We start from the raw sequence: 144,179 nt of genomic DNA on the forward strand, positions 1-144,179 counted from the left end.
GCAAAAGTTTGGTCTTATCTGGTAGTTATGATCTTACATTTCAAGTTGGAGGTTAACTAAACAGTGGAGCCTTTACAAGTAGGAATTTGACCTCCAGTCCTGTTTGAATAAAGTTCTACTGGCGAAGTGAGAGCCGTATTTTTTACAGAAGTCTTAACAAAACTAAAATGTGCAGTTTCAGAAAATTCAAAAATTAATGCCAGAAATATCAACTAGGTCTTTCAAACATACTATTTTGGCATCAGTTGTTAAAATAACGAAATACACAAACTCTTCCCATGCACTATGCTTAGTGGTTGCTAGGCAAAGAATGCAGGTTTGCAGATTTACACAGCTTCAGCAGACTAAGCAACCCACGCAGAGATAAACTTGCTGTGCAAAATACTATATGAGAATGATTCCCAGTTACCAGCAACCAATTTGGTCTGGTTCTTACCATGAATACAATTCTTGGAACTTAGCCCACCTTCAAACATTACTGGGTAAATTGCATACTGTAATGTAAGGGGGAATCTTATGCATGAACTGAAAATACAATGAATGTTATCACCCTATCCTAGACACTTTTGCCAAATGTGAGCTTATTTATATATCACAGAACCACAGAATGGTTTGGGACAGAAGGTCCCCAAGATCACCCAGTTCCAACCCCATGCTATAAGCAGGGACACCTCCCTCCAGACCAGGTTGCTCACATGCCCATCCAGCCTGGCTTTGAGTGCTTCCACGCCGGGAGCATTCACTGCCTTCCTGGGCAACCTGTTCCAGTGTCTCACCATCCTCAGAGTGAAGAATTTCTTCCAGTCGAAATCTCCCCTCTTCCAGTTTAAAGCTATCTCCTCCCCTCCTGTCACCAGCTGCCCTTATAAAAAGTCTGTCCCCAGCTTTCTTGTAGGCCCCTTCAGGCACTGTAAGGCCACTGTAAGATCTCCTCAAAGCCTTCTCTTCTCCAGGATGACGAGCTTCAGCTCTCTCAGCCAGTCCTCACAGGAGAGCTGCTGCAGCCCTCTGAGCCTCTCTGTGGCCCTCCTCTGGACCTGCTCCAGCAGCTCCATGTCCTTTTGTGTTGGGGGCTCCACAACTGGATGCAGTGCTCCAGGTGGGGTCTCACAAGAGCAGTTGAGGGGCTGAATCACCTCCCTGTCCCTGCTGGTCATGCTTCTCTTCATGCAACCCAGGATACAGCTGGCATATTTCGCATCCTATTTAACAGTTTCTATTCATACTTCCAAAGCATGCATGCAAGCAGACCACATAGAAATATGTTGCTTGATTTGCTATATAAACGTTGCTTTCTCAAATTCTTGCCTAAGGCTCAAAAGCGTTAGACAGAAATAAAGTCATAAAGTATATGATTAAAACACGGAGCTGCTATGAAGCATGGTATTACTGCAGTGCTCCAAGCATCACCGATGTAAAAGAAAAGACTGCAGTACTGCTATTTGCTATTGTTCTTTCTGCCTCTTTTCAGGTCCATATCCATGGCAAAAAATGCAAAAACCCACAAGGTCAGTGTCTAGAAACCTCATGCTTTCCTCAACTGCTCCTAAAGGATCTCTTTACTGCTTAACCTCAGCACATACCATCAAATACCTCAAGTGGAACAAATTCATTAACTTGTAAACACTACTTAACTAGCTGAACGCCAGTGACAGAAACCTAGCACACTGTTAGATCAATCCGAGCAGGCACCGCGTTTCATGTGTTAATACTGCCATCTGCTCAGTTGCATTTTTTACCACAAGGAAAAAAAAAGCGACTGCTGAGTAAAGACACTTCAAAAAAATAGAAACAGGGGTAACTTGGCCTCACTTAGCCATAAACTATGGGTTCATTTGTTATTCTTTTTAGACACACACATACACATTTTATTCAGAGCAGAAAAAATAATTAAAATAGTCTTTTAAGTTATTGATTTTTATATCTATGCTTGGAAATTTTAAAGATGAAGAAAAAAGAAAGTGCCTGTGCACGTTTGTTACTCCAGACAGGAAGAAATTAGCCTGGGGGAGAAACAGTTGTAAAAGAGCTGGGGTAAGGGAAATATGCTGGGAGATGAGTGCATAAGGAACCAATGTGCGTGTGCATTTGTGTTGGAGGCCTTGGAAGAAAATATTCATCACCACGGCTCCTAGAGGCTCCAGCACAGCAAAGCACCTTTCCTGCAACACAACCATTACACAGACAGAACTTCCTGCCAGCCACAAAAAATGGCCCAGTCAGACTGGGACGGCAGACAGAATATCTCCCCACCTTGTGAAATACTTAGTGAAGATTGGAAATCAACTATAAAGAAGTCCTAATTCATTATCGCCTCAAAAATGAAGGCAATCAACATCTTACCCTAAAAGTTAGGCCTATGACCTAGCGGATTCTAAGACATAATAGCAAGCATTGTTTCTATTTTGGCCAGAATGGTATTTCATCTGACATTCAGGGTAGTGAATGCAGTATTCCTAGCAATACTCCTGAAGAGCATCAGGCATTTCAGTTATATGAGGGGAAAGGAATTCTCTATGGCATGAGATCATCAAGGAATAAACATTTCTGAAGCTACATACCATGAGGTTCTGATTAGCTATTGCCAAGAAAAACAAAGCAAAACAAAAACACAGCAGATCTGCGTTTGTGCCTTTTAAAACTGTCATGTTTCAAATGGGTGCTTGTAAGGAAAATATCCAATGGGTACTCAGGTGCACGGCACCTGCCATTAGCATACTGCACTGAGGAGCAGCAGCAGGGCAGTGGTTATTGTTCTGAGCCGGATGAGCAAATTCCAAAGCAGGCTCCTCTGCAGAATCGACTGGGGAGAGAAGTACATGTGGTGATGGTTCTTGAAATGGAAACCTATTGATTGGAAAATGGACAAAACCTTTTCACAAATGTCACTGCACGGCAGCTGTGCATGAACACTGGCTTCTGTGTATACCCCCAGTTATAATGTTAAAGTCAGTGCGTGAAACTTGAACTCTTGACTTCTGGCTGAATACCCATGTCATCCATTTCCCAGTTCCAGTCCCCAGAACCATTTTACCCTCACAAAACCACAGTGCAGTAGGATTCTTCGGATGTCTCCTTACTTTGGGTGTACTCCTAACAATAACTACTGAGATTCGGTACTTGGAAAATTTTATTTGGTTGGTGGGCTCCTATTCCTGATGTCTGGAATTGATCAAGAACAATACAAAGAAAACAAAGAGAATTACAGTCATAACCAAAGTAAACAAATGTTGCCCATGATGCACATGACTAAAAAAAGGCACCAGCAGAATTTATTCGTGCCACTAATAAACACGTGGCATTCTTTACAGAGTAGATGTCCCTGACTGATCCCCAGATCCCTCACAGCTAAATCTCAAGCCTTTTTACTTCCATACCACAAAGGAGACCACGTCTTTCTTAAATTCACCCATGATTTCCAACACTTCAATCATTTTCACATTAACAAAACACGTATGTTTAAATATTACTGTCTTTAGTTCCTTACATACTGCCCTTTTCCTGAGAAAATTCATTTTTTAATTCATTTTGTGAGACACTTCATACTAACAGCAGTACTGCACAGGTTTTATTAGCATATTCCATAATTCTGAATGTTGAAACTGTTGATCTACTTAGGACAGTTTTCAGTCTAGAAAACAAAGATGCATATATCTCCTGTTAAAATATTCAAGCTCCTGTTTTCAAAAGTATATTCGACTGAGATCACCCCCTTCACAGCTACTCGTTTCAGAGCTACTTCAAGACCACATACACTAAATGTAAGGCTCAAAGGGAGAACAGCTTGCATTAGGACAGCTGTAGTGATTTTCAGCCTTCATTGACATCTTTCTTCCTTACCATACTTCCACACTGCAGCAGCAACTGCTAAACTGCCCTGACCACTGGCCCCACACGTGAAGGCAGATCTCCACCAGCACGATGGTACCTACATCTCCTTGTGCCCGCTGCTCACCTGGTGTTTACCCAACCAGTGCTTTGTGCCCAGAACTACCGTCAATCACGCGCTTTGAGATGGAGCACTGATCCCAGTAAAGCCGCACAGACCTTGCTATAAATTACCAATTTATTTTAGAGAAGAGTGCCTGTTTACAACAGAAAATCATTTACGATGCCTATTTTTTTGCTGTGTGCAGAATTAACAGTAGGAACAAAATAAAGACAAAATTTTCCTTTTGTCACACCGAGAGTGCGATTTCTAGAGCCATTTCTCTGAAGAGGCACCATTACAAAAGCACGCATTATTCGGCTACAGGAAGAAGTGGAGAAGCATACATACCATGCTGTGGAGATAATAAGCCACAGAAATACGGTACAAAAAAGTTCCCAACAAGCTCACCACAACTATGGCTGGCAAGAACATAATTTCTCAATGGAGTAAAACGCATCTGAGATATTTAACCCTAACATCATGCAGTCTGCTGCATCTCAGCTGGTGTTCAAACTGTAGCTGGTAGAGCTTAAACTGAGGAAAACAGTATTACCTCAGAAATGCAGGAAGGGGGAACACAGCCATTCCTTGTTTAGAAGAGAATGATTTCAAAATTTTGCAAAACAAACTTCATTTCTATTAACACAAGGATATAAATGGCACACTTGTAACAAAGTGGGATGTGTGAAAAATTCAAAGAAGTGACTCAGCTGTACTTCCACAACATGCTGCTCCAATGCCTGAGGACCGCAGCCATGTTTTAGCTTTCTGTATTTCATTGCTTTTGTTTCTTTAATCGATGGCAGCACAGCGCAGGTTTATGAACAGGAACCCTGAGACACCTAAATAATTGTTATTTTTCATGCATTGTTCTGTACCAATGAGTGCACACAGTCCCATTTAACAATGGACATAATGGCACAGAGCTGCATTTGGAAGACAGAAAGACATGACAGATTTTCTTTGTACTTGCAAGATATCCTGTATTGTCCCAAGACCACGGGCCAGAACAGAGCTGCAATGTGTAGCATGCAAATGCTTAAATCCATAGCAGTCACTGCATGCTGCATTCCTTACAGCAGCGGCCAAGAGAAATGTAAGAAAAAAGCAGGGTGGAGAGGCATTCACCACTTACTTCTCCAGCACCAGCTAATATCTTTTCTGTAACTAATCCACTTTAACACTGCACGTCTCTGCTTTGTAAAACACTCTGAAGCACTAACGTAGGTGGCCTTCTGAAAAATCAAGCTTTTCCTAACTGTTCTTTTCATTCACTTGATCTCTACTGAAATTCTGCAAGAGGAATTAGATGTTACTTGCAAAACATAACTGATTTTTTGCACTATGAAATACAATTTCGGAAGTACATACCAGCCCTCTGTTCTCTGTATGCTTCTCAGACTCAGTTTTGAATACTTGCCAAGATTATCAGCTAGTGATACTAGCTAGAAGGAGTACTTCTGGTTTTAAAAAAACGCCAGTTATCAAAAGATGTGTGAAAAAAGAGTGGAAGAGTTACTGACATTCAGTTTTGTTCCATTGGAAAAGATACTAGGTATTTTCTTTTCCCCAAAAATTAAACGTGCTATAGTTTTCTAAAATAGGTTTCCTGTACTTTCTGTAAGACTGCTGAAACCCATTCAGCCAGGGCACACGTAAAATCTTTGGACAAAAGATTTGGTACCACAGTTTCACTCACGCAGAGTTCAAGCTTTACGGGAGAAAGGCTTTTCTTCCATAGATCTGCAACCTTCACAGGAGAAAGTTATTTCCTCAGTTCTGCTCCCTCAGGAGGAGTTATATTCTTATAATCTGTCAGACCTACAGTCATATTTGTAATTTATATTTAGTAAAAGGTCATTTCTTTTCAGACCACCCCTGGCTATTCCTAACACAGAATGAATTTGCATTACTCACTTTTCACCCACAGTGTTGACACTTCTCCCATTGCTCCCCGGCGCTGGAAGTCTGTGTGAAACAACCTGAATACCCAAACACATTCAAAGATCTAAAAAACCCAATATTCTGCAGCATCTTGAAATATAATGGCAAAACAGCGAGAGTGGGATTTTTCTGGTACTTGAAATAGCACACATTTAATTAAAAGAGGAAAAAAAATTAACTGCTCAGAGAGTGCAGCTCTCAAGTACTTATACCAAGTCCGACCAAAAAGGCTACGGAAAGAAGCTGCACAAGTTGGATGCTGTCATTTCAGAACAAGATAAATTCACCTACAAAAATGGACAGCCCTGATTTTTAAATGGTAAAAAGTGCTTGAGGGGCAACTCTGCAACCGTGTCCTGCAAAACAGAGGAAAGAGGATAGACAGCTACAAAGACACAGAGCTGAGAGTACAGAAACTTCTGCAGTTGGCAGAGATCTTATTATGTTTCAGGCAACAGACAAACCTACATGAAAGCAGCTGCAGAAATTCTAACTCCACTTATGTCCTTAAATAATTCAGTCCTTCCTCCACACTTCTAGAAGTGAACAATTCCTTACCAACACAGAGCACTGCCATCAGAGGCAGAATTTACAGCGAGAGCCACAGTGTAAAATTTGTTAATAAGCAGCTGTGCTGCATCATTCATTCAAAGGTCCATGTAGCCAAACAATCCCACTGAAGTGATGACCAACTGAACGGTCTGACAAAGGAAAGGTTTGAAGAGTAATTGCACCAACTTATTTCCAAGAGACTGAAGAATTGGTATCTATCTATCTATATATATATAAATCTCAATTGTTGGACTACTATCTATGAATGCCTTATCACTTTGGGAATATAACACCCTGTGAATGTAAGTGCCTGGGCATGTTAATACATCTCATCAAGTAAGTACCTTCCTCTCTATTTTTTATATGGTGAGCTTGCTTGCTGGTAATTTCTTAAGAAGATTGTATTCTTGAAATACGTCAGGGAGTGAATAATCCTTCTCAATTCACCTGCTCCACATAGAGAATGACTTCACAAACCAAACCTTTACCTTTACCCTGTCTTGTTCTTCCTCAGGCTAAATCTCGTTTGTTCAGATTTCTGCAGGGGAACTTTTCTCATTTGTGCTCATCCTAGTTATCCCTCTCACAGCATTTTCCCACTGCACTACACTTCAGGGGGGAGAGCACAAGAGCAGTATGGTGTGAAGCTACACCATTCGCTGTCTATTTTTCTGTTTTGTTCACTAATACTATCATTCCAAGATGCCTGCAAGCACAAATATACAATCACACAGTATTTTGAAAATTCACTTAGTAAGGACAAAAATACGTATTAAAAAGATTATACTGTCTTCCAGCATTAATCAAGCCAGCATCTGAATTAATAGCCTGGCCTTCTCCACTTCTTTCCTGGTATCCCAGTTATACAACATTATTTGAATAGGCAGACAAACCTTGCAAAACTTTCAGCTTTGATGCATTTCCCTGACTGGGTATCTGAGGTGGGCTTGACATGTTTGGAAAGTTTTAGGAAGCAAAAATAAGAAAATTGAAAGAACGAAATTAAAGAACAGTATCTGCTGTTTAGCTCTTTTAAGAATCTCAAATGCCTGCGTAAGTTACAGCAGAAATTTTAAATCGGCACAAATTGCCGTGGTTTCAGAGACATCTTTTCCCACTGCTACGAAAATCTTACCAATTTTGACTAAGTTACACTCTTGAATGTGTATATATTAACCGAGGTTAAAGATTCACGGAGTTTGACAGCTGAATTACCCAAAGAACACATCAGTACGCCCCGTGTCCTTCCCATGGCTGTTAACCAGACTGCATATTCACGATGTTCATCACACAGCTAAGGTACGTCCTGGACCTGCAGAAAATGAACTAGCCTTCCGCAACTGAAATTAACAGAGGATGCACCAAACAAAAATTTGGATTGGTTCAGCTGTTCCTACAGCTGATAGCTGTGTATTGTTGCCTGCCCAGTGTTATGCATACCAGCGTAACGCTACAGCATTTCCGAAGGGGAAAAACAACACAACACACCCATAATGGCCACTGCTAAATTTCACTGAAACAATCTGCTTTTTAAAAATCCCCTTTACAAACACAAACCATGGGTAGTTCTTTTACATCACTTTCAATTAATAATCAGATCTTCTGTAAAGCCACATTACATCTAGAAAGGGAATTTACAGCTCTTCCTCATCTGCTGAAAGCAATTTTAAAAATACTCACGTTTTTAAAGATGGAATAGTTGCACACCAAAACAACTGGCAAATTGTATTAAAAAGGCACCTTGGCTCTTCTCCACTTCAGGCACTTCCTCTTCTAGGAAGGAAATGTGGTGTACAACTGTTCTAATGCCTGTGGAGCTGTGGAGAGAGGAAAAAACGCTTATGAAAATTAAAAGCACGTGTGCTGAGTTTTGACATTATCCTAAATAGGCACTAGAAGTCAGAGAAGGTTTACCAAGATTTCAGAATGCACTACTGCTAACGTAAGTAACAAGGGACACATATTCAGAGGTAGAGTACAGACATTTACAGCCATCAAAAGAACCACCTGTCATGATCTAAAGCTGAATTTTCTCCTTTTCTAAGGGTCCAGTTTTGTATGCTGAAGAGTGTCCATAGTGTCTAAAGGTCCAGTAACAGCTCAGCAGTGAGGTGGAAGGGCCCTCAGAAGCCACAGTTACGGCTGCTTCTGATGGGAGGGACCACAGTGGTAGGAGGGAAGTGACAGCAGTGAAAAAGGTGAAAGCAGATGGCTTAAGCTCCAAAAAGAACACACAACAACCGAGTTCAGTTTCAGTTGAAATTTGAGCCATAAAGGAAAGCCTGCTAGCGAAAAACAGAGCATTTGTTTGCAAAAATACAAAAGAATTTTGATACTCTCTACTAGCAGCTAAGTCGTTGGGACTTTCAGGGACTTTTTGTTTTTAATGTTTTTTTTGTTTGTTTGTTTGTTCTGAGACAGAGAGGCTGAACATTGCACATTCTAGGGGTAAGGTGAGGCTTAGCAGGTAAATTAGTTGCACAAATTGTATCAGTGGCAACTTCAAAACTAAAACCCAGCAGATTCTCATCCTTTTAACCTTTACACAGCAGTTTCTCCCTTTCCTACTCCTGAGAGTACAAATTAATTTCTCCTTTTAAAATCCCTATGGATGCTGGGTTTTAAATTCAAAGTTCTAATTAAAATATTATCTACTGCTTAAATTACCTATTTAATCTTGTGCTCTCAGATTATTGCCATTACAGATGATAATGCTTGGGAAAAAAAATGATTTCTAGTCAATCAACATATTAGCTTTGTCTGATGACACAAAAAGCCTCTCAACAAAATGCTGCTGCATCTTTCGAGGGTAACCTGTAGCCCAGCACAAAGACTTCTGCTTTCTTCATATTCCAAATTATGATGCCCCTATCACTGTATTAAGGGAATATGGTGAGGGGTCAGGAAGGGTGTTCTTCCCTTCTCTGTATTAGAAGGAGGGGAAAAAATGAATAAGGAGCTCTGTTGCTTACTATACTTTGGTGATAAGTAATTGCTTAGCTTTAATTTCCATTCCCTGTTCTGAGATCCAACATAAGTACACGTTGCAGTAGAGTTAAACTGTTAAGTGCTATTTCTTACACTGAGGTATTCACTTCTGAAAATTAGACAGGTTACAATTGACTCACTTTTGTTCCAAATTGCCTTACCTCTGTTTCCTGCCCTTCACTGTTCTCCCCATGCTGTACACCATAAAATATGAAGCATTTTAATAAATGCCAACTTTTCTTTGAAAGCAAAAATGCACTGCATTTAAAGAAAACTTCCTGAAAGCACTGTCCCTCCCACAGTTATAAACATCACCAGAGGATATTAACTCATAGAAGAGCTTAGGGCTTAAGAGATATCTGTCTGGAATTAATGCCACAAACACTCAGTTTCTCTCACTTCTTAGTCAGTTAAAATTACACAATTTTCCTCATCGGGTTTTAATTATGTTCTTCCTTGAGGCAAACTTGCCCTCAGTTGACACAAATGTTAACATACTACTTTAAAACAAACATAAAATCTAAGACAATATAGAGCTCTAAATTTGTCAGTGCTCCATATAAATACTTTGACAGTTAACCTATAAAGCACGCAGAAAGGAGGATGTAAACTTTACAATTAACAAACCTCTGATTAATCAATTTTGGCATAGAGGCACAGACACGGCTCATTTCCCTCACCTTGTCTTTAATGAGTGGAATGCTCTAATCCAGAATCTCTGATCTATCATCTTCTAACCTGCATTGAAAGAGAGAAGTATCTCGGATGAGGACGAATCTTGAAGATAAACTCTTCTTTTTTTTCTTTTCCACACGACTATTTCAAAGCACCTCTATCACTTTGTTCAAAAAGATATCACAGGGGCCCTTTTGCGACTGTGCTGTAAAGTAGAGTCTTGGGAAATTATTTAATTTCCAAGTAATCAATGAGACAACAAAATAACCAACAGCAGGTAACTTCCACATAAAAAATTGTAACCAGACCCTTCCCTCTCCTTCCCCAGATTTCCACACTCCTCCCAAGAGACCTTTCACCTTCTGTTGCAAAATACCATAGAGAAAAGGAGTATTGAATTTAAAATGAAAACTACCTCTCATCCTCCATGCTTTGATTGTAGTGGAGAACAGCTAATTCATACTTAGCGATCAATCAGTTTTTGGAAAGGATTTGACAGAGCCTATGGCAAATGATCCTAATTCAGGAACAGTGAGAAGGTCAGTCGTCAATGGACAAGAGGTAAAAGACCACTTACACCTAAATAACACAACTCAACCTGCAACCCACCAGCGCTAACAGCAAAACAAAGGAAGGCTGCCCTGGGTCACGTTTTGATTGCACCACCTCTAGCATCTGCCGGGGCTCAGGACAGCAGGACTTCTCTCACAAAACGCAGTAACCACATCAACTCACCTTTCTAGAAAGTGCCTTGATCCAAGAACAGTGATATTACCTTTTTGCTGCCTGACACAACCAAGCTTGCTTTTGATATCCATATGAGGAGGAAAAAAATGGATAGGACAAGAGCTGGGCAATACTTTATGAGTTCTGATAGGCATTAAGAAGTTCTAACGACGTTTACATGACTTTTTTCTTTCTTTGTCTCTCCTTTCTTCTTACAAAAACTTGTAGTTTCTAAAAGCTTAGGATGGACAATGCCACACTTATAAAATGACTCGTGGTAAGATTTCACGGCATTTTTATTACCAGTACCTGCAGATCACGTGTTTTAATAGAGCTATAAGCATTCTGTGATAGCAAATCAGACATTTCAAAGTAGTAATAGCTTTCTATTGTAAACAAACCAACAGTATTTCTGTCCTACTGGTCTCAGCACTACATACACCCAGCAGTGGCACAACTGCACACACACACACAATGCTATCTGTACAATATCTACTTCATTTCCAATAGAAAACGGGCACTGACAATTGGGTGGAATGCTTGAATGGAGTCACAGAGGAAAACAGCCTCTAACCCCAAACCTGTATCATACAGTAATGTGAAAAACAGATTGGTGACCTAAGGTGAAGTTCACACTCCAATGAACTACCTCAGATTAAAATTGGGGCCTTTACTTCCCAAAGGAAAGGAAGCAAGCCAACAACTCAAAAAGGATTAGGGAAAAGCCATTCTTACAGTTCAGTGCTCGGTAACTTCTGTAAACACAGCCGCGGTTTGGGACATGTCAGAAAAAGGAGATGCACAGATTCAGTACAAAAGCCATCAACACAACCAGGTCACAGAAGACATGGAACAAATCTAAACCGCCTTTCTTTCAGAGTAAAAGCAAACAACCAGCACAAGACAAAGGAGAGTAGATTTTTCAGCAAGCAGCCTGTGATGAAAGGAAATGACATGCAAATATGATTCAGTAAGAGTCATTCTGCAGCAGTTTGCAGAACCACAGCGACAGAGGAGTTCAACAGGAGTCGGTACATGACAAAGGGAAATGATCCTCTTGGTACAGCAGCCTCTGGTAAGGCAGGGAAAGCAGGAGTGGCCTGAAACCCCACTATAAATTAAGATCAGTTTCTCCCTGTGCAATTGTTTCACTTTATCTTACTGAAGACCTTGCTGAGTGCTCAGCACAAGCACCAGAGCAGAGCAGACCATGGGGAAAACAAACAAAAACATAAAAAACACCATCAACCAAATCCATTCCTCTTAGTAGTTTTTACTATGCCAATTTGAGGAGGGGGTGAGGAGCAAAGGTCTGACTGAACCTGTCTTCTAACAATTCAAGTCAGCAAGACAAAGCCCAAGGAGGCAGCAGCACAAAGAGGGCAGTTAGGAGACAGCACAGCCAGTGTGAGTGATGAATTAGGACACAAACCAGGAGCAGCCCGTTGCATGTAGGGCAGCGAGACCTGGTTGCTGCATACACTGCAGTTCAAGCTGCACTATTAAGCACACGTTCTTGATCTTTTGTATTTTTTTTTTTTTAATAGCTAGCTATTTTAAAGATACTGTGCAAATTCTAGTTGTGACTAGACAACCAAAGACCAGACTATTGCTATTCACAACAGTTGGAATCAATTCAAACACTGTGTTGTATTAATCAGATTCTGCTGTTGTATTAATCAGACTCCCAAATACTACTTGGTATGCTGCTGAAAGGAATCTGACATTGCGGATACTGGATAGAAAGGCAAAAAAATCAGCACACCTACGGCAGTACGTTGATGTTCCAGATAAGGCTAATGATCTGCATACTAGATAATTATTCTCAGCTTGCAGGTTGTGGCAAGATATTGTAATGGGCAAAGCAAAGAGTGCATTGAAACTAGGCTAATATTTTCTGTAAAGGCAATTGGCAACAGAAGTCATCTCACAGCAGGTAAAAAGCTCTCTGGGTCCCTGTGAACAAGCTAACCATCTTCCATACAGAGAGCCAACAATGCCTGATTGATTGAAAAAAAAACAACATAAAGGGACACATAAAGACTTCGCCTAGGCTACAAAACAGAAAAATTGAGTTAATGAACTTAACAGTAAATCAGACAGTATGTAATCAATAGCGAAGGACTGTGTGTTCAAACCACTGACTCTGAGCAGCTGACGTCATACCACCGTAGCAACCACTGTCTTGCAGGAATGAAGTTAAAAAATTTTGGACATGAAACTTGTCTCCTGTATTCTGTACTTCTCAGAGGCAGAACCGTGCCTGTTCTGTGAAGAGCAGACAAGGGCCAGACATGGCAGCAACCGACACCTGCGGAACTTCAACCAAAACAGCTCCTGGATAAAAAGACCCCGAGGAAACGTTTCACTTCTTGCTCTTTGAAATGAATTTGACGCTTCACGGCAATTAGCAATCACCGTAGTTGACAGTGACACATACTCGAAGGCAGAGAAGAAAGACACGGTAAGCAGTAACACAGGGAAATGCCAAAGTTGCATTCATTCTTTGATGCAAGCATCAAAGCCAAGCAACCTTCAGACAGAACCACTTTCCGCCAGGGTCAGCAAGCAGCAATGCGCTCCTCCTGCCCACGTGCTCTGCCGCGAGCAGGAAGGCACGGACAACGGACAAGGAAGCGGAGCGCCGCAAACATTACCCAGCACAGCAGACGCAATCCCACCATTAATGAGCGCTCCCCATCAGTTGTCCCACCTGCACCAGGCCCTCGGGCCCAAGGGCACTCAGCAGCTCGCACACGCAAACCCCGCCCTCGCGCCACGCCGGCCCGGGCCGCTCAGCAGCGCACGAGGGGCGGGGCGGAGCCAAAGGGGCCGGGACAAACGGAGGGGCGGGGCCTCGCGGCCGCGCACTCAGCAGCGCCGCCTGGTGGTCGCCGCGCCCCTCCGCAGCCCTGCCCGAGGCGGCCGCGCCGCCAAGATGGCCGCCCTGCGCCATCACAGCGCTCCGAAGGGCCCAACGGCTTTCTGTACCGCCGTGATCCGCCGGGGGGAGCGCAGAGAGCCCCGGGGGCATCAGGCCGCGAGAATGTGCCTGAGGCATCCCTAGCGGCGGGCGGTGCGCCTGGCCGTCCCGACGGGGCAGAAACTAGAACAAAAACAAATAACAGTTACTTTCAGAAGTCATTCTGATGTTACAGCTCACAATATTCACTCTTATGGCCAACCCTCCCCATCAGAAGATAAACATGAGATGTGCGCAGGGATGGCGCAACTGCAGCAGAGCTGAAGCGTGCTGAAGAGTTGGACGGCTGCCCCCCAAAGCGCCTTTCAACTCGATCAGTTCCATCCTTGTGTGACTGTGAAGTAATTCACGCTAGTGATGTGAGAGGACGTGGAGTCACCGCCCTCAGCACATACCAACACTTGGCCATCACACTCAGATTTCTCTACAAAAAGATCTTCCCCCAGCTGAAGGTTTCTCACTACCACCTGCTAACGCTGGTGCCCCAGGCAATGGGGTGCTGTAGGGATGCACGACTCCAGCGTGGATTTCTAGGTTACAGTGCATGGTGGTCACAGCTGTGAACACTGCCAGCACACTGAGGACAGCGATTCCAGAACCAGAAAGGACGAACTGTCATATCACAAAGAAAGGGAACAAAAGATCCTTCAGCACGTGGAAGAGGTTCTGCCTGTTTTCAGAAGGATGAACACATGCTCCTGTGTAAGACACAGCATGGCTGAGGACATAAACCTATTTGCTGGAATGCAGATATGAGCACTGTCTGTGTGCTGAGCAGCAGGAACGTGATCCAACATGGCCCAAAAGCTGTGCAACCATCTGGAGCAGCACTGAGCTAAGATTTGTGTGTCGGTATCAGAGGAATGGTGAGCAGCTGGAGGTTCTGCATCTGCTCAGTGGCCACACCTGACAGCCCACTGATGGTCCTTATGTCTAACTGAGCTCTGTGAGAAGTCTTCAGCAGCATGAGCCTTTACATTCACAGTGTAATTTCACTTAGACAAGACATAAAACATATCCACAAAGGGTTCCCAGCCCCTTCTGGGTGTGCACATCTAGACAGAAGAAACCTCAGGACACGTTACACTCCACAGGTTTATCAAAGAGATCCATGGGTGCTATAAATCAATGCATGGATTTCAGTAGTGCTAACACAAGTTTACATCCCCAAACAATCTGTTCCATGTCTGCCTCAGGTAAAGATTTCTCTGTGGAAAATCTGTTGTCCTTCTGCTACTCCTCTGCATGCTTAAATAAAGGACCAGAATTTCCACATGTACTTCCTCCTCAGAATGAAAGAGTGCTCCTTTATGCCACTGCACACAGGCTAGCTCTGGAAAGATCACTGCTAAGCAACAGAAAAATACATTCTTTTCATGTAAGAAAGATCCCAGTCACTTTATGTTGCTAAAAGCCACATTTAATTTGTGAAAGAAACATGGAAGCACTGAGCCTGATTTCTTGCAGTCTTCGTAAGGCAGAAAAACATAACTGCTAGCTTTTCTGCTAAATGTAATTTAGAGCAGTGCAACCTTAGTGGTAGTGCATACATCAGATAGGCTGCAGAACAATCCTATCAAACAGACGTTTCTTGGCAGGTCTGTGCACTGTCAGCTTCACAGGCCCAAAGCCACTGATCCAGCCACATGCTACTAGCAGAGTTGGCTTAAAGAGGCAGTTCAAAACTGATATAAAGCTTACAGCTTTGAAACGACTGTTTAACAGTAGCTATCACAAACTGCAGAACTGTAAAATGAAGATAGATTCCAATAATTTACTTGAGAATGCATGAAAGAAACATCCACAGAAAGAACTTGCATTAGCTGTACAGGTTACTGTCCTGTTCTCAGCAGAATGAATCAGAGAAGTATCTTGAGTTGAAAATGAAACTAACCATTACTTTCTTTGTCAAATCGCATTAGCTCAGATTAGTTGTTTCAGTCAGATCATTACATTGCCACGCTAGGACCAATGCTGACAAAGCCAACAAGTAGTGAGGGGAAAAGCAAAGCTGCTGGGCCTTTCCATAGCAGCTTATCCTAAAGCCTCAGCCAAAGGCTCAACAGCACCACTTCCAGAGGGCATTTCAGCGTTCCCCTTTATTCATTGTTGATTCCCCCACTTAAAACCATAACTTCTTTCTGTAATTAGGGGGAAAATTGAAGATAGCTTTATTTTATGTAGTATATACTGTAGCCGTAGTAAAATCCCTTTCTCACCACTTCCCTCAACACCTTTGTTCCTCAACTGCAAATTTCTCCTTCTATCTTCCAAGCCCTGGATAAGAGAAGCTTGTTTAACTCTTTAACACTACTTCCGTTTTGTCTCAACCTCATTACAACCCCTTGTGCAACCTTGGAACAATTTGTTTGCTTTGCCCCAGGACATACATATTTATTTCAAGATCGCTCCCTTGTACAAACATTTGGGTCTGGTGGTGTACACCATGCCCACAATAAACAGTGTTGTAACTTATTCATTACAGAAGGGGGGATGAGAAAGAAAATTCAGCATCAAATTTTCTCTACAAAGTTTTCCAAAAAGCGTTCCACTTCCACTCAGAACACTGAGCTGCTTTTGTTAGATCTCGAAGAGTTCTCCTACCATGTCATTAAGATGAAAAAGTAGGCATAGAAAACATTTAAAATATCCAAACCAGAGAACCACACTCCTCCTTATAACATTACAAACTCCATCAGGAAGGCACATTTCCGTATCGCTGGAAATTAACAGGCTCTTTGGTACAACGTCCTCTTATACCAGCTTCAGAATACTGAAGAAACCCTACAAGGAAAAAACAGTCAGTGGGTAAAGGGAAAGAAAAACAGTGTCAGATGTATTTCAAGAGTAAACAGTCTTCTGTGCCAATTCACAGGATAGATTCAAGGCAGGATAACACACCACAGTCCTGAAAACCTTCAAGTAGCAAAATCTTCTCCTAGTCTATGCAAATACTTTGTTTTTTATTCATTATTACTTAGTTTCATTTGCGACAACTGTTCAGCAAAATTTAACTAAAGTAGGAATTATATGCTAGAGACAAATGTTATTGCTAATTGCATGATAATAAAAGCAAAACTAAGGCAGTGCTCTCTGTGGAAAAGAGCTGAAAGTCCTCGCTGTGGTTTCAGCAACACTGTGCTACATCACAAAGCTGAGCTGGCAGTACAAGGCCCAAGGGAACATTCCACAAAATCTGTAATTAATTCTTGAGTAGGAAAAATCCCTCAATTATATCACTGCTTTGAACAAGCTACCAAGATATGCAGCAATCCAGAAAGTCTGGTATTAAAACAAGTGTATAATTTCAGCTGAAGATGAATAAAAGCAACACAATGACTTGCAAGTAGCAAAGAGTACAAGTTGTTCCTGTATTCCTTGTAAGAACCAACAGCCTTAACACATCAGTTACAAAAATACACAATCTGCCATGCAACACTACATGGGAAACCTGGTTTTGTTAACTGGAGCCTTCTTTGTTTCTTATTTAACATCACTTAGAGTGGCACTCTGCGATACCAGTAGAACCCAAACAGCTGACACGACGCTGCAATGAAACTTCTTCCCTAAGTAGTTCACTTTGCAATGTCATCTTAACCAAGCTTGAAAATTCATTTTTCTGACTGTCAATATCTTTAGCAGTGCTTGTTTCTGCACACCAGAGATGCAGAGATGACTGACTGAGAGGCTCTGAATCCAGACGCAAGACAAAGGCTGTCGCTGGTTTAACCAGACAGAAAGGAGGCAGGTATCGAGGACTGCGTCACAGCACCTCCCCGAGCACAGCGCGCACAGCAACACAGCGCGCTTCCGAGCTTCAGATGTGTGAAAGAAGTCCGATTTATTGCCGGCCCGCGTCGCCCGCAGGCCGAAGGGAGAGGAGAGGAGCCGCCGCGCCGCGCCCCGCACCGTGGCCATCCCGAGCCGCGGGAATCGCAGCCCGCGGGCCGCAAACCGCCCCGGGCATCGCCTCACCGCACCGCGCCGCCACCGGAGCGGCAGCCGCGTTCACGAACCGGCAAATAAACAGACGAGCCAGAGGGCACGCGAACGCTCCGCCGCCCTCAGATCCGAACCAGAAAAGCGCGGCGAGCGAGCGGGGCAGAGCCGGGAGGGCAGAGCCTCCGCTCCGCGTCTGGCGCCCCGCCGTCACGCCGGGTCCCCCGGGGCGCTCAGGACTTACCTCCCACCTCCCCGCGCTGCGGGCCGACCGCCCGGCCTAAATCTCCGCGGCCGCCGCCGTTCCTCCGGCAGCAGCATCGCTCCGCCGGCAGCCGCTCGCCGGCCGACTTGAAGGCAGCCCCCGCTCCGCCTCCACCCGCCGCTCCGCTCCGCCCCGCCCCCCGCAGCCCCCACGGCCGCCCTGAGCGGGACGCGCGCGCCACGCGGCGGCCGGGAACGGCACGTGCTGCGGGACGGGGCCCCGCTCCGGGCCGCTCCGTACGGCGGGGCTCGTCCTCGCAGCCCGACGCCGAACAGCCCGCATTTGGGACGCAGCCCGTCGCCGAACAGCGCTCTGGAGGATGGAGGATCTCGGTAGCGCTCCCAACGGAAACGACAAGAACCAACTGTTCTCAGCACGTTGGCTGTTCCACTCCGCGCAGTCATTGGGAGCTGCCGGATCGCTCATAGCGACCTTGGGAGCGGGTCGCACAGCGGAGAGCGGCACCGCGAAGCGCTCGCGGCCGCACGAGGTCGGAGTCGCACCGCGGGCGCCGCACGGCCCCGTCAGCCCGAGGCGTCGCAGCGGAACAGTCCCGCCTGCAGGCAGGGGACCGGCAGCGTGGGAATAAAGAAGGATAAGACGTCATCCACCGCCTACCCTGGAGCGTCATTCACAGTGCAGTTATTAGAAACACCATAGAAACGAATTTTGAGTGCTTGCAGAGGAGAAGACTACAACAGGACCACACTGTCCTGCAAAGCTTCCCTGGGCTCGGAATAAGATGAAGTTACCACCGAATAACAGCAAACTCCAAACCTGGTCTAGCATTCCCAAGGAAATGCTCAATTTATAGTGCGCGGTTTGCCCCGAGCCAGGCCTGAGGCAGCACCTGGAGCAACAACAGCAGGAGCAAAAAGCCTGCAGCTTCTCTCCCCAGCAATCTGAACAACCTGAGATCCAAGCACCGCCTGCACCATGCTGGTAACTGCACCAGGCAGAACCTCATGATACAGCAGTGACAAGAAAGCTCTTACCTGACAAATCATACGGAATTTGCAGAAATGAGCTGCTGTAGAGAAAACACACTGCACCTCTGGGCCTGAGACTCCAGGCACGTGCTTTGTTTCAGTTGCAAACCCTCCAGCTCAGGGCAGAGCTCTTGCTAGGTATTTGCACTCCAAAGATTTGCTTTAAAGAAAAGAGCAAAGGGAACAAACATCTATGACTACGGTGCATAGTTCTGTTCTCTGCTCAACCATTGCTGCTGTACACCCCGATGGTTTCTACCTTGTGTGCCTGAAAGGTGTGTGAGGTTACACATCAGTGAGATTTGGAAAGCATGAAGTCCAGATCCCCATGAAACATTTCTGACCTCTGTTGTGCATCACGGATGAACTGTTTTGAAACTAAGTTACATGAGATAGGAGCAAGTGTGTGAAGGGGTACATTCAGAATGAACAGAACAGCACCTGAAATATTTCTGAAAGACAATTAATGGAATTTCAACATCTAATTGTGTGCCCAGATCATGTTTTGCAAGTCAGTTTTAGACCACTTGTTTTTAAGTTTGCAAAAATACATCTTTTTCTCATTTCACAGCACGGGATAAAAAAGGGCAGGCTTAATAACAAGGCTTTTACAGGACTTAAACTCCTAAGATTTATAGTTTTTAACCTCTAAATTCCATTTATGTAACCTCACATAGCACTCAAAGTCACAGAAATCTCTTTATATATTCGGCATGAGACTTTAAAATTTTCTGCTTCCTCCAGAAGATGAACCCTACTTTTTAAAAACAAACAAACTGGGTCTGCAGTATTTAGAATAATAGCAAATAACTTGAAAAAAAGTTAAACAAAACTTGAAACCCTTGGAAGAAAATGCAGTGTCTCGCAACAGGAGGTAGCACAGTTACAGTCATGATTCTAAAGAGACAAGCAAGGCTTGCAAACAGAGACAGTATCTCATTAGACTAATTGGTACAACTTAATACAATAAACAAATTTTGGCTTTTGCAAAGTTCAATATTCCTCTGTATCGTGCTGGGACACTTGCATCCTTTGTTAGTGCATCTCCTGTTGTTTAATCTTCTCTCCATTTTGTCTCTTACAGCTGTGAAAAACAAGGCACTTATTTGAAGAATTTTTCAGGCACGCCAGATACACATCAGATTTGTACAAAAACCACCTTATTGGTGTGGTTCAGACAAGCATGAACCTCTGAATGGGATGATTTTCTTACCCTCTTGTAGCACCTTTCACACCATCTGTCCCCCAAACTCTGTTCTTCGTTTCTGAGCATTGCCAACATGTAAAAAAAAAAAAAAAAAAAAAAAAAAAAAACACAAAACAAAACACCAAAACCAACCCACCACCAAAAACGTTATGAATGACAAGGTGCTTGAAGAAGGCATTCAGAAGCATCGTTGAACCAGAGAAAAACCATATTCTCCTCTGGAGAGCAAACAGAGGCGCAACATCACAGAGCCCAATACAAACCTTCCCCTCTGATGAAATGCAAGGTATCTCCTTGGGTAATAAAGTACTAGTTCAAGTAGAAAGGAATGTTAATTCGGAGGACAGGAAATTGCATCTTACTAGCAACACCTCCAAATAGCTTCAACATGAAGTGCTGGTAAAATAGCACAGCACTTCCTCAAACTGATTTGTGACTCATGTTTCTAAACCACTTAAAAAAATAAACACACTACATAAAGTCATCAGAGAGGAATCTGTCTCCTGTTTGAGAGGGAAAGTACACAGCTGATCTATCATCGCTGCATAAGCAGTCTGAATTCTTCAATCTTGGCTACAATCTCACTTCTCCAAGAACCAGCCGTACCACTTCTTGCTTCCACAGCATCCAAGAGCAACACTGCTAACATGCAGTGCATATTTTCCTTCAAGCGAGTACTGGAAGCATCTATGAAGCTACTTTGAGGCTGCTGATCTCCCTTCTTCAGGACCACACACAGCTCTCAGGATCAGCAGAACTAACCCAGGCAAACCTAGATTAGAGGAGTGCCACAGCTAATTTCTAGATAAAAAGAAAACTGGAAATGGGGCCTTTAGCACTGATTTCAGTCTTTTTCCTTGCGTTACACCATGTGTCTCAATGTGTTCCTTTTGAAAATTCAGACAAGTCTCTATCTGCAAACAATCAATTCTGAGCTGCGTTGGAAATGATCCTGAGAATTCAGTACAATCAGTTGAGATAAAAACCTCATCTTCTGTGTAAGGGAAGAAACTTAATGCCATTCACAGGTAAAATATTTGCACCCATAAGGTCACAAAATATTGCAAATATTTAACTGACGGTGTCTGACTCCTTTCACTTTTTGCTTCTATACAAGCTGGTCTCTGCAGCAGTGTTGTGTTGTACTAACTCCCACTTTGAGGCTCTTTTGTGAGAGATGCTGACATTTTTTCCTCGGTTGAATTGCACAGGCAAGCGTGGGGAGATCCTTCTCCATTTTTATTTTCATACAGAAAGCAAAGTGTATCTAAATGCCTGATCACACACAGAGCAAGGACAGTTGTGAGCAGCTAACAGCTGTCACGAAAAGCCATCTTTGGGTCTTCCTGCAGGCCTTAAATTCTTTCCAGTAGTATTTTTCCTCAAATATTTTTCTCCACACATTATTATGTGGTATTTAACAGTTGCATTTCTTCCTCAAGGAGGCGGCAGCAGCAGGGAAAGTTAGTTTTTCTTTTACAATTAGCCTCTTAATTTAGGAAAGCAACATGGAGAGACTAGTAATCTGTAGAAATGGTGTTGCATTTCAGTCTTGTTCTTTATTCGTCTCTGATTAATTTCTGAACTGTGCCCTCACTTCAGATTCACCCTGGGTCTGTATTAGCATTATTCCAGCTTAAAAACCCTATTAACCTTTCAGATTTTGCTCTTTTTATTGTTTTTAAAGCACTCAATTCATTCAGAATATCTGATCCTTAAATTTCAACAGCAATACTAGGAATTAACATGTTCCCACAACAATTCACATTTTACAGAAAAGCCAGTAACTCAAATGTTTCAGAGCTTTATACATTTGGATAGAAGATTTTTAAGTTACAAAAACACTACGTCTAAATTTCCACACAGTATGAAGGAAGGTGCAGCACAGAAGTTCTATGGCTTGCCCTGAGAACAGCAGCTGCAAAAGAACCTAAAGAAACTCAAATCTTCTGCCACCAGGTAAATTTTTTCAAGGGCTGCCAATGCATTTGATAAGAAAGAAAACATTTGTAAGGGGACCAGGTACAAGTTAAAAACATTAATACAGTTGTAAGAAATACTTACATTAAAGGAAAACCACCAAATCGCCAGCAGCATTTGGCAGTGATGACAGATGAGAGACAGCCATCTCCCCGACTCACGTCCTGACCTTTACCATAAGTAGTCTTCAGGCAAGTGATACAAATGCAAAACTCATTATTAGCAGCTACCATAGGAATCATAGCATGAGCACATCACAGGTCAGTCAACAGCACCGAAGGACAAGTAAAGATTTGCTTCAGAGAAAGCAGAAGAAGCAAACATTAAGCTAACGTGAAAATAGCCCACAGGTGCCCAAGAGGAAACAGAAACCCATCTACAGTCACACTTCAGAATCAGCAAACATTGCATTCTTCCTTATTTTTACATGTCTAAAAGTAATTAAGAAAAAAAAAAAAACATTTTATTTCTATATCCATTTATTATTCCAGTCTGTAAAAATATAAGACTAATATACAGCTACAGCTAGCTAGATTCATAAAATCAATCTTCATTCAGTGAGCTAACAATGTACATTATACATTGAAGTTGTAAGAAAAATACTGATATTTGACATTTTAAACAAGTTCATTGATGTAAAAATCACATTTCAAGTAGAATTTAATTAGAAAATACATAATATTCACAAAAATACACATGTTAAAGACAGGTTGTGAGAACATTGCCCTAAATTTAATTCAGCTGTGGAAAAACATATGATTCACAGTTAGGCTTGACTTACCCAGTACCAGAGCAGAACTTCAAAGTAAATGCATCTTAATTCTACGAAGAATTTGCTTGTTTCCCAGTAAGGTGCACTTATCTCCCATCTGCAGTGAAGGACTTCCCCCATGCAGGTATACAATACATAACACTACTCAAGAGAACTTCAGTTTTCTGCTCCATTTTTAAGTAATTTGGATATTTATAAATTAGTTTATAAAATCTGGGTTGAAAATACAGTTTACATATACAGGATACTTAATACACAAAGATTACATTAATAGCAGCTTAATTTTGTCAATCATGCGTAGCAACCTCACTATCACTTCTGAATTTCTTTTAGCTAAAGATAAAAATCTGTATGAAACAGTCAAGCCTTTAAGCACTTTCTTCCAAGGAGAAAATTATAAAGATGTTAAAAATTTAGGAGGTAGTAAATGAAAGGCTAACGATATCAGCATATTTTAAAAACCCTATACTGAGCCTTAGTACCATTTATATATAAAGTTTAGCCATTCATAATCAACCACTGATCATCCTGAAGTAATAATTTAAAAACAGTTGATAATTAAGAGTGTATACATTAGTAAGATGTGGAAGAACTTTAGAAACTTCATGGTCACTGCAGCATTTAGCAATTACATGCGGTGCAGCCCGTCCCTGTAACCATAAATACAATACAACTAAAATCAGTTTTCAGTATGTATATTTAGTGTTTTGTTTTAACCAAATCCCAAATGCACAGTTTTGCTGTGTGTGTAATCAAGTTCCTGTAAAACAGAACATCACTCATCAAGTGTATTCTCTCACATATTTAGATCAATTAGATTACAGAATTGCAGAAAAGGTCCTACGGGATGAATTCCCATGCAATTTATAGTGGGACCCTAGTTAGTGCTTACAAATCCTTCGTACCAGCATACACATCCAATATATCCATGCGTCTGTTAAAGTACAAATTGGGTAACACAGAGTTTGGCAGCACTCTAACTTTGGGCGTTTGTACTTCAGCAATAAGTTACCGTGTAACATTCTGTAATTAGCATTGTCAGAACCAACCCTCCTGCCTAACGTAATAGCTCATCATGCACCCATGCTGCAAAATGCCAGTGCACCACAGCAGACCCACAGCGCACGTCCTCCGAATGAGAGCATCACACCTGCATTCAGTATGCTACCACTTCATCTTCTGTGTCTGTGGACCTCATTCTTTTCTCATCCAAGTGCCTTTGCTCCTTTAATTATTCACAACATATTCAAGTAAACAAAAGGCACAGAAGTGCAAACTAGCATAATAGATGACAGTCACCATCAGCTGATGACTTTATACAGGAAGGAAAGTCTTTAATAAAGGAAGAACATACTTTAAAGTAAACAATCTTCCTTTAGTAAAGGAAGTGTAGAGCAGCAGTCAGAAAAGGTTACTGAAGTTTACATATTGCAGAGTGAAGATTTTCCTCTAAGTAGATATAGTTGCTTCATATAATTAGCAAAAATAAGTAAAACCCTTCAAAGCCCGGGAGATTTGAACTCCAATGTTAAGATTATTAATTTCAAATTCAAACGCATTAAAATTTAATGCCACTAATAACTGAAGCAATTTTGTTTATACTACACTCTTAGCCTCTGATACACTAGCCCTAACCCTTGTGCAGATGCCTTAACACCAAACTTCTAGATAGCCCCATATTAGTGAAGTTACGAGAGGTAGATGTCTCCCCAGAGTAGACTGGGGGGAAAAAAAAAAAAAAAAAGTTTGTTTCCTTTCCTATTTGTTCCATCTCTCCCCACAGGGCAGAAGAGGCTTCCAAGAATCTGGAAGCACAGTACAGAACTGGTCACATCCTATTGCTTTCTTACAGGTTGAGTCAGACTGCTGGATCCCTGTTGAGAAGCTCCATTCACCTTCCTCCCAACTTTATTAATTCCCATCTGACTTTCCTGCAAGGAGTAACATTCCCAAAATAGAGTCAGGTGGGGAACAGAGTGCCAGGTGGTAAAACAAGATCCTAAGAAGGAGGAAGTGCTACAAGCCTTTCCCTGCCATTCTCCTAGGAAATTTGCTTGCTTGTGCTTTTGCAGTATCAGCACTTGTCATCTGTATTTTGCTTTATACATACAGCTCTATAATATTTAAGACAGCCAGCCAGTGGTGCACAGGAAGATCAGCATTTACAGTTTAATTCATTGGAATGAATCATTTTAATATCATACCACTCAAACAAATTCTATTGAAATCTCATCCTGATTTCAAACTGTTTTCTAAGAACAGGGATTTAAGTCAATCTAAGCTGCTTTAAATGTGTAGGTGTGAAGAAAGTAATTTTTCACATCATTTAGACTCATAACAACAAGCTTCTCTAGCAGAAATCATTACAGCTTCTGCTAGGACTGCTTTTTGTTTTCTAAAACATGGATTATGTAATGTTACTTCCATAGCATTAAGTTTACATTTGATTTCTTTACTATTCACTGAGATTAGCAACTAAATTTGATGATGTCCTAAACATTGCAAACTAAAATGAGAAGAGGTCTGAGATACAAAAGTGTTAAAAATTTCACATTTGGGTTTAAAAATCATAGTGTAATTGAAAGTAAATGAACCTCATGATATAAGGCAAATTAAAAACAATATAGATGCATGACTAACGAGCCTGTGGTTACATACCCACAACAGGACAGTCAGCCTCAGAAGGCCCTATCTAACTGAGGATAATCCGCTGACCTCCTCACATACTGCTGTTACTCAATGACTCGGGAACCTCACCAACCAGGAGTGCCTCTCTCCCAGCTCATCTCCTGCTTATTTTTGTTTTCTCATACGCAGAGCCACACAGACAGCTCTATCAGCAAAACAGCAGTCCAGAAGAGGAATTGACCGACTAAAGCATCTCCATGGTATATAAGCAGCACTTCAGTTGAACGTGAAACCACAGCATATTATATAATCAACCTCAGACACTAATGGAAATTCAACTCCATAGAACCAATAGTATTTGCACAAAAAAAAACAAAAGTACTGTTAAGAGAAAGCTCACAGCCATCTCTTAGCTATCCTTCACCTTCAATTTAAATTTTAGTCAGTTATCAACTATTTTTTTTAATATTTGTGAAGTATTTACACGGAAGTGCAGAGTCAGTCCACTTACATCATTGTGAATTTCTTACATTTACTATCTCTTCCTCCTTTTAAGCAAATCGCAGTGCACAGTAGATGGAGAGGTATAAAACATCATATATTATGCCAAATCAAAAGTGTACAGCATCCTTGCTCAGTACAGAGCACACCAATGTAATTTCATAGTGTTATTATTGTTCCGTCTTCTTCTAATGACTTGCGATCTGGGTTCTGTACTTCATATTCCATGCTAATGTTGCATGCTGAGTGATTCAAGCTCACCTCACTGGAAGGAAGGAAGCCATTTTGTGTTGGCTCATGGAGCAGGTCAATCTGCGTCAATGATTCTAGGCTGGTAGGTGCAGCTTTAGGAATTTGCTGTGGCTCACCGCTATCTTCAATGATGATGTCCTCCTCGTCGCTCTCTTCTTCTCCTTGCAAGAAATTTGCTAAAATATTTGGCGTGCTGCTTGGAAGACTAGACTCAGTAGACTGACCAGAGCTGCCAGAATTCCGACTGTTCCTCACAACATTATTTCTCTGGTTTGCTGGTCTGACTGTAATGATCAGGTTACGGCTGTTTGCAATCATCATGTCTGTAACTTGATCAAGGCTTTTTCCTGAAACTTCTATGCCATTCACCTCCAGTACTTCATCATTGACAGCCAGTAAGCCTGTGCTTTGAGCCAGGCCCCCAGGGACAAGCCTGGATATGAAAATCCCTGGAACTTTTTCTAATCCATGTGGCGTCACTCTGACACTAGAGCCATCCCGTATATAGAATCCAAGGGGTTTGTCAGTTCCATACTTGTAAAGTCGTACCCTGCGATGGGTTTCTGGAAGAATATCTACATCTATAATAGAAGACACTGGTCTGAAGTCTTGTGGCATGCTAATGACAACGTGTGGTTTCTTCTTGTGATTATCTGGACGTAACACATTTGTTAAGACGTTTTTCTTCCTTGTCATAGTATCGGTACCAAAGGCACTGTAGTCTGCATCTTCTGTAAGACATAGCACACTGATGATTAGGTCACTTTATACGTAGGCCATATAGCATCGCTTTCATGTTTTAGGTTAGCAGAATGAACAATCTAGTCTAGAAGGTTTCTGGTTTGCTACAGTAGAAACATTCTATACTTGAGACAAGAGCTCTGATGCTATGCAATTTATCAAGGCTTGCAAGGTTACCAAAGGAAAGAACAGTTAAAAAAAAATTAAAGCAAGTTAACAGAGCAAAGAAAAAGAACCAGCTGCATGAGAAAGGTCAGAAATGGAAAGGACGAGCACATTCCTAGAAACATCTTAATTTTATTCAGAGTAACTCCATTTGTTAGTTTTCTCTCCTTAAGTTTCAGATCATTGGAAAAGAAAGAATGAAAAAGGGAAAGCAGCCAGAGTACCCATTATTGCCCAGTTCCTGGAAGCGATCCAAGTGACCTGGATTCAAACTCCAGAAACGTTATTGCATTCTGCACTCTTCTCCCCACCCCCATGCAATGTAGGTAAAACAACTGTGGAACAGAAACAAAGAGACGTTGCACACACACACTTCTAGCAACATCGTATGTACAAGCAATGCTGCAGTTGCCACTGTTTGATAGGAAAGTGCACAAATGACTTTATAAAAAAAGAGGAATCTGAGCCATACAAATATTACTGATGGAAATAACTTCAGCAGAAGTAACTCTTTTTTGTCCAAAAAACCACCCATTTTCCAAAGGAAGCTTCCATTTTAAGTATACTCTAACTCCAAAAATGTTGAACCGAATTTGAAAGGGTCTTTCAATCAGCTGTTCTTCAGCAGGAAAAACTAACTGAAATTATTAGATCTAGCATCAAGCAAGGAGGCTTTAGAAAAAGAGTAAGATCTGTTCATCACATGTCTAAGAAAGTCAAGTCAGGTTCTGACAAAAGGTGGCTTGATTTAAAAAACACTCAAGATAAAAGCCACCTCCCCAAACAAAGCATGTAACAAATGGACTTTACTGCAGAACACTTCTGCAAATGCAAGCTTAACACTTTGTGTAAAATCTATTTTGAGATATCTCATTGAGATCAGCCATTAATAATCCTGTACTCCATAGCTGAGAACTAACATGCTGAGTTCTCAGACAACACGAAGCAGTTCTTTTAATCTTTTCATTAAATTTATCAAAGTACGAGTAGATGCTTTGCTTTTATCTACTGACAAACCAAACCAGTTTCAAGCTAAATACGTGGTCACTATGTTGTGAGGATTTCTGTAATTCAATGAGTTGTAGAATCACAAGGTTGGAAACGACCTATGAGATCATCTAGTCCAACTGTCTCCTCATCACCGTTGCCACCACTAGCACTAAACCACATCACGCAGCATGTCATCCAGACACCTCTGCTCCAAAGGCAGCGACTCCACCACCTCCCTGGGCAGCCATTCCAGTGCCTGACCACCCTCTGAGAGAGAAAGTTTCTCCTCATGTCCAACCTAAACCTCCTCTGCTACAATTTCTGGCCATTTCCTTGGGTCCTACTATTTGCCTGGGAGAAGAGCCAGATCCTTTTTCATCACAACCCCCTTCAGGAAGTTGTAAAGTGCAGTGAGGTCTCCCCTGATCCTCCTCTTCTCCACACTAAACAATCCCAGCTCCCTCAGCCGCTCCTCATAAGACTTGTGCTCCAGACCCCTCACCAGTTTCGTTGCCCTTCTCTGGACACGTTCCAGGGCCTCAACATCTTTCTTGTAGTGAGGAGCCCAATACTGAACACAGTACTCAAGGTGCGCCCTCACCAGAGCTGAGTACAGGGGATGATCACCTCCCTGCTCCTGCTGGCCACACTGTTTCTAATGCAGGCCAGGATGCCGTTGGCCCTCTTGGCCACCTGGGCACACTGCTGGCTCATGTTCAGCCGAGCATCAACCAACACCCCCAGGTCCCTTTCCTCTTCACGGTCATCCAACCACTCATCCCCAAGCCTATAACACTGCATGGGGTTGTTGTGGCCAAAGTGCAGGACCCCACACTTGGCCTTGTTGAACCTCAATAATAATAGTTTAATAGTTAATAATTGTATAATAGTAATAACAATAGTTGTAATAGTTTCACTTTTTTTTTTTTTGAATTTGGAACTACCACTGCTTATGGAACAAGGGCAATTGTGAAATAAATTAGACAGAAGGGTTTTGCTTTACACGCCTTCACATTTAAATACAGAGTAATCCATAATGGAAGCAAGGAAGCAATAGTACAGACTTTAATACAAAAAACAGATAACAGTGACCTGAATATTAGAATCCAGTAAGAATGCTAATGAGTGCAAAGTTTATTTTTTACATCATGAGTTTTCCCTTTCCCTACCAGCAGCTGGCATGGAACTCAATTATCTCTCAAAAACTTCAGTGCGGTTTGTGCCCAAGTACTACGGATTTTTAATACTCTAGAACTCTGATTTTAAGGCAGCAGAATCAGTGAAAAACACTCAAAGACCAGAGCAATATTGCATGCACAAGACATGTCCTTAAGTCACTTTACCTTGTTCCAAAAACTTCCATTTTGGTTTGCATTTACAAGACAGGTTTCTGGGCATTTAATATAACATTGCTCCAAAATATATATATTTTTGGGGGTGGAAGTTTTCCATAAAGCTAGTTACCAAGTTGAATGTATTTTGACTAATTAGTTCCATGTTATTCAGACCTTCAGCCATATATTCATATATTTAGAGTAAGCTCTCCTTAAGAAAAAAAAGGAAGGGGAGGATTGTAGACACAAAACAGTCTGGCCTGAAGTACAGAATGCTGATGGAAGCAGTCGTACACAGGTACTAACTTACACCAGAACAAGTGAAGCACTGGGTTTCCACTGGGGTTTAGTGCAGGAAGTGGTTTGGAAATTGTACACAGGAAAACTGTATCAAAACAGGTAGGTATTCATCTTCTTATTAGCCCTGTTCTGTTCATATGAAATATTGCAACGTTAAGGGTATTCAGTTTTGGTGGATTTCCTCCATGAATCTCAAGTCCACAAATTTAGATTCTTGTCAAAGATTCAGATGCAGTATGTAGTAATTTTTACATCTGATATGATAGAATGTATGTCGTATCTGAGCTCCCAGCTGCCTCCAGCTGGCCAGTAAAACAGCTCCTTCACAGAAGGCCCTAGCACAGTCCCTCTCCTGCTACAGCCATGTCTTCCGTGCTGGATGGTAGACCTGGAACGCACCAGCCATACAAACAGGCATTGAATACATCCCGGAAGAATTACTGGATCTCACAGATGATCCCACTTAGTTTCTGTGCTCCTTACCCAATAGTTTGCTCTAAAACTTGTCACACAGCTTCTCGCAGCTTTCTTCACTAGCCAGGAACACACAAAAGTAACCATCAGCCAAAGTGGCCTACCACTTCTGTCCAAACCAAATTTCTCATACTCGTGAAACATGAAGAGTAGTAGCAGAAGGACTAGCTTTGAAAGAAATACATGAATTCATCAGTGTGGACTAACGGAGAATCAGAAGTGCTTTTTAGACAAACTAACAGAAAAATATTTACTGGAATAGATATGACCTTCAGAAGTCTTTTGCAAAACAAATACCAGTAGAATTCTTAACACTGAGCTGGCACTTCTGCTTTTAGAAATACATTTCAAGTCACATGATACTCCAATCAAAGAGTACCAAAATTACAAGTTACAAGTCAAAACATCTAAGCAGAGGCTTTGATTTTTGTACCACAGCTAGTCTTAAAAGCCTAACTATGCAAAACTAGTACAAACCTTATGAAATACAGTTGAAGTTGCATAATCTGTGGGGGAAAAAACAACAATGAAAGGTCAATGAAGAAAACTCATCTCTCCATATCTCATCCAAACAGCATGACTGTTTAGAAAGTTTGTTCAGCAGTGGAGAAGTTAAAGCAATACTCTCGAGTACAAAGGCATCTTTGTTCTGGCACCTTGCTAATCAGATTAAAGCTACAGAGAAAGATATTTTGGCATAAAGCCAAAGGGCAAGGTATTAACTCCAGATAACGTTAAGGAGAATGGCCGCATAGCATTGAAGTGATTTGTTTCTTAGCAGTTTCAAACCCAAGGTGGCACCAATCTGTACGTACTTATGCAGCAAATTTTAAACTGCCTGCAAGTGTCAAATCTGGTTTCAATTCAATATTGTTCAAGACGTTCACAGTGTTTTCCTGATCTACTGGCAACCAGTGTAATTCACAAAGAGTAATTTAACAATTGCACAAACACCAAATCATGATTATATTGGAATAAGAATGCAACTTACCATTTTCAAATAAGGCCCAATAAATCATCTCTCTTAACTAGGCCCAAGTTATAACAAGCTCGTATTTCTCTTAGAAAGAGGACACAGACAGAAGGAATCTTCTCTAGAAAGTTGTCTTTAAAAATTTGTTTTTCATGGAAAAAGAAAAAGTCCACCTCAAGAAATAGGAGTGAATTAAGAATCTACTTTTTATTCTATAAAGCCACGTGCCAGGCATGATGTGTAAGAATAGGAAATTACAATATACAACTCTACGTGATTTTCAAGGGTGCTAAATTGAAATCACCATCTAACTTCTTGTACCCAAAAACAAACCCCCCATACCAAATTGCCCTTCAGTGTCTGTGGGAACCGTCTCCCCCTCCATGTTCATATTCACAGTAAGAGTTTTCTCACAGACAGAGCGACTCCCGTACATCTGGATGTAATCAAGATACAGCAGTTCAGTGTTTAAGTTCCAGATGTCAGCAGTACCTGTTAATCTCTTAATCTCCAACATGAAATTCCAACAGGCAACTTTTCTACAAACTGATAGCCATAACTTGTGCTATAAGCAAGTTCTAATTTAGACTTAATGCTGAAACAAGTGTTACAGAAGTACTAGTTGTAGTTAGAAAAACCTGAGAGGATGAATACTTCCATTTCATTAAAGGATATCCAGGTTTCTTACCCCATCAAGCAGTAAACGTAATTCTTTTGGATGCACAACTTCCCAGTTTCCATAAATTAAGAATCAAAAGTGAACACAAAACAGAGGCATGCTTACTCTGACATGCCAAAATTCCTTAAGTTAGACCTGTATCATCACCCACCGTCACTTACTGCTGACATTACGAAAGAATACTGCTGCTCTCCTTTCAACCACCTTAAAGCCTTCCTTGGATACAGGGTCAGAATTATTTACACTTGATTTTATTGTAGTTCACTCATATCTTACACCAGCTTTCAAAAATCTTTAGATCAGCAAAAGAACATAATAAAGTTTTCTCTTTTAAAACAATACAAACTCCCTCCTTTGTGCTGCCATTCCAAGTCAGCAATAACTTTTTGCCAAAGATCTTAAGTTCCCAACTATTATTGTTGGGTAAACAAGGAAAGAAAGTTTTGTTTTATAAGAATTTTAAAAAGATTTTTTCAGCAAAATATTCAGGCGATTCAGCAGAGTTTATGGAAGCCACAACAAACCTTACAGGAAGAAAGTTAACTTGAATTATTTATCATTAATTATAGTTTCATAGCAGAACCTAGATGCCAATCTAGGTTCCTTATTAGCTAAAACTCCACAGCCAGAAGGCTATATAGTTCCATTCGACAGGGACTATTTTCTACACAGCTTTTTCTGACAATCAGTTCTTGGCATTAGAAACTTAACTGGGTTAATCTTATTTCTGGTTGTGCATTACTATCAATTCCATTCTCAATTCCTTGCACCAGAAACGTAAAAGTAATCCATCCTACTTTCCGAAAGTATGAAGAACAAAGATTATAGATGTAACACTAGTAACAATTAGCATTAAGAATTTAACACCAGTAACAATTTAAAAACCATATGGTGTTAAATGTAACCCAATAATCCTAGTCTGACAAAGTGGCTTATCTGTCCCTGTCATATGGCTACTGTAGGAGATTAAATGGAATCATAGACCTTTTCCGCAGTGACATTCTGTTAACACTCCTCGTGTTCATCTCCTTGGCAATTCAGAAATGAAAGCATACAGGCCTTACCACACTAAACTCCACACAAACAAACCAAATGCATTGTCACAAACAGCAGCTGGCAAGAAGCCACAGTTTTTGAATATTGTTTTTGCATCAGATCGTTTGTTGCGGACTTTATTACTTTGGAGTGAGAACGTCAATAAAAGCTTCCGGTATAAAGCCCAAGTATTTCCTAGAGAAAATAAGCCTGTTGATAAGCAACAACTAGAAAAAGCACACATCTTCACAAAATAGCTGAGCAATAAATAGTGCGTTACTTAAAGATCACTTCACTGTTTGTCAATGTAGGAATTGCACACTTGAATTCATATACACATACACCCCTGTATTTACATAAGTAGAAAATCAGCAAGTTTAGAAGTTAGGTTTTCTTTGTTCTCTGAATTAAAACAGTCTCAAGTCACATCACTAGGACCCCACACTCCCCATCTTCCCATCCCCTTCAGATCTTTACACTGTGTATGTTCTTCCGGTCAAGAACACATACAACTTCAAAACTGAATTCTGCTTCACAGATGAAGGCAAATACTAGAAAAAGACAACAGAACTTGGCCCTAGAATACATGCTATTTTTAAAAGCCATCTGACAAAAAAACAGCATTCACACTTGAAGCTCGCAGATTGAAAGCAACGTCATTTTGAAAGCTCCACATTGTTTTTATCAGGAAAGTATTACAGAAGCAGCATATTAAAAGTTACTCTCTGTACTGACATGTAATTCTTTATGCAGTAGGATTCCTTTCCACCATACAACAGCTTTTTCCCTTGTCCAATCAAAACAGGAATTTTAATTGAAATTCGTCCAACATATACAGACCATAAAACCCTAGAAATCCTGGGTTCTAAGTTCATTTTCATTGGAACGAAATCAGAAAGAAACATTTGCTATAGATTTAGCTTGATTTTATCCAACCAAACTGAATACAACAAAAAGCATGAAGTATGAACAGGCTGCCTGAGGAAACTCTTGCAAGAGAGACGTGAATAAATCTGACCGTGTACAGCTGTGGAATTCAACACAGTGAAATAGGGCATTCACTCCATTCATCATAGCGAGTAAACAGCGTAACTATAAAACAACTTATTACCCACATCAAGCATGCTTACCTTTTCTCTGAATGAAAATCCTGAGTAGGGGATTGGCGGTGGAAACTGCTTTATGATAGTTGTCATCATTATTTATAGGCAGCAGATCTCCATGAACATCTGTATATCCCACTAGAACATCAACGTTGGGTATCTTGTGCACATGCTGCAATAATCCATAGAACTCCTCAAACTTCCCAGGTTTGGACCTCTCCAAAGAAAACCGCCGAAATTCTGCTCCAAACTACAACAAAATATATCTTTATTAACGTGGAAACCTAACATACAACTCAAGCACAAAAATGTTCCGGATGTTTTACAATTAAGAGTGCACTAAGAACTACAAACAGCAATAGGGTGACAAATAAGTGCCAGAATAATTGCAGATTCTCAGACACTTATGAGGTAAGCCATGCTCTGGGTAAGAGAACTGATGTTGGCAGCTCAAGATCAGGAAGGAGTACGACCAGCTCCTTTTGGCACATGACTTCCTGCAATCTTTCAAACAAGTTTCAGAGAGGTTTAGAATGGCACATATACATTAATATACAGCTATGGTTAACATATGCAAGATAGTACTCTATGTTCCTAGTTGTTCTGAACAGAAGTGAAAAGCCACCTTGACCTAACCGACATAAAGAATAGCCGGTGGCTTTCAGTACAAACTAAAAGCTCTCATGAGATGCTCTTGCATCAATTCTGCCTCTCTGGAAGAAGGAAATAAAATGGAGCAGCCAGCTGTTCCACAAGAGCATTCGGAAGATTTGCCTCTGCCATCAATAAATGAATTGTGATTGCACAGCCATTTAAAATCTAGCTGTATTCAAGGCTTAAAACAGACACGGTTGAGAAGATACAAAATCCCCACACATTTAATCATCGTATCATACTTTCAGACGAAGCATTTGCACTTAGAGATATCACACAAAAAACACAAAATAAAGGCCTAAGAAACAATCCAGCTCCTCATTCCACTCACACATCACTCCTTTAAATCACCTGTAACTTTTTAACAACTAATACTGACAATGCTTAAGTGGTAGCTGGTGAAAGACTAAACTGAGCACAAATTAAGAAGTAAATGCTTGGTATAGAATGGACAGGCAAATTCTGGCAAGCGTAACTGGTCAGATTACGGTGTTCTGGGACTTGTCTGTGCTGGACAGAACAAGGAGTATTAGATAACAATTCCTCCAAACACTGCATCAGGCACACACAACATGGAAACAAGGATGCTAAAAGGAATGAAGAGATAATAACGACCAGGTTACTGAAAGATTCCAGCTTGTAAAAGTATCAGAAGAGTGATAAGCTACTCACTACAAAATATAAAACAGACAGTTGGTGGCATTTTTGTCAATTCTGCCACCGATCGACAACGAACATCACTTTGAACTATTTCTTTATCTAGCGTAATTTTAAGCAGAAAACAAGGGCAAGCAGAATGAAATACTGCCAGGAAGTTTAAGTCTCAGTATCACATACTCAGCTAAGTGTTACACACAACAGATGGAAAGGTGCAAATTACCAGGCCTCAGAACAACCCTTACCTCACCTCTGATTAAAAGTTTTGGAGAATAAAGGCTTTAGAATTCTCACATACCAAGGCATGAAAATAAGGAGACAAGGACCCTATTGTTAGCACATTAACACCATGCAGACTCGAAAGGCACAGCAGAACAGCCTACACCCTCTAACACCTCATCTTCAAAGTTCTCAATGGAATTCTCTGCGGGTATTCTAGAAATGTTCTGATTTTAGTAATTTTAAGTCAGAAGAGATGATTCATATATGCTTACAAAGCAAACAACAGCCTGCAGGAGGAGCTTCTCACACGTCAGGAGCAGTGTGCTGAAGTGTGATGTCAGCGACAGAAGGTGACTCGCGTTCCTGCTGAACCTTGCTTCAGCTATTTCACGTATGAGCGCTACAGAAATTCTCCAAGCACTGTATCAATCTTCAGTTGTTTGGTTTTGAAAGACAACGTGGTTTGAACAATTAAGCAACAACGGGATTCAAAAGAACAGCACCAACAATCTTATTCCCAACTTGAAGCAAACATTGTGCAATTGCAGCAAGGATACAAATGGTCTGATTTTCAAGCATGTGGTGTTAATTTTTTTCTCCCCATGATTTCCACAGGTGTTATTCTCTAACAAAGCTTGCCACATGCTCAGTGCTACTATAAAGCTGATACAGTAGAAAAGCTACACAAATTCATGGTCTATTTCAATCTCATGTGATGTTTTCATTTGGTATCAAATGCTGCACCACATTCCACACCACACTAACAAAAGCTGGCAACTTTAATGAAGTACAAAAATGCAAAATCAGAAGTCTCATCTGGAAAAACACATCACAAGCTATGGCAACATACAAGGAAGTCACCAGATATACCCACATAAGTAAGACTCGCTTGTGAGAAGCATCTTTATGTCCTGTCTAACACTGCATGCTGCTGCTACACTATTAATCTTCAGTAACAATAACAGAACATAAGCTCTAGCAACTGTATCTGTCTTATCAGTGTATTACATTTCACTCTGTACCCAAAAAAATAAATAAAAAAATAAAATACTATTCCCTGTCATAATGGGCTGTGCAGGCATGGTTTTGTCTGTCAGGGCATGATTACTGATTTGGGCTACCTAAATACAGCACTGTACCCCGATGACAAACCTTCAAAACTTACAGCACTACACAGGAACACTCCCCTCTACCTCCACACAGCTTCTCTCTCTTTTTCAGAGCTTCTTCTCTTCATAGAAGGAAGATGACTCCTCTGCTACATTAAATCTAGATACTTTAAAATAATGCATTAGCAACAAGTAGCTAGGCCTCAAAATCTTCATAATTCACTCTAAGAGACAGTGACAATTCATGAGAACTTCTCTGTAGAATGCCAAAAGGAAGCATCACACAGCTGATCCCTCACTATACTTCTAATCAGGCACAGCACACTACAGGGGAGGTTTGGACTGAGACAGAAAGTACTGTTTATAAACACATTATTCTGATTGCTTTCAATCCTACAAGGGCATAGATTAAAAAAACACTTCAGTGACTACAGTCACAGCTATACTTAACTAGCATTTGGAATCATGGCAGCCAAGTATTCCTGAGCATTCTGACTTTGCCATATGACAGTTAAGTTAAAAACACTTAGAAATAATAATAATAAGTATCATCCATGCAAGTTCCAAAAGCTAACCACATATTTTCTAGTAGAAGTTTTAGCACTCGTCACGCTAGTGTTTAAAAAAGGGAAAAAAGGGGATCACTAGGATTCCCAGCTCCTGGCTGCCTCACCTACCCTGCAAATGGATGCTTGGATTGCCGGAAGCAACAGAGCACAAGCAGCAAACAGACTGTAGAGTAGCTTAGAAAAAAAGAGGGGCACAAAAGTACTTTTTTTTTTTTTTTTTTTTTTAATCAATGAAAGAAAACATATTCATGTAGAGACATACTTGCAGTTTGCCTAGACGATGGAAAAGGATTTTAACACATTTCTTTAGCAGCTTGACACCAGTTAAGATTTCACATCGAATGTATTTTGAAATTTACAATTGTAAACACAATTAACTGCAAAAGGACAAGCTAACGAAATAGTACGACCGTAAGCCAAATCAAAACCAAGATATGTTTCAGTATCCTGAAGTTCTCTGCCAGTAAGACTACGGCCAACCAGGAGAAAACAAGCGACAGCAACGGATGCCGAAATACCCGCGGGCTGCACGGAGCCTCGGGAAGCGCGGCGGCGTCGGGCGCTCAGCAGGGCGCGGAACAGAGAGAAGCGCGGCGCGATGGGGAGCGAGCGAGGACCGGGGTCCACCGCAAACGGCAACGGCGGGAGCCTGCTCCGCCACAGCGAAAGGAAGGAGGACAGCAACGCGCAGCCATTAAGCTCACCGTGTTTCCTTCCCAGCGTAGGTGAGGAACGCGCTTCGGAGCACAAAAACGAGCAGAACGCATCTTTAGACTCAGACGACCCCAAAGCTTCAACCGCCATCCCCGCCCGCCACACAGAAAGGCCCGGCTCCGCACCGCTCCTCCGCCCCTGCAGGCCGCGCCGCCACCCGACAGGTGTGTGTGAGTGTGACTGTGTGTGCGCGCGTCTGTGTGTGAGTCAGCAGCGGCTCCCGCCCCCCGTCACTCCGCCGCGACCGGGAGCCCCCGCAGGGCCGCGCCGGCCGCCCGGGCCCTCGCACCCACCTTGCTTTTCACCTCCATGGTGCCGAGGCCCCGGCTGCCCGTGGCCCCGCGGTGAGGCCGGCTCATGCCGCCGGAGGCCCGGTGTCTCCTCTCTTCCCTCCACCCCGGGCGCCCGCGGGCAGAAGAGTGAGATCCTCGCGGCCCGAAGCCGGCCAGCCGACTGCCCCGGCAACCGCGGCCGCTCCGCCGACTGCAGCCGCCGCGACGCCTCCGCCTTCACGAAGGGGGCGGGGCCACGGCGGCTCCTGGCACCTGCCGCCCCGCCAGCCCGGCGGCCACCCGCGGGAGGGCGGGCTCAGCGCGCGGCTCCTGCACCGCGCATGCGCCGCCCGGCGGGGCCGCGCACCTGCCGCTCCCGAGCATGCGCGGTGGCCGCAGGCCGACGGGGCCGCGCACCTGCGGCGTTCGGCGGGATTCCAAGATGGAGGGCGGCGCCCCGCTGAGGGGGAGGAGGTGGAGGGGCCGCAACGCTATGAGGAAGTACGGCGTTTTTTTTTTCCTTCCGTAGCGCGCAGGTGCCTCGGCAACCTTTGCTCTGGAATGGGCGGGTCTGATGCGCAAATACAGCGCTGTGGCGGACGGAGCCCCGCTCTCCACCTGCCCTGCTAGGCTGCGCGCCTTACGGGCCGGGCGGTCAGGCCCCGTGTGCGATGTGCGGGCTGTGTCCGTATCGGGCTGCAGGCTCGACTTCTTCCTTTCTGGATGCTCTTGCAAAGTCCATCCTGTCCGTGGAATTGTTGGTGCACTTTTCAGTTTTAACCACCTTTAATAATCTGGTAATGCACCTGACGGCTTCTCTGTGACCTTGTTTACTGGCGTTATGCTGAGATAGAACTACTATTTTTGTGTAAATGTCCACCTAGTGACCTTGGCAGAAGTATCGGCAAACCTTAACGCGGAGACCGTGGTGCGCTTTAAAATCTGAAGGACTTTTCATTTAGGGAGTTTTATAGGTGTATGCAGAAAGAAAGTGTGTGGGCTGACATGTTGAAGTCTACAACCCTTTGAAACGTGTTGCTTCCTAACGTGTGAGCCTGATAGAGGAGATGGTGGTGTGTGCCGTCCTGAGGGAGCCTCGCAGCTCCATGAGGTGAGGCGCTGAGCACCCGGTTGGGCATTAAGTCTCAGCCGGGAATCCGTAGGTAGAAATCCCTCCTGAATGGCTTTTAAGGCAGTGCCATTTTGTGCAGTTGATGTCACTGCTGTCATGCCAAAGGCAAAGAAATTGCAGGTATCTCTCAAGCCAAGCCAAGTTGTAATTAGTACAGAGGATATTGCTAAGTTTAGTTTGCTGTCAGACCGCCTCTAGGCTAATTTGCATCTTCCTATCCTTCTATCCAGTGTGTCTTGTTTCTGTGCTGCAAAACAATGCGTGCAGAATTCAGTCTGTAAATTTAGTTAAAATCTGTGATCTTGTTGTAAGTAGAAGACAGTGGATTACAGCTGTGTGAGCAAGACCTGGATAAAACCTTTCACATTGTCACATTGTAATTACAAAATCAGAAAATGTTTGGACTACTTTCCATTTTTGTTTTCCATGGCATGCTTTGCTTAAGGAGCTGTAGGAAAGCACAATGCCTTTTCCAGTTTTTTAAAGCAGTTGATATGCCATTTGCCTTGGAAGAAGAGCTTCCTGAAGATGATTTCTGCATATAGCTGATTTTATTGCTACAGATTTATGGAGTATCACCTAAGATAGTGTTTTTTTTCTATCTTGCATTCCTTGAATGGTTGGAGTTCTGTGCAGTGGGTGTGGTAGCATACTTGAGGAGTCAGGGCAAATTCATTTCAAGTCTCTGGAACTGACCTAATAAAAAGTATTAATCACTGGCATGCTTTCATCACTAGGAGCTGACGTATGAGGAAGGAATGCAGTAAACAGCTTGATTTCAGATAAAGATGCATTGAGAGGCCAGGAGTAGTACAAGTTTACAGAGCTATTTTAGTCACAGATTCTACAGAACCTGTGATTTGATCGAGACTATTCATGGTACGTTCAGTTTCAGCTTCTGTGAAGCTGAAAGACAGGTTGGGTTTTGTAACCTCTGGGTTGCTGGGAATGTTTTGTGAGGACTTTTGTTCTGTTTCTTTTCATCGGAAAATGAGATCACAAAGTCCATCTTAGAGTACAGTGAGATTCTGCTGTAATGCTTCTTTCCTATCTGAAGATTTGCCAATTCTAAGTGGAATGGTATTCCATGCAGCTCTCCCTGGAGATGAAAGATTGCTTCCAAGAATAAAGAACAGAAAATACCTGCCAATACATATTGACTGCTACTGATGACCTGCAACATCTTTTATCGTATAACTTGAAGATTATGCAGTTTTTACATTTAACTAAAACTATTCTTTATTTGCATAAATCAGTGCTAGCTCAAAAGTGATCATCAGTTGGTGAGAGTAATTTGTTATTTTTACCATGGGAAGAGGAAAATTAAAAAGTAAAATAAAACTTTATTTAAAAATATTATATGTATAAAAAAAAAGGGATAATAAGGAAAGAAGGATAGTAAGGAACATCGTACCACAAATTCTGCCTTTCTTTTTACACACAGAGTTTGTTTTTACAGGCTGCTTCTCCTTTTCTGGCTAGATCTGATTCATGTGCTTTCTGCACAGGTATCCATTAGTATGACCACTTCAAGTTCTGTTTTTGCTCACGTAGCTAGCTGAAGAACTAATGCTATTGCACCTGCTGAGGATAGATGGGATAGACAACGGGAGCTCCCATTCAGCTTCAGTCTTCGTTCTGCTTTTCATTCTTAATGAAAAATCTGACTTGAAACTTTAGTATCAGACTTTTAATAGAGGATCTGTTGCAAATAATTCTGTAAGTACGCCCTTCGCAGCATATGGTCTGTAGAGTGTTTCTGTGACTTTTCTGTGGTTGGGGCTTCAGTTGTGGAAAAGTCTGACATTTTTTGAAAATACTTTCCTAGCAACCCACGAGTTAAATTAATTTGTACTCTCTGAGATTTCCAACTAAAATGATTAAAAAATTTTAAAGCTTTTTCCCCTCATTCATTTCACAATCCATTTCTATTTAATGACTCTGTGTTCCTTGGAAATTCTTCATTATTTAAACACATTAGCACTAATCAGCTGACATCTAACACTTGCATATGTGTATGTATGGCTTAACAACCTAAAGACCAAAGTGGTTCAAAAGGAGTCATGCTGGTGCTGGATCTGCAGAGCCCATTAGATAACACCTTTAGATAACTACCTTTAAAAAAGGTATTTTTTAAGCAACACTTATTTACATTTCCAGTGCTTATTGAGAATTCCTGATGAAAAATTAGGAAAAAATATGATGGATCAAAGGAAATTGCTTGGAAATTTCTTTTAAATTTCACATTAGTAGAGTTTGGAATTTTAGTTTTGTCTTGTTCTTAGAGAGAGAATTAGATAAAGGGCTCTGCTTAATAAACTTCTTGGAATAGAGACTCTACTTTGAGCTTTTCTTAGAAGATTCTTACTGCTGTTTGTGGATCCTCTGCCCATAGCTATAGCCTGGAATAAATGATGCTGTCAGTGCTATCTGTGAAACAGTAGGAATGTAACTTTTTGCTACAAAGGAATGATTTTATACAGAAAGGCCTGCAATAGCTCTTAAAATTGCTTGGCACTACCCACAGTATGCCTGGCAGAGCACGTTATTAGGCTTTGTCTGCTGTTGAAATCAATTTTTGACGGATCAAGGATAATATCTGAGCTACCATGGCTCCTGATATTTCCATCTTTTATCTGCTGAGCCCCTGTTGCTGAATGTCTTCCTTTGGAGCTGGGCTGGAGAGTGCTGCTTTGTGTCCTCGCGTCCTGCAGGGTTTGCTGTTCAGCACTCTGCGCCGCTGCTCTGGGTGCTATTCTGTCTTCAGTCGGTAATAAATCCCTTTTGTAGGGAAGTCCCTTGCTGGTGCTGTCCCAGATGCTCCTTTAGGTTCATAGAATTGTAGAATCATCTGAATTGAAAAGGACCTTTGAAGCTGTAGGGACACCTACAGCTCAATCAGGTTGCTCAGAGCGTGGTCCAGCTTGGCCTTGAGCGTCTCTGGGGATGGAGCACCCACCCACACCTCTCTGTGCAGCCTCTTTCAGGATCTCGGCATGGAGCTCTTGTCGAGCTTCAGGCTCTTCTGGCTGCTTTCTGGTCCGCTCAGGACGAGTTTGCGCTCTCTGGGTGGAACCGGGGCCGAGTCAAAGGGCTTTGGCAGAGATGGTTGAAGGACTGAAGGCAGGATCTGTTATCTTTCAGCTGCTTGTCTGATTGTGAGAAAAAGTATTAATTTGGAAATGATATCTGCAGCCAATCGCAAGAAAGAATGACAGCACTTTATAAAACAATTCATTATTATTTATTATGATTGAATTATTAGTTAACGACCGAGTCGTGCAGGGCTGCTCGGAGGGCGCGGGCTGTGCCGGCGATGCCCAGCAGGGGGCGCGCGGGGCGCTTTGGCGCTGCCGCTCGGTGGCGCTGCCGCTCGGTGGCGCTGCCGCTCGGTGGCGCTGCCGCTCGGTGGCGCTGCCGCTCGGTGGCGCTGCCGCTCGGTGGCGCTGCCGCTCGGTGGCGCTGCCGCTCGGTGGCGCTGCCGCTCGGTGGCGCTGCCGCTCGGTGGCGCTGCCGCGCGCCGCGCTGCTCGTTGGTTCTCACGTTTACTCCCGGTGCGTTCTGTACGCTCGTAGCCTTGCCCGTGTTGGTAATTTGCACGGTTTACCTTGTAATGTTCTGATATTTCATAGATTTATGGCTGAAATCATAAACCGAGGTTAGCAACATTTTGGGAAAATATTAAACAATTGTATTAAGACGATTCATTGTACTGTTGGCTCGCTCTCCTGAGCTTACTTTTTGCATCCACGCATGGACAAGTCAAACCCACCGTGCACCTACAGAGCCTACCCAGACAGACATTTATACAATAATATTGTAGAACCATCACTGATTATTAACCGAATAGAACCGATGCAGCGATAATAGGTGAAAACAGAAAAGAGCAAGCCAAGGGGAGGAAAAGCAGTTCAGTTCTTCCATATGTCACATCTGGAAATACTGAAGCTGGGTGAGTTCAGCCTCTGTCCACTGTTGCTTCAGAACTCTGCTTCTGTTAGCTACTTGGGCATTCCCTCCTGATCTGTAACACCATGCGCTAAAATATTCCAGTGCAGGCAGAGAGATGCACAAAGAAGCAGAAATATTGTGCTCAGAACTCTGGAGGCATATAATTACAGATTAGTTTTACTATAGCACACCCAGAGGAGATTTCACTAAATATCCTTCATATAGGGATGATGTCTAAAGTTTGTTGCGTTATAGTAGCAAAAGTGCATAGTGAGTATATTGATAGATGATCTATTTCTCTGCAAATTACTTCATGTTCATAAGCATCCAAGTAGCATTTTAAAATTAAAAGATACAAAATGAAAAGAAGGTGGAGAGACAAGCAGTTAGTATGCATATTACTTGCACTAAGAGCAGTAAGGAAGTGGATTGCTTTGTCCAGGGCAGCATAACAGCTCTAGGAAGAAGACTAACTGCAGAGTTATTAGCTATTGCTAGCATAAGCAGAGCTCTGGCTTACAGATGCCTTTGTTAGAAGTTGGTTTAGTCTGGATCTTCCTGAGTACTTCAGTATGCTCAGGTTTCCTGTGCGTAGGTTCAGTTGGTTTAGAAACCAAACAAAAGTCACTTAAGCCAATGATGTTAATGATGTTATTCTGATTATTCCAGAACACTGATGGGACTGGGACAGTAAACATATACTTTTTCGATCATCTTGAATATGTCACTGTAGAATGATCTTTTTATGAGGGCTGCTCCAAAAGTAATGCCTCCTATTTTGTGATGTTGGCCTGTGATGTCAGAGGCGGGTGTTGGTGGTGTGGCAGTAGGGCTGAACCTTCCCACCAATGTCCCGTTACATCTTGTTGCCGTGTGACAGCTGGCAGCAGAGGGGCAGTCTGACAGAGTGGTGTCTGACATGGAAGTGCTTATGGAGCAAAGGGAGGAAACTGGATTCCCCTATGTGGAAAAAAAAGGCACCCATTGACATCCATCGACAATTGCTGGATGTTTATGGAGACCAACCAGTGGGTGCTGGCACAGTGAGGCTGTGGTGCTGCGTTTCAGCAGTGGTGACACTGACAGTGGTCACCTGCACTGGTGCAGCATGAAGGCTCCTGTTCATAGCTGGTGAAAATGCACAGCTAATGGTGATGACTACATTGAAAAATAGTGTTTTGTAGCTGAGAATTTGCTCTGTCAAACAGCAGTATTGTGCTCTTTGCATCTCTTAGAGTTTCCATGGAAATAAACAGGAGGTATTACTAAGTCTCCTACTTACAGGCAAACTATGTGTGATGCCTTAGGAGCTGTGATGAATGTTGAGTGGCTAATTGGTACTTGTGAAGTGTGTGGAGATCATCAGAGAAAATTGTACCAGTATTTTTTTTTTTTTTTTTTTTTTGTCCCTATAGGTCTGAGAGACATCTCAGTGTTTGTGTTTTAGTTTTTCTTTGTAAATATTGTAATAGTGGCAACACTTCAGTATATTATATGCATGAGATTACTAAATGTATTTATGTTACAGGAAATTGCAGAAGAATGTGAAATTAGCTTGTAACAATAGTTTTTAGTTTGTATCCATTGTCTCCAAGAGCATGTAAATTGTGACATTATAGAACTTGCTTTGAACCCTGCTGCATAGTTAGTTACACTAAACATCAGTACTCAATTTGGAAGTTCTGTAGCCAAGTGTTTTATTACAGTTTCATGGAAAAAGAGAATGTGAACAAAATGGTTGAGCAAGTAATGTGAAATGCAGTTAAATATAATCAAAACCAAGCATGAGCCACATAAACACACCAGATGAAGACAGAGCAAAGAAAGATCATAAAAAAATAAACTGAAATAAGAACAAGTAAGACCAATCCTCGTTTGAATTAAGTACGGATGTCTGTAGTGGGAACGTTTGTGTTAGCTGAGGGTTTGGTCTGTGAAGTTTGTTACAGGTTGAGAGGAAATGGCACTGACAGTAAAGGTTTCTTGTTCGGCAGTGGTTTTGTAGGGCTCCTGCAGAGATTTGGTGCTCTGACAACTGTCCTGCAAATCCAGTTACGTTGATTTAAAATAGTCCCAGCATGCTCCACCGTGCTGTGAGCTGGCGCTCTGAGGCGTGCGTCCGCACTCACACTGTTGCATTTCACAGCCCGTGTTTCAGAGAGCAGTGGGAGATGATGTGGTACAGCTCTCACAGTGCCTCTGGGGCTCGAGCACACATAGGCAGTGCTGCCTGTCTGGAGCCATTGGCAGCTGTGAGCAGAGGGGCTGGGCACACAGCTCGCTCCAAGTGAGACCACTGTGGTTGTGTTTGCCAAGGGAGTGCTTCTTCAAACTGTGATTATCGTAGAAGCCCATAATACCAGGAAAAAAACAAGAGAACAGTGAGTAGGGTTACAATTATTAGGAATGCAATGTGTTTGCATATCCAGGTCCACGTATTTACATCCCCATGCAGTTTGTCTTGCTGGGAACAGTGCCTTTGATGTCATCTTTTTCCACCAAGCAAGCTCTTAGCTGATGAGATATGAAATTCACTGTTACTAGAACAACAGTGCTGGTCTTCGTAAGACATCTAAAACCCAAAGAAATTGAGTTGTGTGCTAATTCCATCAGCACGTCTGTTTTTGTCTCCTATTGTTCTCACCATCATGAGTATTAATCCTCTCATTCACTTTCTTAAAAACGTTTTCAGCTGTATGAGATATCTTCTGTTTTCAAGACTTGCCTGTAAACAGTTTTATAAGGTATTGTAAAAGCATTTGCTTTGCCCTAAAGAGTTATTTTGTGGTCACCTGGTGCTTTGAGATCTCTAGTTTCTGTTTTATCCTCCCGATACAGGATGGAAAAGTCTCATGTATGCCCTAGATATTGCTGAATGATCAGAAGGAAAGCAAACCCTATTAGTAATGAAGTTCTCCTGAGAGCATGTCTAACATCTGTATGGCCAGTTCATTTTCTTCAGAGGCACTGCCTCGCTTGCTGTGCTGTGTCAGTCAGCTTGCTAACTCTATAGGGAAATGATGCTAAAAAACACAGGGGAGAACGGCAGATGGATGAGACACACCATAACCTCAGGTGCTGTGCCCAAGGCAGGAACACGTTTGAGTTTGGTGTTTACAAAAGGCCTGGTGAGACATTGTTCAAAAGCAAAGAGGGGTGACTTGGGTGGACTCATATGGTGAGGCGAGGAACCTCAGAGGATCTCGGTGGTGCTGCTGCTTTCTACACCACCAATTCACATCTTTTTGCCAGGTTTGTCTGGAAGGTGACCAGCAAGCCAGCAAGAGGGAGTTTGTCCTTGAGGAGCAGTGCCCGTCTGAGGAAGAGGCAACAAGGTCAGTGGTGAGTACAGCGGGAAGGGTCAGAGGGGTTTGGTCAACAGGGATTCGAAAGAACACGTTGCACGTGTTTGGTAATAGGAAACCCGGGGAAGGATAGAATCATAGAATCTCCAAGGTTAGAAAAGACCCACTGGATCACCCAGTCCAACCATGCTCCGATCACCAATATGGATAGAATGGGGAAAGGCAGTGGGAAGCTGAAAATTGGTGGTTAGGGAAAGACAGATGAGGGTAATAGGAGGACACAGGCTCAGAGAGTAAGGAAGAGGAAGAGTGAGCAATGACTGGGAAAAATGAGAAGGGAGGAAATGTCTGAGGAGCGAAAGGGCGAGCAGGTCGGAGCCGGCCGAGCGCGGGCAGGGGCGGATGGCCGGCGTGCGGAGCCGGCCCGCAGCACGGCGCTGCGCGAAGCAGGGGGCGCTGCGGGTGCGCCCTGCTTAATAGCGGAGGGTCCGAGCCGGACCGCGAGCTCGGCATGTGCCGGAGCCTCGCCGCACTTTCCCAGCCCCCCTGCCAGCATGAGGGGGATCGGAGGGAGGGAGGGAGGCAGCGAGCGGGACGGGGCGATCGGCGTCCGGCAGCAAACAGCCGCTGCGGAGCCTCGGCTTCCTGGAAGCGGAGCGCAGCTGGGTGGTGGACGGCGGCGATAAGCGGCGGCTATCGGGGCCCTCCCGGCGGCGCGGCCTTTCCACGTCCCCCACGGCCGCCGCAGCGCTGCGGGACTGCAGAGGGGACGGGTAGTCAGCAGCTGGCCGGGAGCTCTGCGGTGCTGAGCCCGAAGAGCCGGCTCCGGGAGGAGAGAGAGAGGCAGCGGCTCTGCTCGCTGCGTCCCGGCGAAACTCCGGCCCGGCCCCTGCGGTGAGAGGTATCGGGGAGCGGCGTGGCGGCGGCAGAGGGGCGGCGTTCGAGAGCCGCGGGGCGACCGGCACCGCACCGGTGAGAGCTGCGGGAAAACGAGAGGGGTGCCTTCGCTGCAGAGGGGTGGGAAGGCTCCCCGGGAGTTTGCGGGCTGCTGGGATGCTGGCGTTCCTGCGGGGGCTGCGTAGGCGCTAGGAGATGCGGAAGCATTTTATCCAGGGGGAAACACCCGGCAACTCCTTCGTAGGTCATTGCCTGTCTGAAGCAGATGGAAGAGTAGAAGAAGCAGGACAACGTTTCCTCCATCTCCTCTGTGCTTTGTGTTTTGTAGGTGTCATATGGGCTAGTTGTATTTTACTTGCTCCTAAATATGTATTTAAATTTTGGGTCATGGCGCAGTTACAGTTTGCTTCAGACAGAGTTTAGTTTCCTCTTTTCATAAATTTCAAGTAAGTTGGGCCATATGGAAATTGACTTGTTCATCAAGCAGAAAAACTTGAAAGAATTTAGAAAAACAACATTATATATTTCTTGAACATGGAAGCTTGAACCAGAGACACAGTACAGCACCAGTGCTCAAAACTCTTGGTTCTGTCATCTCCTTTATTGGTAACAAGACTTAATCTGTCACTAACCATGAACAGCTGTCATATGGGGGCTACACCTTTTAATGAGAGACATTGCGTATTCTTTTTGGAAAGGCTTTAATTAAAACAAAAAACAAAAGCATAGAAAGATCATTTGTAGGGACAGTAAACAATGCAACATATATCTGAGGGAACATTTTGTGCTGAATGGAGTTGTCTAAGAAGGATGTGGTGTCTAGTGGAACATGAATATTCCAGGCTTCTCGCTTCTGTTCATTTCTCATGCAGTTGCCCACTTCCATGCGGCTGCCCTGATTTCTGTGGAGTGGATGACATAAGTGCTACGTGTAATAGTGCCAAAACAGGGAGGAGATCTTACAGAGGGGCAGACCAAGCTCACTTCGGGCCTCAGGTCTGGAGAGAAACTTTTCAGAGATGCAACATTTGCGGTGTGGTAGTGAGCAATGAGCTTGTTAAAATTTTCCTCTAGTTAGGTTCTGGATACTGTTTAGAGGAATAAAAAGGCATCCGTGAGTTGGCAGCTCCTTTGTGTCTATCCTGTGTGTCTGTGCAGTACTCTGTAATAGAGTCAGAAACTGAAGTGAAGGAGTGGCGTTTCTGGTAAGAGCCTGGAGCCAAGAACAGGGAAATATAGGCCAGCAGCGTGTTATGCAATGGCGTTCCCTAAGGGGCAGTATTAAGACGAGATGATTTCCTTCTGTCAAGATGAAAAACAGCAGCGAAGTTGCTCTGCAATGTTCACTGCAGCCCTGGGTTGCTCCCTTAGGAGCAGTCCAGGCAGGGGCCTGGGACCATGTAAATAGCAGATCCGCCAATATTGTTTTACACTCTTCTGCAGCTAATTCCTTCCTAATATTCCTTTGCAACATCCTTCCTTATAAAGAACCTGAAAGGTGGAGTACCATTATAGCTAAAACGGAAGTCAGTCTACCGGGAGGGGAAAGTTAGGATTTTAATGTATCTCTCTCTCAAGAGCTGAAAGAGAGATGATGTAGAGTTATAGTGCACCGGGACAGAACAGTGACTCTGGGTATAGATAGTTACACAAAAGCTGGGGAGTGAGAAATGGCTTAGAGGGGCTCATAATTATGCCATTTGGATGAAATGAACAGTGAGACTAGATTGGAAGAGAAATAGACATTTTATATAAGATAGTGGATTTAATACTAGTTTAATATGCACGCTTGATCTTGGCCGAAGAACTGAGCAAAAAGGAACAGACAGAGTTGAATTAACCAGAATGTTATTGGCCAGAATGGCATTTGGAAGGTCACTGGCTGGTGACAATCCAAAATTACACTGATACAAAGTCATGCTAAAACTGTCAGCCAGCCTCTGATGGCGGCAGGTGCTCAGAATCCTTGGTTTAGTTCTGATCATAAGATGACACCTCTGCTAGTACAAGAGAGACGTATAGGTTGGTTTGGGACTTAGCAATTTTTATCCACTTTTTCCAGGTTTTCAATTTCTGTTATCAGTTTATGCTCCCTAAAAGCAGATTGTTTTAAACCAATGTATCTTCACATACTCGGTGCCTGAAAACATAATTTCTATTCAGTTCAACATTTTAGGGGGGAAAAAAACCTATGTGCACCTTTGTGCACAATGCCACCCTGTGATTTTGAAGAATGATAAGCAGGGACTGCTGGGCCGAGGTACCCTCTTATATTATTTATTTATTCATTTGTTACTTGCTCTCTGTGAAATTTAATTTTTTAAAATCTTATTTTACATTGTTCTGTTGCATTTTGTATAACCGTACTTTTATATGTTCCCCAGTTTTGGAAATATGTAACTTATTTCCTTTGTTCCTCATTCTTTATACAAATCTAGGATCTTTTCCATTGTTGAAAATTGCTTGTAAGCAGAAGTATTGGAACCTCTCAGCATATGCAGGAGGTATGAACAGTTAGGTATGCTTATGAAAAAGTTCCACCTTATTTTAAGTGTCCTGGAAGAGAAATCTTACAAAACCTAATCAGTCTTGGAACTGAACTATTCAGCATTGTCACACATTTGAGTTTTGGCAGGTTCACAGGCACGTAATGGCCAAACAAGATCTGCCGCAAAGATAAGAAATTCACTTCTCTCTGGCATTCCTTATTCAGGCTGATCTCCAGTTTTGGGTGTGGAAGGAATGCAGAACTGGGCCTAGAGCTAGTGTCTGCACAGGTTAGAAGTGAACTTTCAATGTAAAATTTGGATCTGATTCTGCATCTATATTTTGCTGGAAGAATACAGACATTTGAATCCAGGTTTCTTTTTTGGGTGTTCTTTGGGGCTGATTCAGTCCTTGTGCTTCCAAGCTGATCCAGGCTTCTCTGTAATTAGTTTACATCCCTTCTGTTTGATTCTGTGAGGAGATAAGTAAGTCTGTCTTTAGGTAGCAGAGATTTCCCAGACAGATACTGTAAACATGAAATATAGGTACTTAGAGTTTTCTTTAAAATGTCCTTTGGGCCTGAAATGTCTTGTGCTTGGTTTCAATCCAGTACTGAATAAGACTGGAAAGTCTGAATAATGTCAGTTCAGCCACATTTGAGTTATTCAAGTGCATTTTAAAAATATGTACTTTCCACTTACATTTTTTCTGTAATTCTTTGCACTTACATAACCTCTGTGTAAATTGCCACATTTGGGAAGAGGAAAAAAGTCATCCTCCAGTGCTAGGACTCAACAGATAACCAAATAGGGAGGAAACAGAGAGCCCCCAGCGTGCTTCAGGGTCACAGTGTTTACTGTGTTAGAGCTAGCATGAACAGGTTTATGTTTCTATTAGTGCAGGCAAAATATGATGAAAATAACATACAGTTTTTCTGTGCACTGAATTTCCACTGAATTTCTGCAGAGTTTACGTTCCATAACTGAAATTTTGTAGGAAGGGTTTAGAGCATTTCTCCAGATTATGAGGAAGGATTTTGCTTGATGAGATCTGTAAAGTTAAAGCAGTAGGCCACCGTTCTCACAGATTTGACACACAGTTGTTCTAAATGCGTACGTACCTGACAGAGCAATTACATTTTTTAAAATCTGTGTGAAGATGTGGCTGGTGCGTGTTTTATACAGATAATTCACAGGCTTTTCCCCATTTGTGAATGTTCACAGTTACTTAGCTTTATTATCTACTGTGGTTTTTTTCTTTTTTACAATGGAAGATTAAAAAAAAAAAAAAAGCAGTTGGTGTGGATGGATCATGTTTAATTCCATCAGTAACATAACAGCTCTAACATCATTATGTTTTCTGTGTTGACATATCCTAACTGAGCCTTACTGTGTGCTTTATTTCATGCTTTTTGTACATGCACACGCTTATATGAAAACCTGTAATTATATTTTTGTTATTCAGTGTCTGTAATGTGAGCCCACAGAGCAATATTGAAGGAACTGGCACCTTTCGTGAGAGTCCTGTATGTAGGCTGATGGGAAATGCTACTTTGATCCACAACTCCCACTGACGGAAACAATAGAGCTATCCCTTGTGAAACCCTGTTGGGAGTCATTGGATCTTATTCCTAATTCCATTGGGGCTGAGTTGTCCCTCCCTTTTTTTTCTGGAGTGTTCGCATTCCAGTGTGTTCTGCTGCCAACATCATTTGTTAACAAATGAAGAATTTAAATAACCTTAGAAAATCAATGCAAACAAAAATCAGAACTGCAAAACAAATGAGTAGCAGCCCAAAGTATCTTAAAATTGTTTGAGCATGAGTTCTTCAAGAACAATAACGCAAGTCTAAGGCATGTGTGCTCTGAAAGAGCTTTGGAAAAAAGCATATACTGCGTCTTCTGGAAAAATCTCTGGTCCAAACATACTTTATACCCAGACTGACTTCGATCTCCAGATCTGTAGTAATATGTGAATCTTTTTCTACACTGCTTGTGAATTTGTCTCCATTTCTAGATTAATATAAAGCAGTAAGCAAGTATACTGTAACCTAGAATTGTCAGATTATCTTTACAATGCACTATGCCTGCAGCTTATTGCAAAATATCTTTCTTGAGTAAACCAAATCATTTGGAACATAGTGCTTTTTGTCTATTATATCGAATGCATCGTGTCATTGCTGCTGTGTGTCTGGATTTAATTCTGGATCTGGATTTTTATGTTGCTGGGGTTGCTTGTCAGTATGTGCATTTTGTATCCGAATGGGTGTGAATTTTGAGGAGTGCCCAAGTGATTTTCTGCCAATACAGTCTCTGGCTGTACATTCTTGATGGTTTTGTCGAGGAACACAACTGTGAGTTCATAAGATCAATGATCCATGTACTGATTTTTTGGAGGGTCATACTGCAACTGATGGAAAGCTGCCGGGGGATATAAGAAGATAGAAGAACATCCCAGGGCCACACTGTTCTGTCAGCCTGGCATGGTTCTTCATTAGCAGAAAGGCTTGTCGCTGTGGTGCTTTTCAGCTTTCTGGATGCTGCTGCCGTCGTATCGGTTTCATTTGGCAAGGTGTGTGATCACTGTCTTCCACAAATGATGCCTACCTGATGCTAAAGGTCGGGTCAGTGCACGTGTGGCTTAATGTCACTGGACTCATAGCAATACTGTGGTATTTAACTGTTTTGCCTGTGTGCTCTCCTGAAATGTAAAGCTATTTGATTGTCATCTCATCCATCACTACAGCTTCTTGGATTGTCAGTGAAATGATAGCTGCATGAATATAAACTATGCATTTGGCCATCTGTCTTTGTTTTAGATCTCTTTGCAGCTCTATGAACTGTAACTAAACACAAACCTACTGTCATTTTCCTGCATACCATGTCTGAAAGTGACTGTTTTTTTACCTCATTCTTTTAAGACAGTAGGAGCTGATGAATTAAGGATCAGTATGTACAGTGAATTGATTTGACACCTCCCATCTTTTTCTCATTGGTCAACATGGCTGATTTAGCAGAAGATGTGTGTATAGAAGCTGGTAGAGTGCACAGTAAATTTAGATAGTGTAAGTATAAAGAGTGCTGATAGAAAGTACAGCCTTGCTGGATTGTTTTGTTCCTTCAAGAAGCATCTTAGTAGTAAATAATACCAATATTTTGATAGAGTGAGGTGCTGGTAATGTAGCTGTACACTATTATTTACATTATCTACAGTCTACTAATACCTATCAAAACTATTCTCGATTTATTACACACCCTAAGTATTCTGGAGAAGCTCTATAGAAAACTTGTGTTATGGAGGTTCTGGCATAGCTATGAGCGCTGAAAGAAATGCTGAAATATAAAATTCAAAAAGATTTAGCTCCACTAGCAAAATAATCATCTAGAATACTTCTTTTGCCAGAATTACCTGCATCTTTTGGGGTAGAAGAAGAAATAAACTGTCAGAAGTTCTCACTTATCTCTTCTGTGGGAATTTTGTTGTCATACTTCAGCATAGATGCAGAGTAAAGCAGTCCAAGATCTAAGGAAAACTGTGGGATATGAACCCCTATGCAGCTGTGACTGCTAGTTATAGGAAAAGCTTTGAGTCCTCGGGGAGCAAAGACTGGAGTTCATGAACTGTGAAGAAGTTTGAGACAGAGGTCTGATTGATATTTTCTTTTGGTGCACAAAAAAAACTCATTTTCACAAGTGACTCTTGTCACATTTGTTGATGGTATTCACAACAGTTCAAGGGACCTTAACATTAGGTTAGCGTTTGGACTAAGCATGGTTTCAACTCAACTGTTTCTGCTACTGAGCAACTTCTGCTTAGCACTTCAAGTAATGTCTATCTTTTCCAGTGAGCAGCTTATGCTCGATGACTGTGAAGAGCCCGTCGCTTCCAGGAATGTATTATCTCTGGCAGAAGTCTTGTTAATGTCAGTTATTGATAAGTGAGAAGGTAAACATGTGGCTCATTAAGAACTGCACTTTCAGTGCTTTACCACTAGTCTGTTTTCATGCACACGGCAGACCTCCAAAGAAAAATTCTTCTACTGTACGTTAGTTTTTAAAATCATTTTTACTCTGTGATTTTGGTTACCATTCATCTACTTTTTGCTACTTTCTAAATTAGATTTTGTTTGTTTGTTTGTTTGTTTTTGGTTGGTTTTCTTGTTTTGTTGTTGTTTTGTTTGTTTGTTCGTTTGTTTTTCCAAATTTTACTGTCGTGAGAGAGATCGTTTTCTTGTCTTGCTAGGAATACTTTTAAGAAATACATAGCAAGTGCATTAACTATTCTAAGGGGTAACAAAAGGGAGACTTCACATACCAAAACAGACACTCTGTATTTGCTGACTGTGAAATATTTGAATTTAATAGCAGTAACAAAATCACAGGGCTGAAGAAAGGAAGTTTGTGGAGGCCAAGGCAGATGTGAACTCCGTAATCAGTTCTGGTGGAAGGTATCACCACACTCCTTCAGAGATCTTTTGTCAGAACTCCTTACGTCAGCTCTCCCTATGCAACTTTCAGGAAAGTAAATGTTTTAGAATAAGCACTTGAAACAGTAGTCTTTGCTAAGATAACATTTTTAGACTAGAATAGGTTTAAGGGGTAGTAGGTTTTACAGTATAGATGATCTAGATCTTTCAAAGTCAAACTATGTCCAGAAGTGAGTCTGTGAGTTCAACTCTTTTGATTTATGAGTTTGGAAAGTATGTTGTTGCAATTCTGTTCATCCAAAAGTATCTTCCAGGCAGAATCAGACTGACAAAACTTGAAGATCTGTTTAAAAGTAAATGTAACCTCGTTTAGGCTGCGTTTTGATTAACTATTCAATTTACCATATGTATCCTAATATACATTGCTTTGTTGGATGCTTCCAAAGCAATCTACTTTGGAGTGTTTAATGTTTAAGAACCAATTATCTCAATTTTGTTTTGTTTGGATAGTTTGCAATGAAACATTCTTTCAAGTGGGCTTTATTTAGCTAATTCCATAACAAAAAGAAGATCTAGGAGAATGAAGAGAAGTTCAAGCTAGCCAATGTTTATTTTTACTATTAATAATTTATATTACCGTAGTCCCCAGGGGAGGAAGGGCCCCACTAAGTCCACATTGCTCTACATGTAATGACCGTGTCTCACATAGCCTTATACAGCAGATGATTCTTTCTTGCTGCTGTGAGTCTGATCTGTGCTATAGTGAGCAGATTGATGAACAACATATGAAGACAAATCAAGAATTTTTTCTTTTCTTTTTTAAGTTTAGGCTAGGAATCAGAGGGGAAACCTGATGCATCTTTTTATACAAAATCAGAACTGATGCATCTTTCTAATGGAGCTAAATCATGATCACAAGTTTCTTCATTCTCTGAATGTGTCTTTAGGAGCAAGTTTAGGTGGAGGTGCTAAAAATGTTTCTGAACTAGCAGCATACGATTCCATGTTTTAAGGCCACACTGGTGGGCCAAGTCAGTTTAAAAATTATTCACTTTCACCAAATGTTCATCAGAAGCTGTGGTTTTTGGAGCATCTGATCTGATCTACCTTCTGTTTTACAGAAGCCTTGAAAAATGTGATTTAGAGATTCTTACTCTTGCTGAATGCAAGGACACAGAGGACCAGATCCTGAACTTCTATAAATAGATCGATTTCAATAAAGTCACGGCAGTTGACATCAAATGAAATCTGGCCTTCACTTTATGGGATGCTCTCTTGAGCTGCTGGATGGAACTGACACTGGAGAGAGCGTTGATGTCAGCGCAGCTGTGCAGATTTTGTCAGTGGATTTACCACCCTTCTCCCCCACCATTCTTTTCTGCACTGTTTCCAAAATTTCAAACTCAAAATCTAGGCAGAAATGTTCCTGTCCTATCTGTTCCATATCCCCGCCCTCATTAGTTCACTTTAAAGGGAGTAAAACATCTGTTTCCAAGTACAGCTGTGTGGTATGTACGCTTTTTTTTTCTCTGTACAAAATCGCTAAATCTGGCCATTCATGACAGATTTTATAGGAGCTGGAGTTGAGCTGTGCAAAGTTCACCTCATTAAGAGCAAACTCAAACCAAATAAAAGCAGAGAATAATAGCATTAAAAAAACATGGGCCATGAATGTCAGAGCATATGTATTAGGAATTGGTAGGAAATGAAGGGGAAAGTACAGATATATAAACATAAACTAGGAGGTTGATTTTTTTTTTTTTTTTCAAAAGGAAATGCACATGGCATTGGAGTGTCTACAGAAAGGGAACTTTGGCACAGAACACAGTGTTGGTATGCTATGATACCTTCCCTAATTTGTTAGAAAATATGAGTACAAGCCTGTGTTAGAAGATACTGAAGAAATTCATCCTAGATAAAATGTTTAAATATGCCGAATTATTTCTGAAAATTCAGCTGTTAGCTGATGAGAAACATTGTCAGAATTTTGATGTCCCTTTCTAAAAATCACCCTTTTCAATTATCTTAAAATAGGAACCAAGATTCACTAATCATTTTTGGAACTATCGACTTTGAAGAAAGCAAGTCTATGCCTACTTAGCATTAAAGAAACTACTTCACTTTAAAATACAACTTCTATCTCTTTCCGAGCAACTATTTCCCTGTTTTGTATTCTGCTTCTTTTTCCAGTATTCTTTGAGATTCTGGTCCTAACTTAGCAACTTCATTATTTCTGTGGTACAGTACTGCCTTAATAATACCTGCGGGAATAAAACGTTGTTGCAGTAGAAAGTTGATGGCTTAATTCATAGAATCACCAGGACTGGAAAAGTCCTCTAAGATCACCCAGTCCAACTGTACAGCTGTCACGAATATTTCTCGCTAAATCACATCCCTCAGTACAACATCTACCCGTTTCTTGGACACCTCGGTGACTCCACCACTCCCTGGACAGCCCGTTCCAGCACCTGACTGCTCTTGGGGAAAAAGCATTTCCTCACATCCAACCTGAATCTCCCCTGGCACAACCTGAGGCCATTCCCTCCAATAAAGGGACAGTTTTGTGATCAGATGGCACAATGACAAATGGTTTGTCCTACTTCAGAAGCATGTCCCAGGACATACCACTACAGTGTGATTCATAGCCTTCGGTTTTTGAAGGTATCAGAAGACATCCCACACCCTGTAGAATGTCACATTGCACTATTAGTGGAAGATTATCATCTGTTTTGGTTAATATACCCTTCTTGGAGTAATAGACAGAATGTATATATATATATATATATATGTACATATATATACACACACATTGTAGTGGATTCTGCTGAAGCTTAGATCTGGGGTTTTCTGCAACCCTAAGGCTGTGATAAGGGATATTTCTTATTTCATAATTGACCTGGCAATTGCCTTTTAGCAGGCTCCTGCATTAGCTGGTGGATGAAGACAGGATCACGTACAGAAAGTCTATCTGTACATATTTTAAGGCATAGTTTGGGGAAAGCTGGGAGAATGAGAAATATCTTACAGAAGAATTTTCCTTGGTGGTTTTAATTAAGAAGGAGGGACTTCCCAAAGACAGAATGTAGGATTCAGTGTCTTGCTGCTGGGCAAATTTTTCTTTGTCAGAAATGGAAGAGCCACTTCATCGCTTGTAAATTGCTCTCTCCCAAAGCCATCTGCTTCTTCTATTGTTAGGAATTTGTTTTTAAGTATTCATTAGAATGTAGCTCACTGCAGAGTCAAATTCTGCCAATGCCGAAAAGGCTGCAAGTCAGACTAGCGTGTGGAGCCTGCCACATTCCTCAATCTCTGATTCAAGTTGCAAGTTTGTCATCAGGTTTGAAATTGAAACCAGAGAAGCTAGGAGCAAACCCTGTGCTCATAAATCAGCTGATAATGAGTGGATTGTTCTGTGCCTTTCCCTGAAGAGGAAAGCAAAACTTAGTGCAGAAGTACTCACAGCAACCAGAAGAACGGTAATGTCTGCAAAATGTGGGGAAACTGCATGTGGCTACATGAACGTGGCGCATACTGGCAAAGGAAATAAACGGGGATTTTGGCTATGTGCAGTCTCTGATCCTTCTCTTATTACAGGCAGTGTGCAGTATGTGCCTAGGTCTCTATTGTGCCTCATTTGTTTGATATCTGCTGCCACTAGAGGGAGTTACAAAATTGACCGCAAAATTGTGCCTTGAAAAATAGTTTCCAGGTCATTAACTGAATACGGGCCAACTTTTGCTGCCCCGATTCTAGCAGAAGTCTGGAATAAATGACTGATTGATCTCCTCTGGTTGTGCGCCACTGTCACTGAGATTAGAACTTGGGTCTGTATGCTTAGATGAAAAGTAATTGGAAATACAGTAACATATTGGATTGCAGGCTTGAAAAACAGGTCATCTTGGACCTGAAAGTTGAGTCCTGTGTTCAAAGAGCTATACTGGAAGTGCTACAGCAGAAACACTACTTCCAGCACAGGAGAAGCTGTCTTAGGCTCTCTGAGCCTAACTCAAGCTCTCTGAGGTAACTGCTTATGATATTTAAATTTATTGCTGCATGGCAAACTTCATTTCCAGAAGCTGGCATAAAGCTGTAGAAAGGCCTAATGACTAAAGCAGTAACTTGGATCAAAGCTGTTTATCTGATTTTGGCTTTATGGCTTGAATATAGCTAGGAGGAAACTATGTCAGAAATGTAGTATTTAAATACATACTTAAGAATTGAATCTGCCCAGAAAAAAATATTTTCAGAAGTACCTAAATGAGTAATACCTCAAGGCGCTATCTTTCTGAATAATGTGAAATAGTAATGTAATACTTATTATTAAAAATCAATGTAACTAGATCTTAGGATCCTAAATTATTACTGAGATTGGAGTTATATTCCCAAATCGTTTGGGATGTTGAAAATACTATCAGACACATGGAAGTGTGGTGCAAAGAAAGGGGCCTGTCTAACAATCTGAGTTAGATGTGTTTAGGCCAAAAAACTGTGGAATGCTTGTGCAGGTATGTAGAGAAGCAAAATCTTCCATTTGCTGCAAAGCTGCTTTGTAATTGCTCATATTGCTCAGCCTTAAAAGTGCAGAAATGTCTGGTGAATATGGTAGAAGAATGATTGCTTGTGGATCTATACAGCTAAATCCAGTGGACTTCACAGCACCAAGAGGGTTTCCTGCTTGGATTGCATTTTTCAGCAAAGAACTTGAGCAAGCTCAGCCGTCTACTGTGTTTTCTTCTCATTAGAGGAACCAGAGTGGAGAAGGAGATGAGCAGGAAAATTGCAAAGAAAAGGCAAAATTTAGTTCTTTATGGTTCAGAAATGGACAATACATGTACCAGGGGAACAATATTCAAAAGCTCATTGCAGGCAGCTACTTCTCTCTGTCACCATTATCTGTTCTACCATATAAATTTGATAAAATACCAAGCATAGGTTTTCTGTTATTTGTAGTTGCCCTATATGGTGGCCTAGTTACAGGTTATATGTGTTGGTGCCAGATGCCAGTTTCAGATGAATGATATCCAGAAATCAGAATTTCTGTGTTGCAGTGGGTTACATAAAGCCTATTCACATTGCACTGCAAATTTTCATGGAAAGGATGTATCTGAAGAACGGGTCCCTGTTTATGTTTAAGGCTGAATTAGAATAGCTGCATTGAGATGTAGCATCTAAGGCACTTTGGTCTCCCTAAATCAAGTGTCTGTTAATCTCTAGAAAAATAGCCTGAGAAATTTTTCTTAGTTCTGCCAAGAACAGTATAAATAGAATGTTTGTGTGATAACTGCACAAAAATGCTTAAAAGTTAAGGGGTTTTAATCATAAATTTGGAATGTTTTTCTAGCAAATAGATATTGCTGCTGAGGTCAGTGGTTTTCCTAAAGAATGCTTGAGAGCAAAGATTAAATACAGTGTTTATTTTCCCACTGAATTCAACACTGTGCTGTACGCAGGACGGTCACTTCATTCTTTGTTCTGACAGTCTTCATTACGTATAAGTTTAGAGTAATTAGGGCAGACTTGTGACACTGTCACATCGCAGGAGTTTCATTAACTTTAAAGATTGGTTGTTTGGATCTCCACTGATGGAAAGTAAGTGCTGAGATCTAGAAATTTCCAGCCTGCTCCAAGGTACGTTGAAATCACAGGAAGAAGCTTCAGTGGCTCAGTCCAAACATCCCTCAGACTTTGTTCAAATAGTCTGACAATATTGTATGTTTCCAAAGTCTTTAGATGTTCATCTTGTATTAGTTATATACAGTGAAAACTGAGGTTTGGGAGAAATGTTATAGAACCAAAACCAGCAAATTTGTATGGTTATCGTGGGGGAGAATTGAATTTTCTAAAACCCTGCACTAAAAAGACATTGTAGTTAGCATCCCTCCAATGTGAGGATTTTCCTGAGAAGAGGGTTATGTTGTGAAAATACGTTTGTTATGTGCAAAATTAAATTAACTCAGTTTACAAGAAGATAGAATGGCTCTTTCATCCTCCCAAGTACAGCTAATGTAACTTTTCAAACAAAATTATGTATTAAAATAAGAGCAATAATAAAGGAAAATGTTAGCATGAAGTGATATCAGGCAAACTGTCATGATCACAACATGTTTCCAGAATCACAAAAGGGTTCTTAAAATCACTTTACATTGATCATTAGAGTTAAATAGTCTTGTTCTGCGGAGTTTTCTATAGTAACTAATAATTTACTTGATTTCTATGTGGTTTTTAGTCTGTGAGTCTGTGAGCTGCTGCTTGTTGAAGCCAGTGAACAATGGGTACCAACATCCTAATGAAATACAGAGCTACTTGTTGCCCAGGCTGTTGGTGTGATGCAAGTTTCCACAGTTAGCTGAAAGAAACAGAAGTCTGGTACAGTTTTTTGCAGATGCACAACTAGAAAGAAGTGTGTCTCTTAACTGAAAGGTCATTCTCAAATGGAAAGAATCCAACATTAAGAAAGTATGAATACTTTAGCAGTAGTTTACCAAGATCAAGAGAACCTCTAAAAGAAAGTCACGGCTACTAGTTTAAAGCGCAAAACACAAGCAGAAGTATTTTGCAGTAAGTCAGTGAGTCATGTTTTCCACATAAAACTGTTGAAGCCATTGTGCCCTAAAACAATTAAGTGTGTGACTAGGGTAGGATAAGTTTAACCACAAACGCAGACACCAATTTTTGTTTTGTAGAAGATGAAAGTCCTTTGGCCTAAGTAATCCCCTAGTGCTAACTGAGGAGAACATGCAGATTGAGCGGACTCATTGCTGCACATAAAAACTCAAACATTTATCCCTCTATGTCTGAATAATTGGTCATAGTGAGGGTGAGATGCTAATAGTCTATTGAGACATGGCAAGTTACTGAAATACAAAGTACAGATAAGCATACTCCCTTAATTTTACAAAAAACCTCTTGATTTATATTACAAACCTGTGTTCTAAGACTTGAAAATCTCAATCTCACAATGTTGAAAGTATTAATATATTTGAGTACGTAGCAGTTTATACGTCTGTTTAGGATTCAGAAACATTATAAGACTTTCTGAAGATGCTCTGTTTTATTCCAGCTGTTTATTCTGTTGTTCTATTGCCTCTGGCAGTAAACTCCTTCATTTTGGACATTTGTTTTCATGCTCCACATATGCCAGCCTCATGCTACTGTATTCACATTCTGTGCTTTTCGGGAAGATTAAGAGTGAGGAAGTACCTCTGCTCCCCAGGGTATAATCCTGGTATTTAAGAGTTTTGAAGACATTGACCTATGGAGCAGAGATTACACCTTTGAAGACAGAGACTTGGCTTTGTGGAAGCAGTGTGTGGGGTGTCCTTATCTGATTTATTCTTAGCCTAAGGGGACAGTTGAATTTGAGACATGTCCAGATGCTGTTTCTCACGGCAGTTGTAACATAGCTCAGCACTTCTATACAGATACTCTGGCTAGCAAACCCATGTTTAAACAACTGCATTTGTAAATCTCTCTTACTATTAAAATGTTGCCATGACATCCTTCTTATGGCCTTCTTGTCAGATCCTGTGTATGAAATGAGCTGTTACATTCCTAGGTTACTACCAATATTGTATATGCAGGTGAATACCATGAGGTATTTGACTTTATCAGCATTATTCAAAGGTAAGAGAGATAATCCCTTTAAGGGTGCTTTCCTAACATTATTCAGATTCTCTCATTCTTAAAGGAACTGTGAAAATGTGCTTGAGAACTGTATTTGAGGGTAGCTGTCCATGGCAGCTGGGCATGACACAGTAAGTGACCTGGAGCACTGAACACTGTGCTGTTGAAAAAACAACCTACCAGTATTTGTAAGTGCTTATGGTTATGCATAAGTCAGATCCAATTCACTTTCCTCTCTTTTACTGATGAGTGTGTCAGAAATTGTATTTGGTTTATTAAAACACGTGGCAAATCTAGGCAGTTTAAGCAATTTATTTCTTTCACCAACTGAGGTTTGAGTCTGTACATTTCAGACTCACCTCTTCACATCTACAATTCAGTACCACGCATTTTTACTTCAGGAGTACTTTTTTGAAATTCATTTTCCATTTCCCATTCCCCATTAAGGGTCTCTCTGTTTTAGTTTGTTTCATATGTATTTATTTGAAAAGCTTCCAGTCTCATTTGATAAAGGCTTTAGGAATCTTGTAAGATCACACATGCTTTTCCTGCATTTCCTCCTTCCCATTTACTCATGAAATAAACTTCCCAGGTCAGGGAGCTGAGGGATTGTTCCTGGAAATCTCTCAGCCTCCAGGAGGGACGTGGTGAGTAACTCTAAGGCTATTCCTTTCATTTCTTCCTTTAACAGCTCATTGTGCAATGACATTTTGCAGTAAGTTGCAGAATTTTTTTTAAATGTAACAATCCTGTTGATGGGATAACTGCAGACAGAAGCGTCTGAAAACTAGAGGAAAGAATGGAAAATATTTTGAAACATCAAATCTGATGTGACGCGAGTATGCTATCTGTTTAGGGGTGTTAAAAAGGCATCATTTCAAGACAAGGGGCCTGAAGAGATTGATAAAAATGTGATTAATGTGCACCTATATTTGCGTATGTAACAGATTTCTGTTGATGCTGCTGAAGCTATGGAGTTCTGTGAGCTTCAGCGCCCTGACATATAAAACCACTAGCTATCCCCAACATTTTTCTTCTATTTAACAAACTAGGTAGCTTGCAAAGCACATAGCTGTTTGCCTCAAATTTGTCATTCTCATATCTTGTTCTAAAATGTTTTTTTCTTTTTTTTTTCCCATGGATTTATTCATGAGCTTGTCAGAACTTGTAGGACAGGCAATGAAATAGCAGTCTTTGACCTCAGCTTGTAGCCCTGAGTGGCTTTGAAAGAACTAATCAATTCTCACTACTAACAAAAACTCATGACAACTTTAATTACTACTTTGTTGTGTAAGGATACCTAAAGCATAGTAACTTACAGTAATTCTCTGTGTACCTGTAGACTAGCCCAGATTCAGCAAAGCGCTGAAATTTCATCCCTCTTGGATAGTCTTGTTCAACTGTTCAGTTCTTTATATGCAGTCTGGAAGAATATTGAGTTAGATTGCTCTCCAAGTTAGTGGCAGAGCCAAGAAAAGTCTTATCCTGACACTTTGTGGCTTCTAGTTTGAATTCTGTTCTATGATTTTATGATAGCTGTACTTATGCTGCTGGGATAATGTAGGGACATTGGGTTTAGTGGAGGTGCTGCTTTCCAGTATCTACATTGATAGATTGGGTGATCTCACTAATCTTTGAAGCTCATTCATAATAGAGGAAAAACTTTTCCATGGAGCATCTGCATTTAGAGCTCTCTGTAGGAGTTTGTTCTTCTCTACGCAAATTTATATCATATTTTCTTTTAATCAGTTAAGAATTCTCAATAATTTCACATTTTTTTGTGAGTCAGAAGCACGAACTAAGAGAGGAAATTAGGGTTTGGCCCCCATTTTGGCCTCATTAAAACCAAAGCTGCTAGTTGTGGTGTTTACATTACACCATCTTGAGGGGAGAATGAAAGGAATTCTTCTGTATATTAACTGTCTGAGTGATTTTCTGCAGCTGCTTTGAGGAATATGTCTGTTACTTACATTGTAACTTGGATTCTATTGACATGTGGCAAAGAGCACAGTTCTCCAGAAAGCAAGAGTTTGACTGATGGAAAACAGAAAACGGCAATCTGAAGGAGATCTTGCTGGAGGAGCAGCACGAAGAAGAAATTTACTGTTGAAACCAGACTTCAGCTCTGGGCTTAAGTATCACACTCAAGCCGGTTCTGCCAGACTTGAGTGTGGCTCTGCACAGATGTAAGGTACTACTTTTTGGACCTAACCAAGCTGGGAGCTTGAGTATTCTTCTGGCATTCAAACTGATGTGGAAATACATGAGTAGTGCTAAGGGACGTGGTTTAGTGAGGAAGTATTGTTGCTACGTAGGAGTTGATGGTCCTGGAGGTCTTTTCCAGTTGTGGTGATTCTTTGATTCTGTGCGTGGCAACAGAGGAAACGTGTATAGCAGACAAGTGTTTGTTTGGTTTTTTTTTTCTATTTAATCTGCATTTTTTCTGGCTTTCCACTTTCTTGCAGCTCAGCACTTGCAACAGCGCAGGTGTAAGCCTGAACTGCCAAGGTTTCAACTCATTTATTTTTCTGTTTATTTCAGAATCCAGCAGACTTACTGATTGGGGTCATGTCGGTCAAACTCACATTCGTCTCTTCTGGTGATGGAGGTGGTATCAGTAGGAGTTGTTCCTTCACTGGATTCAGCACTGTGCAGAGCAGAAAATTAGCGTAAGTAAAACAATCAAAAAAGTACCTGACCCGCCAGACAATAAATATTACATACTAGGAATGTATTTTTCAACACAAAACATCTGTACATAGGAGTCATTCCTTCATTTTTTATTTAAAACTATTGACTCTTGTCATGATCAGTGTTAACAGTTACACTTCACATTGTATTGTCTTACTGCTGTACACACTGTAATTTAGAGATGGCTGGATTTCTGATCTGTGAGAGAAGTTATGTATCAGAAACTAGATAGCATCCATTTCTTAAGGAAAAAAAAAAAAAAAAAAAAAAAAAATCAGTCTCGAAGGTGCTACTGAGACTGTTGTAATTACTGACCTCCACTTCACTGGAGCTCGAAAGTGGATATGATTGCAGAGATGACCTCACTTGCAAATGCTGAAGTAGGTCTGATACTAAAATTAATATTATTTACCTGTGTCATTTTAAAAAACCAGTTTTCTAATTTCCAGAAATTAGTTCTTGGGATCTCAGTGTGCTCAAGAATTAGTATTAGTACTCTAGTAGGAGACATTTTTCCTTCAGGCCTGTTCTAACGACCCTTGTAATAAAGGATATGTTCTGGCTAATACCAGTGTTCTGATAAAATGGAAAGTGTTCAGAATAGCTATGGTAATTAAAAATCTCATAGACCTTTGAAAAGATAGATATTAATGGTGAATCCTGCCAAAATATGTAATTGAGCTTGACTAAAACTCTCCCGGAGTTATTTAAGTAGAGTAGCAAAACACAAGAGGAGGGACTGCTTTCTGGCAATGCCACAAACAAGAGCAAGGGTGGAAGACAGAGAGGTCAAGAAGGCTACTGCAAATTCACTACTGTCAGTGACAGGTCAACAGTATAACCAAGGTTGCTATCCAATCTTTCGGTTTTCAATCCAACACAGTAACTGCTAAACCATCCAGCACTGTTTTTCCCTTTTTGCTTATCTTATGTAGTTGTGTAGCATTGCTTTATGCAGATGACTATCCAGCTTTTTTTCACTCTAGAAGTGTTCTTCTTGTTCTTCTGCATTTAGTGATCCCTAATTTATTTGTATAGCCTGTGGAGTGCTTTTTGAAGATGTGATATACAAATTCAAAGTAGTATCATCTCTGGCTGCCAGTGCACACTGGAGTAAAAACAAAGTAAATTATTTCTAGGTATCATAGAGTTATTGGAAAGCGTGCCTCTAAAAGTATTAGAGTACTTAAAAAAAAAAAAAATAAAAAAAAAATCGAGGTGTATATCACTAAAATTCTGGACTTGTTTAGTAAAATATGTTTTCAAAGAACCAAAAGACTACATTAACTTTTAGGTAAACATATCATAGTAAGGTACAAGATATGTGCAGAAATGGAATTCCAGCATGACTGCGATATGATCAAGAAGTCTTTGTATTGGAGTAAATTAATTTGTTGTGGAAGCTGGAAAATAGTCCTACACTCAGCAAGAATTAAACATCTGAAATTACACCAACGATCTTGAAGAAGCACTGGTAATAAATTACATAAACAGACTTGAGCTCAAGTACATTGTGGGAATTGCAGCAGGGAAAGGATCTACCAGGAAAGGGGTACAGCTGTTTCTCCAATAAAGAAAGTCTAAGAATGCTCAAAACAGAAAAACGTCTTTATCCCTTAAGATAAATCTGTTATTTCTAGCTGCAGTGGTTTTCTAGCCAAATGCCTATGCATTTTTCTATGTATCATATATTTTTTCTTATATTCCTTTTTGTTATTTAAGTGTTTAGTCAAACAGTTTTGTTCAGGAATCATGATATTAAGAGAGATCTTTGTACTAGCTACTCAATCATAACCTGGCAAACGTGGAGCCTTCTCCAACGTGGTAAGTCTTAAAATTACCCTCTCTTAACTCTCTCTCAAGCAGTGTGGCAAAACACAGCAGGAGACTGCAGGGGCCCAATGCAAGGTTTATTTAAAGGGTGACACACAAATCAGGTCCACGTGGATTGTTAAACAGATGCTAAATGTACTTTTGTATTTGTTTAGCAACTTTCTGAGGCTCTCAATCAGACACACTGTTTAATTTTTCTTCGCCGTGGTCTCCACAGGAAATGTTATTACTGTTACCTATAAAATAGGAAATCTGATACTTACATTACTAAGTTCACAAGGGAAAACAGTGACATAGCAGCCACCTTTAAGTGCTGTCCTTAAAATCCCAAGCTAGCTATATTCAACATTTCTATTCAATGTATGAAAATAGGATTCTAAACATCAGTGTCCTGAGTAATACCTATTGGCTATGTCACTCAGAAGATATTGGAGAAAAGTGAGTTTTAAATCACAGTCCATCCCTATTTATTGCTTATATGCTGTATAATCAATGGATATCAAGATGTTACAATCACAATATAATCAAGAGAGTTAGGCAAAGTGGACAATGATAACAAAAGAGAATAAATAGAAAGCTTACCCTTATGCTGGGCTCACCTACAAAACACCAGCAGAGGCGATCTCCAGAAGAGATCCTTCCCCCCTGGCAGCCAGCTCTTCAATAGGTCTAGGAGGGGTGCAGCCTGGCTCCACCCCTTCTGGCAGCAGAGCTGCATTGCCTTCACCTGTGCTCCATGGCTGACTCAGTGCTCGCCTCAGGTGATCAATCAGAGGTTCAGGCCGTGGCTCAGCAGTTCCCATACACATGCAATACTTGAAACTGAAGGAAGGTGGTTTCCTAAATTTAGGCTTCGCAGCCCAAAACTCTGAAGGTAAACACCAAAGCCTTTCATCCCCCCAAACAAACAAAAACAAGAGTAATTTGGGCTTTTTGATTTCAAAAGATAGAATTATGTTCTGTATGGTACCTTGCCATTTAGAATACTCATCTAAAATATGAATATGGATGCTATTTTCTTCTTTGCATGAAGGAATTTTAATTAGTGATCATTCCAGGAGATGGTTTTAACTGTTGTTAGTGGCTGGACTGTTACTTCCAGTGTTATTCCTATTGAAAGCCTCTCACTTTGCATGAAATACTCAAAGATTTGTTATTTTAGAGGGGAAAAAACCCACAGTGGTATCGTGATTTTTAATTTAGCATTTATGTTCTTGGTATAGGTAACCTAAGCTCAAAATGATTTCATTGATCAACGCTTTACATTAAGCCATCATTAAAAAAAAAAAAGTCACTTAAGATAATCATTGGGGTGAAGAAACTAAATATCTAGTGATCTGTGGCAGCAGATTAGATGTTAAAAGAAAAGAAGCAGAAACTGAGCACCAGGATAATTGTTCCATCACCCAGCTTGATAATCTCATTAGGCTCTGAGTCACATGCCTACACCTTATGGCAACCAGTGGATAATTATTAAGTCTATTTGAGCTCACCATTTTCCCAGGTGAACTGAATTTAGGATGGAAATAATAGAGAAGGTGGAAAGCTTCTCTGAATGCAACCAGTTGTCTCAGCTTCATGGAATAGGAACCTTCTTTAAGTCAACGTGGCCAATTCCCTTGGCTTTCAGGGAATATTAACAAAGCAGGATAAAACTAATTGAGACTTTGAAAGAGAATATAGATAGAGCGTTGTAATTCCTCAGGTTAGTGAAAATAGCCCTGTGTGTGACTTCTGTTAGAGATGGTATCTAATTTTGTTTTTGCAGCTGCTTTTTAAAGTAAGTTAGGTGTTAGATACTGGAAAAAACACTTTGATAATTATATCTTGTATGTAACCTGAGCTTGGCAGTAGGCTTTCCTATAATACGTTGGGGGTCTAAATGATCTTTTCAGTGGTTGATGAAGGTTGACAAAGAACTCTAAAGACTGTTTTACGTTAGCTTTGTCAGTCCAAAAGATAATAGCTTATCTAGTCTCTTGGTAATGTTTTAAGGCTAATCATGTGTGTTTGTTCTACTCTGTACTTGTGCCCAAGGGAATGTTTAGAAATGTAAATTTTTAGGTATTTCTCTAGAGTTTACTGGTAGCTGGAGAGTAGAATTCTCCTGAAATCTACTTCTGGTCTGTAGTTGTTAGCAAAGGTTTGTTGCCTTACTTTACTGGATTGCAGATGAGAGACAGAATGAGGGTGATCCTGTCCTGCAGCATGACATACCTGACTGTTTCTGTAGTTAGCTCAATAGCCAGTGTGAATGTGTGTGTGGAATCAGAGACTTAGCTAATGCCAAGCAAGGCTTAAGAGAAATGATAACAATGTGATTGTTTACAGTTTATTTGCCTGAGGGCTCTTCCTTAAGTCTGCTTCTAGCAGCCATCTCTTAGTTCTGTTGGAGTCACAAAAGAATTTGTGCCTTGTCTGCATTAGGTATTTGACACTGCATTAATTTTCTAATATTATCTGTGAAAGTGTTCTTGCTGTATCAAGAGCTTTATTCTTTTCAATAAAGCTATGTGGGATGGGGCATATAACTTGTAGCCTGGAAGCTAACTGTAGGTTAGATATCTCTTTTCTTCCAGGTGGTGCATTTTTCATCTCTTCCTTATTTCCTTTCTTTTCCTACAGAAAGTCTCTCAGCAGAAGCTCTGTAAGATCAAGAATGTCATTGAAATCCCCTAAGGCTTATTCTTCACTGCAGAAAGGGGCAGTCATCTGGGATCCAAAACCACTGCAGGTGAAGAAAATTTTTGAAGCTTTGAAGAAAGGACTTAAGTAAGGACTCTTAAATACTGTAACTTATCATACCTAGTCATGCTGCTTAACTCTGTATATCGTGTTGTTCTCTGTCTCCATTTGTCATACCTAAATTTACATAATAACTTCTCTAGGCACTGGTTTGAAATTTTGGAAGACAACAGTTTCGTTTGTGCTCAGCCAATCTGCTCACAAACAAAATGTTCGAGGTCCTCTGATGTTTTTTGTTTGTTCCTTGTTTGTTATACTTCTTAAAAAAAAAAAAAAAAAAAAAAATCAGTGACAAGTAAAACTCTGTTGGGAAATTGCCTATTTTTTTCTGGAGCAACTGAGATATCTCAAGAAAGGGAGGCTTTCAGAGGATACAGAGTAGGAAGCAGAAAGCCTGAAGATAAAGAAGATAATTGAAGAGGGATAGGACAGCTGGATTTTGGAGGTAATTTGAAGAAAGCTTCTAGAGGAGGAGCTGTAACAGAAACAGCTGTTTCTGTTATCTCTATGCATGTTACATGACACATAAGATATTATAGAGCTGTTGTAAGGTATAGGTCTGAGCAGATCCATATGAAAAACCTAGTTGACTTGAGGTGATGAAACAAATCTATAGCATAACCTCATCTTCTAATGGCAGTACTAACGAGATTAAGCTCCTTACTTCAATTTTATTGCTTTAAAGCTAGTACTGTTTCAGACCACGTGGACAATGCTGCATTAGTATGAATTTGACGAAAAAGGACAAAAGGTCCAATTTGTATGTTCTCTCTGTCTGGTAGACATGGGTGTATGCAGCAGGCATAACAGAAATCAAAGAGGGCTGGCAGTGTGGATTTGGGGTGTTCTGGCTTTGAGGAAGCTGTCAGTTTCATCACTGAAATGCTGATATTACTCAGTGCTTAAATGGCGAATAAAATATGGGTGAGCTTGCATTCTTGGTATTACAGACTGTAGTAAGATGTGGTGATATAATGCCACATATATAATTATAATGATATAATTTGTATCCATCTTTGACTCCACCAGTGACTAAAACTTTAGACTGCATCCACAGACCTTACTATATGAAAATATACGTCTTAGATCATTGGAGTTGATGTCAGTGAACATGGTCTAATACTGTAGGAACTTCATTTATGCTGTAAGGCTGCTGTTAGAAGATAAAAAACATCCCTTGGATTTGCAAAACTTGTATCTTTTTCCTGTTGGCATCCTGTGAAGTTTGTTCCTGTATTTTTTTGTTTTCTTCAGAATTTTTGCTGCTGTGTTAATTCTGATCATAGTTTTCTTAAGAGCATGAAAAGCACCCTAATAACTTACATGATGCTCTCAAGTGTCACTTTTTTTTTTCCCCAAATAAAGAACTATGAAGTCTTGGTCCTAAAATAAATAAAAGAATCAGTAGATGTCTTATTAGAATTTAGATTTAAAACAAATAATGGAATTAAATGTTTTTGCAGAGTTTAGAATTTAGCACAGTTTAGGGAGGAGAAACTATAAAGTGGATCCGAGTTTGTTCCCAGCTCTGCAGAGAGCGCCATGTGATCAGACTCCTGCCAAAAGTGAGCAGCTAACTAATTGACTAAAGTAACCTACGGAAAACAACTGTATCACATGGCAGTGTGAAGTCCAAATTTTAAGTAGATACAGACTAAGACTGCTTGGTGCTGGAGTAACTTGAATTTTCAGTACAGAATGTTATGTGTGCCTCTTTCTTAATAGTTGTAGCAAATAACTTTTTTCTGTTAACCATCTGGGTACCATTCCATCAAGCTGGCAGCATTCACGTGCTTTAACCTAGAAGTGACAAAGCTCTCCTAAAAGGAAAGCAAACTTCCCTGCCAACAGTGCTGGATGCTCCTGCAGTGAGCTATTAATGGGCAAGTGTGATGAGCAGGCAGCTGAATGCTCCACCATTGAGAACCTTGGGTGATCTGATCTTGTAACAGTAAGACAATCAAATGCATCAAAGCAAACCTGAAGAGTGGTTGACTAGTGTGATATTATTTTAACTGCTCTGTGACTGTGTCTTATATAGTATATACCAAGTGGCTTTAATTCCCTTTTAAAAGTGAGAGGAACACACATTGCGTTAAAAGCAGAATTGGAAGGAGATATTCTCAGCAGAAATAGTTAAAGGCCTTATAAGAATTCTTAAGGGCCGACCTTAGCATGCAAGCAGCTGTAAAGAAGCCAACTGGCGTCAAGTTCTTCACACTTTGCAAAATAGCTCCTGCTCTGGAAAAAGTGACAGTTGCATGAAGGAGTGTCTAGCGTTCTAAAAGGTGGTATTCAGTTCTGCATACTAAAACAGTGGATGATATCTGCCCTACCTTGCATACAGAGTATTTCTGTAAGTTTCATTCTGTAATGCAATGGTTAATGCTGCAGGTTATTTTTTTTTTTTTTAAGATGGGGTTGGTTGATGAAGACCTACTCCTCCATAACTGTAAGAAAAGACTTGCTGAACAAATGAACAGATTTTTCTACCTCACAAAAAGTATTCTGAGATTTTAGTGGACCTAGGTTCCTCTTTTAAAGGTGCTTCTGTATATCTGTCTCCTGATCTTCTAGGAATAACTTGTCATTGAGAACAAATAATTACCAATGGAAGCTCCTCTTCCTCATCTGTTGGTCCATATCCATCTGTAAAGTCATTTATCCCTCTAGAGAAGAAAAGGGAAATTTCTAGAGAAGGAATTTGTTTTTTTAACATTCTGCTGAAAAAAATGTTTGAGAAGATACCATAATGAATGTACCAGAAAAACGTAATGCTTCTGGTTTTCTTTCTCTCCAGTGAGTACCTAGAAGCACATCAGGCTGAATTGGATTATCTCTCTGATCGACACAAAGATACAAAAAGAAACTCCAGATTGGTATGTAGATCTTAATAACTAAGTCAATTTTAAAAGGCTGGCACAAAAATAGATGATATCTCTCACATTTCGAACTCTTGAGGGTTTTCTAGTTAAAGCACTGAGGTGAGATCCAGCAAATCATCACAATCTAGAATTTATGGAGCAAATTATGTTTAGATCTGAACTTGAAATTTCCCTCTTTCAGCATCTACCTTTGTTATTTAAATCACACTCCTTTTTTTACTAGGGTTAGATTTCCTCAAGTCTGAAATAGAAAGACCACAGTTTGTTTTTAATAGCTGATAAATGTATCTTAGCAACATAGATTCTGCTCTGTTCACAACTCCCTAAAAGTACCTTCAGCAACAGTGTTAATGAGAAGATAACTCACACATCAGAATTCCTTTCGTTTGGGAAATGATAGGCAAAAAAATAAAGTCCTATGTGCCGTGACCGCATCCAAGTCATTGTTACATCTAAAGGTGACAGGGCTGCTGTCTCAATTCAAGCATCTGTGGTGGAGTTAGGGAAGCAAACCAACCACACACAGAAAACGAGACTGCTTCTAAAGTTTTTTGGGCTGTCTCCTTGTAGTAAACAGTACACATTAATTGAGTGCATTTAGATTAAACGCATGGTGAGTTCCATCATAAATTATAAAAATGTTGTTAATTTGATACAAAGATGTGATCTTCTGTTCAATTTGTGCTATTTGTCTTTCAGGCCTTCTACTATGACCTTGATAAGGTAAGCACTGTGAGTATTGCAAAAATGGAAAAAGTAATGATGCTTACTGTGTTACTTAAAGACTTGTTTAGGAAATACTGAAAAAACTAATCAAGGCTTTTCTCTCTCTCTACCTACCTACCTACTTCAAAAGCAAATTCGCTCTGTGGAGAGATACATTAGAAAACTGGAATTCCACATAAGCAAAGTAAGGGAATTTTGCCTTGTATGCGTGAGACATTTCTATATAAGCAAACTCTCTGAATAGAAAATAGTTTGATAGTTTTTCTAAAGATAAATGATACTGGATACTTTCTGAAAGCTATAACCACTCTGTTATGGAAGAAGGGGATTTTTATTTATTTTCTTGAATGTTTCTATTCAGGCTGAATGTTTGCCTGTGAAACCAATTTGTATACTCAGCCAGTTTTTCCAGAAAGTACTTCTGCTTTTAGGACATTTACATGTTATCCCCTATCACCTCTGAAATATGCACGTCTGCTTCTAAAGAATTAAATCTCCTTAGACATGACTAAAGCTGTAGGTGTATTAATGTGTTTTAAGAGAATCAGCTTCCTGTTTTGTGAGTAATTTTGCTGTTAACAAGGTGTTACTCTACTTCCTGTCTTCTAGTCTAATAATTGTAGAGCAAATTATTTCTCAATATCCCCTCCTCTTTGTTTTCAGGAATATAAACAGTTACCTTGCTACCAATCTGTAAAATGCATGAGTTGCAGCATGTTGCAGTACTAAGATAATGGGTTTTGTTTGTGGGTCTTCTTTTTTTTCCCCTCCATTAAAGACTGACAATGTTCCTTATTGAAATTATCCACAAATTTAAAGGTAGAAGAACTCTATGAAGCTTATTGTATCCAGTGCAGACTACGAGATGGCGCCACTAATATGAAACGTGCCTTTTCCTTGTCTCCTTCCACCAAAGCCTCCAGGGAGAGCCTAGTGGAGCTCTATAAGAACTTTCAGGAGTGTACAGAGGTAGGAAGTGCCACTAATGCGTAGCGAAGACCTGACTGTTGCTTAGCAAAAAAAGCATCGGGAGCTGTTGATGTCTTTTCCAGTAATGGGGATTTAGAAACTTAACATGACTAAAATACGTACATAATGTGAACTGAAACTCATGAGATAAATAACCTTTCAGGCAAAGCTCTGGTTTCCTCCATTTTTGTCCACTACTCAGTTTGGCTTCAAGTTCTCATGAAGCAGAGAGTTGTTAGAGTTAGGGTGGTATGGTTAGGTTGCGGTTGGACTTGGTGATCTTCAAGGTCTTTTCCAACCAGAGCAATTCTATGATTCTGTGAAGACAAATGAAAAACTTGTTGCATTTCTGCTGTAATGCTGGTGTCCATTGTGACTTCCACTGGAAGTAATGTGATGAGTATTGGATTCAAAAACGTGTAAGTTATGCTATTTTTATAGAACAAGCAGTGCAAAGTAAGTGAAGATGAACTAATTGAAAGTTCCACTCTTTTGTGGAGAGGCATCGCGATTTCCTATCTTAACAGTGGTATGAATGTTCTCTCCATTGACCTCCACTAGTGCAAGTGTTACTCTGTTATATAAAATAAATATAAGCCAAAGACATTTAAAGATAGCATAAGAACATGACATGTATGGAAAGGGCGCTACTATATTCACTCTGCTTTTCAGTCCTAGTTGACTGTTCAGTCTTTCTTTTAGGACATGTGCTTCATAGAAGGGGCGTTAGAGGTCCATTTAGGAGAGTTTCACTTGAAGATGAAAGGTATGTTCTTGTCACATTGCTTTCAAGACTCATTAGTTCAATAAATAGACTCTAAATGAATCAGGTTTCTACCTAGGAAACCCGAAATTAATGTGAGTTGCTTCCAGTGTTTTCTGTGTCTGACCCTGACCAGAATTTTTGGTGAACCTCTGTTTGCTTCAGTGCTGTAAAACAGAGATCTAGAATGTTACTTTATATTTGAGTACAAAAGCTGACAAGGAGTTTTGGCCCAGTGGGATAACTTCTGCATGAGGCTAAGTGCAAGGAGTTATTGACTGCTTTAGTGAGGCTTTGTTGGGACACTGTAAAACTCTTCAAATATTAGGAGCTTTTCTTCTCTTTTCAGGCTTGGTGGGATTTGCACGTCTCTGCCCAGGTGACCAGTATGAGGTGCAGTATATAATGATTCATTTTGTCCTTTATGTTATTGCTGTGAATTTGTAGTTGAGGAACTGGAGAGCAAGGGTACAGCGTGTAGAAGGCAAGTGGGAAACAGGCTATGGTAGAACTGTTCACTATCTTGATGAGAGCAAGGCCCTGGCGATATGCTGACCTAACATCTTTCCTCCTTGTGATTTCCAGGTTTCTGTGCGACTGGGGCGCCAAAAATGGAGGTTGAAAGGCAAGATCGAGACTGATGACAGCCAAACGTGGGATGAAGAAGAAAAGATCTTTATACCCAATCTCCATGAGCAGTTTGAAATCAAGGTGTGGTGTGTAATGGTTGGGTTGGAACCTGGTATCTGTATAACACCTCTCTTGGTACCACTGTGTGATGTAGATGGGGTAAGAGGGTAATTGAGAGGCTGTTTTCTCATAATAGTTGTAAAGCAATACAAGTTTTTTCTGAGGCAATCACTTTGTTTTAGAAGAGCTAATAAAGCTTTATGCTTTTTGTTGACTTATGAAAGTCTGACCAATATTTTTCACACTGTCCTCCTCTTTCTGTTATTAGATGTACTGTACAGCTGTATGTCTTCTACTCTTGAACCTCTCTTTTTTTTTTTGTGAACAGTCCATGGTGTATTCTTTGTGGAATACTGGCTTGCAGCAGTTTAGGATCAGAGATCAGGGTTTTAAGTTTGTTTGGGCATCTGAGCAGATCTGAGCCAGGGATGATTTCCTTTCCATGCACTTGACTCTTAGGGTTGTCTTTTGAGATGAAAACGGGTATATTTGTCTGTCCTAGCAGGTGACAGAACTGCGAGGACTGGCCACAGTTCTGGTTGGTGTCGTGACATGTGACAGCATAAACTTCTTTACAGCCAAGCCTCAAGCAATCATTGTGGATATAACTGAACTGGGCACTATCAAGCTACAGCTGGAAGTCCTCTGGAAGTAAGTACGTCTTAAAACTAAAAAAGCTGGGGTGAAAAAATATGAAATAGATAAAAGGCTCTTAAGTATGTCACTGAAAAGCATGCAACATCATAGTTCTCTTTCTATTTGCAGAGCAGGTGCGGGGTAGATAGAAGCCTCACGCTTCCTCACAGCAACCACAGTTACTAGGCCTGATCTCTGATTCTGTGGATCCACTCCCTAGGGAGTAGAAAGAAAAGAACCTATTTCTGTGACACTTTAGTTCTGTTGTCAATTATTAATGTTATCACAACCATGGCTAGCCACGAGAGCTGATTTTTTTTTTTTTTTTTTTTTTTTTACCTAGTTTTACTAGTACTTTGAGTGTCCAACTCTAGCTGCAGTGATGTATGTATGTCTATAAAACTTGAGCAGTAATCTTAAATGTGATGAAAAGAAACTGAAAATAGAAGCCTCTAGGCACAATTGAAAAGATATTGAAATTTAAGTTGAAATTTAAGACAGTCACTATTACCGGGCCAAGAATCATTACAAAATGAACCTTCCTAAAAATTTGACGCCTTCGTATTTGTACTATGATCACAGTTACTGATGTAAAGCTTGTTTCTGCACTGCAGGGAAACTTGGTTATGGAGATGAATTTAAAGTAATTGGCTATTTTCATTGTGCCTGTGACTTGTTAAACTGTTTTATACTTTACGTTTGTACTTTTTTGTACTGGGCTAGTGATGTTATTAAATTCTTGCTTTTGTGGATGCTGCACTGAAACTTATTCCTCACTCTAATCACACTACTACAGATCTTCAAGGTAGTACTATTACTTTTGCTGTGTGTCATCTTATTTGAGTGTACCACTGAATGGATGTATGATGACCCTAACGTAGTCCTTTCCCAGCAGCAGTATGTGATATTTTGTAATTTGTGACTGTGATATCTTCATATTGTGTGGTAACTCCTTGCACTTAATAAGACTTTTTTTTTAGTATTCAAGTGACCTGCTTTCCTGAGAATCTCTGAAGGACTGAGGAAAAATCTTGCAGTTGGTTAACAACTGACTTTTTTTCCTGGGTTTGTGAGAGTTTTGTATGTATGAATACTCTGACGTAAAGTTGCCTGTAACAGGTCCAAAGAGGTCTTATCTTCCTTAAGTGGAAAATAGTTATGTGACTCTAAGCTTACAGCAGATCAGATGATTGTTACTGGGAAAAGAATGCCAGCTTCTTGGGAAACTGACAACCAATAAAGGTTTGGGACTGTTGGTACATACTGGCAGACTCGCTGCAACAAAAGGAAATTATTAACCTGTTTCTGTTGATACCATTCAGGGATTAAGTCTAGCCATTTTACTGAAGTGCTCAATTAAAGGGCTACTCTCACTTGTATTTTTGTATCTGGCTTACTGCAGTTCTCAGTTCTTCCCAGCCCAACATGTCTAAGAAGACTTTGGATGCATCTTATAATAACTGACCTTCTGAAAAGGCCAACTTGTGATGACTTGTGGATCTAGACTCCTTCCAGGAGAAGCAGAAAACAAGCAGTGTTTAGATTAGGAAGGGCATGATGCAGTGTATTACAGGACAGGCTTATCCACTACTCAGCGTTACACAGCTCTTCTCTGACCTAGGTAGTTGCTTTCTTCTTCAAACATCACATAATTTGAAAAAGTTTTTAAATGCTTGTAGCATGTGGTCTGCCAAATAGATCTCTCAGAAAGAAGCAGTTGCCTGCCATTAGGATAAAGTAACTGAATGTGTTCTACAGTCAGACTCAACTTTCAAGTCTTAATACCGTACTTCTACTTTTAATTCTGGATGCGTTATTTGACTTAAACTTTGCTGCTGTCTTTTAAGCCACCAACAGAACGAATGCCACATGAAAGCTTTCTGGTGCACTTCCTATTCAAGGGTTGAGAGGCAGTTTTCACGTTGATTTTTCTGGTAGAGGGGAAGTAAGAGCTTCACTGATGTACGGTTTTCTGAATTTTTGTATATAGTGCAGTTCTTGAAAACCCATTCTGTTATCTGTAAATACAGTTGGGCTGAAACATAGATGTTACTGCCAAACCTTGAAATTTGTTCTCAAATGCACATGCTGCTCTAAGTCAATGAGAAATAAACTTGCACAGCAGAGTTCCTACACCTGTTGTTTATTACACTTTTTCCTCCTGAGGGCTAACATTGGGTATCTCAATATTTTTGGTGGAGTGCTGCAGCTGGTCTGAACTTCTGAAGCCTCTGTTAATTATTTGAGAAGCTGAGTCACTAATTACTTGGGTAACAAAGCCCTGCTCCAGACACTTGCTGTGATCCTGCATTATATGCCCTGTGAACCTCCCTCTTATAGTATGATATGTATGTATGCTCATTTGAATCTGGAGGCAGACATATTCATGGTAGAGTTATGAAAAGTACATGGAGTGAAGATGTTGCAAGCTGTATAACTTTTTTTAATGTTAAAATATATATTTTTTTTTAATGAAATGCTTTTTAAATAAAGGGCAGTTGGTTGGTTTTCTTTAACATTTGCATATATTAGAACTGGTGAAGAAGGGAGAGAAGAGGGCATGGGGGCTTCATGGTCTCCCACATGCCCCTAGCAAAGGGGTGCCTTTCTGATGCCTTTCTTGTTTCTTTCCTTCCCACCTAGTCAAAACACACACACACACACACATTCCTCCTTTAATTTGGATATAGATTTGGATATAAAAATCATCAAAAGACCTAGAAAATTTCAGGGCAGAAATGACTACCGGTAGAATATTGTTTGCAGAGGTACTTTTCTTACATGGGAAGTCTTTTTCCCTGTGCCTTCAAGCCTTCAGTCTTAAGGAGATGTCTTTGTGGAGTAAAGAGGATGTTCTTTATTAGGGTAGAACCAGATTTTGTACCTAGTTCTCTAAGTGCTATACTGAATGATGGCACGCTTCAGGTAGAGTTTGAAAGAGATCACTGCAATATCTATCTGTTTACCTACATAAATGTCTTTCTAACAGATAGATTCAGTTCAAATTTGCTGAATTTACTTGCCTTTCCTCACTGTCAGTAACTTGCATAAACATATATTTAAGTTTTTCTTCTAAAAAGATTGTATGAGGAAAGCACCCTCCTATTCTGGGATATATATAGCATGGTTGATCAAATAATAGCTTAAGTCTCCAAAGCAAATAGTATTTCTGACTCTCTAAATATATGTAACTTGAATTATTTGGTTATTCAATTGTGGCGGTACCTCACAGTTTACTCTGTAACTTTGGATCATCAGTGGATGAGCACTACTGTGCCATTTGGAAGCAGTCCACAGCTGTGTGAAGTTGGCAACGTCTGAGCTGGGAGCAGGGCTAGCGGTGATGCACTTTCTTTGGGCGTTAATCCCCACTTGGAAATTTCTTAGTCTATGAGAATATTCCAACTGTGCGTCTCTGCTTTAAGTCTTGTGAAATGCCTTGGTACTCTACCAAGTAGATTCTCCAGGGCACTTCTGCACAGAACTGGCAGACTTCTCCACTTTGAGAGTCTGTCTGATGAAGGTCTTTACCGAAAAGAAGTTGGATGACGGTAATTGAGGGTATTTCTATTTTTAAGAGAACACTCAAAGTATGCCTGTTTCTTTTGTGTAAGAATAACTGAGCAAAGCTATCTGCTATGCCCAAACATCCCTGCAAAGCAAACTTTCGCTATGGACCTCTTTTGCAAAAAAGACTGAAATGTACATCGCTCTTCTACTTCTAAACGTGTATTTTCTTTAACTAGACTGATAGCCTTGTGGCCTCTAATAAAAGTTCCTTCAGCTCTTGTAGGTCATGCTATGAGGAGCATGAATGAGCTTGGGCCTATAACAGAATTGCTTTGCTGGCTAGTTTGGCAGAATACATTAGTTTTGTCTTTTTATTTCCACCAACCTAAACAGCAGTCTGAATTCTCACTCGTGAATGACAAAAGGAAAGCCTGTATTCTCTTCTGAAAACTTCAGCTAGTGCCCTGTGCTGAAATCTAAGGGTTCCAGCCAGCCAAAATAACTCCTCTAATTTCAGCCTGCTTTGGATATATGCTGGCCTGGTTCACAAGGGTTCCTGAGCAGGAGGAAAACAAAACTTAAAAGGAAATATATGATTTTATTTTGTTGAAGGTAGTTTTTTACATCCCTGCTGCTAGGCTTTCTCATATGGATAGAAGCTTATGTGAATAAATACTCACCTGCGTATCTTTAGGCAGCAGTCCAATGCTCAGCTCTCAAGGCAAATGATGTTTCAAAGCATGTCCTATAACAAGCTGTACTAGCCTTTAACATTTGTACTCCTTATGCTTTGATGAACTGTAGAAGCTGAACTATGATCACTCTGTTAAAATTGCATTGTTGTTTTCACATATGTTCAGTAAGGAGGGAAAAAAATGAGTGTTGTGTTCTGCTGATAAGTAAGCTTTATCCATTCAACCAAAACTATTGTGGATTCAGGCTCGCATTAATCCAGGCTGACTTAATAGTAAAATTCAGATGCATCTATCCACCAAGTGCCTTTCTGGCCCTGTAGATATTTAATGCACAGAATGGGTGGACAGAGACTCATTAGGGTATTGTCCTGGCATTGAGAGAAAGGAACTTAAAACCTCTGGAGATGAAGATAGAGTTGAGTTCAACTCTTCAGTGTTTTGCCTGATTACTTACATTTGTCTAAGAATGTAATTCAGGGACAGTCCTCTGTATGCAACTAACAAAAAATGTGGAAGTATGATAAAATAGTGGAAACGCCAAGTGTTTCACCCTTCCCAGGATTAGGGGTTTTGATAACATTTATCTTGCTATTATTCATGCACTGGTAAGGCTGAGGAGCCTCTTCTGAGGAGCTTCTGATGTCATGGGAGGTTAAATGTAGGAAACCTGAGCTCTGATGAATTGTGAACCCCTTCAAGGTCAGGCTGGGCCTCTGTGTTTTGGACCTGAATGCTTGAAGCCCTGCAGTTGTGCTAAGGCAAGCTAAAGGAGTGCCATGAACTACATCAATGTTATCCTTAACGATGGCGTTAGACGTCGTGTATTTAGTGCCAATATTGTAATTAGTCATAACCGAAGAGCAACATGTGTTTGGCAGTTTAGAAATTGAATGGAGACGACAAAGGTGATAAGAGAGATATGGAGTCACCTTTATCTCAAGAAGTTAAATAGCTTTTTCAGGCTTGAAAAGGTGTTGATGGATGATACTGTTTAGGTATATGGTAGGCTGTGGAGAGCATGAAAAGGAAATGATTGGCCTCTATTTCAAACAACGTGGTCACAGAGGATGATCAAAAGACTTGTTCTTCATTTCAACTTTAATAATGGAACTTCTGCGTGCTTCTAACCTGTGCAGAGGATTTATGTTGGCAATTTTGTGTTGATACAAAACTGGAAGTGGCTGACACACCAGAAGGCTCTGCTCCATGCAGCAAGACCTAGTCAGGCTGGGGAGTTGGGTGGGGAGAAATTTAATGAAGTATAACAAAGGCAAGTGTAGAGTCTCACATCTGGGCAGGAACAGCCGCAGGTACCGGTACAGGTTGGGAACTGACCTGTTGGAGAGCAGCATAGAAGAAAGGGACCATGGGGTGATCCAGAATGACTGTGAGCCAGCACTGTGCCATACTTGCCAGCACTGGTGTCTATGTAGGAAAATGCAGCAGGGCAGAGAACTCATCAGACTTTGCAGCCTGTTGGACTGGTCTTCCAAAGACTGTGGCACAGGTTGCTGTCTAAAGGGTGTTTTGATTTTTGTATATGATGAGCAGTATTTCTGCCTATTTCTTTTTCAGCTGGTGTGATCAAAGATACTGGTCAAAGAGGCAGTCAGTCTTTCTTTCCCTTTATTCCCTCTGCTGTTTACTAAATGTCACAATTCCAATCCTAACAGCTGTTCCTGTTGCTAAGCATAGCTGTACTTTCTGGTCTTACTGACAGGTTGGTCTTTGTATCTTCTGCTACAGCCCCTTTGATGCAGAGAACCTGTTCCTGTCACCTGGAACCACGTCCAAGTTTTCTGTGGGTAGCAGGAAGAGCTCTCTGTACAACTGGACCCCTCCAAATACTCCCAGCTTCAGAGAGAAGTACTACCTGGTGAGTATGCAGAGGAAGGCAAAATGCAAAGCATAGATCTGGAATCTACTGTTTGTAGATTTGATTAGGCTATTGAAGATCACACTCAGAAATGTGGAAACATGACATTCCAGAGCAAGAGTGGTTTATTTTTATTTTTACTCCTATTACTTGGAGCTTCACTTTAGATTCTGTAGAAGAAATGAAATCCCTGTGAAATATTTCTCTTGGCAGTCAGAATGGTAGGGATGTGGGCACATGTTCTAATACTCTATGGTGGGAATTGCACTAGGAACCAGTCTCGGTAGCTTTAGTGCAGAACATTATCTTAGAATTGCTCTGTAAAACTAAGTGCCTTCTTTCTCGAGTTTACTTTTTGCCAGGTGTAGCCCAAGGGAGTAGAAAAAACCTTTCCATGCTCTCAGGAGGTTTTAATGTAATGGTTGTACTATATATTCCTGTCAATTCTACCATAGATCTTATATAGTGATAACACCATCTATACGTTCTCATAAAATCAGGTCTAAGTCACTTTTGGCACCTCACTAAGGCAGCAGAATGTGTTGTTAACATTAGAAAGGCTTATGTGTAGGGTATGCTGGACTCTTAAAAATGAATCTTTCCTCTAACCACTCATTCACGTCTTGTCCTGAGCTGATGTGACAAGAAAGAAGCTTTGCAACATACTCTTTCCAAACTGGTTTTACGCTTCTCCTGGTAACTTTCATCTGATAACATGTAGTTATTACTTGAGTTTCTACAGGCTTCCCATCAAGGTAGTTGATGTCCCATTCCTGTCAGTGTTCAAGGAGCATTTGGACAATGCCATTAATAATATGTTTCAAATTTTGGTTAGCCCTGAAGTGGTCAGGCAGTTGGACTTGATCTTTGTAGTCCCATTCCAACAGAACTGTTCCATTCTTCTTATTTAATTCTTTCAGTAGGCTCTTACCACATTGTTATGTTGGTTTCCTCTGTCCAATCTATGCAGCGTAGTTCCTCTATCCAGAATGGCCCAGTGGTTTTTTGATGAGTTTGAATGCATGTGTTTTTAAGAACAGGAAACCATGGTTATGCATCCTGGATGGCATGTCATGCTTTTCGGTTGTATATGTGCTCACTTATGAATTTGTTTGCAGTCTGTTTTGCAACAAAGACAGAACCAAGGGGATGTAAGTGGTGAAGCTCAGCCTCCTAGCATATTGAGTTACTTGGCTGCCTGTGATTTTGGTGCACACGAGAGAAGTAAACCTCACAGTCCTGCAGAGACAAGTGAAGGAGACTCGTTCAGCTCTGAGGATCAGAGAGGGACAGAATCCAGAACTACACTTCCAGCTCTAGACCATAGGACACTGCCGTTGATGATTATTCAAGAGACTTGTGCAGAAGAGCAAAAGCCTCTTCCAAATCATGCAACTCTAGATATTCTGAAGAAGACTCCATGTGTGGACACATTTTCAAGTAACCCATCTAGTTTCCTGAGTCGTGGAAAAGGCGGTAGAAGTTTAAACCAGACCAGAAGTCGCCATCTGACAGAACAAGAAAGCATTAGCCAGAAAAGCTTGAATGCTGGAAATGATGTAAAACTGGATGGATGTACAAAGTCAATTGACAAGACTCTCCAAGAAGTGTTTAATTTGCTAAAATTCCATGGTGTTGGTCAAGCCCAGCTGGAGAAATTGGAATACCAAGTTTTAACTCTGAGGGATAAATTAAAGGTATGGTAATGTTTTAACACTGGCAGGTGATGTAGTTTTCAGTGTTATTCCTAAGAGGTTAAAATTTTGTGACCCTGTAGTGGATTTGACATTGGGTTGTATCAATGGCATGTTCCTAAAAAATAAGTCTGGCCACCAGGGGTCAGGCCCTAGTCAGAAAAGACAGTCTCCAGAGCTGACTGCACAATAGTACTGTGCTGCATCTCTCAGGGATGGTGGCCAAATGCTATGCAGAGGTCAATAATCTGTCAAAAGAAATTAAGAAACTGCAAGTAGTCAAAGTGGAAGCTCATCTGGGTTAAACGCAAACAGGATCTTGACTACACGTCAGAGTCCCTGCATTTTGTTTCTAATTTATTTGCCACACAGAATTTCTCATGACCTAGTCTTTGTAGGCAGTTCAATCTGTCAAGTGAATTTTTTAACCATATGTTGCTGGAAACTTTTACTTAGAGGAAAAATCCTGCAGAAGAGCTTTATGCAAGCATTGGGTTATATTGTAAATTTCCTAGCATCTTAGTGTGTGGACCAGCACGCAGACTTGGGAGACAAGATGCTGTAAGACTTCATCTGGGATCTGAAGTAGCAAATGTCATTAACAGCGCTGCACTGACTTTCTACCTCAGTATAATCACTTCAGTTATAGGAATTTAAAAAAAAAGAACAAAGCAAATATTCCCAAAGCAGATTTTTCCAGGGGGAGAATGTTAGTGGCCCCATGAAATCCACACTGATGTTTAAGTTCTTGGGTACTATTGTAGTTTAACTTGACAGGTAGCCAAGCACCACACAGACCTTCAAAAAACAACTCTGTCCCAGCTGAAATTAAGACAGACGCTATGCTGTCATGCAGCAGAGCCTTCAGTTTGCTACTTCTAGATCTACACTAATGGCAAGAGATACAGAAAAGTCAGCTCTCGTACCAAACTTAAGAGATGTGGAAATACAAAGAAGAATGCAAATGAAAATGCTGATGCACACTGTGAAATTAATCAGCAACTGTATTTTGGGATCAGTGGTGTACCAACAACTCACTCTTCTGGTATGTTAAGAATAAAATTAAAAAAGAAGGAAATTGGTTTGTTAGTAAGAGCAATTTGAAAAATCAATCAAAAAATCGTGTAAAATGATTTAATATCTGCAAATAACAATATTTTTCCCTTCATTCTTCAAAAGCTAAGGACACTTCATCACAAACATTCATCTGTGGAAAGTTTAATGGTGGAGACGGTGCTGGAAAGTTTTAACTTCTTAAATGCTGACTGTAGTGCTGATGAGGTTTCATTATTTGGAAGCATAAGAACAGCCAGTATCAGGTAGGTGTCTGCAGCACTTCACTGTAGGTGGCAAGGTAAAGGGAAAAGCAAAGGTGGTCCCAGAACACTTACTGATAGACTGTGTTTGGCTTAGTACAGGTTGTACAGAGGTGCTAAAAGTGTGAACATCTAAGATAGAAACAATTTATTTTTTTTAATATTCTGAGATTCATAATTCAGAATGCCAGACTGAAACAGCAGGAAGCTTGAACTGAACATATGAAAAACACTGGAGAATGATACCCTTGGGATGTGATGGAATGCCTAATATGCAAGAGTAATACAAGCAGGGTTGTCTGGATAGCCTTGAACAGTCCTGCACTAGTGAGGGAGAGAGCTATATATGTCTTACAAGCTTTTCTACCTGTTTTTTTGAGTGTTCTTTTTGTATTCTCCAAGTTGTGTGCACTGGAACTTGTGTTCCAGAGCTGTGACCTGGTCCTTGGAGAGTTGTTACACTCCCAGTGTCATCAAACTTGGAGTAAAGCAAGGGGTTTTGACTCAAATGACCCATTATCTCAAGTCACGTTTTCTTTTTCTATTTATATGAAGCATTTTTCTATTATTGGTTCTCCAAAACAGAATTTTCTGGGAGCAACTGACCTGATTTTACTGTTGTGCAGTTTATTTCTAGCTCTAGAAATAGCCCTCATGTTCTTTAAGAAGTGTTATCAATGCACTAAGAAGTGCTTCTGTGTCTTAAATGCTGCCTGGTTTATGTTTCTGCAACTTTTTTGAACTTGCAAAAATGAGGGTTGCACTCTAGTGAGAATGCATGTCTTCATCCTGATTTGGTAATATGCGGTCATGTTTTAATTCCTTCTTTCCTCTTCAAAGCAGCACGTGCAATGACAACACGTTTCAGTCCCTGAGCTGTGATATGAAAACAGAAACAAGAGATGTAACTACTGGAGATGACAACTTAGATGTACTTTTAATAACTCATCTGAAGCTGTGCAAAGCTCTTCTGCAGGTAGGAAATAGCCGATGGGATTCTGAGGTCATCGTTGTAGCTGTTGATTTTTGAGTACAGATAAAAATGAATGTGTAGCTGGTTCTTTTTCAAAAGCAGAAAGATTCAGAATAGCATTTGAGTTCCAGCAGTGCAGCAGTGTATATGTGGATGTGCACAGAAGATGTCATGCAAATGTCATCCAACGGCTGTCTTTTTACAGCCTCTTGGTTTCCTTGAACTTCTGGTAACTAAAGCAGGCTGCAGGAGGCTGGTTTGGGTTGAATTTTGTGTCGATAACAGGTGAACTGTTTTTTGTTTTTTGTTGTTTTTTCTTTGCGAATGGAAAAACCCCTAGCTCTAGGAAGAAACTGGTGGCACTCAGGGGAAAAAAGAGTATTTCTCTCTCTGAGACCTTGTCCACCAACTAATTCAGTTACAGTGCTCAAAGCAAATTTTGTCATCTGCTTTGCATGGCCTGCAGAGTACAGTGTAACTTTTAGTATTGATCTGCTTCACGGTTGTCAGTGGATGAGGCAGGCATGGATCTGGAATGCTGGACAGCCTTTTCCAGTAGGATGTCACTTTATCCTGTTCTGCTTGTCAGCTTTGTGCTCAGAAACAAGGCCGTGGTGTGATGAAAGTAGTGGTCTTTGGAGAGAATCTGGTGTTTTCTTACAGACTTTAGATATGTGCTTCTATGAAACAAATATTCATCTTGAGCTTGATGCTGCCTTTGTTTCAGCTACTGAGATGAGCATGTTGCATTTCAGAAACTGAGGTCACCAAATGTAGCCCAGATCATCCAAGAGAATGTTTTGGAAGAAGTGTCAGAGCAGTTGCGAGTCCTGGGGGATGTCTTGGATTTGTCTGTTGAAGAAAGTGAGTAAATGCGTATTGCCAGGGATGTGAGAGCTGCAGGGAGACCTTGAGCTTTCCCAGACACGTCAGAGTTTCTTTTTAAATTCTTTACAAATATTCACATAATTTAAAAAGCTCTTACAGATAATTTCTAATTTTTTTTTTGAGAAAACAGGCCACGATTTGTTTTCCTTTTGTAAGGAAATAAAAAATTGAAGTCTGGCTCATGAAACAGCTGAATGGTGTGGTGTGCCTTAGAAATAGGGGTGTGTTACAGACAATGGAACTTGCAGAGAACAGCAAAACAGCATTGATTAAGTCATTTATTATTTTACTTAGCTTACTAACCTGTTTTGCTTTTGTATGCATTACAAAGAGTAGTTTGGTGTACAGTGATCTTGCCCTATTCTTTCCATTAACTGCTGGAGAAAACAAAACAATAAGAGCACAGTGGGAGACTTCAAAGGCTTTTGTTCTCGTCTTTGTAAGGTGCAGAGAAAGAAATGCAGATTTTAGCCGGAAGTATTTGCTGACACATTTGATCTGAAGGATGTGAAAATAGAGGGATCCTCAGAGCAAGGCTCAGAAGAGCCTATAGCAAAACACGGTGGAAGTGCAGACCTAAATGCAGAGCAGAAATTCAACCTCTTTCTGCGTAGAAGAGGTGATAGGGGTTAAGTGATACCAAGAAACTGCAGGATATTTCTTTTATAAAGTGTCTGATGGAAGAAAGTCTCCTTCAGCCTATATACGTAGGTTCAGTATTTTCCTCTTGTGAGGGTACGTAATGAAGAACTTCTGAAATGCTGGGAAGTTCTGCCTCTAGCTGGTAGAAGTGAAAACAGTTAAACTCACAGAAGATTCTTTTGCAACTGGACTCTGATGATAAGGAAAAATGAATGATGATCCAAAGGGCAATAGAGCTTTGCTAAGGCATCTCATTCAGGTCTTCTTATGACAGTTTGAGGCCACAATCCAAGCTTGCCGACATGGGTGATCGCAGACATTAAAATACAGGCAGCAAACCTCCAGCTTTGAACACAGCCATCTATATAATGCAAATTTAATTTATGTGAACACGTATCTAGATGGGCATCTGGTGCCTAATTCTCATGTAAAATTCAAAGTCTGCTAAAGCTCACTAACTTCCTAAACTATGATTTACAGTTATTCAGAAGACAAAGAAGAAGAAGCACTATCTGAAAATCTGGAGTGATGTTGCAGAACCTGGCAGTATCTTCTTTGCTTCAGCAGAAAGATTCCGTCACGTACTGAAGTACACGTTGGCAGTCAAAGTGAAGGAAAAGTACCCTGGCCAATTAGAAGCAGGTACCACTCTGTTCCTTGAGCCAGAGGCTGCTTCAGTTGAATCTTATCACAAGAGTGAAAATTATCCTTACGCATTTAAAGAACACCTTGTTTTGGCAGCTCTGCAGCATTTCCTTTATTCATTTGTTCTTTTCTGTTACTTTCAGTTTTGCGAAGACTGCTAGAGCAGATCGTCACCTGTGATGGCTTGCTGCCTTCTCCATATCTCCAAACAGAACCAGTTACTTTATTCCAATTTTACAGCTACCTGGAGAAACACCGAATTACAAGCCTGGAAAAACATGTAGGAAGACTTGCTAAAGAAGGTAATGGCAGCACTAGGCACAGGTTCAGATCAACTTCACTGGTGCAGATCAACTTCCAGAGCAGAGAACAGCCCAGCACTGCACTGCCAATTTGTTTTAGTTCCTCTTATGACCACACAATTTTAACACAAATAGGACAGAGATGCTCCACTCTCACATCTGAGCAGGTAGAAACAAAACAGGTGTGAAAAAAAAAGTTCATCATAAGTGTCCAAAAAAAAAAAAAAAAAAAGGTGGGGGCTTCTGAGATATCCTGAAATTTAAACAGAAACTGGTTTAGCAACAATCTCCATCTAGATCAAAGGACTGGATAACTGCCTGTAGCTGTGTGTGACTGTATCCGCAGCGATGACAGAGACAAAAGCGATCACATTTCAGAGCTTACTAACGCATGAGTTCTCAGAGGCAGCCAGTGTCTGGCTGAACTTAACAGCATGAAGGCACTTTAAGCTTTGTCTGTGTTAGAAAATTATTTTCAAAATGATCCTGATATTGGCTGTGTCTTTAGTCTTATTTTGGTGGAAATTATTTATCTGTTAGGAGACTGAGAACTTGTGCATCACTGGTGAAAAAGATCCGTAATATTCTTCAAATTGCCAATCTAGTGTCTCATTTCTTCTTTCTGAAGAGAGGCATGCTTTTCTCAACTGATGCAGCTCAATCTTTCTGAGCTGTTTAAAAGAAGTATTATGCTTGATTGTCTCGTCCTTATTTTAGGAATGTTCTGGTGGTTGTAATGTCCAAAGGTGCAGAGATTTCTTGCACTGTATGTTGTACTCCATGCACCTGGGCCTGTTACAGAGCAGGGCTTTGTTGTACCTGTGAGCTGGAGCTGTGAAATAGTAGTCACTGCTCTATGAAACAATGAAGGGGAAAGAAGGCACTTCTTTGGGTTGCCAAAGGGGCAGTCATCCTGATTTGCTCCCTGCCATACTTAGCATGCTTATTTACCATTTGAACAACTTCCCATGGCTGAAGGAGGCAGAGTTAGAGAGGAGTTAATCCTGTGGAAATGTCTTCGTTTACCGTGTTGTGATGTTAAGTCCTTTCACATGCAGTGATGCTAATTGAGGAGCTACAGTGCCCTGGACGGCTGAAGACCCTTAAAAAATTGAAAGGGAAACGGCTGAATCGGCTCCAGCCTCTACCGCAGACTTTGCGGCTACTTGGGATTTTACAGCTTGATGACAACCACCGCGTCAGCAAAGCAGCCACATCCTGCCTCTCCCGTGCAGCAGCAAACAAGAACTTTAGGGAAAAGGTTAAAACTTACTTCTTCTCAGCTTTTCTAATTAGGTGCTGAAATGCATGCTATTTGTTTTGTCTTGAAATAGTACTGTTACCCTCTGCGCGCTTCATTAATCTATTACCTTGAACTGAAACCAAGTTAGTGCTCAGGTGATTTTTCTGTAACCTTTATTCAATTTCACACAGATAAACAAAGCTAGTGTTGGTCTGAATTTGAGTGCTTGACTATACTGAGAGGTATAAAACTTTTATCTTTCAGGCTCTCCTTTTTTACACTGATGTTTTAGTTGGCTGTGATACAAGACTTCAGCAAGCTGCGTGTTTGGCCCTTAAAAATCTCAGAGTAAGTATTTATAACTCTATTTGTTTCTTGCCGTGTCTGGCAAATTGCTTTTAAATCTGGCGGGGACTTCATCTTTCATCTTTCTTTTATCTGGAATTAATGAATTCTTTGTCTTCCAGAGTTCCAAAATATTACTGCTGTTATTAAAAAGCAGCAGGTAGAAGGGGTGTCTCAGTTTAATCTGACAGGCATGGCAGAATCGTAGAAGGGTGCTTTCTAGTTTCTCCAGCATTACCACAGCAGATAGTGCCTGACTGAGGACATCTGGTGTGAAGGAGAGCGAGCAGTGCAGTCGTCTGTGTGTGGAGTCAGTTCTTACTCTTTAACTTTAGAAGTTAAATCAGTTGATCTTATTTTAATAACTGCTGATAATAGTCAGAAAGTACAAATAGTATTTGTATTGCTATTATAAACAATTGTAATAAGTTTGCACTGACAGGATTATTGATAGTACAAATGTAGCCATAAAATAGGCCTGACAAGCAAGTCTTACTCTCAAAGTCAGATCTGCTAAGCAAGTGTTGCCATGGCACAACTTTTCAGTGAAGGTCCCAACTGTTTTATGCTAATTTAACAGTACTGAAGCATTGAACTGGGGACCAGAGTTTTAACACTTTCCTATGTGTTAAAACAGGAGAGAAAGGATAAAATAGAAGTGATATCATGCTCAGAAAAAATAAGTGCAAGCTGATACCTTAGGGGAGAAAAGAAAGATCACAGTCAGGCACAAGAAGAAATGGGAGTTAGTTTGCTTTGGAAAAGTGTTCATCAAAATGTTTGCTGATAGGCTACCATTGCACTTCTCTCAAATAGGGCATAGAGAGTATTGAGCAGGTTGCCCACCTGTGCCAGTCTGAAACAGAGGATGTAAGGAATGCAGCCAGGGAAACAACGCTGTCCTTTGGTAAGTCTTCATGCAACTTAAAATGCAGATTCCAAAAAGTAGTGTGAAATGGTGCAAAACCAGAACAGGTCTGAAGCTCTGCTTGTGTTGTACAGCCTGAACACATCCTAGACAATGGGAGTGTTTCATGAACGGCTGTTTCATACCATTAAGGGCCACATGCAGTAACCAACTTTGTGCCACACGTAACAACCAAAGGCTTCTATTACTCTTTGTAAAACCAGACCAAGATTATCGTAGGATAAGGTGCTTTAAGAACCACTAAATTTTTTGAAGGATGGCAGATAAGCACTTAAGTTGCTGACAGTGCTGCTGGAGTACTTACTAATGGTAGTACTGGCATCAGCGATTTTCCCCTTCTACCTTTTGTAAAAATGCTATTTGGACCCAAGGGATTAAAATTACACTGGTTCTAGCTCTGTGACATTAGCTAAACTGAAGATCTTTTATGTATCACAACAGCAACAGAATACTTTGGCCTGGTGATCGCCGTTAGCCACCTGCAAATGGACTGGCTCCTTGTATTTTTCCTATTCCTGTTCTACAAACTGCTCTGTTCTGAATACCAGAGGGTTTTAAGTGTAGTCAGAATTGTTCTGTGTGTGTTAGTTCACCTGAATGCAGTGAACGTACCTTGGAGTTGAGCTGCTAGTCAAATCTTGAGGTTCTTTGCTACTGGCTGGTATTCGTACTTCTACTGAAGGCAAAGGAGAATTGTCTAGGATAAGAACCTGAAAGGCTTAGCTCCCAGGGAGGATGCAGTCATCTGGGAGATGGCAGTAATTTCCCTGCTCTGTTCTTCCTGAAAATACTTAAGAGTCATGCTCTTCTGAGAATCTCCAAACTAACTTCACAGAAATACTAAGAGTCACATGCATTACAAAACACATTTTCCAATTGTGATGCTCCATGTTGTTAATCATGTGGAAATGTTTACAGAGAGCCTGATTATTTTTTAAACTTAGTTTTCCCATGGTGACTTGTAGCAGGGCTTTGAACATCACTGCTTTAGAGAGATCTGTCACTACTGAGAGTCCTAATTAGTTCTGTACAAAGTCACAACAGAAGTATTTCTCACTACTGCTTTTCTCAGGTTGTTTCTGACTGCTTTGTTTTCCTCAGTGTGAGATGTATTTTCTTTCTTCATAGGTGAAAAGGGACGACAAGCCTTTGAGAAAATGGACAGGATTTGCTGTGAATTGAGGGATGCTGTGCAGCAGGAGGCTGAAATTGAGATCACAGTATTCTAGTAGTGGAGTATAAGGAGCTAAGTCATTCTTTCCTCACAGCTACTTATGGGTACCCAGGGGTTTACTTTTGTTGCTTATCAGCATCTTCTTTACTTTCACTCTGCTATGTACATGCTGCCTACTGACAGTAGTTTTGTTTCCAAAGTGGACACAGTTTGCAATCTAAATCAAATAGGATGGAATCTGTGTTTTTTCTTTTCACTTTCAGTATTGATAATCTGAAATGCTGAAGAAAAAAACAAACTGGGGTCCGTAAGAATGCAAACCAGGCTGCAACATGATTGAAGCCTACGTCACAGAACTGGCTGCGCCCACACAAACTCAGTTGTGTGCTATCTGTTCTGTTTGCATTTCTGTAAAGAATGAAATGATGGTGCTCCAATAGTCCATCTAGAACCTTGCTGACAGCCAGTTGTTTACATCAGCTGCCATGTGAATTAGAAAATCTAGCAGTATTGCTTGCTGGTTTCTCTTTTTTTAATAGAATTTTGCTGCAGAAGGAACAATGGCTCCTTGTTTCAAAAGCTTTTTTTTTTTTTTTTTAAATCAGTGCAACGTAGGACAGGCTTCTTGAGCAGGGATTGGCAAGGACAAATAGTGTATATCCTCTGCAGCTGACAAGGGGAAGTTATTTATCATATTAGCCATGTACAAATCAGACTGCCATACAGACAGAGCTGTGTAAGCTTTTTAGGAAAAAAAGCATTTTCTTCCTTTAGCCATAGGTCAAGGTTTGTATAATCACATGCCCACTGCCAGGCTCCTTACTCTCCGCTTAGTGCAGGAGAAAGTGGTAACCATGATGTGAAGTCTGGCTACAGGTAAAATACTTGAAAAGGCCTGTGTGTATATATTTTATATATAATACTTTTTCTATTCAGTATTTATTTGTTGGATTTCATACTTTCTGGACTTCTAATAAAACTTTTGAGACAAACCCTGCACATCCTTCCTGTGGCCGTACGGACAGAGTGATGGGGAGAGGTGCATCTGAACGGCAATTTAGGTTCTGCATTCCAAGCCAGGCTGTGTGTCCACTATATACTTCATCCACCCCGTCCTATCTGCTCTGCCAGCTTCAGGCTTGCGCAGTCCAAGCAGGCTGAGCTGCTGCTGTGCTATCAGTATTGCCTTGGAACGTGCAGCATCCTGATCCCCGCAGCTCTTCTCTCCTGAGCTCTGAACTGCGGAGTTCAGGTCATACTGCCGCATAGCAAGCTTTAACCGCACTCAGAGGCGGTCGCTCATAGATTTTGTAACTCTGCTTTTCATTTGCAGATTTATTTCCAAGCAGGGACAGGCGTTCCCCGCTAAGTTCCCTGCAGCCCCGGCAGCTGCCGCCCGCTCCTCTCCTCCGCTTGCCTGGAAGGGGCGGTGAGGGGGGCGGGCTCTGAGTGCAGCGCTACCGCAGCTGCTTCGGCGCCGCTTTGTGGAACCGCTGAAAAATCTCGAGCACTTCTCCAGTTGTAGCTTTCTTAAAAATCTAAACAAGAATTACGTTAATTCGAAGAGCATGGAAGTGCTGCGATCCTGTAGTCCTTCCCTGGCTAAAGCACAACAAAAACTCCTGCGCAAACTCGTAACGGACGCACGGTGATGTGCGTATGACCCCAATCCCTGATCCAACGTACTAAAGTGTTGGAGGGGAGGATGAACGTGGCAGGGAGAGGCACGGAACGGGGCACTCCTCTTCCTGGAGCTCTGACCTATAAGTGAGCTCTGACAGTAACGCTTCAAGCCCTTTCCAGGAAGAGAAATAAACACTATCAGTGCAGACTTGCAAGTAATTCAAAGCAGGCGCCGGCAGCTCTGAGGAAACACACAGCGATGGGACGCGGGTACGTTCTTTAAAAAAAGAATTTTATTGTTACAACTGAAATGGCAACTGAAAACTTGTATGGGAAATTGAGAAAACTGTACAGTTTTACTATAACTTCTGAGGTCTTTGCAGTGACTTACACAAAAGACAAAATACCTGAAAATGTGTTATACCAAAACATTTAACTTTTTTGGTTTTTATTTTTTTAAAAAAGTTTATTCTATGGTGATCTGTAAAAAAAGAAAGACCTGATGCGTAAATATTTGCTTAAGGCAAGATAGCAGAGCAGCTCACTAACTTTCTAACAAGTTTAACATGGATATTTGTCCATTTTCCAAGAACAGGTTAACCAATACACCCACTTTGAAATGCTACTGTATATACACACCGAAACTACTACGTACACATACAGGACACCAAAACAAAAATGTTTACAGTTCAGTATTGTAAGCTCTATCCACACCTCACAGGGACAGCACAAGTTCTCCTGAATTTGGAACGGGTGACAGAAACAAGAAAAATACACAGGCAAAAGAGAGGGTGTTCAGAACTTCCTCTGCAGGAACGTTCTCATACTGCAGTAATTTGTAAGCACGGTGCAACTGGATGCTGGATTCAAAGGGAGGATGCTTTACTTTCCTCCCCATGCTACCGTTCTAAACATCCCTTCTTGGGAACAGGACAGTTTGTTTTCTGTTTGTTTGGCTTTTTTTTTTGAGGAGAATCACACCATTTAAGAACCTGTGTCTTTGCAAAGCAACTCTGGCAGTCTTGCAAAAAAAGGTGGTTCTTTGTCCTCCAGTGCAGCTCTGAAGGCAGCACAGCAAGTCCCCCCCAGAGTCACCAACTCCTGCTTGCCACCCATGAGCAAAGGTGAGGTGTGAATACAGCTTACCACGCACTCTGGAATGTCTGTACTATACTCACTCAGCTGAAATGAACCATGCTAACAACCAGGTTACGCTGAATACGCAGAAATTTAATAGGAGGTCATGCCAAGGATCAGGCGAGTACATGTTATCTGACAAACACCAAGTCCATCTACCGCTGAACGAAGATGCTTTCAGCAGCAGCCTTTGAACCACAGCCACTTAATGATCAGTTCATGCAAATATAATTTGGGCACATCAGTAAGCAGAAATAGAACTTCCTTCACCTTTCAAGCACATGGTATTTAATCAGGACACTAGAAGACTTTACATGCATTCTAATACAAATGATGTATGAATGTTGCTTTAGAACAATGTTCTACCAAATGATGGAGAGAACAGTGGAGAGAAAGCAATCACACGCTGTATCTTAAATACACAGATGAGCCATTATATATTACCATTTTTCTACACTCATTTTTCACGATTCCAGTAATACCACCAGATATTGACTGGTTACAGCATTCCTCCTTTCCAGTACTGGAAAGTACAGACTGTTGGTCTGACCAACAATCCCACAGGTGAAGTATCCATTCCCAGTACTACCTGAGGATTTAATATTGTACTTGTGAAAAGCCCTTGATGCAAGCTTAACAAAAGACAGAAAAGAAACAGCTCCCCGCTTCACCTCCTTATTCACCGAAGGAAAAGAGCTGCACCTACAGACAGCTTTGCAAAAATGAAAAACGTGGAGTGGAAAGACTTTAAGATACTCCATAGTGATGTTTGCACTGAGAATGGTGGTTAAGTGCCATAAAGCATTTAAAAACAAAAGGAACTGATTAGCAACGCTGTTGCAGATCAGCCAACATGGTTTGGTTTCATTCACCACAGCTTTTAGTAGTGAATTTAACTCTTCTGTTCCATGACATCAGCAAATAATTCTTCCCTATTACTGTTTAAGTTGTAATAATTTGGTACTAATGTGAGGAGCAGCATTGACTAAGACTGCTGCTCAGTGTAACGCAAGCTTCCAGTCACAATTCTACCAATGCACCCAAATCTTCATTTGCAAGCACTCAGATTATTCAAGTGCTGGGCTCCAGCTGAGCAGACCCCTGACACAGCACGGCACAGAACAAAACCACCCATCTCTTAGCCCACGTTACGGAGGACAGCAACATCCGTGTCTGCAGAGGTGCCAGGCTTATCCACACACACCTCTGCCCCACGGTCACCCAACAGCTTCTCTTCAGCCAAATACACCAGTATTCTAAATCTTTGCTTTAAAATAAGCAAAACACACAAATGCTTGCATCAACAGCCAGCTGATGCGTTCTGAGACCAACATGTCTTCTGTTGAACTTTCTGTCTTAAGGAAGCTGCCACAGGATTGAGGCTCTGGTTTTCCTGACGTGCTTTCCATGCTTACCTGCAATGCCTCTGAGCACACGACCTCCTGGCCGTGGCACAAAGCACGCTGTTCCTTACGAAGCAGATGTAGACTGAAACTGCATTTTACATTCCAAATGATGAGGCTTATGAACTGGTCCTTCTGAATGCCAACTGAACAGCTTCAAAATGCTGGTGGACATGTTTTGGTTGAATTTTCTTTCCTGTTTCTTTCCCTCCCCTCAATTTCTCCTAACCCAGAATACAAATGTAAAAACAGCTTTACAAAGGATGGTGCAATGTAAATAGGTATATGTGCAAGTAGAGCGCAACAAAAGTCAATGAGAAGATACATTTCTTTAAAAAAAAGAAAAAAGAAAAAAAGAGCTGGACATGTTGGCATACCCTGAGCAAATGCAGAAGCCTGTTTCTATGAACAACGTAAAACAATAAGCTCTTTCAGAAAAGTTTTCCCAAGATTAAATACATCAATACCACAGGCACTGCCCACAACTCACTCAGTCTTTAACAGATGAAGCAAGTTAGAAATAAAACCAAACCAAAAACCCACCCAATCATAGCTGCCCCCTACCCCTTCCAAAAGGTTTACATTCTTCAGGTATGTGGGTTTGTTTTTCTTTTTTTTTTTGGGAACTCAATGATGTAAGTGATGTATTTGGTTACAACACTTGGAGAATACAAGCAAGTTTCGCTTGTGCCTAGCTTTTCTGAAACACAAAAGAAAAAGAACTGGCTTTTTAAAAAAGGCTAAAAACAACAATGTGTTGTAATTCTATTATTTAGTAAAAAAAAAAAAAAAAAAAAAAAGGAAGAAAAAAAGAAAAACGGACTATTTGGCATTTTCTCTGCTTACTCCTGAATATTTTAAGGCCCTGAGATTAGAATATCATGTTCTTGGGACCACAGGGCTAGCTGAAACCCTAGTGCATCAATTCTCTCTTTAAGCCCTAACCAAAGTTCTGGCCTTTCAACTTAAGATCTATCTCTGCTGAGATAAGGCTCACGTGCCTCAAGAAGCTTTCTTGTACAGAAGCTTATTACAAACCGATCAAATCGTTGGTGTTTTCTGCAGGGTCAGTTGTGCTGGCATGTCCATCAGTGAAAACATACCCTGTAGCAGAGATAAGCTCCTGCTGTGAGGAAAGTGAACATGCATATATTCACTAGAAATGGCTTCCAAGTTGTCATCATGTTCTCATCATCCTCTTCTATGCTTTCCGACTTCATTGACTCTTCTTTGTGGGCCGAGACTTGCAGGTTTTCGCCAACAGTTCTCCTCCGAATTTCAGTGTCTTGACTAGTGCTTAAGGACAAATAAATAGATGTTCAGTACTGGATTTACCCTTTAAAGAATGAGCTGACCTATCCTTAACCACCTCTTGCACTGCTCATCCTAAATCTGCTGCCTCCGCAGCCACTGAGACAAGAAAGGGCCAACCTACACCCAGCCGAGGAGAACATGAGGGTTCTGAAATCACGCAGCTGCTCAGAGTCAGAAAGTGATGAAATTATGGTTTGTTTGTGCTTTCGTAAGAGCAGCAAGGAGCATTGTGATGGAGCTGAGGATTACTCCATCTTTAATAGTCTTTAATGCTTTTTTTGTAGATAAAAAACTCCATCATGTTGACACCCAGAGAGGCTTCTTAACTGGAACTTTTAGATCTACTGTACAGCTTCTTCCATCTGAATTTAGAAAGCAGAACATCACCAAGCTGGGAGAACAAGTAGAGTGGAAACCAGCTGGGAGCTGCATTGGACAGGGATTTCCTATACATCTTCTGGCAGCTGAAGTATAAAACTCAGCAATCTGTCATGTCAGGCAACAGACTAGGGCAGGAAAAAAAGCCCGTGCTTAAGGCTTCTGCCTTTTTGCTCACCTCTGCCCGTTTGTCCATGTCCACTGCTCCACTTCTTCCAGCCTCTTTCTGCCTCATCTTTTCTTATCAACCTGCCCACCCCCTTCCTGTCTAGCATGTTTTTCTTGCATCATTTCTGGACTCACTGTCCTAGAAATGAGGACAAGAGCAGCGATCAAAAGGAAGCCTCACCTTGCAACTACAGTAATGCTATGGAATTCAGGATCTCAGGATTCAAATCCCAGCCTTTTCTAATGTCAAATACTGCATTAAGATTGGATTTCACTTTAGTAAGGTAACAAGCAGATGTCTAGTCCAAGCCAGCCTCATAATTAAAAAGGAAGACAAGCAGTTCCAGAGGATGACTCAGCCCCAGCCTCAGACTGGTGCCTGTAATAAAATTAACGTATGTCTCTGAGCTGGACATTTAGACGAAACTGTGTAAAGAATTTCCAGGAAATCATTTCTCCACTGATTAATTCAGATCTACATAGCTGATGACATAAGATACAAGCTTTCTATCCACGCTCCTCATTAGGCACAGAAAGCATTAGCTGTTATCTCACATCCCAGGTAACAGAACTAAACTGTCCCTGATGGAAGAAAGGAGGAAGGTGTTGCTATTGTAACACTTCTCTTTTGTAGCTAAGCCTTCATAGAATTAGAGAATCACAGAACACCTAGGGCTGGAAGGGACACCGAGGATCATCAAGTTCCAGTCCCCCTGCCACAGGCAGGGCCACCACCCTCCAGATCTGGTGCTACCCAGGTTGCACAGAGCCTTATCCAGCCTGGCCTTGAACACCTCCAGGGATGGAGCATCTGCAACCTCTCTGGGCAGCTGTGACAGCACCTCACCACTCTCTGTAAAGAACTTCCCCTGACATCCAATCTAAACCCCCCCCCCTTAAACTTAAAACCCCTCCCCTTGTCCTATCTCTACCTACCTGAGTAAAAAGCTGATTCCTTTCCTTTTTATAATCCCTCTTAAACACTGGACGGCTGCAATGAGGTCTCCTCACAGCCTTCTCTTCTCCAGGCTGAGCAAGTCCATCTTTTGTTTCTCCCTACTCCTACTTCCAAGATTCTCTTTCTTTTTAGTAAAGGCATTTGGAATTTCAGTATTTCACTTCTCAAATCTCCCCCACTGAATTAAAAAACAAAATCCCAATTTAAACATTGTTTCCATTAAGCAGGCAAAGAACACTTTCATTTTATTTCTGCCTCCTGCAGAATTTGGAGAGATACCAGGTTCATGTTCTCAGCCTCCTTGCGCTCTGTGAAATTAAGAGGAAGTTTATTTTGAAGGAAGACTGCTGGGAACTTATACTACTCATCTCCAGTTTGCAGAGTCATTCACTCCCTCACTGGTCTGATTAAATAAAATACATCAAGTCTGCCAGCTGCATCTGTTGAAAAAACTTTACGGTGCTGCAGAAAATACTAAAACTTGGTATTTTTATTCCAGAATTCCCAGATGTGAATCTGAATATGTCTTTTTAGAAGGCCAGCTAGTGGGGGAAAAAAAATCAAACTTCTCATTAATCATCTGGTGGTTCTTCAAAAATTATTTTTAAAAGTTTATTTTCTGTTGGCTGTTCTGAATAAATTAGTTAACATTGAGGCTTGACTTCATCCAGCTCCACGCCACTCAGATAAGGCAGGAGGGACATCTAGTGGCTGGCAGGTAGCAACCTGGGCTTCTCCACTGTCAGACCTCACTTCACACAGCACTTCCACGTATTTGTCAAGGTTGACCATTGAGGTTACAATGACAGGTAGAAAAGTTCTCTGTTCATGAGCCCCTTCTACTCCTTTCATCAAAAGCAGACAAGGAATTAATTTCACATTTCTAAGTACAGCTAAAGCTGGTCAGCCTAGCTCTCAGCTCCATGCTAATTCCACCTCCAGTGAAAGAGCTCCTGTGTAACTTACTGTAACACATCACATGCAAATTGAGACCAAGCCATCTCATTCTGCTTCTCTCACTACAGCAGGATCTCATTTTAAAAAATGCTGAAGAACTTTATGGAAAAGTACGCACAGATTTTGTTTTGGAACTGCTATTATACTAATTCAGTCAACATCTATTCAGGATTTTTCATATGAAATTTATGAACAAGTTTAGGTCAAGCTGAAGTGGGAAAATGAATTACCTGTCTGTGATCAGTGGCACAGATGAAAAAACTCTGCCACCTGGAACCATCTCTTCAGCAGTGCTGACTGAGCATCTGATCTCTTCCTCTACCACTTGATGCTTAGGAAAGAATTCTGCATGTTCGTGCATCCTTCCATTGTGCATTTCTGAGGTTCTCTTTGGTGGTCTGGGAGGAGGCGGGGTATGTTCAGGTGGTGGGTCCAGATCTTCATTGGAAAGCTCTTTCCACTGTTCCTTCAGGGAAGGAAATGCCCTGTTATGTTTTCCATTGTTTATTTTATGTAAACTACTGTGGCTTTAACTTGGTAGGGGCTTTCCACTCTACCTTCTCACTTATTTTTAGCATGCCTGTTCATTTGCATTGGAAAAAAAAAAAAAAAAAAAAAAAAAAAAGGGAAAGAAGACGACACAAAAATAATACCGAATCTAAGCTCTCTGCAGTACACCAAAGACATCAGTTATAATCAGTTATAAAAGGAAGAAATTTTAATCTACCTCTGGAAATTTTAAATAGCATGAAATAGAAATAGAACCCATGCTGCTAGTTCTGCTGTAAGAATTCATTGCAGTACTTAAATTTCTATCATACAAGGAAGCTGATGAAAGACATGGCAGATGCAGCCAATCTACACCCCAGTGAAGGTGCTGAGGAGTACACAGGCACCACCTATTACTCTACAGGGCTACAGGAAGTATTCTGAAGTCAGTAATAAAGCGTTGTATTCAAGTACTGCACAATATAAAAACTTACTGAAGCCAAAGTAATTCAAGGCTCCTTTCTGTTCATTGACCCCACTTATATGCTACAGTTAAAAAAAATGTTGCAGCTTACTATACATCTGGATCTGCAGTCAATGATACTCACTTGCACTGAAGCATCCCCCATAATGAATTTTGCCCCCTCAATAACAGCTAAGTAGGAGAAACGAAGCTGATCCGCTGTCTGTATGAGTCCCATTCTGTACTTCCTCATTTCGAGCAGAACCTGCTTAACATCCACAGAAGAAGGATCTTTCCGTTTGTCCATCTGAAGATAAAAATTTGAAACGTACTTTATGCTCTGATGAGATTCAATATGATGACTGGCTTAATAGAGCAGCTTTCAGACCATCCTACATATTGAAGTATTAACGCACTAAGAAAAGACACAGAAATGGAAAACTGCACTAGGACTCTATAATCCTGTATGTTTTCCCTTTTTTGGTCTTTCTTGTTTTGAAGATGTAATAAGTAAAATAGTTTAAGAAACAGATACTCTGACCCAGGCCTGACTTCTGTGTATTAGTTGATCTCACACAGTGACAGAATAAAACCAAAATTTTCCCCTCCCTAAATGGCAAAGTTGACTCTGTAAAAGGAAACACATCGGTGTATTTCACACTGTTTAAGGATAGCTTACACTGTTATTTAGCAAACACCTCATGTTTTTCTTAACCACACAGATAAAGCCTATCCGTGCAAATCACTCTAAAAACTAGAGTTTTCCTTCCTGGAATCAAACAGCCAGTTAAGAATGAGATCTACCTTAGTTTTAAAATGGAAGACAGTCTCAAACCAGAATATGAGTAAGATAAGAGAAATAACATGTGAGAATACTCCACAGAAAACACCGCAGCTTTTTGTAAGCCAGAAGAAACCGCTCTTGAAGGGAGCTCTACTGAAACAGCGTATCATCTCGACACAGTTCTTACCAGCAGAAGACACGTATCGACCAGACAGAATGTTCCTGATCTCCCAATTCCTGCGCTGCAGTGCACCACAACAGGTCCATACTCAGGGTTAAGCGAGCCAGATTCTCTCACTTTGAACAAGAAATTGAGGAATGAAGCAGGAGACTCCGGGACTCCAAAGTCAGGCCACGTAGTATAATGAAAGTGCAGAATCTCTCTAGTTTCCTGCGTCTGTAAAAGACAGCACTTAGCAAGTCTTTTAGGTAGATGCACAAGTCAAAAACTGTTCAAAGTACAGCTGCTTACAACAGTGTTCTAATGAGCAAATACAGTTCCTCACATGTTCATTTTCCTAGCAAATATCCTCCTACATGCTTAAGAAAGGCAGCTTCAAATGTCAGTTACATAGCTTCAAACATTAACTGTTTATAGCTGTAGGTCAGTTTCGAATTTGTGCCTACGAAAAAAACGTTAGCAGTAAATCTGGTTTCTATGATACAGAGGAGAGCACCAGCTCAGCTTTGTGTGGCAATCAGACTGCACTACTACTTCTTGGACATTACAGCTTTACAATAGTTGACTTAAATTCAAATGACAGTGCTCCATGTTCTGAGGGGGCTTTCACATCTGCTCAGCTAAGAAACTAATTACAATTATTCCTTTTTGTAAAAGGACTCTGTTTTGAGCAAAGGAGACTGGTAAGTAAACTTATGTATAACCTGCCTTATGCTTTTTTCAGTATAGTTCAAATGCTTGCACTAAGATAGCTAGCTGATAGTAGCTAACTACTGCTGACCAGTTTGTAATGGCAGAATTTAAAGACCATTTAAAGAGTTCTCAGAATGGTTACAACGAGCTACAGAAGCCTGTTCCACTTCTGCAGACGAAACACACAATCACAGGTGTTCCCTTACACTTTATTCCCAATTTGGAAACTTTCTTCCAAGACTACTAACTCAATGGTGTTCACATCCTGTCAGAATTTGGAGGTACAACCATCCAAAACATGCCTATGGCAGATATACTTCTTAATACAGCAAACAAACTGCAACAGCCAAATCCTTACTCAGCTATCACTTGATCAATCGAATTCGTATCTGCTTTCTCACATTTCCTGGCACAAGATGCTAACAGTTGAGCAAATATTGATACCCTCCAGTATGGAGCAGCATGTGGGCAGAACAGAACTGTTGCCAGAATGCCACAACATGCACGCTGAGCTCAGCACCGCTGGGAACCTTAGACATTATCTTCAGTTACCCACATTCAGCGACAGTGAATGGCAATATTCCTTGCCAGCGTCATGCAGGAACTTTCCATCAGGTGCCACTGCTTGAATGACTGCTTTTGTGTTTCTTCACTGTCAGAGTAATGCTCCAATACCAGGCAATGTTGAAGAGCCATCTCATACAGAATCATCAATTCCAGCACAAAATCGGCTGCATTTCACACCAGTCTTTTCCATAACCTTAGTGATGAGCAGGGTCTCACCTCAGAGAGATTAAAGGAAGCGACTGGTAGTAGTTCCTGTACTTACTGTAAGGTTTTCCAACTCTAGTTGTCGTACTGTGTAATATGACTTTATATCTTCAGATATCAAGGTTAGTTTCAAGTTTGTATCTTCAAAAAACATTTCCTTTTCTTCCTTCCGTGGCCAGTACTGCGCACACTTTATCTAAAAACAAACGGGTACCATTTATGCATCGTTTATACTTGTGTAAAAAGCAAATATAACTATCTTAAAATATTCCTCTGGTTTTATTATAAGGATGAGTTTCAATGCAAAAAATACCAGCCTTCCTTTATGCTGCAAAACCACATCTTCGGTAATTTTTGTTTGGTACGAGTCAAATTATTTTGACCCCAACTGACTCATGAAAATACCTAAGGACTGAGGATAGCTTTGTGGCAGCAGAGCTCTTTCTTCTACATGGAAACTGGAAGAGTGTGCAACAGGACTGTACCTCTGTGGAACATAATCAAAATCACCAAAGTCATTATTTATTTCAGCTTGTATCATACCATTAACAACAACCCAAAAAGTCTAGTAAATTTCTAAATACAAAAGCTGTACAACACTGCCAAAATGTGAATCCAAGTCAATGCTGCATTTTATGCATCACCCTTACTGAAATGTTTCCATTTCAAAAGAAGAGATGTTAACAAGAGCAGAATGTACCATAAAAAAAATTATTAATTCAACAGATAAGCTACTAGAGAATGACAGCATTACTAATTTGCAAGTATAATATCAGATGAGATTTTGGGTTATTTCTTTCACTTACCGCAAAAATAAAAATAGCAGTGAGATCATTCTAATTTTACATGGCACGCTTTGAAAGTAAAGAGCCTAACAAAAAATCCTGCAGTCAGCAAACACAACCATTACCTATTTCTGACTTTCAATTTTGTCAGTGAAGTTTTCCAAGAGAACTTACTTTTGCAAGAAGACTGCTGCATTAGATAAATCAACCAAACAGACGAGCAGCAGATTGTGCAGTGTGTAGGAAAAAACTGAAACTAAAGAAAAAGAAACTCACCAGCAAGACAAATGGGAAAGTTTACAACCATTAAAAACTACAGATATTCTGAGTGTGGGAACTGTCCTGCTCTTTCTGTCATTAAGCACTGCTCCTCTGAAAACAGGATTACAGCCACCACTTGTCTGTATCTCAGCTCTTTGGGAACGGATGGCTGGACGCGGTTAGTGCTGCTTTTATTGAAGGTCCAATAACATGGATTTAATGCTGAAGTGGAGAAATACTGGTAAGAAAACAACAGCAATCTCACCTCTAGGATAATTTCTGCCAGGAAACTCTACGGAGTAATGTAATCAATGGTACATTAATTCCAGTTTTGCCCGGACTAGTTCTAGCTTTTATTCAGATAGCATCCTTAGTTTTCAGGGTCTAGAAGGCAGTTATAATTCTCAGCACTTTCTTGAGTTTTAACGTTTAAGAAACTGCAAATGACCGGTGTCTAATTTCTCTATAAAATGCGCCTGTAAAGAGTATTTTGTTGTGCTCCACTGTAGTCCCCCGCTGCTGTCTGCTCAGAAGGGTTAGCAGCCAGCCCTGAGGGATCATAGTAATTCATTTTCTTTGAAACCATTGACACTGCAGAGAATAAGTGGGAATGGCTGGAAAGGAAGAAACTATTGAAAACTACAGTTACTGCATCTCTTGAAGATTAAGTTTCACTTGCAACACACTCATAATGAAGACTGCAGTTACTAAAAACACAACTGATTCCACAAGAAATTTCCTGATTATTGAGAATTCTTTCCCCATTTTGCAAAAGCACACACCAGTTATCACTGGTAGATACCCAACATACCCACTACGCCACTGACGCATCCTTATACTGACTGCACTGTAACATTTAACTTGTAACTGCATTCCTGTCAGTTTTTAAAACTGCTTTTTTCTCAAATTTGACAGATGCCAAGTCCACCTGAGGAGCACAGGACACCAGCTGTTACCATACAACCAAAGCTCTGAACCCACAGATATAGAAATACCGTGATATAATATAGAAATGCCGTGCTTGATGGAATTAATGCCCCATGTCTCCACCAGCCCCAGAAGGGCTGAGACATTTCCTCTCAAGACAGCAGCTACTCCATGTGCAAGAGGAGCCAACCCCTTTTAGTTATCATGTTAGTTACTTAAAATAACCTCAGCTATTTACCTGTTGTTTGCCTTCATCATCTGTCTGTTCTGTCTAATGTAAACTCCCTAAAAGGTGTGACAGAATCAAATCCACTGCACATGTCCTGGCTTAGCAGCTGCTTCTGCATCACTGGCACATCAGTGTTTAACACAGACACCAGGAAAAGCACTTGTAATTGTACCCCCATTTTCCTCACACCTGAAACAGTTTTTTTTAATAAAACAGTGACCCTGGAGCACAAACAGTATATGCTGAAGTTAGGTTTAAAAATCTGAGTTCTTACTGTGTGAAGGAAACTTGGAATCAGGGTGAACCTATAACTACACTAAAGCCATTTCACATTGTTTCTGAATAAACACTTGGTGTATTGGAGGCACAATTTGTATATGAGAAGAATTAGATTCAGATACCTAGGTTAGAAGCAGACCAAATACTCATTTTTGCAGACAGATGGTTTTAATGCCTTATTTCAACCAAATTCAGAAGAAATTAAGACCTGCAGGTACAAACCGGATAGTTTTCTGACTAAAAGACTGATTCACCAGGTAGTTGATTCTAAGCACTATTTGTTAGGTAAAATTACTTACAGTCACATTTTTCACCTCTATTTCAGTTCTCTTTTTTTTTTTCTTTCAATTTAATTTAAAGCAAAACACACAGTGAGCACATAGCTAACACCAGATAAATACTCACGGATCCCTTTTCCATCACTCTGTTCAACATGACAACACCACGGCTTTTCTGTTCCCAAACCATCTCCCAGAAGTGACCACAAGTATTTGGCAAAGGTCCCTGTGGAGACAGAATAACCAGAAATAAGTGATATTTTCTGTCAAAATCAGAGCAATGTTTCCCAGTAAAAAGTTACTGCCCTAGACAATAAATGCAGGCAAATATCAAGCAACTTCTCAAACTGAAAAAAAAAAATCCAAACCCAAAAACAACAGAATGTAGTGATGTAGCTTTAGGTTCCAATTCTCCCATGGACGGATGTTAATCTCTTCCCTCCCCACACACATAACACACATAACAGGAAGAGAGAAGTAGTCTCATTAGTGAGAAGAGAACTGGGAGCAAAAAATGCTGAGAGAATTTTCGTAGGCGGGCAAATGAAAGTAATGGGGAAATAAAACCTCACTGATTAGGAGCAAAATTAATGTACACGTTTAATTCTTCTGCAATACTTCATTGTTATTCATGATACTTTACAGTATTATACTTTACTTACAAAGCACATTTCCTTGTAGCTTCTTGTCTGTGCTAATTCATTTTGCTGTTCTGTACTCCAAAATCCATTTTGAATTTGGGTCAACACAGCCAGCAGCACGGTGCCTCTCACACTCACTAAACACCACCTTGCTCAAACAGCTGGCCAGGGACCTCAAAAAGCCATTCAAATCCATTAAATACTGGATCAGAAAAAATCTTTAGTACCACTTAGCTGTACATACAAGCCTACCAGTTCAACTCTGCGATCAGCCTACCTCGTCCTAAATAAGGGAAATGCAAGTTATGTGCAAGAATCATTTTCATATTAAATGCTGCACTGCCTGCTTCTTCGTTACAGATTTATCTTTGTTCTCTAGAAAGAAGAAGGAAGAGCTGCTGACCTTTGCTTGGAAATATTAATCCCAGTCTACCTTTATCTGAAGCGCGGGAGGAAGAACAAGTCAAGATTAGAGGCCAGGGCTGCCTCCAGGAAACCAAAGGTTTAGGACAAACAGGACTTCTGACAATCGCCAGCTGTCACAGTAAGACGGCCAGGTACCTTGGTGTTTTTGAAACTGTTACATAATTGTGTAAGTCACAGATTCAGAGAAAGACAGCAAATTTCCCCCCTGCCCATATCTCCATCACCGAAGTCTTTATCACAGCTTTCCTCTCTCACTTCAAAGATAAAGACATCAGCACTGTCCGTAGACCCTTTGGAGGTCATCTTAGGATGTACACATCTGTGAACACTACACTAACATCATTTTCAGCAGGATGTGTAACGACAAACTTCTGTAAATGTGAAATTCTCCCACTAAGTGAAGCATGTTTCTGTTCAGGAATTTTAAGACTGTAATGGTCCAAAGTTCCAAAGCCTTTGTGCTTTGGACTTCCATGGTCTTTGTGCATTGGTCTTCCATGTAGGAGAAATGTGACAGATGTCAACCACATCTTGATGTTGCTTATCATAAACCAACATATCATAAGTGGATTTCTAAAAGTACATCAACTTCTGTTATAAAGCCAAGGTGGGCCTGAAGTCAGAGACCCAATGGTACCAAAATGCAAAGTCAATACTGACAAAAAGAAGGAAAAACATGCAGCATTTATATAAAGTTGTTCTATGCACACAATATGTTTAAACAGACAGGGATACCTATATACACTTAACTAGCTTTAAAATAAACAACATAAACCAGACAGACTAAAGAAATTCCTTGAAAAACAACTCCAATCATCCTATATTTCCGCTGTGTGTAGACAGCAGTTACCTGTGTAAGGATGTAGCTCCTCTGGGCCTCTTCCATTTTTATTAAACTAGCGTTGATATAGTCATTGTCACCTTGATTTAGCTTAATTCGACTGTGATCAACTGCAGAATAAATCAGAAACACTGGTTAGAATACATGCACAGCCTCACTAGATGATAGGCTCAAAAAAGCAGAGTTTTCCTGAAGAATTAAAAGAGCTCAATCACAAAAGTGTTCTCTGGTATCCCCGGAGCCTCAAGTACCATGTATGTACTATGAGAACAGCACTGTACAGAGCAGTGAATGCGAGTCGAGCTCCGTCTTCTGGAAATACATTGCAAGAATCTGGTACTCACAAAGTGCGAACCAGATCACACTGATACATTTGTACAGTTACTAAGTTACTGTTTTTAAATAAATACAGTTACACAACTGCTTATCTACTGCAACTTAAACATTAAAAGTCAGCTTGTTAAAGGTCTGACTAAACATATATTGAACAAACAAAAGACTTACTCTACTTTTCCCCAGACAAGAACAAGTAACGTCTAGAAATAATAATTAAAATTACAGAAAATGTAATGTTACTGCTCTTTTGTTAGGTTCTATTTCTTCTATATAGAAGGAAAAATGCACACACACACAGAAAAAAACCCACAAAGACAAGAATTTTCACATTTTACAAGAAAGGTGAACAGATGATAACCTTCAGCCCCTACAATGTAAGAATTTGGTGGTACACAGTAACACTCTTCTCTTTGAGCAGAATATAGATATCTGCCCAAAGACAGAACCTACAGAATCACTGTATTTAAAATAGGTACCAGTGCTGCACCTTTAAGGAAGGGTCCTGACTACTGCTCTGCAGTGCAGAGAAGCCAGTCAGTTCAGCCAAGTAGTCACTTTCTCTAGTGTCTGCAATAGCACCTCCAAAGTCAGCACACCAGGCACAGGGAAGTCTGAATGTGGTAGCTTTTGTACATAGAATCACGGATGGAAAGACAGCCTGCAGTGCTGAGCAGAACTGCTGCAGTGCCTTGTACAGAGGGCACATGCTCAGAGACTGAAGTCTCATCAGAATTCCACAGAACATGCAATGACAGTCATTTTGGAAGCACAGGTCTCGCGCTGAGATTACCAGCTCTGCAAACGTCCTTTTTTCTATCTCAAATCTCAATCTCTGTCTCAACTGGATTCATCTCCAGTGGTCTTACTTTATGCAAGACTTCTCCATCTTCCAAAGGCAACAATTATGCTACATTGACTGAAAGGATGTTCTAGTAAGTGCACTGCAATAGAAAGGATATTTTTACTTGTGTTAATACTTCCGCCACCGTTTTTCCCTAGCATAAGAGAAAACAAGTTCCGTTCTTCTGTTTTCTGCCCACACATACAGAATTACTGCATGTTGCTACACAACGATCCTATGAACATAACAGCATCCTGTGCCATCAATCTCATAACTTTACATATTAACAGACATAATGATCTGGGATCTCTATGCATCTAACAGAGGTCTTGATCTTACACAGAGCATTTACCTGCCAGAAATAATTAGAGGTCAATTGTGTGTCAAAAACAATGGAAAAGCAAATATACTTACAGGGGCTGACATCTCTGTACCTATTTCTGTTTTTGTTTCTGGGATGTTTCGCCACTTTACATGGAAAATCACTGGCTTCATGCCTAATGTCCTGAAACAAAACAACCAAAAAAGTTTAATGTATGAATTCATTTAATATCATCCTACCGTTAGCTATTTGAAGACAAACAGCCATCTGACTTCATGTTTTATCATAGAATCACACAATTTGTTTTACCGTGTGACAGTTTTAGACAGTGAACATTTTAGGATTCAGGTAAAAACTCAGTTTAAATTTATCAGAACACAAAAAAAACCGCTGGAAAGCACTTCCATATGAACTGCTGTACGATAATGGTGCCATTATCAAGGGAATTATCAAATATTCCTTCTGGCCAACCAAGAATTAGAAAATATTCATTATGGTAGAAAAGACCTGTCTGCCCCTTGGCATCAGAGTGACGTGTCAACGTCAACATGCCACAATCACATCTTTCTAAGGCTGTGCGGAACTTTATCTTGACTTATCAGCTGCAAATGGCAAAAAAAAAATTCAACTTGCATGCTCTACTGAATGTATCTATCATCTAAAGCATACAATTACAGTTTCTTCCAGGTTTTTTTTCAGATGTATGAAATAGCTCAACTATCTGAGATGATTTCTGCTGTCCTTGGATATTAGTCCCAGCTGATAAGAAACACGTCTTAACAATGTAAATAAATACTGTTCTAAGCAAGCGATTCTTAAAAACTACAGTACAAGGAACTTTACCATAAAGCTGCCATATTTAACTGAAATTAATGAAAACCAAAGGAATGGATTTACTGTAAAACTGATACTTCGACAGCACAATTAGGTTTATGAAATCCTAAGACAGATACCATATGCATGAACATTAAAATGAAAAAGTGAATCTGGCCCAGAGGCCATTCAAAAACATAATTATAAACACATTACAGAGCTAATTTATTTTTGTTAAAGACACCAAGTTAAGCCAAGTTTTATGTTAATTACCTGTGCAGACATGCATGCTGTTGAGCATGGTGTTGATCCACACATCTATAACCACTGTTAGAAGCAGAGAGGTTTCTGTGCATAAACATGCAGTAGCTTTGCAGGACTGCCTGTGATCATCTGCACAGAAAGGCTGGGCACTCCTCTATCAATCTCAGGCTCCAGCTCACATTGTGGCAAGCTTCCAACATGAGAGCAGAAGGATTTTATACCACCTCAGAATCTAATTGCTGAAACACAGGCCAAACTGGACTGCTTTTCTATTCCTCACAGCTTTGCAGAAAGAAGTACTTACAGTGCTAAAGATTTGTATTTATTTATTCATTTATTTATTTTGAAGTTCCTCTTTTTTGCTTTATTACCCCATTATTTACCAGTGATTACCAACGTACAGTGAATTCTGCAAATTAAGCAAACTGCTCTATTTTTCATATACCTGCTCAAAATTAGTACAGTATTCTGAAATGGCCCCTCACTGAAATAAGTAATAACAGCTGCTACTTTTTGCAACTTAACACATGGCTGCCAGTAATTCTGCTTATGAAGAATGCTGTCTGGAGAACATGATCTTGACTGCTACAATCTAATATCTAAAACATGAAGTAGCTAAAAGGGCTGTTTTCGTAAATTAATCTCTGACTAATCAATTACATTGGCGATTCTGTGTTCTGCAGGTGTTTATCTTTCCTATATACTGACTGTACAGGATTAATAAGAGAAAAATAGGGAACTAAGGAAAAGTGGCCTTCTGGATCTCTAATCATATTTCTCACAGAGCCTATGTAGTCAGGAAACCAAAAAGTCAACACTTAAGATCCATATTAAAATGCAGCAAATTGAAAACCAAAAGAAAAAAAATCCTTAGGAATGATAGCTGTGAATACAGAGTTAAACTGGTAGCAGCACTAGTCTGTGCAGTATCATTTTGGGCATTAAAACATCTGAAGACAACCATCCCCTCTCTAAAATAGGAAACAAATCAAACATTTCATTACTGAGATGAAATGATGCAAAGGAATTCTAATGTAAAAATACTGTACTTAAGTATTCATGTGCATATGCACTTATACACTACTTACTCCCAGCCTCAGGGAGTTCCACAGATTCAGATATGTATTTAAGGATCTCAGACTGGTAATGCATTGCTGAGGGAGTAGAAATCTGGTTATTAACTAACACCTGGTGGGTTTTTTTTTTGTTGTTGTTGTGATGCTACAGTGCCTACAGGAATAGAAAGAATAAAGGAGGTTGAGGAGATCACAGAATCACAGAATCACCCGGGTTGGAAGGGACCTCAAGGATCATGTAGTTCCAACCCCCAAATGCAAAACTCCAATATGCATGTAGAAAATGAAGAGAAAGAAATTACCCACATGCCTCCCAAAAACAGACAGTCTTTAAAAAAATTACATATTCCTGAAGCATGTTGCAAAAAACAGAGATAAAAACAAAAGGGTAGGAGTGAGGGGGAAGAAGAAGAAGGATCAAGATATCGCAGCAGGCAAGCTGCTGCCTTGTATGAAAAGCCAACTAAGCATACAGAACTTCATTTCTGAGTGCAATACCAATAAAAAAGAAAATCCCAAAGGGCACGCTGCCTGGATCTCAGTGGTTGAATTCATGCCTGAAAAGATGGGGCGTGCTGTTCTCAACAATATGGAATAAAAGTGAATTGAGGTTTTCTGTTGTTTATTTTGGCTACAGCAGTTGGTAGAACATCTAGAATGACAAGAAACGTAAGATTTTTTCAGGATATTAAGCTGGCTTTGGTAGAAATCAGATGGCCTTCAACAGAAGCGATTATTGGAAGGACGCATTCTAGTGTCAAGTTACAAAAACAACCATGTTACAGGCTTCTCATACATTTCCCAGAAACCTCTGTTACTGGTTACTTTAGGAGTCAGCTATCAAGTCAGATTAGCTACTGATGCAGGGTGGTGGAGGTCCAGTTACAGACTGGAGGATCACCACCAGGAGCAGGCAGATTCATTCAACGCACGGAATTACGTTATGAGTAACCTGAAGCCAGCTGTGCCACAAGATGTGAAGTTAGTGGATGAATACTAATGAGGTATTGATAAGGTTACTTAACGCCTTCTGTAATCACGCTCAGTCTCGTTGCAGAGATCCTGTAATTTTAAAAGGACATTTCATTCAAAAAGTTGTGCAATGTAATACTTTATAAAGATGGGCTAAAACCCAAGTCACTTGCACAAGATCAAATGCTTCTGTTTATGAACATGAGTCATTCCGTAACGCTCATATCCTGACTTTAAACCCCATACCCAGTGCAAATACCCCTGAAAATGTCAGATGTAGAGTGAAGAACTTGGCTGAAGTGCTATTCTTCAAATTGAAAGTTCTCACTGCTACAAATGAATGGCAATGACTGGAATACGAAGTTCATTTGGGCTTTCCAGAAGCTTGGTCTCGGTTGCATTGAACGGGTTCCATTTCTCCACAATGCAAGGATAGCTGAGTTGTTCAGACAGAAGTAATCAGGCAGGCCAACACATCCTTGCTTGGATAGAAGCAGCAGAAAGGGGGGCTCCCAGAGGCTCTCGGCCCCTCATCCCAAAGCTTCCTGCTCCAGAATGCTCAACCCTTCCGAAACCTCATCTTAGTAATTCAGTCCATAGCACAAAGTCCTTTCCTTCCATTCCTCCCAGCCTTCAAAAAATTCCCCTTGACCCCGAACTACTTCATAGTACCAGCAGTCGATTCCTCCTGCATTTTACAGCCTGGTCTGGCCGCTTTTCCTCAGCCCCGAGCTACTTTTGCCCTATGTAAACCTGAGCATAATGCCACTTTTTGACTGCTACCTTTCTCACCTTGTTCAGAAACCTACAGGAGGTTAAGAAATGAAAGATATACCCCTAAATCTTCCAGTAAGTACTAGGTAAGACAACATGAAGAGGCATTCATGACATTAGTTGTTCAAGCATGTTGCAATTTGCACACATTTGCATGTCAGTATTTCAAGAAGAGAAACTGTCACGACCAGTCTGAAGGGCCTTTGGATTCAACAGAAAGCCTCCCTGGGACTTTCAAGCAGGCCTCAATCTGATCATGCTGTTATGTTACACCATAAATTTCGGAATAGTCTAGATCTTGGGATAATGAAATATTGTCATTTTAACAGTTCTGCTCCGACAGGAAACAGCATTTGCTAAGATCTCATCACCCGCTACGAAGGCACACAGTAATCTATCTACTCAGGCAGTCGCATTAAGGAACACAATTCAAAACACGTATAAAAAAACCACTTAAACAAAAGAGCAACTTTAGTTTAAGAGCTTGAAAAAGATTTCTTAAAGCCAGCATTAAAGGCTGACTGCAGAATGGGGAAAAAAAAAACAATTATATGATGCGGCAAAGAGGACTACGAGAAAAACAGGTACAACTACTAAGGGATCCACAATAAACAGGCACTTTACACAACTGGCTTCATATCAGTGTTTAAGAGAGCAAATTTAGTCACTGAGAAGCAGTGAACTGACTCCTCAACAAAAGAACATTGCTAATACCTAAAATACATGTAGATGAACAGATAAAAAGTATGTGGAGATCAATATCTCACACAACTCAGACTGACAAGTAAAACTGGACTTCCTGTATCAGGACATTTGGATGAATACAAAAAAGGGGGATAGATTATACAGGTAACAAAAAGATCATCAGTGTGCATCTAAAGACCAAATAAATAAATGGACGTTTACATCAGACATCAGTCTTAAGCTGCAGAATTTCAGCTAGATAATTGAAATAAACATAGATTTTGTTATCTTTTCTTTTTTAATCACTTAGTCTCTCCATTTTCTTTTCAAGAAAAATAATGGCAATATTAATTTATTAATCTGCCTCAACAAAAAACAGAGGGCTATACCCCAGCTTCTTTCCAAAGCCACGTATCATGGAAAGAGAGAGAGAAAAAGGGACAAGCTTGTTCAAAGTTCAATGACACTACTACGCGAGTTCAAAAAAATGCACATATATATCATCACACACTTACAACATGGCTTTCCTAGAAAGCCCCTTGCTAATTCAGCACTGCGTGGGCAATCTGCAACAGGTTGCAGCAATGCAACGTAAGCAGTGCTTCTGACACTACAGTCAGCTAGTTGTAGGCATGGAAATAACCCTGAGAACATAAACTGGTTGTGTTATTAAATCATATCAACACTTGGGAAAGTGTACTGATTTCTTCTGTGCCCGCACTCGTTACCGTTAGCAGATATTACTGATTGCTTCTCAAAACCAACTAGCCTCAACATGCTTAACTAGAAATTTACCAATTATTAAAGTAAATCCTCCAGTTCTTTATCATAGCCACCTCATCGTGGCAGGTAACCAAACACTAAATGCTCAGCTGAACTCGTGCATCCAAACAGCTCCTCAAATTTGGGTAAGTACTTCCAGAAGCAAGAAACTACCAGACTTGTACCATGTGCCGGTTTTAGTAGTACTGTATTTATTTAGCATGTTGTCAAAAGGAATACATCACTGTATTCTGCAAAACTCAATTGTTCAGACTGTCAAATTGCTTCAATGTCATTATCTGCCATGAGTAAAAACTTTTTTCTATTCCGATTTTTTTGAATGTTGCAGTGGAACTGGGGTAACCAGAGACTGATCGCTCATGCTAAGTGTTAGACTGACTCTACTACTTGGTTAAAGAATTACATGAGGCTTCTCGAATTTCAGTAAGTTCAAAATACAATTTGTCCTTGAAAGTTATGACCCATAACAGAAGAAGTTCAGAGTAGCTGGCAGTAATGCTCTACTTTTGCTGTTTTGTAGCCATGTACTCACTGCCAAAACAGGAAACAACTGAACTGAGTCAATATAAGAGAATAACTGCAGCTTCCTTCTTTGCCACGTCCATCTCTCTTTTTTCCCCCAGATATTCAGTCCACGTCAGGAGCACATCTTACACTGCTAGAAGGACAGTGACTTTTGAGAAGATGGAATTCTTCTCAAGAAGAAGTCATTTTCTTGACTGCTGTTTTGCAGAAGAAAAGCTTTGCTATCTTTATCATCAAACAAAGTCAGTGCCAGGAAATAAACCACAGTCCTACTGAAGTGCTAAGAGCTTCTATGTCAGTTACTAATCTCCTACAAGAAAAATAATCAGAGACAAAATTCAGATCTTGACTTACCCAAACACAGAGGTCTACAGATAAAGACCTTTAATTTAACCTCATTTCAAATAGACTGGTGCATCTGGCAGCCCAGATATGCACGTAACTCATAGGAATTTAGTCTCTTACAAATCCAGACCTTAATTTGTTTGCAGTACTGGTTTTGTATGAGTTTAAAATGTGTAATTTCTGGTCTGTAGGTTATTCCAGGCTTCGTTAACAGACAACTGTGGTTATAAACAGTGTCCTCCTTTCCTAGTTACCCATTTCATTCCAGCATCTCACAAGCCATCTAGCAGCACTGTATCTTCTACAGAACACCCACCACAAAAAAAAAAAAAAAAAGGCAAGGTAAAGATTACATTAATAGACTTAGCAGTCTTCGGTGAGGGTGGAGAGGAAGGAGGGAAAACAAAAACTGTAAGTAGTAGAAGGCTGAGGATGAGAAAAGCTGCTTCTCGCAGCAAAGCCAAACTGATGTGCCACATAACCAAGAGTTTAGACCAGTTACAAGTCACAAACTGGAAGCAAATGGATGAGAGATGCCCTCGGAACCACCGCAGATAGTTTAGTTTCTCAACTGAATCTCCGACTCCATTAAGTCAGAACTGTGGAATGACTTTGTATTTATACTCACTCAGAACACCCTACGATCTTTCAGAGTTACTACATATTGTTAGTAGTCTCAGTTTGAAAACACAAGACTTTACTTTGACCAAATTCTTGCATAACGCATTATCACCATCTAACCTTAAAACCAGTGAGTTCATTTGATAGGGAAAAAAAAAAAAGATAAATGTAATTAAGGTTCTCCGGTGTTTCGTGCCCCCTTTCCTGCAAGGTATACAAAGAGATACAGTGACTTTGAAGGAATCTGTATCAATATCACTCCTTGCTCACTGCTTGTTCATCAGTAGGTTGTTAATTCTTCTCGCCATTAGTTGCTGATATTTTAAGGTTTTACTACTTCTTTAAGAAAGGTTTGGTTTTGCGTTGTTTTAAACCAGGAAGTTGCATATTCTCTAATGCAAAGATCTTCAAACATTTGCTAGACTTTTAAGTATTTAAATTCATTCATATAGTTCTTAGAAAGCAGCCCAGATTAATACACCCATTATAAAATGTACAATGAAAATTAAGGTTCAGTCTGGCTTGTTTATAAAGCTCAGTGTTCTGTACAGAAAAAAACACACAGCACAACAAAAAAAGTCTTTTAAAATGTTTGAGATATGATCATGCTTTTTCAAAACAATTTTGGGGACTGTACTAGAGAAAGGATGGAAGACTTCAAATGAAAGCCAACTAGATTGGCTTGCGGTCCACGCTACTACTAATAGTTGGCATCAACTTCCAACATCTTTTAATTTACTGTTTGTCATATAATTTCCTTTCTGAAATTCTACTATAAAAACGAGAGTAAAAGCCTCTTTAACAACTATCTAACAGCAGCTAGTTGACATCTCTCAGTAACCAATCTTATTTACCAAAGTACAGTAGAAGGCAAGAGCATGTAAACATTTAAATCTGTTTAAATGCTTAAATGGTTTAAATCTGTACGTTTTATCCCAAACTTCTTTGTTACAAGGATAGACAGGCATTTGATCAAGCTACCAGACAGTAGCTAATTTAGCTTCAGAAAAACTAGAAAAAGTACTGAAATAAAGACAGAAAGGCAGTAAGGATTCTCATTCTCTCTATGTGCAAACCAACTGCAAGCTTTATCACCATTACAGGAATTACCCATTCTTATTCAGATTTAAATTTCATCTTTAGAAAAGCTCTAAGAAAAATAAGAAAGTTTTATTATTTGAAGTCATGTCAAGTGGTGTCTAAAGTATCACTCATCCTTTGTTAATATCAGAAGTTTCGTACTGGGCAGAAATCAATATGAAGAAAGTGAATCAGTTCAGCCTGACTTCCTGTAAAATCATTTCAGTACACTGAAACAAGTACATTTAAAATTTTGAAGCACAAGATGGTTCCTGTAAATGAAATGAGCATAGTTCCATTTTATAACCTACCATCCTTTCCCTTTGCACAGAAAGGACACCTGATTTAATTTACGTAGGTATAAGGCATGCGTTCTGCTGCACGAACAGAAACTTTCCAAAAGTTACTCTGAATTCCTGTCAGCTGTATGACAACTTTAGTGAGCAATGAAAATCATTACCAGACCTTCTATGAAGTTGTCTTTTCCCACCTCCTCCAGCTGTCCATTCTGACAAACTTTTTCCTTAATTTCGATAAATACAACAAAAAGCTTCCTGTGGGTTTGTATGCTGCTGGGTTGCTGTCTTCTTTTTGATTGCTTTCAATCATGCCTTTCGTAGTGAAGCTACATGTCTGGCATCCTTTCACATAAGTCTTACTATATGATTCACTCACATACTTAGAAAAAAGAATATGTGATACTTAATTGAATTACTGGTTCAGAATTTAAACTCAGACTGGCACCTGATGACAACAATGAACATTTTTGAACATTGGCCATTTTTTTTTATCAACGAATAATTTCAAAGGCTTCTATGGTACTAGTATTGCATGTAGTTTGCTCTGAAAGTAATGCCTCCTTTTTTTTACTTCCATGAAAACTCCAAGAGATGCAAATTCTCCAAGAGAATTTGACTATTTTTCAATGTGGTCATCACCATTAGTTGTGCATTTTCACCAGCGATGAACAGGAGTCTTCATTCTGCACTCAGAAACATTTGCACCAGTGGAGGTAACCACTGTCACCACTGCTCAAATGCACCACCCATGCCTCCCTGTGCCAAAATCCACTGGTTGGTCTCCATAAGCTTCCAGCAAGCATCAATGAATGTCAATAGGAATGTCTATTTCCTCATGAGGGAATTCGATTCCTCACCTTTGCTCCATAAGCACTTCCATGTCAGACACCACTGTCAGACTGCCCTTCTGCTGCCAGCTGTCACACAGCAACAAGATGTAACGGGACATTGGTGGGAAGGTTCAGCCCTACTGCCACACCACCAACACCCACCTCTGACTTTGTGAGCCAACGCCAGAAAATAGAAAGCATTACTTTAAGAGCAGCTCTCAAACCAATACAGAAAGACTTCATAACCTTTTGCCTAAAGAGAGACTCCTGGTTGCCATTCAAACTAATGACAGAACTACTGTCACTGTTTAAAACTCAGTGGGGGTCACTACGCTCATCTTGTGAGACATAAGCAAGCTACTACAATGATCAAAGGACCCAGAACACCCACACAAATGTTGTTTTCTCACCAAGTTTCAAAGCAAGGAGCCCCCACATTTAAGGAGCTGAAGTTTATGCACGCCTCGATTAAGTTATTACTGTCTTTTTTATTTATTTTTTTTTTAAAGAGACTTCATTTTATATTAAAATATATACTTCACATTCACTGAGCTACAAATGAAACTGATCTGTGGTATCAGTGTCCTTTCACCCTTTCCTGGAAAGTATGTTGACTAAAAGCCAAACAAACAGCACAGCACATTGACTGCTTCATAGACAAACACTGCCGTCATTTTACTCAGGACAAATATTTTTAAAGAAACAAAATGAAATTGCAAATGTTTGATAAAAAAAAAAAACAAAAAACAAAAAGAAATGTCAACATTTGCGCATTCATCTTATTAGCAGTTTATACTCTGTGAAAACAGGGTTTTTATGCACTAGTTCTAAAATACCAACCACAAATAAGGTGTGAATGCTGCTTCACTAATTAATGATCTTTCCCTTTTCTCCTTAATTGAGACTGATCAAGTAGTATCCATGAAGCATGAGGGATTTCAGCAAGGAGCAAGGTGAACAAATGGACTGAATGGACTTATCCACCAAAATGACAACATTTACAAGTGTCTACAACACAGAAAAGATCTAAGCACCATTCGGGATGTGTCTAGTATCTAGTACAAAATTGTTACCTCTCTTAAATCCAGCATTTTGCTTATCCAATAGAAGAAACAATTATTTGCCAGGCTCTGGGATTGCTATAGCTCCAATTTTCAAGGCAAGCCTAAGAAGCCAGAAGACAAGTTTTCTTAAATAGTCTCCCAGTGGTAAAGAGCTTTCATTTTTTGGAGAGTTTGACTTCACACCCCTGCGTTTAGTTAGCACTGGAACAATTCCCTGGAGGGTATCTGATTCCTTCAGTAAGATCTCAATGACTTTTAACCACGGATTCAGCAACTAGAAAGAAAGATACTTTTTTTTTTTCTTCCAGTTTTCAGTTTGTTCTGCTGCACTGCATTCTTTTGCAAATGGATAATGAGGTTCAAATAGAAAAAAACCACAATCCCAACTCTCTTGAATAGTACCATATCTACATTAAAGTGGGGGCTCAGATACTAGTAATGAAGACCAAAGACAGTTTACAGGTAGTACTAAATAACAGGAAATTAGATCATTTCAGAATTTTTGGTGGCTGGGTGCCCAAAACAAATATTGAAAGGCAGGTGGAGTTACAGATGGCTACATAATGACACTGTAATCAAAAGCAAAAAGAGGTCCATTCTGAGAGAGAAGAAATATTAAACCTAAAGAGGTCTTAGAGCACAAGATATGTCTGTAAACAGAAAAGTTGAATTTTTACAAGAGCTCCAGAGTTCTTGTTCATATTTACTTATCAAACTATTTACGAATACAGCAATGTAACTTTGACCTTATAGTATCTTCTAGAAGCTAGCCAATGAAAGAAGTAATAGGAAAAGCAGGAAACTTCATCCACTCTATGACTTACCACCAATTCACTTTTATTATGCTGTTAACACAGCATTAGAATTTGCATGCAAAGAGAAAAATGGGCCGTGGAAGAACACACTCTGAAAGGTCATTAGAGACTAAAAGCTACAAAAATATCCTTTTAGGACTTAAAAAGGAAAACATTTTTCACATCACTGCTATTGTTCTTTGAATGCTCTAATGTTAAGTTTGCTGTTGTTGCTGGCATTACATTCCAAAATAAACATTTATGTCAGCTTGAACTGCTGAAACATTAAAGGGTTTCAGTGAGCAAGAAAACACCTTTCAGCTAGAGTACTGATTTTGATCTACCTGATCTCTCCTAACAGCCATTACTGCAGCCACATCTTCCCTCAAGGACTGCAAATATACCAGTTAAGGAAGTCAACCAATGAAGACCATTAGAAGCCACTTCTTTGTTGCTATTATGGATGCTCCTTGCGTTCTCCAAGCAGATTAGTTTTCATCTGCAATGCTCTAACTCATTTGGCTTCTAACTTTGGAGCCAACATTTCTCACTACCATTTTAGGAATCCAGCTACTACACTGCAGTGCTCTCTTTGGTTGACAGCTGCGTTGGAACAGCTATATACTTCTCCGTTCAGAAGGGAGGATATTTCTATGAGCAATTCTTCTAGCTCCCATAGGAATGCTTTTGTCCTCCCTGGTCCCTAGAGGCAAGAGGAGAAAGTTTTAGATTAGCTCCCCTCCCCTTTGCTAGCTTTATTAAAAAAAACCTGTCAGTGGAAGTGGACATCGCTCAGCATCATCGGAGCCAGGCCTGGAAATCATGAGCTTCCTTTACATTTCTGGGCAGAAAGTATTTAAAGTATTTAAAAATAGAAAAGTACATCTATATTAATGGCCTGTTTTCCATCATGACACAAAATCAGAAGCAAAAAGAATCAGAACTATTTTCTGGAGTTTGTCTAGATTTTATTTTCTTTATTTGAGTTGGTCTGGATGTCTCTTACCATCATGAAAAACAGAAGTGAAAAATATAAAGCTTATGAAAACAGAATTAACTTTAAACTATCAGTTTCAACATCTAATACTGACTAAACTCAGATCTTACCTGTTGCAATTTAGAAGGGATACAGTAAGTAATCTATTAGTGTTAATAGAAGTAAAAGAGAATTAAAATCTTTTTTTAAAAACTGAATTCTTAACTGTAAAGTAAAAGTAGCTATGTATGTTTTCAGAAAACACAGCCAGTTAAAGCAGGTTTAGATACCAGCAAGCAACATGCTTCATTAAAATCAGACTGATATAAAATTAAAGAAAAAAGGCAACTCATTTATTCATTAAGTACGTTCATTTACTGCACATACATTCTGAGGAGTATATTTTGCTCATCTAGTGATCTTTGCAGAAAGTACCAAAGGAAGCTTACTGGGAGAAAAAAAAAAAAGAAATAATAGTTTAGAATTTAATTTTGAAGTTAGTCTTGTCACTATCTCGTAATTGCAAACACTTCTTATGATGTGACTCATCTCAGTACTTCCCAAACTCTTGTACTGCTGCAGTTACTTCTTGAAGTACAAAACAGCTGATAACAATGATTTTTAAATCTCTGGACAAAACTCAGAAGTTGTTTTTGTTTGTTTGTTTTTTAAACAGGATCTTTATGTTGATTATATTTTAAGGATCAACAGAAAAGCATTCTTTAATGCAAACAATAGCATGCAAGAAATTCTTGGAGAAAGGGAATTCTCTTGTTGGGGGGAAAAAGATATGTACACTAGAGAAATTATATGTAAAGAACTTACAGAAAACAACAGTTACTTCACTCCAGGGATCATGTCTTTTCCTCTAAGGAAGCTTTTAGTCCAAACTCATGCAAGTCATAGACATGATTATAGTGTACCACAGCCCAGATGCTACTAGAAGAGTTTCGTTTTGTCTGTATATTCACAGTTTGTTCTGAGCTAAAAAGTAACATAGTGCTTGCACTAAAAATATTGATTGTACTTTGTTAATCAGTGGGATAACTATACATTAATATAATTCTTGAAGGTGGTAACATGGGTACTATTGAGAACTAGAAACATTATAAACTGGCTAAAAATAGTAATTTGAATTCCTAGCTTAGTCAGCTTGGCAGAAACAGCTCTGTTCACTGCACCCTCTAATTAGTTTGCATATTATAAGAGTTTCAAAGGTTATTTCCCTCTTAGAAACCTACCAAATTAGCCTTCACAGCACAATACTGTTACCATATTAGACACAACAGCAACAGTTTATTCAGACTGCAGAGACTTACCGCTATTTTTTCTGTAATGTTTCATTTATATAGGTATAAATTCTTATCAAATAAGGTAAAGACAATCTCCTCTCTATCTTGAACATTGAAAAGAGCCTGTCTCAAAAGGAAAAGGTCAGTTCATAGCTGCTTGCTTGTAAACATATACGCCTTGTTTAAAGAGTTCTGAAATACAGTTTCAGTAATCACTGAGCAAAAGTGTATCTCCTATACCTATTTAGCAGCAATAACACGAAATAGATAGATTCGAACATAATAAGCATTTACAAGATAAGCCATATCTAAGCCATTGTGTTTCTGAGTTGTGTAAGCATTAAGTCTTATTTATGTCGGTGAAGTCTAATTTTTAAATTTACTTTTTCTATAGAGAAAACAAAAACAACTGTAACAAAAAATGGATTAAGCCTTTAGAAGGACAAAGCAACACAACAAATGTTTAATATGCAAAGGAAAGGACTTAATTCTAATTCAACGAAGCCTTGTTCACTGTTTTGAAACACTAAGCAACTGGTCTCACTTTGCATACATGATTCCATTCATATTAAGTACTCTGAATATCTAAAAATCTACATAACACTTTCTAATATATTTGAAAAATTTAAGGGAATAAAGCCTCACAGTGTGGTAAACTATTCTTACATTTAGAATACTATGAGACAGACAATGGCTGTATTTCCAAACTTTCTACTAGTTCCATGAAGTCTCTCAAAAGTTATGAGCTCGTATGTAGAGGAAGTACTAAAACACACAAGAAAGGAAGTGGCAGGAATTGTTAAATAGGAAGTTGTGAACTCTATGTTACCTATTTAAAAAAAAGAAAAAAGAAAAAAAGATATCTACATCTTATTTACTGATCAACTTCATTTCCTGGAAGATGTTTTTATCACATGTTGTTTTACTGGCTTTCTTGAGATGCAATTTTTAAGCTCCAAGTGTGAGGGGTATTACCGAATTTATTATGAGGAATCACTGTTCACTACAAATGATGAACCATATGCTACGGAAGGCACCAACTCCATAATGTAAGTGGTTTTCCTATGCTGTTTCTTCCCTACAAATAAGGGTATCACTCAAAATCCTAGGAGGTTCTAACCTACAGCATAAGAACACTTCATTGAACATTAGTAAGCATACCGTGAGAACACTTGTAAGGCAACAGTACTGTACTCTTCACACTATTACCTTTGTACCATTTCGAGCATACTGAGATTCAAGTGTAAAGAGAATGTACACTTAACAGGATGCACAGAGCATCTTCATGCCCCCATGCGCAGAGGTCAAACTCAAACTTTGCTTCCAGTGAAGCGCCAGCAAGCAGTCAGGCCTTTTAGTACTGAGCTTCTTCCAGCAAGCTACCCAAATAGGTATTTGGGGACTCTGAGTACCTGTGTAGTGGTTAACAATCACTTGCAGAAAGAAGTTACAAGTATCCCTTTCTTAAACTAATTTCAAGAAAGACTTCTGGACTGAAATTTGAAGACATACTGGATTACAAATTTGAATGAACAACTTGTTAAACAGATCCCAAATGAAACATTTCTGTTGGTATTGTATTATTATAATCACAGATGCCCACTTCACTGTACTTTGAATATTCAAACTTGGAAAGGAAAATTTCAGTAATGATTAAAAGCATACTGAAATCACCGAATGGTGCAACCTACAAGTTGCCAAGCTACTGCAGTGCACACAAAAACCTGCTGAGAATAAACAGTACTTCTGAAAACAGATGTTAGATAAAGCAGAATTAGGATACTCCCATTTTCTCACAATTCTGTCAAATATGTGCTTAGGACAAAAAAAGGGCTAAACTAGTTTTACTTTACAGCCTACAGCTTTCTAAACCTGAGACAACCAGCTCACTGGAGCAAGCGATCCATGGACTGAATGCAACTTTTGGCATAAGCCAAATACTGATGCCATATCCCATCCTCACAAACACAAGTTTATACATTTGTTTACCTGACTGTATGGCTGCTGGGTCATGTAAGGGCTGGACAGATCACATGCCATGTGCACAAGCCCACGGGTTGGTAGCAGGGACAGAACAGACTGTACAGCCTTCACCTGGCTCCAAGGCAGAATGGCTGGGCACCTCTGCTCTACGTAAAGGCTCAGCAGAAGAAGCACATAGAGTTGACTGTTTACACAACTATTTCCAGAGCAGTAAACTGTTCCAAGAAAAAAAGAGAAAAATCAATACCTTTTTTTGAAAGAGAAACTTAACCCTTGAATGTGAACAGTATGGATGTTACATTCAGTGAACTCACATTCAGAGGACACCTTGACTGAAAATGGATCTAGGAGCACTTTGCTTTGCTAGCTGCCCTTCAAGCACAAATCAAAATGTACACTTAGTTTTCAGTTACAGTGGATATTGATATTATTTTTTGCTGAAAATAAGCCTAGCTTCCAATGTGTGTTAGCAATTGGTCCTCACAAAGGAAGAGTGAATAAAATTACGTCTCCAGAATAAACAGTGTATAAGAAAATCTATAGCTAAACAGCCTGACAAATTCCTGTGGAAAGACAGAATCCTTCCATTAATTCAAAGCAAGGCACAACTTAAATGCTAAAACTCATTCTATATCTTATTATTTCTCCATGTTTCAAAGTACCTTAAGACAATGACAGAAGCAATCCTTCATTACTAATGACTGCTTTAATCGTCACTGCACTGTGAGGGAGCATTCACCTCCAGTCAGGCAGGTTGTCTTCTCCCCATGTGAAAACAACTGAGAGTTTAAAACAGCATCAGTGTTAAACAGGCACTCTACACAATCAAGATGAATATCTATAGAGATGATAATGCGGGAGGGATTAGCACTGCACTCCAGTACATGAAAAAGTCTGCAGAACAAGACAAGCTGGGACTTCAAAGAACTATTTCATACTCGCCATGCTAATAAAACAGATTGCACGCATCAGACAAGATAAACAACATTTTGCCACTTCATGCATCTACTGTTACTTCAAGTTTAGAGTAATTCACTCAGGAAACACCAAATTATTCAGCAAATCCACACAACTATTGCAACTGCCATCTCCACCATTACAGCATCCTCTTTGGAAGTGCACAACTCTTATGACCTCCTTTGCTCCTCTCTCATAGGCCAGGCCTCTGTGCTGTACCCAGCCTACCATGCCTATAGCCCAACCAGACTCCTGCTCCTAACCCTGCATCTCCTGTAAGCCACTGGCAGCTTTGTAATTTGGTGGCTATCTAAAAACTGCTTGCATTCTTAGCACACATCTTAAACAGTAACAGAAAGAATAAAAAAAAAAACAAACTTTCGAACATCTTAAAACAAACAAACAATAACAACAAAAAAACACAACCAAACTTTACCCCCAGTCCCCACCAAAAGACCATTATCTAAAGGTTTCTGAGAACTGGTTCACAAATAAAGGTTACTGACTATTAGGATCACACCCAAGTACCTCCTAAGGCATCAACAGTACTCTGGGCAGGCATTTTTACAACAATGGATTATTTTTCTTAAACCATTCAGAGACAGAAATTTGCATAAAGAGATGCTTTTACCTGGAGAACACATTGCTAGAAAATACTTTAGTGTAAAGAAGTCTCTGAGGTCTTATGTTGATTTTCTTTCTTAAAGTTCCAATGTATACATTTATTATTATTGTAAAATAATATTTGAGTGTTTGCTCCTAACTAGAAGCAATAGTAAAGTAATTCAGCTACTCTCAAAAAACAATAAGCACATACCAGTAAGCACATAACATTTTCGTCACCCCAAAGCCCCACTGAGAATTCAGCAAAATTACAAGGAATTTCCTGCTGTCAGTCAGCCTCAGACAAGCAGCCTGTATGCTACACTTATGGTAAGGCAATCAAGTAAAACTCAGCAGAACAGATTCAGTTCCAAACCGAGGTTCTGAATGGTAAACCTGACACAAATTATGTCATATTTGTCATCAGTTTCTTGTTTATCAGTTAGTAATAGCCATAAAATCTTTCTGCTCTGCCTGCTTAACAAGCTTTAAAAAGCCTGCTGTAAGATTAGACCTCTCCGCTAATGCTCTGATGTTGGCTAATAAACCCAGCAACTTAGCAGCTGTAAAGATTTCACATATTTTCAACCGGATTCAATCTTTCTCCTCTACTGAAAACAAGACAACTTTGAGGGACATGGTGAGCAACCGTGCTCCAGAACCCTGAACGCCAAGCCTGTTTCCAGCGAGAACAAGCAACTTCACTTCAAATGAGGCAACTGGGCTTAAGGGAAATTACTGATCAGCTGTCTGTGTAGTATTGCTTGCTGTCAAATGAAACAACCAGCCCCCTCAACTCAATATCGTATTTCTCAGTACATTACTGATTTAATGACAGCTAGTGTAACATGCAAGGATAAAATGAGGGGGCTGTTTCTTTGCTACATGTATCATCCTTCATTATTCACAAGTTTTAAAAGACCAGACAGGCAGAACTGCTCATCATGGAAACTCTGGGCCAATTCTGAGAAGATACCAACGTGGGAATGAAAACATAGTACAAGTTGAAGCAAGAGTCCTCTTTGTCATGCTGCAGGTGCTGCTGGGCACTGCACAGCTCCTGGTGGGCAACTGCAATCATTAGGTGAACACAGTCCTTGCCAGAAGTGTAAAAAAAATACGACAATTATCACTTTTCTATTTAATTAAGCTGTAAAAGTATTACACGTTTTCTGGCATCAGGTAGCTGTCTACTTTGACATTCCTTGCTGGCTAAAACTCAAAACTTTTCTTTCATTTCTGGAAATACTAAAAAATGATCCAGAATGTGTGGATATTGATTTTGGCTGTTAATAAGCCACACAGTATTTTTTTGGTTCTCATTCTTGCTCCAGTGATCTGCCCTACTACAACCAGCTGCAGTAACTGCACAGAAGACATTGGAAAAAAAGTAGCAGCAGAATGGAATCAAGATTTGAACTGGTATGGCTTATTTTTCCTGTCAGATCAAGGAAGCACAGTCTTCCTTAGTCAAAGGAATTTTATTTTTAAAATAGTTTTCATATTTTACTTCCTGCAATCACACCAAAAGGTCACACTGCTTATGCTACTGTAACTTGTCACTGTGGGATTTGAAATTATAAAAACAAGCAATTTGCATTCAAATGTTCACAAGGGAAGAAATTCTTCTTTATGCATAGACTGCTTGTTCCCAATAAATATAAATAACCTGAAAAACAGAGCATCTTCTAAGATGGCTCACAGCACTGAAAACTTGATGAATCAAGCACTTCAAAGAAGAAACATAAAATTCTGGGAACTTGAGATACAAGAAAAAGTACATGAAAGATTGCAAATAGAACAGCTACTTTAAGATACTACCTAGCAGCTTTTTCAACAAGTGTTTTAGTACCTGAAGCACAATAAGCTTTCTGAGCAGAGGGCTCCATTGCTACCCTGCCTGCAGCCTGACTCACACAGCTCCACTTTCCCCACTGGAAAAGAATCATAGTTTTTATATCGTTACACACACAGCCAAATGCAAAATTTGCTTCGTTGTTATTGCTTTATTTCCTACTCCCACATACAGGAAAAAGACTGTGCCACACAATTCAAATCTGATTAAGCAGTATCACAAAAGCTGGTGAGTGAAAGCTGGTCAGTCCACATCGCTGACCAACTGTGCTGTCAATTCTGAAGGTGCCTTTTTATCCCTTCAATTGTGCTACCACAGCATCCACAACAACCAATTGCTAAGACAATTACAGTTTCAGATGGTGGGAAAAGGCACAGATGGCGAAGGCACGCAGCAGACTTCTTCCTGTTCCTTCCACTGGAGTACACTGCAGTGAAAAGGAGCTCAGCACTACTTCAAGGTTTGAATCCCAGCATGGAAAGACTAAAATATCCAACGTACAGTGAAGATTCAGTTTCAGTCCCTGACAATGAGAAACAGGCTCTGAAACAAGCCCTTAATGCAGGTATTGGTATGCCACTTAGGTAAATCCAAAATACACCACCAAGAGATTAATGCTGAATTCAGCAAAAAAGCTTTTTTTAATCTGCTTTCTTTCATTAACTATGTGCTCAATGAGAAAGCAGAATGCCCAAATATTTTTTCCCCTCTACAATCCATGTTCAGCACCGCGCCAGTCAACAAGGACAAGTAGGAGCCAGCAAGAGAGCGTGAGTGAAAAGCAACAGCCACTAGGGAAAAAGAACAAAGCATACACAATTAAGGAGGAAACACATTTGACACGGTGTTAATGTTAAGTACTTTGGGTTAAAAGATACAGACAGGCTCTAGCCACAATGACTGAAAATTCAGACCTGTCAAATAAGCTGGCTGTACTGATGTTCTTCCACAAGCAGATGCCCTAGATATCCAGCTTGTTACTTCACTGCTTATGACTGCAAAGACAATAACTTATGGAAATATTGTGCTCAGCAGTCCATTTTCTGGGACAGTGTTGAGCAAGGTGAAAGCATAAGGGAACAGAACCTACAGAACCAGAACCTAGGGGGAAAAAATGAATTTTAAAAATTCCCAAACTTTCCTACTATGCTGACTCTTTTACCCTTTGATCACGGATGACAGATTTTTCTCTGCTGTCCCATGAATCTTTCTCTTGGCGATGTAGAAAGCACAAACCCAAGCTGAAGGCAGATAAGCTACCACTACTAACAGAATCACGAATTTCCAAGAATTACTCGCTTTTTCTTAGTATAATAGGCAAGTTATTGAATCTTAGCAATGTCTTGCATGGGTGAGAGAAAAAGCACATCTAAATTCACAAGCTTTGGTAGAAAATGAACTGGTGTTTGTTCAACACGATCTACAAAGGGAACACACAAAGGCATTTTGATGTTGTATCACAGTGCCCCTCCCAGCCAAACCAGCAAGGGCATGTCTACTGACACCAGAGAGATAACTAAAAAGTGTTTCTTGTGCAAATCAATGTGAGACATGGTGACCGATGACTTAAAAAAAAAAATCTCAATGGTAAGCACTGTACACATCAAAGCTGACAGATCAGTTCAAGCCATATTATTACTTCCAAACATCACAGGGAATGTTTCTTCATTTTATTTTCATAAACAAGCTTCCTTCAAGAAAAAAAAAAACACACCACGTGCTTCCAAAAGGTCCAGATGCACTACACACTTTTATAGAAGTACAGACACAAAAATTATAGTTGAATATTTCAAAAACAACTTTTTAAAATCCATGTAAAACGACTAACATTGACAGCACTTGCAGTTCAGCATTTGAATACTATATAAAACCTCAGGTGATGCTCTATGTGATAATCTTTGATCTCACTCCATATTAACCTTTTTACTAATCAGCACTGCAGAAACTGCAGAATTAAGCAGAGCATACTAGAAAATGTTACACTCAGGAAAATTCTAATTATCCAGCTAACCGTGTGGCTTTTTTGTTTGTTTTGTTTTTAATTTCTAAGGTTTATGGCATAATATTCAATTTTCAAATATCTATCCATCTGGCCATTAAATAAGCCTCTGGCTAAACACATTTTGCAGACTTTCACCTAGCAGAGATTTCATCCTCACTGATGAACGAAGGCCCCTGTTTTAAAAGAGAACACAGACTGCAAAAGATCACTATGATCAGAAGAGAACATCCACATACATTCTGCATTACCTGAAGCAGTACATGAGCTGAAATCTTCGTCACGCAGTGACCTAGTTTGGAGGTATTAGATACAAACAACAGCAACAAAAATACAGTTAAAACAACCAATAAACCTAGAAAACTGTGTCCTATCTTCACAACAGAACACTGATAATGTATGCATACTTTGGGTTCTTTTCCTTCTGTGAAACAAAAGGGAAGAAAATAATTTTGTGCTTATAAGCTCTCTGACACTTTAAACAGTTCTCATTTTGCATGTGAGGAGACTAAGGAAAAAACTACTTTATTTGACCATAGGAAAACAAATTCAGTGGCATCCCTAGTGAGTGACACAACTCGCTCACATTCACTGACTACAAGCGATAGTGAGATCTCAAGCTAATACTGCTAGTATGGCTTTTTCTTCATTTGTTCATAGATTCTCTTTCTTACTCCATGTAATTTTAATTTAAAAATGTCCATTTCAGTTCATACATGAATTCTGAACTTTAAGGAATCACTCAGTACCCTCTTAAGTTGATTAGGCTGAATTAACAGTCCAAATGGATTATTATGTCATGCTGGTAACTGATGTGAAACAGGAGAACTGGTAAGAAAGTAGCAGCGATCCTTCAGTGTGAAGCACAGCCTAGAAAGTCTCAGATAAAACACCTGCAGAACATCTACATTCATTTGCAACGTAAGCCTTTCAAGATCTCATTTTAATGTTTAGTTGCCTGTATGATGAACTTGTTAATACAAACTTGACAAGAATATTTTAAAAGTTATTTTAGTTTCAGAAATGCATAGTCTACCTTGAACACAATGTATTTGATTCTCTGTTCGCAAGTGCAATTTCTGTTTGAATTCGACATCGTTTGGCATGTGGTTAACACTGTATTCTCTGTAACTGTCAGTTATGACAAGCAGAAAGGAAGAGGAACAAATAATGTGGAAGAACCCTCTGAAACCCTGAAATCCTTCTGAAGGCACTCAGTAGCAGGCATAGCACTTACTGCCCACAGGTATGATTTTCAGATTTTTGGCAAATTGTACCCCTTAGCAGTAAGCTACAATAGAGAAATACGGGCTCCATTTTTATTCTACTTAGAGCAATGCTATAAGAAAGGACACTTCAAATACTTATATTTTAGACTCCAGCTTCTGAAAAACAAGCAATACTAAGCTGCTCAGTAGCTCAAGTGAAGAGGACTTCCACCATCTCCTGTTTGCCATCAGCAGATATGATCAGTCTTACCTGGAAAGGTGACTACCACAACTAGCCAACGCAGCTGAATGCCCTGGAACACTCTCAATAGCACAAAGCATACTAGCACTTGTAAATGAAAGTGAACTTTGCTTTTTTGCAGAGAAGATAATGACTTCACAAGCCACAGGGGCTCAGTTACCTGCTCTGTCTCTCCTACAGTTCTATCAAAATTCAACAGCCATACGGCACTGGAAAACATGGCATATATCCTTAGCTGTATTGCAGGCAAAGAGAGAATCCCTGCAACTACCAATTCTAAGGTAGCTCTCCATAATGAGAGCCAATTAAATTACACCTTGAATGAATCAACTTGAATAGCACAAGTTAAGAAGTGGCAAGGCATGCATGCAGAGACCTGTATTTTCAAGGAACAAGAACTGGCAGAATCAGGCACAAAGATGCATTTAGAATAAGCTGTACTCATACTAAAATTTAAGTACTCCAAAGAAGTTTAAAGTTTGATAGCACCAGAGCAAAAGAGAAACACAAATGCTTATACACTGCAGCAGGATAGTCTGAACTCTCACAGCAGCTTATAAACTGAAAACACTGGTAGAACTTCCTGTTCATTTACTTTAAAAATATAACACAACCACAGTATACAGTTTACAGGGCGAACCATTTTACAGCTTGTTACTTTCAACACTGAAATCTACCTCAAACACAGAGACAATAAAAAAGTTTTCCATGTCTCTTCTCTTTTGAGAGAGAAATATTCAGAACATCCTTGGTTGCTTCCTATATCTCTCCCATAGCCTGTGTGAAGTTTATTAACTTGTATATTTTGCAGTATTTTAGTTTAGCTTAGGAGATTTGGGAAAAAAGTAACAGTCATATTAATAATAGTTAAAAACAAACAAACAAAAAAGCACCAAACTTCCTTTTTTGAAGAACTGAGAACAGCTATAATATTCCTCTTACAGGTATCAAACCGAACCGTACTTAACTGTAACCATACATCAGTTTTCCAGGGTACACACAGCAGCAGATCTAGCACAGTGCCCAATATTCTCAGTTCTTTCAATTCTGAACATATCTGAAAATCCAGATGATCGCTTCTTTCTTATTTTACAATGTACTGTCTGTAAAAAGAAAAAAAAAGTGCACGAATTCTGCATCCTTCACATGGAAAACTAATTTTGAGCAGTTGCCATACATACAGTTCAGCGAAAACCAGCAGTATCAAGTCTGCAGGGGTTGCACTGTCTGCTTTGTGTGGGATTCATAGCTGAATACTAAATAATTCACAGATCTCTTTAATGTTATTAACACATCAGACTTAATATCATCAGCCAACACACTAACGTCAACCTACCTGGCTTATATAAACACAAGAAGCAATTTAACCTGTATTTGAGGTTTGCGTTTTTAAGATAGTATCTCATTCTGCTAACGTGGGTAAGGAGTTAGAAATCAAAATTATTAAAGACTTCAACGTATAGAATTACCATTAAAATCCGATACCAAATTCACTATGATCAAGTGAAGATTCAATGTCTCTCACCACCTTCTGAGTAAAGAATTTATTTCTAACATCTAACCTCTATCTCCCCTCTTTTCGCTTAAAACCATTCCCCCTCAGCCTATCACTATCTGCCCTGGTAAAAAGTCGTTCTCCCTCCTGTTTCTAAGCTTCCCTCAAGTATTGGAAGGCTGCAATGATGCTTCCCCAGAACCTTCTCTTCTTTTCTTAGCTTTGGGCTACTGCTTTTTGTTGTGACATCTCCAGAGTGAATGCTTTTCAATCCTACTGGTACTCCTAAAGGTATTTATGCAGTATGTACATCCTTCAACCCACCTTTAGGTATTTGTTTTCTAGACTGCACGCTTGAACCACAATATCACATTTAAAAGTTTGTATTAAGCTGCTGACCATTTTTCTATAAATTGCTGTTTTATGGAAGAGGACTTGAGTGAGAATGCTAACTATTCAAATTATTTCTTATGCTTAGGTTAGAAGGCAACCAATCAAATGAGACCCAAGTATGTTTCTCCATAATAGAAACACAGATTAGTACCAGACCAACTCTTGTGAAGTACCAGATCTCTGAACAACCTTTCCAAGGTCTCATGGCTGCTAGTTCTGGTAGCAAGTAAATCTAATAAAAGAGATGGCACTGGATGTTTAAAAAAACCAACAACACTGACAACATCATAAGTATTTAGTTTCAACTAGCTACCACAGTGCCACTAACCATACGGTGCCTGAGACAGAATTGTCACAAATACCTTCAGAAATTCATTTTGAACTCTTTTTGTCTTTATCTTATCATTATTTACACTTAAAAAAATCTTACATTCTTTCAGAACTGTGTGATTATTGCAGCTGAACATAGCTTTCCCTTGTCCAAAAAAAGAAGCTTGGAAAATTTTACGCCTTCAAAGTCATGTGGCACCCACACACGCCTCCTTGTAGCCATCCTTCCAGTTAGCTTCACCACTCTGTTGTGCTCCTAATGCCTCTTCTAAATGTCACCTGTATCTCTAGATCAACGATACAGCCAAGAAACAAGAGGAATTGATTCTGCTAGTAAACTGCATTATATTTCATTCAGAATATTGGTGAACACCTCTAGATTTTAGCAATCATGATCCTAACACCTGGATACTACAAGTACATGCTATGATTAACCCGTAGAAAGACTCTTCAGAAAGAAACGACTGCATCAGTAACAAACATTATCCCACTTAACTCCATTCTTCAAGCAAAGATTGGTATTTGTTGGAAAACTGCATTGCTCGTATCACTGCCAAGACATCAAAAGCACGGATTACAGCGAAATACACTGTTCTAGATGTACACAATCTACCACAGCATCATTTAAAGCAGCTGATATTTAAAAGCAGGATGCAGTTAGAAACTGAGTTACGCGATGCAGAAGCACATACTTACTAACCTTAAAAAACAAGCAAGAAAACAAAAAACCCAGCTCTCATGCCTGCCAACATTTGGAAGCAAATCACTTCAGCTTGTTTCTTTTTTAACTGAATATCAAACCTCAATCAAACCTCACTCTGTGACACAGTCTGAGCAGGTTACTGTGTTACATCATTCAAAGGAAGCAGGAAAAAAAATATCACTGAATGCTACACTGAAAACATGCCACAGTTCCTTGTTCGTTATTAACCTTATGGCTCCTTACAGATATCACTTCAGTAATTAAATCGTACCCCTAGGAGTGTACCACCTCCATTACAATGCTGCTACTCAAAATCATTTCCTAAGCGCTAAGCCTGCAACAGACCAAACTATCAAAAATAGTTTAGCAAAAACACAACATCATATATGCACATGACTTTCAACCAATACAGAGTTAGCAAGCACTGAGGCTCTGCAGGAAATGAAATCCTCTACCAAAAAAATTGACTTTTCTGAAAAGAATATTCAAAATTTCATGAAAAAAAAAAGCTTATTTTCCCATTGCCAAACAACTAGAGATGCCCATCCTGCAAGCTACTACTTTCACAACTCACATACTGTTGTCGTGAAGTTGAAGCTCATCTATTTCACTGTCATAAAATTCCATTTTTTATTTCCTTTTTCTAAAGCCTGTTGCCAGAGAAATGCGCAGCACAGGGATGCAAAGCCTCACCTCTACATAACAAACGTGGAATCAGAATTTATCAGAATATGCAGTGCTGCAGCTTAAGCATTCCGACGGCTCTCACGGCTGCGCTGCCTGACGTGACTGCGCACACCCACCTCTCACACCTTCTTCTGAATAAGCGCACAAAGAACTCTTTCAAGGCAGAAGACCTCTTTACAGCTGTATCTGTTAATCTGTATTCACCTTGCTGGCATCCTTAGAATCATCCGTGTTTGCCAGACAGCTTAAAAACATCAGAAATGTGCTAAATGCAAAATAATAAAAAATAACACCAGATCACCGCGCAAGTGCTTCCAACGAGCCGCTCTTCCGATCTGTTCTATCACTACGGAGACCGACCGGTTATCTGCGCGCACCGCGACGGCACGATGACGGCCGCGGCCCCGAGCCTCGCTCCGCACGGCGAGGACGGGCAGCTTCACAAGGCCACGAAGGGCGGCCGCGCCGAGGGACGAGGCCACGACGAGAGGGGAGCGGCGCGGGGCCTCCTGAACGCCGGGAGAAAGGGGAAGGAGAGCACGGCAGCGGCGGGGAGGGAAAGGAGGAAGGGAAAGCCGCGAGGGGAGCGGGAGGCGGCGCCGTCCGCGCGGGGCTCCGGGCCGGCGCAGGGAAGCGGAGCCGGACGGCGGCAGAGAGCGGCCGAAAGCAGAGCGCTCCTCCTCGGCGCCGGGGGCAGAGCGGGGCCGGGCGACCGCCCCTCACCTGGTAGATGGCGGCCCAGCTGGCGGCCTGATCGAGCCGGTGGAACTCCTTCTCCATCTCCATGGCGGGAACGCCGCGCCCGGCCCGGACTCCCAGCACCCGCTGCTCCGGCGGCTCCGGCTGCAGCCGCCGCGGCCCCAGCTGCCCGCTCTGCATGTCACCCCTCCCTTCTCTCCGCCGGAACTGCGCAGCCCGCCCCGGCTACGCGACGTCCGGGGCGGCCGCAGGAGCGGGGTTTGAGGGGCGCGCGGGCTGTGCCGGCGGGAGGCGGCGGGGCGCGGAGGCGGCGTTCCCGCCCGGCTGGGCAGCGCCCTCCGCCCCTGAGGGACAGCGCGTCCGCCGGAGGGGCGATCTGGGGCCGGGAGCCAAGTAGGGCGGTCCCCACAGCGCTGGGGAGCAGTAGGGGCTTTGGGTTCACCTTCTCCTTTCTGAGCCCCGAGGGAAAGCTGGAAGGAGGGCGGCACACGGGGCCACGAGCAGAGCTCCGGGCCGAGCAGGGCTTTTGCTGAGCGCGCGGAGCCATGCCGCCCTCACAGGTGGGAGAGCGCAGCTCTGCTTGCTTTGACTGTGTGCAGGCTCTGCTCGTATCGCCCTGTACTCAGGAGATAAAGGAGTTTGGTGTTTTTTTGTTGGTTTTTTTTTTTTTTCCCTTAAATCGGACAAAGTAGAGGAAAAACATTTGTTTTTTTTTTGTCAGTTGTTCCACATCCCTTCATTTAAGGCAGTGTGTGGCATGAGAAGCTCAGGATGGAGTCTGTTCACCAGCCCTCCATTCTTGGATTCCTGCTTAGCTGTAGCCATTACTATCTGTCCTATCCCAAATGCTGTTCTGTTGCACCCTCTTAAAAATGTGGCACCAAGAGAAGTTTCAGCCTTCACATCTTGTATTGAAGAGTCAGCGTGCTTCTTCCTCAGCCTCAGGATGAAGTTCCATACATAAGAACGCGGTTATCCCGTGCACAGTGCTCCAGCACAGTTTCCAAAGTGAGTTCTCTTATCAGCCAACTTCTGTTTCTCAGATTACTGTTACTTGGGTTTTTGACTGTCTTTCTTCTAAGGGTTGGTGCAGGCTTGGCATTCTTGGTACTTGCAGATAGCCAAAATGAGATTGTGAGAGGGACTTTTTTTTTTTTTTTTTTTTTTTTTGAGGGAATTTGATTATAAATACCCTATTGCATGGATTTGAAGCAGTGTGAGAATGGCAGAGTTGTTAGCAGGTGAGATATGTCAATGTCATTCAATGTCTCCAAAAAAGGCCACATTTCAGTGTTCAGCCCCTAAATGCCACCTTGTTTGAGACTTGCTCATTAGCTACAAAATGGGAAGTGAGGAGCAGCCAGAGATATGAGCTAAGGAGCCTGGAGTGGGAGTGCCTGCAGTAAAGAAAAGGTGCAAAGTGGCTTAATTGGATAAATGGTTTAACCTAGGTAATCAGATGCTGCATGTAGCATAGAAGCATTACTATGTGGTGCAAAAAAGAATTTTTGCCTTACCTGCTGCTTTCTCTTTACCTGATTTTTGAAACTGGTCAGGCACAGTCAAGTGAGTGAAAAAGATTGGTTTCCCTGTTAGCAACAGCAGTGAATGAGGGATTGTATCTTCTCTTTTAATCTGGCTGCCGTGAGGCTGTACCTATATCTGGAGAACAGGTGGTCAATCTTTAACCTCTTGGACCTGGGGACAGGAAGAGAAATTCAACAGTTTTCCTGTTATCCCTTTTCACTGTGATTTCAGGGTTAAAAATTACAAACACGTATGGGAAGTCTTGCTGTATTTCAGTGATTCCATATTGAGAGATAAGTCTTTATAGTGTCACCAGATAGCTGCTCCTGGGGATGACCATTTTTCATGCAGGTGTAAACCTGCTCTAGGTAGGAGCAGGTCAATACTTGTGATGCTATAGCTGCATGCATCTGAATTATTACAATTATAAATATTTTACAAAGGAAGATGGAGTACAGACTTTTACACTTGTGTCACCTGAATGGATGGTAATAAAGAAAATCACTACGAGTTCTTCAGTCAGTAATTAATTAGCAACGTATTCTGCTAGATGTGTACTACTGTCACAGAAATAATTGCCTTGAATGACAAAAGCTCATTACCTGAGCAAATGGATATTTTGCCACTGAATAACACAAAATAAAAGGAACATTTTGCAGCAGTGATATATATTGTAAATCCAATTTCAAAAAGCACACCTAATTGGAGCAAATAGCATTGAATTCTTTTGGTTTTGTGTATTGTTACATGCAGTGACTTCCAGAGGGGAAAAAAAAAAAAGGGGGGGGGATACTGTAAACAATTGTATGTTAGTTTCTGTTAAACAAGCTTCAGATCTTGTAGTGCTTCAAATTCACGTGTCTTTTGGAGATACAGCAATGTAATGGGTATATAGAGCCACTTTATGAAAACATCAAATGCATTCCATATGTAGAAGAGTCTGGAATTATTGTTGAGTAGGGGAAAGCACCCGCCTTTTTGTTTCTAAAAGTTGTAGGGATTTTTTAGTAATTTTTGTATGATCCCTAGTATATGCTTGGCTCTAACTACCCACAAAATAATGGGAAGCAGCCTAGCTTTGAGTTTAAAAGTGAATGTTAACAGAATAATGAAACTAATTCTATTATTTTTGATTCATTTGAAGCCCATAAAATGACTTACTTAGATTAATACTGTTCAAGTCTTTAATTTACATTTCTGTTAATATTCAGCATTTTGGGATGATCTAGTTTAAATCAGCCAACATCATAAATCTCAATTAAAATGTCTGCAAATATGATACGTGCTGTTTCTTTGCTGTTTGACTTCGAATGCAACTTTGTAGTCACACTGAGCCAGTTCTAGCAGGCGGCATCTCTGCTGTACAGTGGGGAAGCTTGGTAGTAACATTCAGCACACTTAATGTTATTGACTATATCTATTTGTGCCATTACTCTATGTTAACATCCCCTTTTTTTAGCAAAAGTATAACATTTTGTTAAACAGAGCTCCTGATCTTCCAATATGTCCTTTTGGTGTTACATCTTAGGCATTCCTTGTTCTGATTTTGTTTGGTTTTGGTTAAGTGTTTGGGATTGTTAATATGGAAAGTTCATTTCTGCCTTGATTTTTCTCACTAATATTACAGCATCATGCAAGACTAACAATTCAAATGTTAGTCCTGGGTTACGCTGAAGAGCCTGTAGGTTCACAAACAAAATCCAGTGCAACTGGACATTGTCATGTGGTGTGAATAGTCTGTTTTGCTTCTGATTTTGTTCTGATGTTGGTATCAGTTTTGCTGTGATTAAATTATTCTTGATGTATGTAATTGTATGCAAGGTCAGGATCAAGATTCTGTCTCTGTGTTAATCTGAGCAGTGGGAACAGGAAACTTTAATATTTTAATATTTATTTCCTATTCTCGGAGCATTAGGCATCTAAATCAAGGGTTCAGGAAAGTGTATAGCTCTGAATTCACTGATCTGAGTACCTGCTGGAGTGAGGTATGCAAACCAGATCCCTTTTTCTTGTAGAGAGAATTTACAGTCAACATGGGTTAAGGAGAAAATTCCTATAGTCCGGGTGATAGAAACCAGAAAGGAAACTCCAATTCTGGTCCTGCTGGTTGTGAGTGTTTGATCTGTGCAAAACAGCTTAATGTAGATAAGGAAGGCTGAGGTCCTATCTCCTGGTGTGGAGATTATAAGTAACACACTGTTGAGATGTGAAAGATGTTTTTCCCCCAGGAAGGGAAGAGCTGAGTGCAGATCTGCCACATCCCAGTACTGCAATAGATTTAAGCACTGAGATATTTGTTGAAAGGCAATTCCCATCCAGTGCTTGTATTTTCAGAACACGCAATGCTCAAGTATGCATTTAGGGCCAAATTTGTAGAGGAGTTCAAATGTGAAGAATCTATTTGTGATCTAGATACTTAGACTAACATGAAATGCTGATTTGTGTATTTCTATCAAAACTTAGGGGATTTTACGTATGCTAAGAGATAGAGAATATTATACTTAAAAGTTATAGGCAGGTTACTTGAGAGACCTTACAATCTAATGAAGAATCTGTTGGAGAGCACTGTTGGCCTCTTTTTGGTGAGAATGGCTTTCAAAACATGTTCAAAGCAATGGCATCATTTCGTTGCTGAGCAAGCCCTCCTGTGGGTTCTAATTTAGGTGATCCGCTTGGCCTTGTCCCCTCATGAGAACAGATAATACCGTGGAGGCTGTGCTGAAGAGGAAATAAACAGAGGACCATAGGTGTACAAAGGTGCAAGAAAGCAAATTGCAGTTTGTCAGTGTACAGCAGAACATCTCACGGGCAGGCTGGATGTGGCTCTGGGCAGTCTGATCTAGTGGCCGGCAACCCTGCCCGTGGCGGGGGGGTTGAAACTGGGTGATCTTTATGGTCATTTTCAGCCCAGTCCGTTCCATGATTCTATGATCCAAAACACAAATACCAATAATCCTTGCTCCAGGGCATTTCAGGGCTATGATTGTGGGAAATGGCATTAAACCCTGAATGCTACAGAATCACTGCGTTTTCACTGCAACAATGCATCTGCTGCAGTGCCATGCAAACCTAAGCCCTTGATGGAAGGAGTGCTGTGCAACAGCAAGACACTTGGGTTCAGTAGTCTATGGATATAGCCTGTTGTACAGGGAGAATCTGTATCTGCAGAGTGACAGAGAAAGGAGTTGGCATGGAATTGGTGTGGATTGCTGTATGCTGGGTTTGCCAAATCAGCTAGAGAGCAGCTGCAGCCACCAGAGGCTGGTTTCCGTTGGCTTGCTATGCAGCTGCAGCCCTGTAGGGAGCAAGGCCACAACGTGGGTGGTTTCACATGGTGGCAAGGGATCAGGGGCAAAAGAAGCTGCAGACTGGAAACTGAACATTAGTGGTAGTAGTGAAAAGGAGATGCAAATGGAAAAAATGTTTCTGATGGCAAACTAAAAATCTAAACATTTTACTAGCAGCACGGATTTCCTGATGTGTGGCTATTCTTATGCAGTTCACCAGGTAACAACTTTTCCATGTTAATAGTTTGGATGTCACCATCTGCTTGCTATGACTGTGTGCCATAGTGTACACCTTTGCTTCAGACCTGGGGAGGTCATGGGTTTGTGTCTCATCTGCCGTGTGTTTGTGTAGATTTGTCACCATAGTCAGCCTAAACATGAGTATCAGAGAGGTAACGTTAGAGTGCTAGAACATGATTCACACATCAGCATAGAGCTCTGTAGCCTCCAAAATTAACCCAACTCATTCCGTGGCTCTTACCAGTTCTCAAGCCATAAGTAGTTCTCAAGCCGTTAAGTAGTTACTTAACCTGGCCCTAAAATGGTTTCTAATAGAGAAGACTGAGCAATAAAAACGCATGTAGCGATAAGAAACATATGCATCATTAAGAGTAATCACTTGGTGTTGCTCTTCTTTGTTAATACTACATGAAGATAAGGAAATACATAAGTTGTTTACTTAGTCAGTGTCTCCTTTAAGGAGGCATTACTGTAAACAGCTGAGTAGGAGCAGAGCTAGTTGTGTAGTGAAGAAACAAAATTTTTCCTCTTTGAAATGAAATAATTTGAGTAATGGTAATTATATCAGTATCCTGTGTTACTCATCAATCAGAGGCAGTGCCTCCCTCCTAGGACAAGGCTGAAATTTAGAATCTGAATAGTTGTAGCTTCTATACTGTGGGAAGGAAGGGAAGATGGGTAAGGTGGAAAGGATAGGGCAAGATGTAGAGGAGACTGTAATGTGTCCTAACTGCTCAGTTTTCTGCTCTGAAAGAAGTACTAGAGCAGTTGCTGTCTTGTGTATGGCAGTGATGGCCATGGTTTTCATTTTATGAAAAAGTCATCATGGTGCCAGTGCTGTAGTCTCGTGCGTAGGCTGTCTCTTTCTAAATTTGGCCCTGCATGAAAGGGACTATCTTTGACGCACTCAATAAAATAATAAGGAAAGTTCTGTTTTATTTTCCTTTGGTATAGGGTCTTAAGGCTGTTAGTCTATTTTTGAAAACATATTGTCAGTGGAGAATTATTAAGAATTGAGTCACTTAACTTTATATACTATTCCTTTCCATTCTCAATTGTGAATATGCTTTTCTCAGTGGCAACATATTTCTGTGCTTCTGCATGGGAAATCAGTTTGGCTGGTTCTGTAAGTTTTCTCAGTGAATTCTAAACTATCTCCTTCTCAAGATGAAATAGTACAAATGAAAAGAAAAAAAAGTGCATCTCATTCCACTGTCTAGTAGTGATTGGGATAGAATGGGTAATAGGAAGGTATTGATTGGAAATTTTACTAGAAGGTCCAATTTATGGATTTATAATTTCATTTGAAGTCAGTGGGGAAAATACATGCTAACTAATGCTGAGTTCAATTCCACAGGCTCTATGCTTTTGGATGCCCATCACAGTAGAGTCAAAGCTCTTAAATATATTCCAGTAGAGAATATGGGCCCAAAATGGCCACTTAAATCAGAGGGCTGTCCTCTATGAATGTATGCAAGCACTTAAGAGATACTTAGTCCTCAAATTGCACTCTCCACTGCAGAGAGTTTCCTAACAGCCTGCATGGAACTTAAGATCTACCTTACAAAATGCTAAAAGTTGCAAAATCTGCTCAGCATTGCAGGAAGAAGGTGGAGGAGATTAAAAGCATTACTGGTGTAATTACCTCCTTGTAATAATGGAGGATTGAGTAACTGAAAATCTGATCTCAGGACAGAACCCTTTTTGCACTTTCAGAGTGGAAGGCAGTCCCTCACTGAAATCGTTCTACCCTAGGAAACATTGCATCCTCATCCCAATATATTCTGATTCACAGTATATAACCTTTTCAAAGTACGTAAGTTTAGCTAGCTGCACTAGCATTAAGAAATGATCTGCCAAAGCTCTGTCTAGAAAGAAAAGGACCATCTACAAAGGACCATCTATACATGGAAGCTTCAGCTGTCAGTGATGCTGTGACAAAAGATGCATATGGAAAGCGTGCAGAATAAATGCACATGCGCTCTTTTTACTGTTTCTGATATTTTTTGGCCTTCATGGTTTTTCAGAATGTATTTAAGGCTAACATGTGGCAGAAGCACATAGAGGTGGCTTCTAAAGGGCAATTTACCACTGGATGGCACTGTAGTCCATAGTGCTCATGGTAATCACCGTTCTGAATGTTCTACTGGTAAGAATTTTCTGTCAAGCAGTAACTAACAGGGAAATAGTTACTGAAAATACTTTTTATGGCCAATTCTAATAAAATAAAGTTGCACTTGCAGAGTTAACTATATTTCTGAAGCATTAGGTATTAGGAAGTCTGTTCAAGTCTTGCCAGATTGCTTAGCTTTCTAAATATAAGTTTAAAAATGCAATTGATGCTGTTATGTGGTACTCAGGTACAGTGTGCTCTTTCCTAGAATGAAAAATGCTATGGCATGTTTTTTGATTATAGAGTATTTTATCCCAGGCTTTTACTTGCTGTTTTATAATTTATGCCATATTGATATTAATAAGAGAATAAAGCTTTCAGCAATCTTTCTTCAAACAATTCTTTCTTTTTCTTTACAGTAGAGATAGCAAATCTGAGTTTGGAGTCACCTTTACTTCAGTATTTTAGAGCTGCAGAATGAGTGAGTATTTAAGTCTGGCCTTATTGCAGACCTCTCATTTTAAAAGCATAAATATTTTTCACCTCAAATAGAAGATGCAAGCGTTCAAGGAAATGTCTGTAGTTCATCCAAAGCTGTGACTGCTGTTTGTACATATGCAAGGAAACATTAACTTAAGTCTGAGTTATTGATAGATGGCTATTTTAATGTTGAGACCCTTGTGTAACTGATATCACTATTACTATAGCATGGCATTCAGTGCAAGCAAGCCAGTTGCAAATTTACCTAAGTTTGTTATGGTGTCTTGCAGTCTGTACTGAGCTAATTCCTGCCAGTATAGTTAGTCTGAAGATAAGTGAATTATATAAATGAACCTCTGACTAGACTT

General features: G+C 40.4%; 3 protein-coding genes across 3 annotated transcripts; 1 reads left to right on the forward strand and 2 right to left on the reverse strand.

Annotated features, from left to right (window-relative positions):
* Nucleotides 1-26,239: 26,239 nt before the first annotated feature.
* Nucleotides 26,240-38,410, reverse strand: PARD6B (par-6 family cell polarity regulator beta; the record flags this gene model as incomplete). Its single annotated transcript, XM_079543418.1, has 3 exons — nt 26,240-27,063; nt 34,154-34,376; nt 38,345-38,410. 3 exons carry the CDS (start codon nt 38,408-38,410, stop codon nt 26,240-26,242), a joined length of 1,113 nt encoding a protein of 370 aa, XP_079399544.1.
* Nucleotides 38,411-64,712: 26,302 nt separating this feature from the next.
* On the forward strand, nt 64,713-92,368 carry RIPOR3 (RIPOR family member 3; the record flags this gene model as incomplete). The annotated part of the gene is made up of 21 exons (XM_079543362.1): nt 64,713-64,813; nt 69,294-69,440; nt 72,214-72,292; nt 72,998-73,021; nt 73,155-73,208; nt 73,844-73,993; nt 74,696-74,759; nt 75,106-75,149; nt 75,342-75,467; nt 75,952-76,097; nt 82,034-82,163; nt 83,282-83,860; nt 85,037-85,176; nt 86,014-86,149; nt 86,902-87,010; nt 88,157-88,318; nt 88,465-88,623; nt 89,682-89,884; nt 90,131-90,214; nt 91,028-91,118; nt 92,268-92,368. 21 exons carry the CDS (start codon nt 64,713-64,715, stop codon nt 92,366-92,368), a joined length of 2,829 nt encoding a protein of 942 aa, XP_079399488.1.
* A 5,196-nt stretch (nt 92,369-97,564) lies between these two features.
* PTPN1 (protein tyrosine phosphatase non-receptor type 1) lies at nt 97,565-136,344 on the reverse strand (the record flags this gene model as incomplete). The annotated part of the gene is made up of 9 exons (XM_079543587.1): nt 97,565-97,772; nt 100,482-100,717; nt 101,349-101,510; nt 102,175-102,384; nt 103,691-103,828; nt 106,519-106,617; nt 108,309-108,409; nt 109,891-109,981; nt 136,189-136,344. 9 exons carry the CDS (start codon nt 136,342-136,344, stop codon nt 97,565-97,567), a joined length of 1,401 nt encoding a protein of 466 aa, XP_079399713.1.
* Nucleotides 136,345-144,179: the final 7,835 nt, after the last annotated feature.

This window comes from Tetrao urogallus, assembly GCF_951394365.1.
Source record: "Tetrao urogallus genome assembly, chromosome: 16".
NCBI lineage: Eukaryota > Metazoa > Chordata > Aves > Galliformes > Phasianidae > Tetrao > Tetrao urogallus.